Source organism: Pinus tabuliformis, chromosome 1_2 (genome assembly GCF_031772625.1).
Source record: "Pinus tabuliformis cultivar Carrire ecotype Pingquan chromosome 1_2, CPIR1, whole genome shotgun sequence".
Lineage (NCBI taxonomy): Eukaryota > Viridiplantae > Streptophyta > Pinopsida > Pinales > Pinaceae > Pinus > Pinus tabuliformis.
Window position 1 is genome coordinate 505028587 of NC_142298.1, and position 144179 is coordinate 505172765.

The 144179-nt window shown below is 37.9% G+C and overlaps 1 protein-coding gene across 1 annotated transcript; it reads right to left on the bottom strand.

Moving 5' to 3' along the window:
- Positions 1–96713: 96713 nt before the first annotated feature.
- Positions 96714–100786, bottom strand: LOC149206554 (putative glucuronosyltransferase PGSIP7). The gene is made up of 6 exons (XM_089395471.1): positions 100319–100786; positions 99826–100212; positions 98655–98910; positions 98358–98559; positions 97959–98106; positions 96714–97273 (listed from the first exon to the last, which is right to left on the bottom strand). Exons 2-6 carry the CDS (start codon positions 100104–100106, stop codon positions 96745–96747), a joined length of 1416 nt encoding a protein of 471 aa, XP_089251597.1. The 5' UTR covers positions 100107–100212; positions 100319–100786; the 3' UTR covers positions 96714–96744.
- Positions 100787–144179: the final 43393 nt, after the last annotated feature.

Here is a 144179-nt window from a genome sequence, read left to right on the forward strand (position 1 = left end):
GAAGAAAGTACTTTCATTTGTTTTTCCATGCTCTTCCTTGACTTTGAGTGAACTTGCCCAACCTTTTCAACTTGTGGTTTTTCCTTCCTTGAATTTCTTTCATGAGCACGTCATATCTTTTTACTTTGTGGGCTCAAAAAATTATGTTTTCTCTTAGTCATAATTATTGATAGAGACATCACAATGGCAAATTTTTTATTTGTCTCTTCACTAAATGTGATACACATCTCATCAATTCCATTATCAATTTCTTCTAAATTCTCCAATTTTGTAGGCAAATTGTTTAATATATCCATTAGCTTTTTGTTGATTGATGCATGTACAACTTTTGATCTTTCAATCTCAGAGATTGAATTTGTGAGTGGCGTAGTTGCAAAATCAATAGGTTCTGATAAAATAGGCACATGGTGAATGCTTGATTGATCTTCTGACAACGAGCTCATTGTACCTGCTTGATTTAAATCAACTAAAAATATATGACTTTCGGTAATTGGACTAGAAAAATTTGGCAACATGTTAAAGTCCAAACCGTGTTCACTGGCCCACATTTGAACTTTGAAGATATGCTTACAAACATTTCCATTCAATGCCCAATCACAACTACAAAAATTAAACTCGGACCCTGTGCATATGACATTATACCAGGTATGAGGAGTATCCTTATTTTGGCTACGAACCATAAATTCATTTATACTCTTAGGGTCATGCAGATAATCTTCATCTCGTATCTGATTTGCTCTAGACTTTGAGAGAGTCTCTTGTTTCTTACACTTTGTAGGCCTTATAACTCCTGCTTCTTTTAAACGTTGATTGTGAATATAATATAGTTCAACTTTTTTCAACAACACAAATATTAGCCAATCCACACATTTGTGGCAAGCATTATTTGCCTCATATAAGTACCTATACTTTAGATGCATATGGTAGGACTCAATTGAATTATTTGTGTCTTGATTAGAATGTGGAAACTTCCGATAAGCTTTTGCCCACATATCTGCAAAAGGTAATGACCACAAATTATTATCAACTATAAGATAATGACTGAAAACATTTAATTATAGACTAATAGTCATGATATGATGTTGCATAACACTTACATATTTTATCATTAGATATCCAAGTGGTGTCAAAATATTTCAAAAAATGTTCCTCTTCATTAAATTCAGAAAATATTCCTGCAACAACTTTTCATACTGACTCATCATCCTTGCATGAGTGCATGATTTTCCCTAAAGAACGTAAAATGCAGACTTTGTTTTCTTTGCGTTTAACTTTGCTTCCAACATTTTTCACCCATTCTCGATGAATGTGCCGTACACATAATAGGATGGAGGAATTAGTTATACACCTGAATGGTACAACATTAGAATAGAGTAAATTATGAATGAAATATGTTTTTCATGTTTCTTTTGTAAAAAAAATATGGTACCTTAATGCTTGAATCTTAGCAGCAACATCATTTGTGATAAATGCTTTTACATTCCAATCTTGACACTCTTTCATTCCCATTGAAAATAAAGCTGCCAACCATTTTTTAATATCATCTGTGGTATTGCGTGAAGAAATCACCCAAGCCACCGGGACACCATTACGATGTTTGTCGAATACCATTAAAGTATAAAGTTGATACTACATTCAAAACACATTATTATAAGTATTATGTTAAAAAAATACTTCTTTTTTATCACTATAGGAATCAAAAGATTGATAATACACACCCCATACATATTTGTACTAAATGTAGAATCCATTGACATAGCATTGTTGTGTGAATGTGTCACCATCATGGAACACATCCAATGTGTTTGTATGCCTATAATAAATGGTATGTTTTGCACAATATTTTGTTTTTGATAGAAAAAGAAACTATCTGGAAACTGATTGTACCAACACTCGACACTTTTTGGATCATTGTCATCCTTCATATATTCCTTTTGTCTAATATTATTGTAAATGTTAGAAATATCCATCCTCGTCATTAAAGTGTCTCGACCCACCCCTGTAAATAACTCGCTAGATTGGTTCTCCACATCAGACATTAATTTGTCCCAAATCATTGTGACATTAAAACCATCTTCAACCATACTGCACACACTAGCTCATAAATCAAAGGATACATGTGGCACATACTTGAACATTTGAGGTCTTCCCACTGCACTCTTTCCATGACAGAAAGCACCATATTTATCAAAATGTCTACACTCAGTGTATGTTATAATAACATCATTTGGACGCACATAAAGGCGATGCATGATGAAGTGACATCTACAACCAACTTTTATGCTTTGGTGTGGACTTCATTTTTTTTGTTGTTGATCCTTTTGGATTCTTTGTATTTTCATCACGTATGTATCTACATGTCGACTCAAGACCATATGCACACCAATAACTAAATAAAAACAATGATAAGAAATTAGAAAACATGTCTACACATTTTGAATTCATTTGAACTTGAATTAGATGTATCTAATCAATTGAAAAAATAAAGACTCACATGGTATATTTGATATATGTGTTAATGCAAGCACATATAACATCCTCCACCTTTTTAGATCGATTTGTACTAACAACAAATTGAGTGGGAGCATCTTCATCTGATTTCTCTCCATTTATAAAATCATCCAGTCGACTATAAGGAATAATAGCTATTTGATCCCCTTCAATTTCATTCCATGTTAGATATTTGGTAGAAAATTCTATCATATCTTCTGGGTTTTCAGTGTCCAACACCATAATTTCATCCCACTTTCCCATTTATCGAGTACCTATAAAAATTTAAAGTATTAGGAGAACAACAAATATGACAATACGCTTTTATAAATATTTTCCTATATGTGCTTCCTCATCTACATGTGTGGCTTCTAGATATGCATGTTGATATATCTTTGTGCAATTACAAAAGTCACACATATAGAAAAGTCGAAAGTGCATTTATAAAATTTAACTTCTCTATATATGTTTGCATATCTATTTTCATATACAGAATCGCTTGCATATACAAATGGCTTCTTGCATTGAAAATAATTGATTTTTTTGGAATTGTTTTATGAAATAAAGGAAAATAGGAGAAAAAGAAGGTGAAAGGTTAGGTTGCATGATGAGAAAATTGAATGAAAAACAGAGGAAAATGAAGAAACAAAGGCCTCAATGATAAAAAGGACTTTGAGGAGCATTTCACAACCTTTTATTAGTTAAGTTTTGGAGCTCTCTATCTATTCTCTCATTATACTCTTGCACACCTAGAGTTTTCTTGCAACACCCTTGGAGCTTCTTGGCATACTTTGGATTTGGGGAAAGAAGGCAAAGGAAGGCAGGAAAGCGCAAGGGAACAGGTGGATCAACAACTATAGTTGGATTTTTTTGCATGTAACAGGTTGCATGTATGCTTTTCTTAATGCATGGTAGATGCATGTGGTTTCTTGGTTATGATATGTCATTGACATGGAGGATTTCCTGGATAAACAATGGTTTTAGCCTTGCCTTGCCATTTCGTGGATAACCATGGTGTTGTGGGTTTTCCCATTTGTTATTTCAGATTGGTGCTCATGTTCCTTATGGTTGTGGGTTGAGTTACTAGTTAAATGTGGGAGGAGTCGTTACACAGATTGTACGATAGGATGAATAGGGACAAGGATTCTCCTAATAAGTATGTGCATACCAGAAACATTGCCCCCATTCGAAATTGTCTGGGGGTTAGAACTAAGCAGAGGGTTCCAACCAAAGGGTCCTATTATAGACAAGGATGCCATTGAATCTCAGGTTAAATGTGAGGAAACAGAGTAGGAATCATATTGACTTGTGTTGTCTTCGTCAGCAAAGGTGGTTGATACATTTAATTTAAGTCTTGACCACATTCTTAACAACATACATGTATATTTACAGGAACTTGGAATGGAAGAAATTCGTCGAAGAGCTGGAGCTGACGATAAACCATTATGTATGGTAAAGACTGTATTACATGAGTTAGTCAAGCTCCAATAAACCATTAGCAGTCTCTTCACATCGATGAAACTTCGTTGGCACAAATTGCACGAGGTTTATACAAAGGTGTGCCCCCTAGATGGTTTTCTCAAACCTCCTATTCAAAAAATCAATGGCCATTAATTATTATGGGGGAACTCTCCTCATCTCAAGAAACCACCATAGGTGGTCTCGCAGGTGGTTTTGGGTTTTTAAGAAACCACAATTTTTTCCATTATAATTAGAGATGAAGCCTGGGACCCAAGCCTATGTATTATCCACCTCAGAATTAGTACCATACTATTGTAGCAGATACAACACCCTCCAAAATTTTGGCCTGCACCCAATTTCGGAGCCTCCCTCGAGAGTTTCACTTGATGATTGTGCACACTCGAGTTCACCCCGTGAGCTCGTGTGAGTCTTCACACCCACCTTGCTTGATCATTTCACCCAAGTTTTTGCATGTCGATGTCGATGTCATGCTTGAGACCATGTTTTGGTTGTACTCAAGGTCTTCACGTCATGTGTACTTGTTGTGTTTCCTATGTAAAACCTTTGTCGCACTCACACACGAAGTCACATACACTGTCGTGCAAGCATCGTCACAGTTGACCAACGATCAATCATAAGTGTCGTACTTGTCTCTTACACCGTCAGTCAATCATGTTGAGCATGTGTGTCTGAATGGTTTGAGTCGTCTCGTCGTCTAATCATGTAGGTGTGTGTTTGCAAGATCACATATGCGTCTTTCGCTTGTTCACACAGTTAGTTACTTTGTTGAAGTTTTGATGATCGGATTCCCCTCTGGCAGTTGGACCATCACCCCGTCATCGACTCGATTGACGGTCACCCAGAACAACGCAGAAGCACCAAGCAAGCCATTTCAAGCTACATTGTTCACAACAAAACCAATCAACCTTCATGCTGGTCAACCGGAGAGTTTGACCCGACATCCACCCTGGGACTGACTCCCCTAAAAAATTGCGTAGGGGCTGCAAACCTTGCCGGCTTCGCTGACTAAGAAAATTGTGCAGGCATGCTGGAAAGATACCAAGTGCCTATCCCTGTCTCCCTCAGAAAATTGTGTAGTTTTCCAGCCAGCCCTCCCGATAGTCGACTGACTACTCACCCAAAGAAATGCGCAGTTTTCGTGAGCTAGTCCTCTGCTTCCTAGCAGTCCACTCAACTCAAAAATTGCGTAGGGGTGATCAACATGCCAACCTCCTAGCATCAACGCAATTTTTCCACTCAGGACCATGTCGACTGAGGAGTAAGTAGTGGCTCCAACGCCCCGCACACAGGGTTAGTGATGTATGGTGTAACGATGTGTCTTGGAACTTTCACTTAATTCAGAAGCCTGCTCACAGGCCAACACATTTTGAACATGTATTATAACTGTTGTAAGACTAATATTTAACACTTGTAGTGCATGTTGCTTTAACCTGTGTTCAACGCTTGAACTAATTCACTTGCTGTAATACATATATGTTAATGAAAATGTGTTGTATATGTTGTTAACACTGTATCGCCCATGTAGACTACTCTCCCAAACATGAGACAGACCTTTCACATAAAACTCGCAATAACAACCGTTGTACTCGTGCGGACTAATCTGCTAAGTGTTAGACGTGTTATCTTCCCTTGTGTGTTGTGATTGTTGCATCTGTGTGGACTGCTCTGTCGGAAGCTGTGCACGTCTTGTTGTGTTGTGTGTTTCTAGTAGAGTTGGGACTTCTCCCAACCAACTGGGGACTCACTCCCACCCTCTCCCTCTATGATGAAAGAACCATTGACACAAGAGACACTTACAATCAACAGGCATACGAACCTCACTTCTCGCAAGACAAAGTAGACCACTCTCCTGTGATTACAAGCAAGAGTTGAGGCAAATATTTAAGATAATGTTAACCGAACCATCATACCAAATGGGACTCCCACACCAAATGGTGTGAGGTCTAGTTGGGACTTCATACTGGGGTGATCCCCTGAATGTTGGCAGGTCCAACACCATCAACACATACAAAACTCGTATAAATTTTGAAGGCTTTCCATTTAATTTCTTTTATTAATTAAAAGAGAAAGACGCCCACGAATATGTTTATCTATATTTGTAAAGGGTTGGGTTTCTTTTATCGGACCAATTATTTTGAATAGAGAGATAATTTTGTAACTGTCAAAAAATTTGTTCCTCAACTGATTTTGTTTTAATAGTTAGTTTAGTTAGGCTAGGCAGCAAAAATAAAAACCCAGGAATAAGATTTTTGGGGGGTTCTAGAATTTTGTCCCTCAGAGGCAAATACAATATTGTACTTTCACTTTTCATGTGTTGATGAATAAATTTTTCACAGTGATTCTAGAATTTGTTGGGTATGATAAGTCTTTCCTGTTTCATCTTGTGTTAATTTTTCTTCTTAGAAAAGAGTAATGAAGTTGTTGGGATTTGATTTTACAGTGCTGTGAGTTTGAGTTTTTGTGAATTAAAGTTAAAAACCCTTAATGATGCACTCCTATTTTATAAATTTCATTACACGCTAGTCATATTTATTCCAAAGTTGAAGATAAAAGATTATGTGCAAGGCAACCTGTTATCTAAAACTTTCCACCATCACTTCTTTCTTCTCTTTCTTCATTTGTATTCAACATTAGAAGACCACTTTGGAAACATTGTTCACATATGGAAAGTTAAAGGGTTTTAATCAAATTTATGGGGTTTTATGAAATGATGGGACAATCAATTAATTCTTTTACAGTTCTGAATAAATGTCTTGGGCACTGATCTCTTCTCAACCAAAGATTATCTCCCAAGGTACAACAAACGAGACGAGGAGGATGGGGTCCCCTATGGTGTCGAGTAGAGTGTGTGCTACTTTGTGTGATTGAGGGAAGGAGATGATTCTCAAAATAAATATATCACATACATAAAACAAAGCGAAAATAAAATGATTACTTTCCATTTGACTTTAGACTATGTGATCAATTAATCAAAAAAATGGTTTTCGTTTGTTTTTGTGTATGGATAAATATCCTATGAATACCTATTCGTCCTTGCCACTCTTAAAGTAATTGGGCCTTGTGAAGATATCTTCTGATGGGTACTAGGGAAACATCCCCAAAGAATAGGTGACACCTTCCAACAACTGAAGAATCGACCAAGGTAATGGATGAGGCTTTGGTGCTGCCCACACGTCCACCTATAGGAATGGAAGCCATAGATTTTTGCCACTAAATTAACTTCATCCCACGTGAGCATTCGAGTCTTTAGATTCTTGGTAGTCATTTACTAGTATCGAGCAATAGACGGGTCGGGTAGCCCCAAATAGTACCGCACACACTGTACCTAAGCTGAACCCCCTCTGAATCGGGTCTTTGCCATGTTAGGGTATTCTTTTTCGTGGGATGATTGAAGGATTTTAAGCTCCCTAAAAAGTTAGCTACTATGTTTCAAAGATGTAACATGACCATGGCGGCTTATGGAATACCTACCCCCAATGGTCCTAACCTGAACTATAAATTCTTTAGTGGCCCTTGTGGGGAATTTAGTTGGTTAAAGTTATGGTAGTTTTTAAGGTCTTACATTTCTTTAGGGTGTGAGATGTAGGCTAAAATAAAATAAGTATCAAAAGCTCCAGAAACTAGATGCCTTCTAATACAAAGCTTATAGAAGCTTAGTGTGTGATGTGTAATTGTGTGCAAGTGATCAAGTGAGCATGAAAAGTGTGATAAGATGTGGATATTCGGTGATCCATTACAGTATCTTCCTAATTACACTATATTTCAATTGTTCCTTGCATGAAAAAGAAATGATGTGTGGATAATGGGCCACTTACTCTTTCTCCTACTACACTATGTGTGACTAAAGGGAGGTGGAAAACACAAGTGTGCTAAGAAGACTTTCATATGCTAGCCTAGGTTCGCCTACAAGACGCAAGGGAAGCAAAGATTACTTGCTTTCTATAGTGACACTTGGCCCTAGTCCCAAAACTAATTAAATGAATAAATGTTTTGGTTAGTAACAAGATTTATGGATGATAGGCCACTTACTCTTTTACTAATTAAGCTATGTTATTTGTAAAAACTAAAAAAATAGATTGAAAAATATGTGTTGAATTTAGCCACCACTTACTTTTCCCCCTAATTAAGATATGGGAGAATTTGCAAATAAAAATAAAAATAAAGATAATCTAATACAAAACTTAAAAAATCTTAGTGTGTGATGTGTAACTGTATGCAAGCCATCAAGTGAGCATGAAAAGAGTGATAAGATGTGGATATTCAGTGATCCATTACAGTGTCTTCCTAATTACACTGTATTTCAATTGTTCCTTGCATGAAAAAGAAATGATGTGCAGATAATGGGCCACTTACTCTTTCTCCTACTACACTATGTGTGACTAAAGGGAGGTGGAAAACACAAGTGTGCTAAGAATACTTTCATATGCTAGCCCAAGTTCGCCTACAAGACACAAGGGAAGCAAAGATTACTTACTTTCTATAGTGACACTTGGCCCTAGTCCCAAAACTAATTAAATGAATAAATGTTTTGGTTAGTAACAAGATTTGTGGATGATAGGCCACTTACTCTTTTACTAATTAAGCTATGTTATTTGTAAAAACTAGCAAAATAGATTGAAAAATATGTGTTGAATTTGGCCACTTACTTTTCCCCCTAATTAAGATATGTGAGAATTTGCAAATAAAAATAAAAATAAAGATAATCTAATTTCTAATACAAAACTTATAAAATCTTAGTGTGTGATGTGTAACTATATGCAAGCCATCAAGTGAGCATGAAAAATGTGATAAGATGCAGTGGTTCGTTATAGTATCTTCCTATTTGCACTATATTTTAATTGTTCCTTGCATGAAAAAGAAATGATGTGCGGATAATGGGCCACTTACTCTTTCTCATACTACACTATGTGTGACTAAATGGAGGTGGAAAACACAAGTGTGCTAATAAGACTTTCATATGCTAGCCCAAGTTCACCTACAAGACGCAAGGGAAGCAGAGTTTACTTGCTTTCTGTAGTGACACTTGGCCCTAGTCCCAAAACTAATTAAATGAATAAATTTTTTGGTTAGTAACAAGATTTGTGGATGATAGGCCACTTACTCTTTTACTAATTAAGCTACGTTATTTGTAAAAACTAGCAAAATAGATTGAAAACTATGTGTTGAATTTGGCCACTTACTTTTCCCCCAATTAAGCTATGTGAGAATTTTCAAACAAAAATAAAGATAATCTAATTTCTAATACAAAACTTATAAAATCTTAGTGTGTGATGTGTAACTATATGCAAGCCATCAAGTGAGTATGAAAAGTGTGATAAGATGTGGATATTCGGTGATCCATTACAATATCTTCCTAATTACACTAGATTTCAATTGTTCCTTGCATGAAAAAAATGATGTGCGGATAATGGGCCGCTTACTCTTTCTCCTACTACACTATGTGTGACTAAAGGGAGGTGGAAAACACAAGTGTGCTAAGAAGACTTTCATATGCTAGCCCAGGTTCGCCTACAAGACACAAGGGAAGAAGAGATTACTTGCTTTCTGTAGTAATATTCACTAAAGGCTGCCAATGTCTTCAGCTGGAAAATATTCACTTGTGCATTCTGCTGGATGACTTTGGGTGTCTTTTGGACTGTACAAATATGTTTACGATTATGCACAACTTTCGTATATGCACATCTCTTTTGTATATTCACAACTTCCGTATATGCGCATCTCTTCCATATATGTGCAACTTCCGTATATGCGCATCTCTTCCGTATATGTGCAACTTCCGTATATGCACATCTATTATAATTGTGAAACTTCCAAATATGAACATATACTGAATAAGTGCATATAAATAAGATATACACATATACAAAAGTTACACATATATAAAAGATGTGCACATCTTCTGTATCACATATCTTCAATATATGTGCATCTCTTTTGTATATGCACAACTTTCATATATGTGTAGATACAAAAGTTCATCCATATATAGAATATATGTGCATATACCGAAGTTGCACATATAGAAGATGTGTATATACAGAGGTTGCACCTATATAGAGACTGCATTTTTGCGCATATATGGAAATTGTGCATATACGGAAGATATGCACATATTTTCTGTATATCCGTAACTTTTTTATATGTGCATATCTTCCATATGTGAACGTCTTTTATGTATCTGCATCGTATATGCGCAAATTCCATATACAAAAATTGTGCATATACGGAAATTTTGCATATACAAAAGATATGCGCATATCTTCCGTATATACATAATTTTCATATATACGCAAATTCCATATACATAAATTGTGCATATAAGGAAATTGTGCATATACGGAAGATATGCGCATATCTTTCTTATGTACATAACTTTCTTATATGTGCATATCTTCCGTATATGCACGTCTTTTATGTATGTGCATCTACCGTATATGCGCAACTTCCATATATGGAAATTGTGCATATACAGAAGATATGCTCATATCTTTCGTATATGTGCATCTTTTGTATATGTGCAACTTCCGTATATGTGCAGATATTCCGTATATGCGTAAATTTATTATATGTGCATATCTTCCGTATATCCACGCCTTTTATATATGTGCATCTACCGTATATACGCAAGTTCCATATACATAAATTGTGCATATACGAAAGATATGCACACATCTTCCGTATATACGTAATTTTCTAATATGTGCATATATTCCATATATGTACGTCTTTTATGTATATGCATCTATCGTACATGTGCAACTTCCATATAGGGAAATTTTACATACAGAAAAATTTTGCATATACGGAAGATATGCACATATCTTTCGTATATGCAAAACTTTTCTATATGCACATATCTTCCAGGTATATGTGCAACTTCCGTATATACACATAACTTCCATGTATGTGCAACTTTAGTATATGTAACTTCCATATATTTTCATCTTTTGTATATGTGCATCTACAGTATATGCACAACTTCCTTATATGTGCATACATTTCGTATATGCATAATTTTTTTTTTATATATGCATATCTTCTGTATATGCACGTCTTTAATATATGTCAACCGTAAATGTGCAACTTCCATATATGGATACAAAAGATATGTGCATATTTTTCGTATATGCGAAACTTCTCTATATGCACATATCTTCCAGGTATATGTGCAACTTTCGTATATACACATAACCTCCATGTATGTGCAACTTTAGTACATGTAACTCTCGTATATGTGCATCAACTGTATATGCGCAACTTTCGTATATGCACATATCTTCTGTATATGCGTAACTTTCTTATATGTGTATATCTTCTGTATATACATGTCTTTTATATATGTGAATCTACAGTATATGCACAAATTCCATATACAGAAATTGTGCGTATACGTAAATGTGCATATATGGAAGATATATGCATATCTTCTATATATGTGCATATACAGATGTTGGATATATACGTAAAATTTACTTGAACATCGTGTATGAAATTAGTTGAATCACATATCATTCAGTGCTAGGGGCATTACAAAGAACATATGGTAAAAGAGGCCTATTCGAACTTATTATATTTAAAATTATTATTTAAAAATGATAATTATTTTTCAATGAATTATTGATTTTTTTTTAATTTTAATTTTTTTAACTTGAATTATGGTTATGGACCAAAATAATGGCACTATGTCCTTATTTAAATATTAAGATACACGTCAATTTAAATTATCGTTTTAAAAAATTAGCATTTTGTTTGTTTCACACACACATACATTACTAATAAGAGAATATTAAGAAAATTTAATACTATTTTTTAAATTATTTAATACAAATTTATTTCTTTATAAATAATTTATTATAATTATTACATAATTTTTTTTTAATATTTATTTTTTCAACGTTTTAAAATTTAATTAACATTTTTTAATTGGAATTTAAAAATATAATAATATTTTTTAAATAGTTTAAAATAACCATTTTAGATATTTTTAAATTCTAAGAATTATTTTAATATAAATTTATTATTAATTTTTTTGTGTAAGCTTGGCAGTACCTTTCTATTAATCATATGTAAAGTAGGTTACATAATATATGTCAGATGGCTTCAACCTACCCGAAGGAAACCAGGTTTGTTGGCCGCTGATCAACATCACAAGCCATCCAAAACATAAACATTTTAAGTATGTTCATCCAAGATTTATACGCTACCATATCTATCACCCATCTATATGTGCAACTGACAATGTAAATGTTATTCGGGTAGATCATAAAACAACAAAAAACATCAAAAACTCTCAAAAATATCGTGACTTCCCGGTAATCAATTATCAGAAGATTCTACCGAGGCAGGGTCCTTTATATCATATAAATAGATGGTTAGTTATACATTGAAATAGTCATTCATATATAAACTATAAAAATAACATCAGATGCATAAACAAAGTCGATATCTGGAACAAGACAACGTTTCTTTTTATTGTAGAAAACTATAATAAAACATGGAAAGAGTTCACTTGAGTCTTCCTCTTCCGGCTCCAAGTGGAACCGTTCTCCAGGTCCATCCAGTCCCAGTCTTCAACAACCTTCTTCCATAACCAATACCATGATATCTTCAAACATGTGAGAGAATATCAACACTCAAGGAAACAAGGGTTTCCTAAACTTGGGGAAGTGCTTGAAGCACAGGGATTCTTTAGACTTGATCAGGGGATAATCTCAGTATAGTAATTCTATCCTTTCTCTCCTCCTTAAGGCCTTCCCATTGAAGTCTTTTTATACTTCTCCCAAATTAGTTTTTTTGTTGGGAAACAGTTGGGAACAGTTGGGCCACGGGCACTAATAGGTAATCAACAGGTAAAACCCGTGATCTCCACCCATAGTTAAGGAAATTTATTTATTTTTAAGTGTTTTAACACATATATGCGGGTTGGGTATAGACTGACCCGTGTGTACATGCTTTTAACACAAGGAAAAGTAGCGTACAAGGAGTAAAACACTGTTTTTAAAATATTTGGACCAAGTCTGGAAGGAGGGGTTGCCCTAGGCCATAAAGAAAGTATCACAAATACAAAGGGTGATATTTGGAGCTGTAATAGATGCCCCCTAATATATGAGGTCAGAAGGGGTACATGATGGCTGAAATGTATTAAGTATATGGAAAGGAAACCTGTAAAAAATTGAGAAGGACTTCACCAGGTTTTAGCCTGCCAAGCCAGCAAAATAAGATCGGAAAGAAACAACTGTCTGAGGCGAGCATACCCATGCTCAGAGAAAGTAAAGCATGTCCACATATAAATTACAAGCGGATCCACTATGTATACAAGTATAAAGAACTGAAAGCACATAACAGATCATCTGATCATGATCGAACAAGTACATCTCTGAATATCACATATAAGAAGATGATCAATGAAGCTGATCACTGATGTCAAAAAATGATCCCAATAGTACCAAATGAACATGATGGAATAAGATGATACTACATCTCAACTCGAATGCCAGCATATAGGATGTCGCTGTGAAGGATTGCAACATATAATGTGTAATGGTGTCAACTAGTAGCAACAGGAGAAAATGACAAGTGAACCAAAGAATGTTGATGCAACCTGAGGTCTTCACCGACCACCATGGTACATTTCTATACAATGGGAATAAATGATCTGAAGTCGACCATGTGAGAAATCGTTTGATTACCGGTCATTGATGTATGCCGTTAACAAACGCGAGACTACTCATCGATATTGATAATGAGAATCAAGGTACCCAGTACAATATAACAAGTGCGAATAGATGAGCTGAAGTCGAACACCTGGAAGAATCTATCAATCAGGAGACAATGATGGTTTCCCACTGTCGATAGCGAAGGATCTGCCACTGATGACTGCAAACCCCAAGGTACTGCCAAATGGACTCTAGACCTTTGCCCCAGAGCAATGAGTCGTAGTCGATAGGGAAAGATCCGCTAGAAGGAAGGCATTAAGGCATCCTTCATCAATATAGCGCAAGTGTAACCCGTAGGCCAATAATGTGGAAGGAATCAGACGAAAAAAGATGTAGTAACCCGACCGAAGCACGTTTCTGGCATACACAAGATGTAGCTAGCGCACGATAGAAACCCTCTGAACCAACCAATAATGAAAGCTAACACAGAGGCGAGGAATCCACCAATAGGGTCAAATGGAAACCAAGGCACTGCACGAATCCCAATGTGTGATAATGAAAGCTGATGTCGAGCATAAGGGAAATCACTCAGTAAAAGGCCCATGATACTGATCGATGTTGAGCACAAGGTTACCTATCAATAATGAAAATAGCGCTAGGGTGCGGCTCTAGGCTTGCCCTCAGAGAAATATGTCATCGTCGATAAGGACAAGACCCGCCAGCAAGAAGTCAATGGAGACCTTCTCAAACCGGCACGAGTAAAGGACCAATATAACTGATGTGATGATAGACAAGACACTGACAACTAGGGATGGCCAACTGAAAAATAGGTCAAGAGACACCGTAGAGAGGCCGACTTAAGCTTACTTCCTTTGAACAAAAGCACGACTCAATGATGACCATGTGGCAGCATATGATGACTCTGTATAAGCTCGTCATGTAGGAGGCACGAACGAACTCTCCATATGATTGGAAGAGATAACCAATCGGAGGAGAAATGACTCAATAATAAGGTTAAGGTGTACCTAAGTCAAAATAAATCCCGCCCAAATGGAGGAGAGACTTTATTTTGAGTGCTTTGTTCAAGGGTGACACAACTGACTCTAGCTGCCAACAATATATGGAAATGTTGTCCCGTTCCTACTCTTTTTTTGTAATATGTAATTTTTTTGTCTTTTTCTTTAAGTTGGAAAAATAATAAAAGAATTCTATAGTATAGTGGAAAGAACGAGTGTCAGTGAAACATATGATCTAGTTCCTGGGATGGGAACATTCCTATGCTCAATGCAGGGAGGTGAAGCTAGTCAAAGACACTCAAAGGGATGTTCCTTCCACAGGTCTGAGGGTATGTCAAGTTGCAGAAGCTAAGGGATTGCAAGTTTGATTCTGCAAAAGACATGGTCAAAAAGTGGCTTAAACACGAGTCCAAGTGAAGCCGGATCAAGGCCAAAAGATGCAAATGGTCAAAATGCAATGCAGTAGTACAACTCAACACAAAGTATCCTCTAGGGTATAAGGCCAGAACGAAGTGAAGAAGCAAAGAGGAATGATTCTTCAACGCATAAGTCATGGCGGGACTAGAGAGGACTCCCGAGCCTAATCAATAAAACAGCATGGGCAACCAATGCCAGTGAGGTGCTAACTACGATGCCCATGTAAAGGATGACTCTACCATCGTGTCATGATTTAAAAATCGACGAGTGAACATGGTCTACTAACCATAACACGATGGGATCGAACCTATGGCAAGTGTATCGACAAATGGAGGCTAGTATGCAAAATGCAACGGAAAAATGGTTTCCCTAACCTATATGCCAGTGAGTAAATGATACCTGCCATGATGAGTCAGCAGTCATGGAACCGATATGAAATTTCCGAGAAAGCGTCCAAAATGTCTTGAAAAAACAACCTATTCCCAACAATCCAAGCTCACAAGTTAAAAGATTCATGAGACGAAAAAAATCAAGTTTTGAAAAAAATTTGACATTTTCAAAGCTTATAAAATGACTTTTTGACTCACCATTTGTACCATTTGTGTTGAGAGCAAAAGCTGTGGAGAAAAAAGAGCAAACTTGCCCCCAAAGAATTGGACCATTCAAATTGGATAAAAATCATCAGGTAACCCCCAATTCTAGCTTGCATTACTTTATGATTGTTTTTAGAAATTTTAATTGAGATTTTACCGTAGGAATTTATGTTAAAAATTTCAACGCGGCGTATACGTGGGTTGGATATTATAAACCCACATACATGCAGGCCCTACATGTGACTGTGTATGAAAGGGACCCGGGTATACGCGGTTCGAAATTTAAACACAAAAAGCTAATGGTTGAAACTTAATTTTCTTTCAAGATGACAATCACTTGGAGAGAAAGGGAGCATACTACCATTGATAATGAAGTTATGAATGATCAACTGGCCTTAGATGCATTGAGGGGATGCAGGTTATTGAAAATTTTCAAAATTCCAAATATGAAGGCCAACACCTGCTTGCTTGAAATGTTAATCCACTATTGGAGTATCGAAGATGATGCTTTTATGATTGATCAAATTCCTTTGAGGATAGAGGTAGAAGATATTTACTTTATCACTGGTCTCTCCTAGAGATGAGAAGTTGTACATTCGACTGGCCAAACACGAGGTAGTCTTTCAGTGGAAGACTACGTACATATATACTGTCCGGGGCATCCTGAGAAAATTGGAAGCCAGATTCCAATAAAACATGTAGAGAGTTTGTCCCTAAGGATCTTACTGTTCACCATAGCCAAATATGGTGAACAGTAAGATGACAATCACTTGGAGAGAAAGGGAGCATACTACCATTGATAATGAAGTTATGAATGATCAATTGGCCTTAGATGCATTGGGGGGATGCAGGTTATTGAAAATTTTCAAAATGCCAAATATGAAGGCCAACACCTGCTTGCTTGAAATGTTAATCCACTATTGGAGTATCGAAGATGATGCTTTTATGATTGATCAAATTCCTTTGAGGATAGAGGTAGAAGATATTTACTTTATCACTGGTCTCTCCTAGAGATGAGAAGTTGTACATTCGACTGGCCAAACACGAGGTAGTCTTTCAGTGGAAGACTACGTACATATATACTGTCCGGGGCATCCTGAGAAAATTGGAAGCCAGATTCCAATAAAACATGTAGAGAGTTTGTCCCTGAGGATCTTACTGTTCACCATAGCCAAGATAAATAGATCAGCCTCATTGCACCAAGCGTCACAACTATCCATGAGCTTGGCCGTGGAGTGTCTCACTACTATTTTTGATTGGTGTACACCTCTTCTTACCAACACGAAGAGCCAATTGTCCTCCATTCAGAAAGAACAAACCAAGAATTTTGGATATGGGACCATTTTGTGCTCCTTCTTATTCGAGAAGGTTCTAGGGCTATGTCCCAAAGTATCAATTTCTATTAGTAGCCCCCGAGATCCTCGGATGGGTAGGTGGGCCGACCTGATGAAACACCTTGGAGGCGGGGATGTGCCGAGGACTGCTTTCAATGATGAGTTCTTCTCCTGGTGGGAACAACAAATCATTGTTGTGGACGACTATCCCTATGCTGGCATGGATTTCAGAGGAGATCCGGATTTGGTGCTGCCACCAAACGCAACATGGGGAGAGATAGGTAACCATTTTTTAAGTTTTATCAATTTTAAGATTTTTTATTTTTATTTTTTATTTTTTATTTTTATTATTATTTTTATTATTTTTTATTATTTTTTATTATTTTTATTATTTATTTATTATTTATTATTTATTTATTTATTTTATTTATTTACTTATTTTTTTTCAAATATGAAAATGAACTTAAAGATATTTTTGATGGGATTAAAATACTAATATAATGATCATGTTCCAGATGTGGGTCCGATACAACTAGATGGATTTCCGCAACACAGGCGTCGCGGAAGAGGTGCCGAAGAGGTAGCTACAGAGACAGAGAGGGTCTTATACGCAGTCCAACGAAACTTGGTGAGATTGACTCATCGGGTACTGATGGAGGCCGTAGAAGACCTACTAGAGGAGATGCAGCGCCACGTGGTAGGAGTGCCACGAGACTGGGTTCGCCTTTTTCACCGTGTGGCCAAAGCAGTAGCCACCTACTTAGCCGCTCATCCTGAGCCGGGTCATTAGATGGACTGGACATGATTATGGGCACTTAGTACACAGATGATTTTATGATATATATATATACAGTTCCAGGTTTTTGATGTTTGTTTTTATCTTGATGAATGAATTATATGCCAATCTAATGCTTGATTAGCGATAGACTCCGCTAATGAATTGTCAGATTGTGGAATGTGAAAATAAGTAATAAAAACAAATGATCTTTGCAACACCCTCACTCTAAAAAATTGGCGATATAAATAAGGATTTCGAACCTGATAAATGTTATTCAATTGCGACACTACCACCTGTGAGTCAAGATACACTACCAACGAATCAATTCCATAAGAAATAGCTTCGGATAGTAAATTAATGACGACAATATATTCGGAAATTTTTTTTGATGCAGAACCAATACATACTCCCCTTGACACCATCAATTGACTAGATGGATAATAAATCACCCAAGCTGCGGAAGCGAGATTTCGAGTGTGCCGACTAGCACCATTGGCGAATCCGAAATAGACCAAGTCATCCATCAACACCTGCCAAAGAAGATAAAAAAAGTGTCAATATCACAAAAACTCCCAATAAGATATGTACAAAAATACAAAATATACAAAGAAGCCATTGATTGACAATAACCTAAGCAAAGTACTTCTTGAGGTAGAGCCCATTTTGGGGCTCCACCAACTTGTTCCCTTCAAAATCAACTAATTCATAAACCCCTTTTTCTAAAACTCGTTTCACTATAAAGGGACCATACCACATAGACTTGAATTTGCCTGCCCCCAAGGCATCTTTATCTTGGTCATAGACCAAGACAAGGTCGCCTTCAGAAAAGACTTGAGGATGGACAACTTTATCGTACTGAGTTTTAACCCTTTTCTTATGAGCCGCATTGATTGTGGCAGCATCTCGATGCTGCTCATCGATATGTTCCAAATGAAGGAGGCGCTCTTCAAGACTAGAAGTCTCGGGAAGGAGCTCAACAACCAGCTTAAGGGATGGAATTTCACACTCAACAAGATTCCAGCCCATAAACTAACTGAAAAGGTGTAAAACCTGTGGTAGTCTTTACCGAGGTTCGGTAAGCCCAGAGAGCCAGATACAACACGAGATGCCAATTGGAGCGATTTTTGTCAATTTTCCTTTGCAGGATTGTCTTGAGGGACTTATTCACGGCTTCGACTTGACCATTAGCCTGAGGATAATACGGAGATGAATGCTCCTGCAGGAAGCCCAATTTAAGAGCCAATTCAGACATTAGTTGGTTCTGGAAATGACTGCCATGATCAGTGACAATCTCTCTCGGGATACCAAAGCAAGAAATAATCTGATTGAAGAGGAACAATGCCGCTGTTTCACTATCATTTTTATAAGTGGGCATGGCCTTGGCCCACTTCGCAAAGTAGTCTATGACCACTATAATGTACTTGTGATTCGCTGCTGAAGGCAGATTATAAGTAGTAAACTCAATACCCCACTTTGTAAAAGGACCGATAGTGATAACAGGGAAAAGAGGAGTTGGATGCGCGCACATCTTTCGAGTATAAACTTGACAAGGGTGGAAACGTTTGACCGCTTCAATACAATCTTTGAAAAGCAAAGGCCAAAAGTAGCTGGCACGCAAGATTTTTTGGGCTGTTGCAAGTTCAGATAGATGACCACCACAAGCTCCACTGTGGCAATCATTAAGCACAGACTTTGCTTCCTCTAAGGTTAAACAATGCCTAAGGATTGAATCAACCCCTCGATGATATAATGTATCACTAATGATGACATAGTTCTTAGCCAGGTGACGTAATTTTTGACGTTCATCCTTGGAGGAAGCAGGAGGGAACTTCATAGTCTGGTGAGAGATGATGATATCTCCATACCAGGGATCTTGTGAAGAGATGAGGAATAGATGTTCGTCGGGGAAACTTTCCTCATAAACAGTATCTTCTCCACAAGGTAGCTCGGAAATTAATTCCACAAAAACCAATGATTTCTTAGACTTGGCTGACAAGAACTCGAGATCGAATTCTTGTAAAATAACAATCCATCGATTGTATTTGCCCCCAATCACTCGCCTACTAAGGACAAATTGGAAAGGATTGACCGCCGCTAAGACAAATGTTTTGCGTAGCAGAATATAATGGCGAAGCCACTGGACAACATGGACAGTTTCCAAGGCTAATTTCTCAACCGAAGAATAGTGTAGTTCAGGTCCTACCAAGCCTCGAATCAAGTAGTAAATAACATGCTCTGTGATAACATCATCTTCTTGAACTAGAACCATACCTATGGTTGATTCTGTGGCTGCAAGATATAAAAGGAAATCTCTACCATATTCCGGTGGACTCAAAAGCGGGGCAGAGATCAATGCCTGCTTCAAGGCATCAAAAGATCGTTGTGAAAAGTCGTCCCATAAAAATGGAACTCCTTTCCTGTGCAAACACATAAATCCTTTAGTTATCTTAGCATAATTCGCTATAAACCGTCTCAAGAAATTTGCCTTCCCCTGAAGACTTTGAAGTTGTCGTACGGAAGACGGGGGAGGCAACTGAACAATTACTTCCACCTTGAAGGGATCAACTCAAATCCCTTCAATTGACACAATGACCTAACAAACGACCAGATGTAACCGTGAAAACTTGCTTATTTGGATTCAACCAGATCTTGTAAAATCGACATCTCTCAAAAACCAACCGAAGGTGACTAGGATGATCAATTCTCTTTCGAGAACGAGCAACTAAGTCATCCAAGTATGCTTCGATGACATGCTTGATGTCGTGGAAAGCGTATGACATGGCCCGCTGGAACGTAGCTCCAACATTTTTAAGACCAAAACACATCTTTTTGTACGCAAAGGTACCCTAGGGACAGATGAAAGCTGTCTTATGTTGGTCTTCTGGATGGATAGATATTTGATTATAACTAGAGAATCCATCCATGAAGGAGAAAATCTCATTATCCGCACTCATCAACTATCTGATCAATAAACGGTGTGGGGTAATTATCTTTCAGACAAGCTTTGTTCAAATCCCTAAAGTCAATGCACACTCGGATCGTTCCTTAATTTTTATCAACTGGGACTGGATTAGAAACCCAATCCATTAGAGGAATAGGGTATATGAAACTCACCTTGAGCAGCTTTTCTACTTCAGCGTTAATAGCTGCTGCTTTCCTAGGATTGACTGGACAAAGCTTCTGATGAATCAGCTTAGCGTTTTCATACGTCTTGATCTCATGCTGAACGATGGATGGATCAATACCAGAAATTCTTCATAAGACCAAGCAAATACATCCCGAAACTCTTTAAAGAGGTCGGTGTAAATTTGAATCTCTTCAGGGGAACACTCGGCTCCGATGAATACATTTTCTATCACATTAGGGTTCCTAGAGATGTTTATCGGTACAATTTTTGAAATGACCGACATATTACCTTCGGAACGAATGTGTGCTAGAGCCAAAGGGTTTGAAATCGTACAAACATTTCTAGTAAGCAAATTGGAGAACCTGGATTCAACTTCCTGCAATGGGGGAAAAAAATATGAATGATCATGTAAATCTTCCCAAGGCCGATCTACACCCATCATTGCTTCTAAGATTGCTTCCTCAGATGGTAAATCCATATCTAAGCAATCCATAACAGAAGTAGAGTCAAGGGACCAAGCTGGGGCCACATCACCATCTAACTCTTCCTTTGAAAAAGGAGTAGGATGGTCGTCTACAGAGTTAACGATATACTAATATCTAAGCTCTGCTGCAGACATAGGGAATGCCATTCCACCAACTTGTCCTTCATCTAATGTAGTTGTAGGCGAAGGCAAGGTCCACGGGTCTAAAAAATAATGACTCCGTAAGAACTCTTCTCGTGAAGACTCTTTGGAGGATGAAATGGCATTGATTCTAGCTATAGGAGTGGGAAGATCAAATGTACCCATCAATGAAGAATACATCCCAACTCCTAGATTCTCGATAGGTTGACGGGGGTTATCCACCAATGGAACATTAGAATCCGGAGTTGCACGAGGGTCAGTTTGAGAATAATCCAATTGATCAACCTTAACAATTTTCCCCTCATGAGGAAAACAAAGGACTCGAAATAGAGTCGAAACTATGACATCCATTTCATAAATCCAATTCCGTCCTAAGAGGAGATTGTAATCTAGGTTGGCATCAATGATTTCTACTTCAATATTAACGACCTTTCCTCCAACACATATATGAAAGGCCGGGATAATCCCGTGTGGCCTATGAGAATGGTTGTCAAATGCTGTCAAGAGGGTGGGTGAAGGAACAGCCGAAGGCGATACAATGGCCTTCCAACATGACATAGACATTACGCATGTGGAAGCTCCATCATCTATAACTGTTTGAAAAATATTAGTTTTCCGGTAAGTAGACTTTATTTGAAAAGCCATATGATGAGGAAGTCTCTTTTTGACATTGAGCATGTCAAAAGTGAGCACTAAAGAATTGTTTGGATCAACTGCCCCGATTGCTGAAAGCAAAGCACTTCGTTGAGCTGGACACGACTGGATTACCTCTAAAGTAGACATAGCACATGGACTTTGAGCCAGATATTCTACAATGGAGTAGTTCTAGGCTGCCCTAACATTCAGGTTGATAGTCACGCGTTTTTGTGGAACCTTTCGGTATTCGAGGTATAGAATCGACAGAGGGTCGCTCAATATGAAGTGGATCCGTAGTTCCAGGTACAGATTTATCCTTGGATGTTTAAGGTTCACCATAATCACGTGACCATGTAGCCACATTGACGTGAGAACCCATCATGAAAACATTTGAGGAATTGTCCCCCTCCTGGTTGCCCCTTGCAGAGGTACCAGGGTTTGAGTTCGCACCAACAAGCAACTGCTGCCCTTGGGGGAAAGGGTTAGTTAAGATAACTTAGGAGCTAGAAGACCCTTGCTGCACTAACAAGCGCTGAGCATCTTGAATTTTTGGGTAGAGGTGAGTCAAATGGTCTCCACTACATAACTTGCATGGAAACTTAACTTTCTTCTTAGACTATTTTCCACCTTCACCAACATTATTGTCGGGTTTGTTCACATTACCCTTCCCATCCTAATTCTTATTTTTACCTCGTCCCTTCTTCTTCCCATCATAATTTTGATTTCCTTTGGGGTTAGAAGTTTGAACGACGTTTACAGAGGAAGGTTGAGAAGGTGAAGGAGTAGATGGTGTAGCATGATTGGAAGAAGAAGTTTGTAAAGGCAACTGTTGTAATTGGCTCAAAAGGTTCACCGCATTCTCATCAATCGATCCAACAATACCATCAGCATGCTGGCCTGGCTTCAGTTTGGCTATATCAACCGTGGATCTAGGAGCATCAGGCAAGATTTTCTGAAGAGTCCTAGACTGAGAATATATTAGTTCTAGCTGTTGGGCATGAAATATAGCCTGCTGTTCAGAATAAACTCCAGACATAGAAACATCCTTGGAGATCTCGGGTTGTAATGATTTTAAAAACCATTCGAGACAAAATTAAGGTGGAATTTTGGCTTTAACGAGCCTCTTTCTCCATCTCCATTCCTGGATATGATCCGAAATGTGAGTAGCCGTGTCCTGATGAAAATTGGCCAAAAGTTCAGTTTCGGCTTTGTAACAGACAGGCAACTGAAAATGGTTTAAGAAAATGTTAGCCAAATCGGCGAAAGACGTAAAGGTGACCCCTGACAACTCTATATACCACTTAGCTGCATTGCCAGTTAAAGTGCGCTAAAATAGTCTCAACCTAATCGAATCATCGATTAGGGAGTTTGATGAGCACCATAATTGGAACATGGTTACATGGTCGCCCGGGTCTTCCCCACTCTTCCCTTCGAATTTCGAAATATCAGATGGAATTTTAGTTGGGACCGGAGGCTAAGCCGGATTGTATCTGATTGGATCGTTTGTCAACTTAGTCAAGTCTGGTAGATTAAGCGTGGCCAGAAAAGGAAGTCTCAGAGGACTTTGGGGATTCCACCTAGATTAGGCGGGGTTCCCGAAAGTCTGAAAAGAATGACCTGGATTTTGAAAGGCACCAGGTTGCCCGAAGTAATTGGTAGAACCTGCTGGACCAAAAAGTGACCCTTGTGGTCCAGCAAAACTTGGAGTTTGACCAATTCCAGCCGAAAAACCTCCGTAACCGGCAAAGTTCCCCCCTAACGAGTTATTGTAAGGAGCTGACAACCCCCAATAAGGATTCCAAGCATTAGCTAAGGGTGGAAAACTTCGAAATGAATTGACCAAGGAGTATGACACATTCCCTTGTTGGCCGAAAAACAGATTCCCAGCTCCGATCCCACTAACCACAGGGTTAGTCCAACTCTGAAAAGGATTGCTGCCTTGTCCCGTGAAAGGAAAAGGCATAGACCCTACCGTCGGATTGGAATGTGGTATATGACCACTTCCAAAAGGGAAACCCTGAAAAGAAGCCGATCCACTCATCATGGACGTGGAGGCAGTTAATGGTACATTCAATGGAGTTGAAGGAATACCTTGAGAGGGCATTCCAAAAGGGAAGAATCCAAAACTAGATGCATGATCTTGGGAACTTCCACTCGTTGACGGAATGGAAGTAGACCCAAACAAGGATGTGCTGGCAGTAGACCCAAATAAAGATGTAGAAGGGATGGAAATAGTTCCTCCCCCTTGTACTGATATAGGAATCTGCATACTCGTAGCACTCGTGGTGGATGTCATGCTCCCAACAGTGGTCATCGAAGGGATGTATGTGTGTGGACCTGGGCTTGAAGGCCTATGTGTCGGAGTTCCAACATATAACAATACATCCAGATGATCAAAAGGGAGAGGAGAATTCAGAGCCACAATTGACTCTGAGAGTTCTTCTACCTCAATATTATCTTCTGACTGGAAGAGTACTCGAGAGAGAACTGGCGTGTTCCTCTCTAACTCTGTGGTAGTACCAGGGCTACCTTGTACACTGATGCCCCCAAGCGGAGGATCAATCTTTGATGCATCAACTGCCACTGGTTGAAAACCACTAGTAGAATCACTCCTACCCCTTCTAGGAGAAGGCTCTGGACTCGCAGGTGAAAGCCTATGAAGTCTACGGGACCGTCTAAGTGATCAGTCAACCACTTTGAATTATTTTAAGAAGATCTACTTAAAGACTCAAGAAAATTGAAAGCTAGGCCGACTAGGAGCACAAAACACACACTAAAAATGTCCCTAAAGAATTCAACAGTCAAACAAATTCCAAGTATTTCAACTTCGGGTGATTAGGACTGGATGATTAGGACTGGACACCAAAATACAAGAAAGTGAATAAAAAGGGCCTTCCAAAAATAGACTAGGGTAATTATGCCCCAGGTCTACTAGCGAAGGTATTAGAGGTAGTTTCGCTGACCTCCAGACAACAGCCTTTGCCGGTGCAAGCCCCCAAGCTTTGCAAGGGTGCCCTCCAGAAGTACTGTTGAACGTGATGCAATGTCAACCTCAGGTGCCACAGGATTCCCCTCGGCAGCCACCTGTGTAGATCCCTAGGATTGGCAACTAAAGACACCAACTCGTATCAGAACCAGGCGGAACGGTCATGAGGTAAGATCCGACTAGTAAGAGCGAGGGTATCTCTCGTCCTTATCTTCACAAACCCTCATGCTTAACTCCCAGTCATAGTCTCCCTAACGCTATTGGATTTCATTTTTTATTCAGACTTCTATGTTTCACAATTTAGAGTCGCCTTGGAGAGTTTACTCTCCTCTCGTCTAATCCAAGGCCCTAAATAAACCTAAAACTTGTTGATGTATATTGATTGACAATATAAAAAGTTCTAGTTTATTTTATTAAGTGCTTGATTTTAAGTGGTTGTTATTTTTAAGTCAAAGGGACAATATGGAAGTGAAACTGATGGTGTTCTTATGACGCAAAAGAAATTAATGAAAAACTAACTTATATGCAATGCACTTGTTTGTTCTTCGATGAAAAGCAACTTCTACTTGGGTTCTAAGAAACTTCTATAAAGAAAAAACTTTTTTCCTTTTCTTTTCTTATAGTAGACTTCACACTCACAAAAACTAAAAAACTATTGATGCTCTAATGATGCAAAACTACCCTAATGCAAGGTGTACATGATAATGCAAAATTCTAGATTACTCTAAAAAGAAATGAAAGCAATTTGTTTATAAGCTAACTTAAGTGTTTGAAAGGAATATGAATCTTGAACACAAAATCTTTCCCAAACAAGAAGGACTAATCAAAAAGATCCCAAATCACTCTCAAAAACCAAAAGAAACCGAACTCAAATTCGGAAAAAGAAAGCAAAAACAATGTTTTTGAAGGACTTTTCTTTTTCAAGAAACAATAAAAACAACTTTTCAAAAACACTCAAAATGCCACCAAAGACTCAAAGACCAAAAGAAAATCACAAGGAAACTTTGCAAGTTATCAATTCAACACGAATGAAAACTTGAACAAAATAGGTGTTTCAACTTGCACTAAACGATCCAAAAGCAGCAAAAAGAGCTTTGAGAAACTGATCAAGAAATCAGGAAAGACACACTTTCAAATTCATCAACAAGAAACTTTCGAAAAGCAAGAAAAGTGTATGACCAAAAAATTTACGGGAAGCAAAGAAAGCAAACCATAAAAATGAAGTTTGACACAAAGATTGCAAACAATCTTCTGTTCCGGAAGACCAGAACAATCAAGAACCTCTATAAGAAGCCTTGTGTGTTCAAACACAAATCATAAAACTCACTGTAAAGCAAACTGAGGCCAAAAACTTTTCAAAGCAGGAGAGAATTCGTAACAATAAGCTCACTAAAAAATTAAATTCTAAAAACAGAAACTGACCACTCAGAAACCACACAGACCAAGAAACAAATCTTTCCAGGCAGAAAGATTTGAAAAAATCATGCAAAAATTGTATACGCGACTGTGTCCCTACACAGCTACATGTACACGCGCTTCTACCAAAAGAAACTCGTGTATACGCAGTTTCAGTTCACAGAAACAAGCGTGTGTACGCTTCTGTAAACAGAAAAAGGCGCGCATATGAAGTTTTAAAAGAAAAATAAAAAATGAGCCGTGATGAAAAAGATCAGGCTTGAAGTCTGAGTTTCTACAGGAGCACGCAGTACAATGACAACAAGAAAACTAAGAACTGAGCCCTGATTGGCACTAAATAACCCAAACTAGGAATAACAAGATTGTTATCCCTAGTGGAGTCGGCAATTCTATTAAGGGAATAAGTCCCCTAAGGATTTGGGTCAGAACCCAAGTAGAGCAGGAGTAATCTACAACAAGAAACAAACATTCAACTCAAGAAACATGCTTAAACAAACTAACTATGCGAGGATGAACATACCCGGATGTCCTTCGTTTGGGTAGTTCTGGTCAGGATTCAAACCCTCTGCAACTCCTAATGATCTTCAAACCTGCAAATCAACCAATTCGAATACACTTAACAACATACAGATAAAACATTGTAGTGAAATCAACTTTATATCATATAAATAGATGGTTAGTTATACATTGAAATATTCATTCATATATAAACCATAACAATAACATCAGATGCATAAACAAAGTCGATATCAGGAAAAAGACAATGTTTCTTTTTATTGTAGAAAACTATAATAAAACATGGAAAGAGTTCACCTGAGTCTTCCTCTTCCGGCTCCAAGCGAAACCGTCCTCTAGGTCTGTCTAGTCCCAGTCTTCAACAACTTCCTTCCATAACCAATACCATGATATCTCCAAGCATGTGAGAGAATATAAACACTCAAGGAAACAAGGGTTTCCTGAACTTGGGGAACTGCTTGATCAGGGGATAATCTCAGTATAGTAATTCTATCCTTTCTCTCCTCCTTAAGGCCTTCCCATTGAAGTCTTTTTATACTTCTCCCAAATTAGTTTTTTAGTTGGGAAACAGTTGGGAACAGTTGGGCCACGGGCACTAATAGGTAATCAATAGGCAAAACCCGTGATATCCGCCCATAGTTAAGGAAATTTATTTATTTTTAAGTGTTTTACTGACCCGTGTGTACATGCTTTTAACACAACGCTAAGTAGCATACAAGGAGTAAAACACAGTTTTTAAAATATTTGGACCAAGTCTGGAAGGAGGGGTTGCCCTAGGCCATAAAGCAGGCATCACAAATACAAAGGGTGATATTTGGAGCTATAACACTCGATCCCAACATTTCATTTTGTTGTAGACTTTGCAGTTATTTTTCCATGCATCCAAGGTGGACATTCTGATGGTACTTTTGTACATGTACTACCTGTATTTCATGTTGAATTTCCTTGAGGTTTGGTTCAGATTACTGGGTTTTCTGGGGGCCATCCAAGTTCTAGGTTTCCAACATGGCTCTTGCCAGTAAGCTCTTCATTACCCAATATAGTTGGAATGACTTTTTAAACAGAGTCAGCCTTACGCGGGTGTGTCTAGGGTCCATTACCAAGGGTTCCCAATCCTCTGTTGGAAATGGTTCTATTGTCGTCTTGACATTCAATTCCGCCTCCCATGATGAGATTACAGACTTCACTTGTGTCAAGGATCCAACACTATAAGCATGCATGAGATTTTGCATGTTCTCCTCCCATGTTTTCCTTCCTCTTTTACACTGGGGCTTACTGGACGAAGCCTGTGACACTTTCCCTTTCCTGTTGTTCTGATTGTTGTCAGGGTGACGCCCTTGCTTCCCCACGCCAACATCTACCTTCAACATGCTATTGTAGACTAGGTCTCCCAATGATTGTGGTACATCCCGTGCCCTCATTGTAGTGAGAACCAACAGTATTAGAGCCGAAGGAGTTTGCAGTTTAGGCAGACTTGAAAGGGTAGTGGACACAGATGATTTAATAAAATCTTTACCGTGCAAATGAAAAATGAAAGCTTTATCATCTGTCTCTTTCCTATGGGAGACAATTTTGGTTCCCCATTTCCTGTTCTAAGGAATGAAAACACAAAGAACCCCGACACCCTCGGACTTTGCCTTTGGGCTGGTAGAAGACCCGACTTTCACCATATCTTTCAAATGGCTCGGGTGCATTACTTCTCCTAGACTCTCTAACCGACTCTAGGCCCAACCAAGCCTCTGATGCCAAGAATTAAATGAAGCCTTCACAAAATTTACAAACAAGACACTAGGTGATGACCTTGACTCCCCATACATGCCCCTTTGGGCTAGAATATTTCCAGAAGACGTCAGACTCTCTAACCGACCTCATACCCTTCCAGGCCTCAGACACCTAGAATTAAAGGGTTCATTAACATAATTTACAGATAGAGTACTAAATGCAGGCCCTGACTCCCCATACATGCCCATCTAAGCCAATAGATTTCCATAAAAGACTGAAATTGACATTCCAGACGCTAACAGAGACAGAATTAACCCAATCCCAATTAACCCATGCACTACCATCACCAAACCCTTTCATTCTGGCTTTGTTCCTTGCAATAAGACCACCATTTCATGAACTAAGAAGGCCTGAGAGACATACCAGTGGCCTTGCCTTGTCGTTGCCCTGGGTTCTCAACCTGTGGCATAGGTCTCCAATCCCACAAACAACCTTCACAACCTCACAACAGCTCCTAAGGTGAAACCACAACCTTTGCATGCAAAATGCGAGACCTACCACTTGTAAAACCCAAATTACCGCGCCTAAGGTCCGCTTTGCCACTTGGTTACGGGTTGTTAGATCCTTAATTGCCTTGAGCATGTGGTTGCGTTGATGGGCCGCCCACTTGCCCTCCTCCACAATCATTTGCAAAAGCACAAAACGAAATAATAAAAATACATATTAATTTAGAAAGAGGGTTGCTACATCAAGCTTTTGTTGAAGAAGACCTCATCATCAAGCCCTCATTGAAGGAAGGAAGGACAAGTATTTATTGAAGATTCTCTAGTACATCATCTTGCAGAAGAGGAAGCATCAATGAATCTTCATATCATCATTCACTATTTGAATTTGTTTGAAGACACCCACGTTGAAAGCATCATAGAAATCATCATTCTAGGGAATCATTGAAGTCTCCTTGAAGATCTTGGAAACACCAAGATAGTTGGAGACATCATCAATAAGGACTCTTAGTTGACAAGTAATTGTTAGATTTTTTATTTATTTATTTATTTATTTTTATGTCTCAATCTATAAGATAATATGGCTACATTTTGTAAGGAAAGAAACAAACTCATTGGATCAACAAACTTCCTAGCTTGGAAGAAAATGATTGACTTGGCACTCACAAAGAATGAAGTCATGGAGTATATCCTTGGAGAAGTAGTTGAACCAAGCAAAAAGACGACTTAAGAGTTAGAAAAGTACAAGAAGGGGGAAGTATGAGCATAAAGAATCATTGTGGAATCAATAAAAAATAATCTTGTTCCCTTTCTTGGTGATTTAAAGACATCTAAGGCCATGTATGATAAGTTGGTAAAGTTGTACTCCATAAGTACACAAGGTCAAAATATTTCCTTGAGGAATCAACTATATAGAATAAGGAAATCAAAGGATGCAGACATGACCACCTATCTAAAGAAGATCTCACAAATAAGATATCAGTTGCAAGGGCTTGGGGACATTGTTACAGAGTCTGAGGTGACTATCTGTGTATTAAATGATTTCCTCCCTGGTTGGAGTAGTTTTGCAACGATAATATATTCAAAGAAAGATACTACACCCTTCGATAAATTATGGGCTCAACGTATTGTGGAAGAATCTAGGATCAAGGCAAAGGATGATACTGAATCAAATGAAATATCTCAATCCTTCATTACAAGAACTAAGAAGTTGAGGAAAGGGAAGTTTGGAAAGTCCAAGAAGAAGACAAACATGTCCAAGATTCAATTCTTTGGATGCAATGAGTATGGACACTTTAAAAGGGATTTTCCAAACAATAAAGTGAAGAAAAAAACGAAGGAAATAAGTGATGCTCACATAGCTGAGGAAAGGGGAGAACTTGAGAAGAAGTCAAAAGGAGAAGATCCCAAGGATCTCTATTATTGAAGGAAGTATCATCTCTGTCAGGTTCTTTATGAATTTTTGTCTTTCTTTTAAGTAGAAAGTAGGGTAACATGCATTATTACTCTGCAAGACCTTGGTTTTGTAAAAATATGGCATCATAGATATAAGCACATGATAGTAGAAAGATTGGAATCCACGTATTTAATTTGCTTTGGGAAAGATTATCTAGTTTGAAGAGAATGAGAAGTTTGGAAAGATATTGCATATTATAGTTCATCCAAGCATTTCTAACATCATATTAGAGGTATTCATTTTGAAAAAAGAAGGATCATAAAAATCCTATAAGAATCATCATTATGAAATATTGTTGAAACATCATTATGACTGGTAAATATTCCATCTAGTATGGAAACAATACTCTTGAAGGATGAAGGAATGCAAATGGTCAAAGTTGCAATATGAAAGACATAATGAAGGTATTTCTTGGGAAGCAAGAAGGAATGGAAATATGATTGTATGAAAAGAAAAGGTATGCATACTATAATTAACTCTTCTCTAGGGTATGCCTCATATCTATAAGAATCACGAAGAAAGAGTTATGTCAATGCGCTCAATAAGTCTTCCATATGGCTGCATGATGCTCATTTGACATGATTTGAAATGGATGGAGATCAAGAATCTCTCACAAGATTGCATGACATAAATATAATAATGTTGATCAACATCAAGTATAGTCTCTGGAAGAAAAAAAAGGGAGTTAAATGACAACTCCAAGGAAGATATTACAACTTGGTAATCAAGCTCGATCCATGGACACTCTGATTAAAATGACTGCATGGAGAAAGATTCGTATGGAGATAGATCATGCAGAAGGGTGTCGATCTTAAAGAACTCAGTTTGGTTCTTTGATAAGAAGGGCCATCATGACAAGGCATGTATGATATTTAATAGTTTTATATTGGTTATGTGGTTAACATATTGTTTTTCCACCTGGTAGGATATGGTAGGAATGCATGATGACAGTTGAGGCAAGTTCAACTCTGGGTGCTGAACTCAATTCAACATACATATGAATTGCATATATGGTTTTGGAAATTAAGAAGTCAAGGTGTTCACATCATCACCTTGGGATTGAAAGTTAGAAGTGAAAGAAGATAACTTGATGTTCATCAACAAAGAACACTTTCATGTTTTAGAGGGAGATATGACTAGCTTGAAGTTTGATAAGGCTCAATATAATTCCTTCATTAATGCTGGCTATAGGAGAGTGATATGAAATATTCATGGCCTTAACCTTGTCACAAGATTGAAGGAAGAATATGGATCCATGATACCCAGGAAGGAAGAAAGCTCAGTATAATGATATACAAAAGAAAGAGGGAGCCATGTAGCTATCTCCATAAAGAACAAATAGTTGATACATTTATGAAGACAAGCTAAAGAGCTTGTGGTTATGACTTCCCAATTGAAAGGAAGTTAGGAATATCCTCTATATTCGAAAAGGAGTAAAAGGAGTCTCCTTGAATGTATGAAAAGGAGAAATGATCAATTCTCTAATATAGAGGGAATGAGGATCTCCTCTCTAGTTGAGAGGGAGTGATGATGGACATCACATTTGCATTCTCTTCTTCCTGTGTCATGAAATTAAGTAGGACTAACCACCCTAAGTCTAAGTGAAGGCCATGGAGAGAGAATGGTGAATGGAGGTTTGGATAAGCATATGTGGTTTCCGTGAGGATAGAAAACCCCAAGATAGGAAATGGACCGACACTCTTTGAGGATTGGGCAAGTATCCAAGATGAGAGTGGTCAAATATGACCAATATTATTTAAGGACCGGGAATCCAAGAAAAGAATAGCCCTAAAAGGACACACCTAATGAACATCCAGATGGGGTATGTGCCTTGTAGAGGTAGTGTGGTATCTCACTTAAATCCTCCTAGCATTATGCTCTTATATACAAAAGAGCTTGTCAAGTTAAGGCCTTACTATGATGAAAATGTTGGTCATGATGTTGATGCTTAAAGATGGCTTACTAATCTGACTCTTCTTATTGTTAGAAAATTATATACTACAGAGCAATGGAACACATAAAATATATTGTAGAAATATAAACACAGAAAATGCATAAAACAAGAGAGACACAGATATACGTGGTTCACCCAATTTGGACTACGTCCGCGAAGAAACAACCAGTCCTTCCTTTTATATTATCCAACAAACTAAAGAGATACAACCTACAACAGATCCACTATAATTCCCTCTTCGCTCTCACACAATATCCTCTCCCTTTCTCGCTTAGAATACATATCTACATAGCCGCAATACAATTTCCTCATATATAGCGAGGGGTTGCCTTCTAGGGAAAAAAGCCCTAAATTAAACATAACTTCTACCATCAGATCTCGGCCTAATGAACGACCCAGATTGACTACAAAATTACAACATTTTACAAGGCAATTTTACATCTATTTTTAGCTTCGGGGGTGCTTCTCCCGATCCCTCGCCAGGGGGGGCTCAAAATAATCGTCGTCGCTCCCCCTAGACCCCCCTAGTGGCATACATTTTACGGGAGGCATTGCCGCCACATTACGAAATGGGGTACAATGCGATGATACCTCTGAATAAAGAAGATAATCAGGGTCCACACGCAACACTTATGATAACTCTTTAGTTTGAGAATAACCTTGTACTAGGTGTACAATTATGAATACCTCCCTAGTTAAGAGGGAGTGTTGGAAAATGTAACTAGTTTCAGTCTTCATAATTGTCAATGTACTCAAATCATTATGTATATTTTATGTTACAAGAAAAAGAAGAAAGAAAAATATTATTTTTGAGCATGGGTTTCATGCTCCAGTTTGATGGTCATCTAGGTAAAACATGTTCTTCATGCTTCTAGGGTTTGTCATGTCAAAATAATATTTTTCTTGAGTCAAGAGAGTCATTATATTTTGTATAAGACCTTATTATGCAAGTTGTAACATGTAAAAGTTAATGATTTTGAGTCTAGAAAGTCCCATGATCCTCCAAGTACAAGTCGACCCCAGTCAAGGATAAGTTGGCCTAGAGAGGGCTATTCGACCTCTTGGAAAGGCTATATATAGAAGGAACTTTGACCTCATTTGGCACTCACTCACATACAAGTTCAATCTGCAATAAGGAGGACGAAATAAGAGTGAAGAAGACAAGGATAGAAGGAGAAAGACAAAGCAAAGAAGGAAGACTTTGTTTTTGGGCTAATTCTATCTCAACCATGTGAATTAGGGTTTCTGTTCTACTATAGGGAGACCAAAAATTGCAAGCTGAAATTCTGAAGCTACTGCAGATCTGAATTTATGAACTAGAGGGTTGAAATTTGTGATTGAATCATGATTGACTTAGAGGCTGATTTTTGTCATCTTGAAAGGGATTTGTTGGAGAGATGACTTGATACTTGGAGGAGGACTTGGTCTAGGGTTTGGTTCTTGGTTTTCTCATTTGAAGTAGATTCTATAAGAAAATAGTTTTTCTGGGTTTTTCACTTGGAGGGGTTTTGCCCTAGCTTGGAGCCTAATTTTTGTGTCCATTGTATTTATTGTTTTTACACTTGATAATTTATTGATGAAGAACATATAGTAAAGAAACTCAAGAAGATAAATAAATTTCACAAGGAATTATTAAGATTAAGAAGAAATTTTATGATTTAGCCGCTTTGTGAATTTTTAGTGATGATTTCTCTGCAATTTGGCCAAACTTCTATGGAGAGAGAAGGTCAGATTTTGGCCTCCTATTGTAGATCTTGTAGCAGACCTTTTGATAGATTTTTTGTGGAGGGCTGACTTGGCATCTTGGTGGCTTGCTAGTCTTGTTGTCTTTTTGGTCAACTTCTCTTTGACTTTGTTGTCTCTCTTGTTGAATTGATTCTATAAGAAAATGATTGTTGGGTTTTTCCCCATGTGGGTTTTCCTAGGGAAAACTCTTGTGTTATTGTGTGGCTATCTCTTTATGATCCTTATGGTACTTTTTATTTTGTTGAGCTCCCATGTGTAATTGATTTATGATTAAAATATCACTAGAAAAAGATTAAATTAATGAAAATAACAAGAAGTAATTATCAATATAGAGGATTCCCTAGATTTTCAACATGGTATCAAAGCTATGGTGAAAGAACAACCATGAAAAGGGAGTCATCTCTAAGATTTGATCTATCAACTAGCCCTAGATGTTAGGAGAATATTGAAAATTTGCAAGAAGCTCCAATTTGAACCACAAAAATCCAATTCTTCGAAGAAGGGTTGACGCCTTTGCATAAGACTGTAGTTCAAGCCTTATTCGAGACTCAAACTTATTACAAAGTTGAGATATCTCAAGATATTCGAGAAGCCTCAAACATGGCTTCATAGGTTCGAATTATCTCAAAGGAAAAGAAGGTTGCAGAAGTTCGAATATATCCTTAGTTTATGTTTTGATCATGTGAAGCTTATCTTAAACTCATGATGAAAAATGTATTGTCTTCCAAGTCTCTGTAATCAAGGTCGAAAATCATTTGAAGAAGGCCTCCAAATTTGTATTAGGCATAAAGGCCTCAATATATTTCAATAGTGAAGGAATGCTTCAGTGTTAAGTTATGGTATGTTCTATGATTATAATAGTTTACTTCTTTTTTTTATTATATTCCACAGATTAGCAATCACATGTACATAAATTAAAGTGCAGATAGAACATTAAACAATCGACAGAAAACAAGCCAAGACAAGAGACACAAGATGTGGCGGCTAGCCAGGGACAAACCCCACAATGTGTGGGGAAACCCTTTGATCAAATCTTATTTTATCTTCAATAATTCAGCAGAGAGAAATAGTACAATAAATCTGATTCATATCAGCAGTAGCAAACCCTAGATCAGCAACATCATCATTAGCGACTTCATTATCAAACTAGGGCAGACGATATCTCACAAACCGACCGTCGGATTGACTTCATTTCACCACCAAAAGTTGCGGCTTTCAGAGGAGGTCCAGATGAACCTACATCATAGTTCAAGTGAGGAGATCTTCTAGGCCACGGAGGTCAATCTTTACTTCTGCAGTTGCAGCTTCAGTTTCAGCAGTTTCCGGCTTCAAACTAGGGCAGTCGATATCTTGCAAACCGTTTGTCGGATTGACTTCATTCCACCACCAAAAGTTGCGGCTTTTAGAGGAGGTTCAGATGAACCTACAATGTAGTTCAGGTGAGAAGATATTATAGGCCACGCAGGTCAATCTTCACTTCTGTAGTTGCAGCTTCAGTTTCAGCAGTTTCCGGCTTCAAACTAGGGCAGTCGATATCTTGCAAACCGTTCGTCAGATTGACTTCATTCCACCACCAAAAGTTGCGGCTTTCAGAGGAGATCCAGATGAACCTACAATGCAGTTCAGATGAGGAGATCTTTTAGGCCACGCATGGCAATCTTTACTTCTGCAGTTGCAGCTTCAGTTTCAACAGATTCCGGCTTCACATGTGTGAGAGAGAGACCCTTTTCTGCCTAGTAGAGAAGAGACTCATTTCTGCGCAGTAGATAGAGAGAGATGTGATGAGATGAGTGAGTCAAAATGAGGAAAAGTCCTCTTATATTTATACACAACGTTGGTGGGTGAATAGATGCGACTGTTGGGCTTCTGAGCCTACATGAGTTGTAGGTCAGCTTGATAATAATTCCATAATCAAAATAAATTCATATCTCCATGAATACTTATCGGAATTGGATGATCTTTATATCAATCCTACACCTCTCGATGATAGGAATCTAATAAAAATATTATTAGCCATGAATAAGATGACCCACATGAAGTTTTTCCTAGGTTTCTGATTTTAACACTCCCTCTCAACCAGGGAGAACTTCATCTGCAATCTGTCTATCGGTCATTACTATTCATCCATCAAATGCACTGCCCTATACAACCTGACCCTTGCTCTGCTTTGCTCTATTCTGCCTGTTCTGCTTTGTCTTGTTCTGCCCTGTACTGATTGGTACTGTTTTGCTCTGTTCTGCTCTGCTCTTGCATTGTTATGTTCTGCTCTGATATTGTCCGAATTATGAAGAAGAAGAAATGATCGAGGATGTATCATACTGACTCAAAGTCAGTCTCAGAGTATGTACCACTGGTCCCAGACCAGTCTCAACCAACCCAAATTCAGCATCATAGTGAGTACAACTCCACTGGTCCTAGACCAGTATCATCCTCCATTGACTTATAGTCAGTCTCGGAGTGCGTACCACTGGTCCCAGACCAGTCTCAGCCAGCCCGAAGTCAGCTTCATATTAAGTACCACTCCTACCACTGGTCCCAGACCAGTATCGTAGTCTCAGAGAGTGTACCACTAGTCCCAGACCAATCTCAGCCGACCTGAAGTCAGCTTCATAGTAAGTACCACTCCTACCATTGGTCCCAAACCAGTATTGCAGTCTCAGAGAGTGTACCACTGGTCCTAGACCAGTCTCAACTGACCCGAAGTCAGCGTCATAGTATGTACCACTCTCACTGGTCCCAGACCAGTACTGCACTGACACGAAGTCAGTCTCGGAGTATGCACCATTGGTCCCAGACCAGTCTCAACCGACCCGAAGTCAGCGTCATAGTATGTACCACTCTCACTGGTCCTAGACCAGTACTGCACTGACATGGAGTCAGTTTCGGAGTATGTACCACTGGTACCAGACCAGTCTCAACCGATTCGAAGTCAGAGTCACAGTATGGTACAACTCCTACCACTGGTCCCAGACCAGTATCATTGATCCCATATCAATGGAGGTCATCTTAGCGTAGGGAGTACGGTAGATACAACGATGCATCCATCGGTACTACTATGGTCCCTAACTTCATTTCCCTGCTCATTGATCAGATGAGAGGTACTTCCCATGAGTCCCAGACTGCATGGGTAGGATGCCTCGACAGGAGAACTAATCAATCCTGTCCTTACAGGAGAAAACATCAATCCTCCTACAATCGCCATGGAGAACACATCAATCCAGGCCGCCATGGAGAACACATCAATCCAGGCCTCACAGGAGAACACATCAATCCTGCTACAATCGTCATGGAGAACACATCAATCCAGGCCTCACAAGAGAACACATCAATCCTGCTACACAGGAGAGCGAATCATCCTGTTCCACAAGAGAGCGAATCATCTTATCCCACAAGAGAGCGAGTCATCTTGTTCTAGTGCACACCACCAGGGGAGGGTGAGTCACCCTGTGGTCGTATGTTGCTCCAGTAAGAACCGCAAGCCCTCAGATCTCCCTGAGCTCAATGTATGCAACATGTAGGATCCTTGTACAAGGGTTTCTTGACGACTCCAAGTCGTTTGGGAAAATCACAGATTATATCTGTCCTCGGGGCTTTGACAAGGTGTATCGACCTATATATCATTTTAATGCGATGGAGCCTCCTTGCTTATCGAATTACCATATCCCAGATGATGTCTATCTGCTGGAGCAATTGACGAATACGAGATTCCTTAATAATCAAATCCCACCTCTGGTTGTTACAGAGAATCACAATGGTATGTGTTCAAACAGCTCACTGAAGAGCTTCCCCAACTAGGCAGCTTCATACGAGATCATACTCGTATATATGTATTTGGTCTTGGTGGTGCTTATGGCAACTGACTTCTGCTTCCTGCTCATCCATTATATCGAAGCAGAATCCAAAGAGAAACAACACTAAAAAGTGCTCCAATGATCCTCCACACTACCTGCCTAATCAACATTCCAATAATCATGTAGTTTCATATTTCCAGTAGTGTATCTCAATCCATTAGTAATTGTGCCATGAGGATATCTTAGATGATTCTTGGCATCAATGCAGTGAGGCTCAACCAAATATGAGCTCACAGTGCTAACTGCAAAACATATGTTCGTACGGAGGTTCACCAAGAACATCAACGCGAATGAGTTTTTGAAACTCAGAGGCATTTCCCAAATGTGGTCCGACATCACTACCATATAACTTCTAAAAGTTAAGATCCTCGAGGTAGTCACAGGCTTGCATTCCATCATACCAAATCTTTCCAATATCTTTACCACATATTTTCCTTGAGATAGGAAAATTTCCCTTGGCTTTTGCCATACTTCAAGTCCTTGGTCCTTCATTTCAAATTCAGAAGCCAACTCCCTCTTACATTTGTGAATGAGAGGGTCTGCACCTGTTATAAAGAGGTCATCCACATACAACACTAGTATGAGAGGCTTGTAATCTTCAACCTTAAAGTAAATGTTAGGATCGAATTCACTCCTAGTGAATCCCAGCTTCATCAAGTAGCTGTCGATCCTCTCATACCATGCTCGGGGTGCTTGCTTCAGCCCATAAAGAGCCTTCTTCAACCTGCATTTTCGATCATAAATTGCAAATCCTTCGGGTTGCTCCACGTAGACCTCTTCTTTGATTGAGCCGTGTAAGAACGCAGTCTTGACATCCATCTAATGTAGGTTCCATCCTTGTGAAGCGACAAGGGCTATGATCGAGCAGATGGTTGTATATCTGGCAATAGGTGCAAATATCACATCATAGTCTATACCTTCCTTCTGGGAGAAACAATGAGCAACAAAATGAGCCTTATAATTTTCCGTACTTCCATCTGCTGCATTCTTTATCTTCTAAAGCCATTTGGAAGTAACGACTGTCTTGTCCTGGGGTCTGGGAACTACTTCCCAGACATCATTCTTCATGATAGACTCATATTCTTTGGTCATAGCATCCTTCCATACTTGATGCTTGATGGCATCTGAGAATGATGAAGGCTTATTTTTGTATGATCATGCTCATGATGGTCAGATATCCCTGATACCTATTAGGTTTCTTACTTTCATGAAAGGTTCCTCGGGGTGGAGCATGTCCTTCAGCATCATCAAGTAGCCCCCTAAGCCATGAAGGCCTCTTCCTAGAAGAGGAAGGCTCATGTGGAGGAGGATCAATCAGATCCATGGGTTCTTCTACATCAGGCATTGATTCATCATCCTTTTTTTTCGGTTCCCTGGTGTCGGCTTCTTGAGAGCTCCTCAAAGTCGGAAGATTGTTCACCTTGCTGAGAGCCATATCTTCGTCAAAGGTGACATCATGACTAATTACGACTTCCCTTTGACTAGCTACATAGATTCTATAGCCTTTAGTATTTTCACCATAGCCCACGAAAATTCCCTTCTTTGCAGATGCACCCAATTTATTTCTTTTCTCTTTCGGCACATGAAAATATACAGGGCTTCCAAAAATTATAAAATGAGAAACATCAGGTTTCTTACCAGTGAACTTTTCTTCAGGAGTCTTGGAATCCAATGCTTGATGAGGGCATTGATTTTGTACATATACGACAGTGTTTGTAGTTTTATCCCATAGAAACTTCGGAAGTCTTTGATCATGTAGCATGGCCCGGACATCTTCCACAATCGTGTGGCTCTTCCTTCCCGCCACACCATTATGCTCAGGAGTACGTGGTGTAGTAGTCTCCCTCTTAATGCCAGCCTCAGATATGCCTGAGTGAACCAACTGTAATATATCAGAGGTCTTGCTTTGGCTTGAGGGGAATGGTCCCCTTTTGAGCTTTCCTTTGGCACATCCCAGACATACACCTTCTTTCTCTACTTGGAATTCGGGCATCCCTGTTACCATCTGTCTTACATCGGGTAGAACTTTGTAATGAAGGTGGGCAAACCTCCGATGCCAAAGTTCGGACTAAAGAGTTGTGTCACAAGACCTGACACCTAGCGGACTTCCATCGACCTGATATAATGAATCAACACTAAACCCAAGAGCAAAGGCATCTTTAACATTATTTTCCATATACATACCTTGCCATTGTTGAAGGTTACCTTGTAGCCTTTGTCTTCCATTGCCGAGATGGACACTAGATTCTTTTTGAGGTCAGGTGCATTTGATACATCCTGGACTTTCTAGCCTTCTTGAATGGTTGTCCTCTTCCTTGATCCCCAGCTCTCCTCTTACCTTTGCTGTTGAATTTGTCATTCTTTTGATTTTCCATCAGAGGGATTTTGATCATCGTCCTAGTGTGAGTCCTTTCTATCAGGGCACTCCCTTGCATAGTGACCTACTTTATCGCAGATGTAACATCGTCCTTTTCTTCCACCCTTAGGTCCAACCTTTCCTTTTGATTTAGTCCCAGAATTATTTATTTTCTTAGCATGAGAAGAAAAGGCAACATGAGGACCTTTAGGCATGGGAATTTCTTGCTCTTCTTCCCTTGTTTCTTCTTGAATGCATCTAGCCATTAATTCCTCGAAACCAGGAATTACATTATAGTTCAGAAGAGTAGTCCTGAACACGTACCATTCGGATGGTAATCCTCCAAGATTCGTGAGTGCCATTTCCAAATCTATCATAGATTTCCTTGGAGGTGTCCAGTTCAGAGATGTAGGCCACCAAGTGCTTGTCGATAGAGTCCCGGATGATCTTCTATTTTGAATTCTTTGGTTTTCCATTTGTTCCATGCAGCAACAGATGCATTTGATGGAGGCTCAACAATATTGCCTCTTACATGGTCTAGCACTCTTGGATCTTCTAGGGTTAGATCGATAGACATCTTCCATGCGTGATAGTCATCTTTCTCACGTAGCTTGTCCTCGGCAGGAAAGAGTGTTGAGGACCCCATAGTTCTTTTAGGATAGCCTTGCCAATCTTCTCTTCGGTGATTGCTCTAGCTCTTGCTCGGGCTTTGTCTTCACCTCAGCTCTGATACCATGTTAAGTTATGGTATGTTCTATGCATATAAAAATTTAATTCTTTTTCTTATTATATTCCACAGATTAGCAACCACATGTTCATAAAGTAAAGTGTAGATAGAACATTAAACGATCGACAGAAAACAAGCCAAGACAAGAGACACAAGATGTGGCAGCTAGCCAGGGACAAACCCCACAATGTGTGGGGAAACCCTTTGATCAAATCTTCTTTTATCTTCAATAATTCAGCAGAGAGAAATAGTATAATAAATCTGATTCATATCAGCAGTAGCAAACCCTAGATCAACAACATCATTAGCGGCTTCATTATCAAACTAGGGCAGACGATATCCCACAAACCGACCGTCGGATTGACTTCATTTCACCACCAAAATTTGCGGCTTTCAGAGGAGATCTAGATGAACCTACAACGCAGTTCAGATGAGAAGATCTTCTAGGCCACGCAGGTCAATCTTTACTTCTGCAGTTGCATCTTCAGTTTCAACAGTTTCCAGCTTCAAACTAGGGCAGTCGATATCTTGCAAACCATTCATCGGATTGACTTCATTCCACCACCAAAAGTTACGGCTTTCAGAGGAGGTTCAGATGAACCTACAGTGCAGTTCAGATGAGGAGATATTCTAGGCCACGCAGGTCAATCTTTACTTCTGTAGTTGCAACTTCAGTTTCAACAGTTTCCGGCTTCAAACTAGGGCAGTCGATATCTTGCAAACCGTTCGTTGGATTGACTTCATTCCACCACCAAAAGTTGCGGCTTTCAGAGGAGATCCAGATGAACCTATAGTGCAGTTTAGATGAGGAGATATTCTATGCCACGCAGGTCAATATTTACTTCTGCAGTTGCAGCTTCAGTTTCAGCAGATTCCGGCTTCACATGTGTGAGAGAGAGACCCTTTTCTGCCCAGTAGAGAAGAGACTCATTTCTGCGCAGTAGATAGAGAGAGATGTGATGAGATGAGTGAGTCCAAATGAGGAAAAGTCCTCTTATATTTATACACAACGTTGGTGGGTGAATAGATGCGACCATTGGGCTTCAGAACCTACATGAGTTGTAGGTTGGCTTGATAATAATTGCATAATCAAAATAAATTCATATCTCCATGAATACTTATCGGAATCGGATGATCTTTATATCAATCCTACACCTCTTGACGAGAGGAATCTAATAAAAATATTATTAGCCATGAATAAGATGACACACATGAAGTTTTTCCTTGGTTTCCAATTTTAACATTCAGGACCAAAGATCTCAAAATCTTAGTATGTTGAGAAAGGCCTCAAGGCCTAGAAATCTCAGAAAGACCGAGGAGTTTCAGGAATTCAAAAAATATAATGAAAAGCCCATTGTGTTTTGTTACCTTATGAAACTTATGGATCTCTTAAGAAGTACTATTGTCATAAAAAATGTTGAAAGATTGAAGAAACCAAAGTTACTCAATTCCTTAAGGTGCCAAGATGATAAAAGAAGCAACCCCATACTTCTATTTGAGATAAGCTATCAATGCCATTTCCTTGTGCTTGAAATCTTTGAATTGTGTACTAATGAAAAATTTGAAGTTGAAGTGTTGAAGAGCAAGCATGAATCTGTTTCCATGCTAGCTCACTACAATGATGGATTGTTCAAAGAAGAGTATAAGGCTTGAAACAAAGATCTATACAGAGATCAATTGACCTAGAAGTTTGTGGTTAACAATTAGAACAAAAGGATGAAAGACAACAAATTGTGGAATATCTATGATCAAGTATATTAAGGTTACTGTTAATAACTTATGAGTTCAATATTGTCCTGAAGTATTATCCGAGAGTCACCTGGTACCTTGCACTTTGTACTTCAGTAATATATCCTTTTGCACATGACTCTATTGGCTGTGATACAATACAACTCCTCATTAATATAATTTTAATGTCCAAGTTAGAAGGAGTCAAGATAGGTTATAGGAATGATCTAAGCTCAGAAGTTAGATTGTTGATGAAGACTTCTATATTTGAATATAATCCTTTTTAAGGACATTGTTTTTGGCTCAAATATTTTGAGCAGGGGTGTCTAAAATACAAAAAGAGGTCGATACCCTCTTTAAGATTTGTTACACAAAAATATCGTCACCATGATTATTTGCAGTCAGTATGGGTCTATCATCACTTGTACTGTACTCCTAAGCAAGTCTCAGACCTCAGCTCTTCAAGTCAAGCTTTGAAATTGAGAGAAAGACATTGAAAATCAATAAAACTCTGGTTCCACACTTTCTCTCATTGTTACCTGTGGTCCCACACCATCTGTTTACAAAAACTGCGGACCTTCCCGCTCTGTCCCTAAAGGTGTGGGTGCGGACGCCTGTGAAAGTCAAAAAGGCGCAAGTTTATTCTAAAAAACTCACTTTGGGTTAATTCTAGATGATTCTAGAAGGAATTTTGACGTGGATTGGCCGCTCTTAGGTGGTTCATGCATCCCAAAAGAGAAGGAGCTAATCCCTTGATGAGAGGAGCTATCCCTTTGAAGGAGGACCTAGTAACTTCCCTCCATTGCACTATAAATTCAGGCATTGGGCTGGTTGCTAAAGAGGTTAGAAGTTGAACATTTTTGAGGGTAAATGCTGGTGAAATTAAGACTTCCTAGTTGAGCTTAAGAGGAGAGATCACATACCTTTTTGGCTTCATTGGGAAGAGAGTGAAACTTGTCAAAGTAGAGGAGACTTGTTGCTGGACCCTGGGAGGAGCTTGTACAACGTCAATGCACAGGTTGTAAAGTTCTTCTTGATTTGAATTAATATAATCAAACTCATTTTTCTCAACAAATTGTCTCATGTCATTTGTTTCATGAATTCCTTGACTTTCATGTTAAATATGTTTTATGATATTGGATTTTCAGGTGCTATTTAATTTGTTTGCTTGTTTGTGTTTGCAGATTCGCGACAAGGGAGCTCATTTGGATCGAAGGAGCGAGGCTTCCACAAACTTGCGTTGGACCTAAGGTAGGCCTAAAACACTTGTTTGCCTTTGTTTATAAATGCATATTTAGAGAAAGATAGTGTGTGATTGGTTTGCTTGTCATTAGGTCTTCTTTAGATTCTAGGAAGGTCTATCTTGTCCGCAAGATCGACTCATTCCGTGTGACAAAATGGCGACCATACTGGGGACTTGATTTTTTCCTTGTTTTTACTTTGACCTGAGAAACTGTGTTTTTGTTTCTGTTTTTGGCTTGTTGTGTGTGGAATTGGGTAGAAATTGTAGATCCAGGGTTATTTTTCATTTTTCATAGCTTTGGGAGAGGACCGCACCCTAGCCTTTTGACACAGTGCGTACTTATCCGCACTTTTGCTTTTAGCACAGAGCAGTACCGCACCTGTGTTAACTGTGGGCCTGCGGACCCTGTCAAAATTTTGAAAAACCTAAGATTTCCTCTGTTAGTCAGCTTAGTTTTTGTTTAGGAGTTATTATCCACTGCCCAGACCTGCATATAACCTGTCAGAAGCTTTCCTTAGGTTGATTTCATTGGTGTTAGGGTTTTAGGTGAAATTCCTAGGAGTTTTGCTTGTTGGGTTTGTTTTTCATCTTGGTCTTGTAGTAGCTCTGAGCTTAGAAGTTGTAGGGACCTCAGATCACCCTGGTTTCTACCAGTCTTCTTATGAGTCTGACCATTAATGAAATCTACCCTTGTTGAGGAATCTGCTTTGTGTTTTCTCTTTACAAAACTTCGAAAAGCTTGTGTTTAAAAGTTTGGATTTTCATTTTTAAAAAAGAAAACAAAATTGGTTGTTTTTGACTGATTTGTGATTCTGCATGAATTGGTCCTTAGTTTACATCTAGCTAAGTAAAACATCCTTAAAAAAGACATCTTGTAGGCTTTGACTTCAAATAAGTTTTTATAATTTATAGATCTCAAAGTTAGTCATTTCCATAGTTTTGAGTGTTTTATAAAAAATAAAAAAAAAATTCTTTTGGAAAAAGTTTGTTTTTTGTAGTGGTTGAGTGCTTTGAAACGAAAAGGGAAATTTTTTGTGAAAATAACTAGTTGTCTCGTTTTGAGTGCATTGGAAAGGAAAAAAGCTCTTCTTTTAATTTGTTTGTTAAGAAAGATTTGTGTTTACAAAGTATTTGCATTCTCAAACTCTTTCTTAGCTAGAAGTTCAACGAAGGGAAAAGATTGTTTAAATCATCTTAGGTGCATTTTTAGTGATTTTGAGTCGAGTCTTCATACCACGAGTTTCATCTCCGCACCTTTTGACTTAAACAAAAACCAATAAAAATAACACTTAAAGTAAAATTCATCTAGAAACATTTTTATTTCTAGGGCTCTGATACACCAACATAGCTTAGGCTAGTGTCTTGGAGTAGGAGAGTAATTAACTCTCCAAGACAGTAAAAAAAAACAAGTAGCTGTATCTTGTGGTAGGGAAGAAATCCAATTGTTGCTTTTATGCTCTGGGAAAGCTCCTCTTAAAGGAGAAGCACGAGATCGTGTCTGAACCAGTGTGGGAATCAATCCTTCCTCATTGGGAACGACGCCAGATATTCACGTATTAAAAACGGTAAACCTCGGATTAACCATTGTCGAGGATCCTGGGGTCACTTGTTGGTAAACCTTGGATTATGTCAAGGAGCCTTCAAGGGGATTGAGCTTGCTACTCTGCCCTTGCGTGCGTATCGGATCGTAGACTGTTCCCCCAGGTATATTTGTTTCAGTTGGTAACCTTAGTGGCCATATTCTTTAGGATTCTTCCTAAGGTGACAGTGGTGGGAAGATCCCACTATACCTGGAGCAGACGTCGGCTAGACTCACTTGGATTTTCTAGGGAGTTCTCTTCACTCGAGACGGTTAAGTGGAGGAACTTGTGCCAGTCTATTCATTAAGCAGGTTGCTGGGGTAACTGTTCCAACCGCCATTTCTGTATTGAACTCTGCGACGTTGGATTTCATCACCAACTAGTGTTTTCAGTACGGAAAGTTACTGTTTGTGTGTGTTTGATCTCCTAGATTCTTTAGGCGTGTGATTCAAATTTGTTTGGTTCTTTAGAGGCTTTAGGTGGTTTTCATTGAGATTTTACTTTGTTTGCGTGTGAAGTAGTTAAAAGTTTTTAACCGTGGCTGAATTACCGAGGAAGTCCCGTAGACTTCGGGGCCAACCTCCTGAGCTTTCACCGAGCCATCCTAAAGGGTTGAAAGTCCTCGTAACTCCTAGAGACAGTAGAGTTGGGTCACCTGAAGAAGGAGAGTCTTCTTTGGTGGTACATCCAAATTTTCAAGTTTTAGTAGCAGATTATAATCCACAATCAGTGTCTGTTTCCAAAGTTACTGGTAGCTTTTCATCTACTAGTGATATGGGTGAGGAACCTAAAATATCCGAACCTGAAAGTGAATTTGCTGCTACTCCGACATCGGGGTTTACTTCTCAAGCTTCTAGTGGTCCTGGTTCACCTAGGGTAGAAAGAATAATCACCCAAGATCTTCCTTCTGGACTTATAGCTATCGAAGAACTTGCTACTCCGGAAGAAGAAGTAGGCATCCCTATCCCTAAAAATCAACCTGTTATTGAGCTAAGGGAGCGTGAATCAATTTTTTATAGTCCACCTAGGAGCAGTACTTGGTATCTTTCTTTGACTAATTTCTTAGAAAACCCAGGGTTAAGTTTTTCACCACCTCGTGTTTCTTATCACCCAACACCTAGAGGTTATTATCCTCTGTTAAATATGTCAAGACAGTCGTCCATGTTTACTCAATCGCTCGAATCCTTTTTGTACGGTGGTCCTTCTGTTCCCTCTGGGTATCAGCCACTTTTTGGTACTTTTTCGGGAGCATCTCCTCAACCATTGAACAAGGGTTATTAACTGGAAGCAATGGTACTAAGCCGTTGAGCGTAGAAGATATTCTCATGATGTCAGGTTCTATTCCCAATCCTCAACCTCAAGGTGGCCAGTTACCGCCTGGGGGGCAGCCTCAAGGTACCCAATTTGCGTCTGGGGGGCAACCTCAAGGACAGTACATACCTACGGGACAGTACGTTCCTCAAGGTCAATCCCAGACTCAATATGTACCCCAAGGTCAACCCAGTATCAATATATACCTCAAGTTCAACCCCAGTATCAGTACGTGCCTCAAGGGTATCAACCCCAAGGTCAGTACTCGAACCAAGGTTTCCAACCACCCTCCGGTCAATCATATGTTCAAGGAACAGGAAATGTACCTTTGAATTATCAATCCTACCCTCAACCCGGTTATGGTCCTCAATATTCTCAACCTGTTATGGGTCCGTACCCCGGAATGAATGTAGTGTGGGATCCATCCCAAACTCAACAGGTGTTGCAGCCAAATGTACAGTTGTCATCTCAAACTGGAAAACCCTTAGTTTCTGGTACACCCTAGCAACCTGTCCAGTCTAATATTCAAACTTCTGTACCTTTGGTAGTTTCTCAGCTTGGGCCTAGTACGCCTCGTACTCCACCTCAAACGATTGCTGCAACTGCCGCAACATCTGTTCAATCTACCCCACCTACTTCCGGAGTATCGACAGCTCCGGTTTCTACTGTTCCTGTATCTACTCCTCAGACATCTTTACCATTGTCTGGATCCATGATTCAAACTTCGGTTCAGATGCCTGTAGGACAACCTGGTTCAAGTACGGTTGTCACAAGTCAACCACAATTTACTTATCAACCGTACCAGGGACAGTACCAATTCGGTCCCGCTGTGCAACAACCAGTCTATCAGTATCAACCGTACCCTAGGTACACATATCAACAACCTCAGCAACCCCAGTACAGTCCGGTTAATCATGGTTTTCCGGGAGGATACAATATCCCAAATGCAATTCCTATTCCTAGTTATCCCGGATATCCTCCTCCTGGGGCTGGTCTCATGACCCAGAGTTTTAGGGACCCTAATTGTCAGTTACCGTTTATCGCAACTTTGGACTTGCCTGACTTGTCGTGCCTAACGAACGATCCCATTAATTATCTTCCGTTTTGGCCGCCAATGCCGAATAAGTTGCCTAGTGATATTCCTAAGTTCGAAGGCAAATCAGGAGAGGACCCATCGAACCATGTGATGACTTATCACCTCTGGTGTGCGTTTAACTCCATTTCAGATGATTCAATCCGTCTAAGACTTTTCCAGCGCACTCTAATTGGTCTTGCGGCCAAGTGGTACATTGAGTTACCGCGAGGCAATTTTTATAATTTTAGTCAGTTAGCTACCTCATTTTTAACTCATTTTCAGTTGCCAGTCAGATATGACAATGGCACGGAATTACTAACTTCGTTAAAGCAATCGACGTCCACTTACATTTCAGATCATATTCATGAATGGAGACGTCGACGACGCTTAGTGAAGGTTTTTATTCCAGATCAAATCTTGGCTGAATGGTTTGTAAAGTCTTTGTTGCCAAAGATCACTAAAGATGTAGCTAAAGCCGGAGTTGTTACTGAGGAGCAAGTAATTTCTCAAGCACAATACCTTGACTTGGTCTATACTTAGTCAGGTACGTTACACAAGAAAATCCCCAATCTTCCCAAGCAAAATCAAATCGCTGCAGCTCCTTTGGGATCTCATGCCGCCGATGGTATGATTGGTACGGTTAACACTAAAAGTAAGAAGAAGTCTTCCAAGAATTCTTCTCCTATCATAACCTTGCCTGATTCCCCAACAGGAGATTCTTCCGCGGAAATTTCCGCCGATATTCACGTTGTAGAGTCATCTACAGCCAAATCAAAATCCGGTGGCAAGAAGAAAGGAAAAAAGAAGAATAAAACAGACAAAAATTAAAAGGAGAAACCTGAAAAATCGGAATCCAATGATGAAAAATGCAAACCTCGTTATCCTTGTCTCATTTGTGATGATGAACATTTTACAAGAGACTGCCCTCATCGTGCAGAGGTTGCGAAGATTGTCAAAGGTTCCCAAACCCCTGCTGTTTTGAAGGATCCTTTTCCAGCTCAAGACAGTAAGATGATAGGTTCTTCCTCGAGCGCCAATGAAGAACCCATACTGATGATGTCCCATGTTAGGATTGCGACTCGATCGCATGATTATGGTAGTAAAAGTCCTGTTGATGGTAAAGAAGCAGAATCTTCTCATTCTAATCCATCAACCTCAGCTCCCGGTTCCGATCCATTACAGATCGAGAAACCTAATCCAGACTTGGTAATCAAACCGCCCACTAAGGGTATACTTCGAAAGTCAGCTTTCAATCCACATGTGAGAGTGGCTTAGAACTATAACATTTTTTAGGATTTAGCTGTTTCACCCTCAGCAATGTCGGCTTTGGAAGTGCTGCAATCATGTCCAGCACAACGTAAATTACTTTTGTCGGCTATAGGAGCTGTTGACGTTCAGGACTCGAACCTAATAATTTTCGATCTAGAAAATAGTACACCATGCTTACCTCATCAAATGGCTTTCCAGATTCCAGTGATAGTAAAAAACAGGCCTATTCATCGGACTGTAATTGATGAGGGAGCCTCAACGTGTATTATGTCGATACAATGTTGGAGATCGCTTGGTTCTCCTTCGCTAAATCAATCCCCGACGATTCTAAAGGCCTTTGATGGCCGTGGGGTTCATCCTTTTGGCATTCTACAGGATTTGCCTATAGGGGTTGAAGGAAAAACCGTTAATCTAGATGTGGAGGTGGTTGATGCCCCTCTAGATTACAACCTTCTCTTGGGTCGAAGTTGGTCTTACGCTATGACAGCTGTCGTTTCATCGGTCTTTCGGGTTATAAAGTTTCCTCATAATGGAAAGATCGTAACAATAGACCAGCTGGCTTACTTTTCATCCGACCCAGACTCTTTTGAAAGTATTCAGCATGTCAGTAAAACGACTATCCCATATAAGGATGTTGGAGTAGGACTAGTTAAAGATGCCGGTTTACTGGGAACTTTTCCTTTTCCTCCGATCAACGCATCGTCTTCATTTGCAACCATTCATATGATTACGTCAGACACCATTGTTTATGATGATCCTTGGATCGTTCCTTCTGAATCTGAGATAGACTCATTTGGTGATGTCATGCCTTTGAGTCCATATGAAATTGCGTATGAGGCCGTGCAATCGTTTACCGACCCATCTTCAACCGAAATTGACTTAATGAATGTGGTTCGTGAAGAATAACTTTTTGCATCAAGCTCAGATTCAATCATGTTTTCTGAACTTGTTCACTATGATGAGCAAATTCGTGAAATCCTATGTGTAGATGATTTACCATGGGAAGATCTCCATCACAGATCTTCGTTTTTACCTGAGAATGATCGTTTTGAAAATGATTTTTCATCAATTTTTACGACTGAATATGTCAAGGAACCTCAGAATCCAATGAAACATCCTGATTCAGAGTTAAATTTGGGAAACATCTCTCGAACTATTCCTATTGACATTTCGGTTAAGCCTGGAATTGTTGAAAACATTCATATAGGTGCCTCGTGTACAAATGACGAAATTCAAATATATAAGGCCCTATTTCAGGAATTCCACGACGTGTTTGCCTGGTCCTATGAGGAAATGCCAGGAATTGATCCCGCGATTGTTGTTCATGAGATCAAGACTTACCCGGACGCTAAACCCGTCCGGCAACGTTTGCGTCAGATTCACCCAAGAAAAGCTACTGCAATTAAAGCAGAAGTTGAAAAATTACTCAAAGCAGGTTTCATTTATCCGATCCCGTTAACGGATTGGGTATCGAATATTGTTCGGGTTAACAAAAATCAAGGGACAATAAGAATATGTATCGATTATAGGGATATTAATCGAGCCTGTCCAAAGGACAATTACCCAACTCCCTATATCGATCAAATCATTGATGATTGTGCCGGCAGCGAAATATTCTCCTTCATGGATGGTTTTTCTGGATACAATCAAATCAATATTCTACCTGCCGATCAACCAAAAACGGCTTTCATTTGTCCATGGGGGACATTTGCTTATTGCAAATTACCTTTTGGGCTCAAGAATGCCGGAGCAACTTTTCAAAGGGCCATGTCTTATGCGTTTCATGACATCGAGCACATTGTGCAACCCTATCTCGGTGACTTGCCTGCTCATTCATTACATCGAGCAGATCACCTCGTCCATTTACGAGCAATCTTTATGAGGTGTAGGCATTATCGGATTCGGTTGAATCCACACAAATGTGTTTTCTATATAGAAACGGGTCGATTGCTGGGGTTTGTAGTTTCGAAAGCCGACATTTGCGTCGATCCCTCGAAGGTCGAAGCTATTGTCAAATTGCCTCCTCCTTCGAGTCTTCACCAACTCCAAAGTTTGCAAGGGAAAGAAAACTTTTTACGACGATTCATTCCTAACTACACCGAGGTTACAAAGGGTTTTACCTGGTTGTTGAAACAGAATACTCCATTCTATTGTGATGAGATAGCTCAGAAATCTTTTGATGCACTCAAACACGCGTTGACCCATGCACCGTTATTGCATCCTCCCAACTACAACCAGGATTACTTCTTGTACCTCGCCGCCTCTCATTCCACCATTGGAATGGTCTTAGTTCAGGAAGATGAATTCGGAACTGAACATGTGATATATTACCTTAGTCGAACCTTAAATCCAACTGAGCTAAAATACTCACATGTGGAGAAATTGGCATTGGCAGCTGTTCAAGCTGTCCAACGTTTTCGTCACTACATTTTACTACGTAAAACTATAGTAATTTCGGATTGCAACCCTATGATCTACATTTTTACCAAGAAATTGCTAGGGGGCAAGTACTCTAAATGGATTGTTATCCTTCAAGAGTTCGACTTGGAATTTGAAAAATCTAAGTCTAAGAAATCTTTAGTCTTTGCGGAGTTAATGTGTGACTTCCCGCGTGCTGACACGGAAACTGTGGCGGAGGAGCCCATTATGGACGAATCCTTGTTTCTAATCAGCACTTTAGATCCGTGGTATGGGGATATCATTGTCTATCTCCAGAGCCAAACCTTTCGGCCAGAAATTTCAAGGTCAGAACGTCGGAAAATACGATTCCAGTCCCAACAATTCAGGATTATTGGAGATACTCTTTATCGCCGTGGGGCGGACTCTGTTTTTCGACGTTGTTTAACTCACGAGGAAGCTGAAAGGGTTCTAAATGACTATCACTCTGGAGCGTGTGGCGGTCATATGTCTGGGTATGCCACAGCCCAAAAGAGATTGCGCGCTGGCTACTTCTAGTCGTCTTTGTTTAAAGATTGTATTACCGCGGTCCGAAAATGCCACAACTGCCAAATTTTTGATCGAAAGGTGCGCGCTCCACCTGCTCCTCTCCACCCTATAATTGCCGTTGGTCCTTTTGCCAAATGGGGTATCGATTTTATTACATGTAACCCTCACTCAGCCGGGGGGCATGCGTATATCATCCTTGCGGTAGATTATTTTACCAAGTGGGCCGAGGCGATGCCTACATTTGAGGCAGACGGCAAGACAGCTGCAATTTTTGTGTTCAATCATATAATTGCTAGGTCTGGTATCCCACAAGCGATTATCACTGATCATGCGCGTCATTTTCGAAACGTTATGATGACCGAACTTACAAGCCAGCTTGGTTTGCGTCACGATAGTTCAACTCCTTATTATCCACAAGCTAATGGTCTGGTTGAATCCATCAACAAAGTCTTAGTCATCATGATCCGACGAATCATTGGGATTCATCGGTCGAATTGGCATAACATGCTATTTTAAACGCTTTGGGCGTATCGAATTTCAGTAAAAACATCAACAGGGTTCACTCCTTTCCAACTAGTTTATGGTATGGAAGCTGTGTTACCCGTTGAATGCGAAATCCCATCATTGCAAATGGCCATCGAGTTACTTCCAGCCACTTCCAAAGAGGAAAAGCATTTGTTATACTTGGCTCAATTAGATGAGAATCGACGTGATGCTGCATTGGCGATCGAGACTCACGCAAAACGTATGAAAGCTTAATATGATCGAAATGTGACCCCTTGAAATTTTTCGGAAGGAGATCTAGTCTTAGTTTACAATCAAGCTAATGATAAATTAGGCGCTGGAAAATTCGTTCCTATGTGGCACAGTCCCTATGTTGTCAAGCGAAAGCTAGCAAAAGGGGACTATGAATTGGTAGACTTTGACGGGGACTCTTTAGGTAAACCCAGAAATGGTCTTTACCTGAAGAGGTATTATGCTTAAAGAATGGGTATGGAGATTTTTAGTTAGGATAGTTTTTTCTTTCTAGTTGGTGTGTTTTAGTTTAAACAGTGTGCTTAGCTTAGAGAGTGTTTCTCGTCATTATTCTTGCTTATCTTGGTTTTACTCTTGATATTGCAGATGTCGATGCCTCTCCAAACATACATTGGTTTCGCTGATGGTGCTTGTCGTAATACACAGAACATTTCTTCCGCATCTTGGGTTATCTATTCGCCCTCTGACGACTTGGTATCTATGCATGGGGTAAGCCTCGGTCAAACAACAAACAACATTGCCGAGTATAGTGTAGTGATTGAGTTATTATCTAAATCTATTTCATTTGGGATTCAGAGTTTGATAGTGAGGTTAGATTTTGAACTCGTTGTATTACAGCTTAATAGAGTGTATGCCATTAGAAATCCAGTGTTATTGAGATTATTTTTGAGAGTGCGTCTCTTGGAACGTGAATTTGATTATATTGAATATCAGCATATTCTAAGATCTTTAAATACATTAGCAGATGCAATTGCTTCTCGAATGTTAAGTAGACATTTGCAATAATCATACATGTAAATTTAAAACCATTCCATAACATGATTTAGAAGATAAGCCGGTAATAGTGATATATATATATAGGAGTGTGTCAAAAAATACATTGTCCTCGATCATAGGTTGAAAAACACCTTATGATCGGCAAAAATGATAAGTACAAAAAACAAAAATGTCATATGTGCCCACAATAAGCGATCATCCTATCACTGGTGATGATCTCGATAAGAAACCACTGCACGGGCCACCTTGCAAAGGAACCTCCTAAAAGGTCCTGGGACCCCAATCACATAGCGCTGAAGTCGACGAGGAATGTCATCTATGGTGGTCTTCGGAATATCTCCTGTCAAGCGCTCTAGATGATCCTCCAACTCGGCCAAAACCTCTGCTGATTCGTCCTGTGGGGCTGGCGCGGCTGCAACTGGTTGTTTCCTCTCGTAAGGCCGGAGAGTGGCTGGTCGCTGTGGACCCACATCTACATTTGAAACTTTTACTATTAGTTTTGGGATGATAGAAAAATAAAAAAAAAAAAAAAATAGAAAAAATGTTGAAAATGATTTTACCTGACTCATCCCATTGCTCTCCTGGTGGAAGAGCCATGTCTGGGTCACCACGAAAATCTACCCCAACGTAAGGGAAGTCCTGAATAGAAAAAACCTAGTTTTCCAACCACTGGAAATACTCAGGTTTGAATCGAACAACCTCTGTCCCCTCGTCTGGATGATGGGCCATAACTACGACCCATCGCATCAGTTTGGGCTCTCGAGGAAGCCCAGCTCCAACAGTAAGGTGCCGCGGGATCAACATGGGAACCCTCTCCAGACCAAAACTCACAACCAAAGCCCCATAACCAAAGGTCTTTAGTTGTCCGTTCTTGGCTCTGGTCAGTTGACCTTTCACATTGGCCAACACAGCATCGCACCAGTTGAAGATGGTGCCTCGAAAGCAGTCAACTGCCATCCGCATCTGGGATCCGGTGGAAAAATGTAATGCGGCACTCCCGCAAAGTCTGGTGACAGTAAATGCGATCACCGTGAGTTCAGGAAGGGATACGGTTTTTATGTCTATCCCTTTGTCTCTAGCTTGGCTGTTGCAGAACTCTAGCCGGAGGCTATTGACAGACTGGCCACCTGGCCTAGCCCCGAATAGAGTCAAGTCTTCGCCTCTCTTAGGAAAACTAGTCAAGAAATATATATCTGCCGGCTCGATTTCGAGCTGGTGGCCACCAATGAAGAAGCACTGGTCCTATATGCTCCATCTGTCAACCAGCCATCGTAAGCAATCCACCTGGGCCCTCATGCAAGGTATGGCCCAGAATTTGTACAAGCTGCACGCCTTCAAAGCATCGATCGAAGGTTGGTGATTCAATGCGGCTAGATCAACGTCCTCATGCTCTCGTTCACGCCAATCTAGCATGATGTGCTCTCTGCATCAAGTAAAAAGATAAATTAGAATGCTAGAAATTAATTTGTTTGGGCCAAATTTGAGAATTTTTGGGTTAGAAACCCTTGCGGCGGGGACCGCACCCTCTGGGTTAGACACAGTGCGTGGGTCCGCACCTTGCCTACATGGAAGGTGCGGACCCCTAACTTTTTCCCCATTGAGAAAAAGTCGGGGTCCGCGGGCTGGCAGTGTTGCACCTGCGGGCCCCCACGTGCGGGTTTTAAGCCTAAAAACCCTCCAAAAAATGAAATAAAAGCCTAAAACAAAAAATGAAATGGTTAAAAATGAAGAGTGGGACGATGTGGATTACTTGGAGAAGACGGTGTTTAATTCCGACGGTTGGATTTTCCGCAATCTTCACTGGAAGTTTTCTGAACAAAAGCACTATTTTCTCACCCAAAACTCAAACGGTAAAAATGAATTGACGAAAGCCATTTTTATAAGTTTTTTGAGTAAATAAATTGCAAATTTGTTTATGTTTGACTTTGGAAAGGTGTTTTTGCAACATTTTTATTCATTTCAAACATGTATGAGTAATGTTTGCGTTTTTGTTCAGGATAACAGATTATTCAGGCAAAATCTATCATTTTCGACGAAAAACATTAAGAGTCACCTTTAAGCTCTTTTCTGACTCCTGAAACATGAAAAGATTGCCGAGTTTTTCTTTTAAACTCGTTAAAACGGAACTAAAAGACGGCCCACTTACAGCTCTTTTTTGACTGTAAAAACATGAAAAGATTGCCGGATTTTTGTCGTTTCAAATTCGATACTGGTTATAAAACGACGTGTCGTTGATCGCTTTTTTACTTTTTCGGATCAGGGGCACTAATTACGAAAAGTACTCCTTGGTCGTAAAGATCAAGCAATTCTCTCAAGTATTATTTTATACTTTTTCAGGCTTGGGAGACACAAATTTATGAAAAAGGTAAACCCTGGAGTCTTCTTAAGTTTTTCAGACTCTCTAAAATTGAAAAACTCCGAGTTTCTCCTATACTGGACTCGTTAAAATTTCACAGTAAAGGACCTGTTCAATTACAAACAGGAACGAACCACTCCTTCTTAGGGTTCGAATTTAAACTAAGTTGGACTCATTTGAAGGATGAGCTTATAATCAAGCAAATGTTATCCTCCTCAAGCTTGTCAAAAATAAAGAGGTACTTGCCAGAAATGGTGGGGGAAAAGAGAGAAAAATGAGCCTGTTTATCATACTTTGTAACCACTCTTGAACACAACACTTTTATTCACCTGGGTTGGGAAATCCTTTGCCTAACAGTTGATAAAACCACATTGAAAGTCTTCAGCTCGTTTCTGGGTATTAACTTTGGGTCAATTGTCACCAAGCCATCTGTTGTGTCGTTATGTGTTCAAGAGGTCACTGCCAATAAGCCATTCATCTGCAAAATATCTGTCATCCATCTTGACCATCCCTGAGTCAGTCCTTGCAACTAAATTTCTTCAACTTGATCTATGATTTCGTGTTGTGGGCTTGCCTGCGACGGATCACTTTCTATCGACTTCAGCTCATTGTCTAGAAAGATGATCTAGAAATCGTCAGTACCTTGGGATCTGCATGCCTCAATGGCAGGTTTCTCGCCTTTGATGACAGGTTGCATCATTGACCTTCGATCAAAGGATTTCGTGACATGTTCGACATCAACACATTTATTCACATCTCATGGATTGTACTGGGTACTTTGAGAGCCATTGACATCACTGGTGGTTTCTATCACACTTGTTAACAGTTTACATCATTGACTGGTAATCAAGTGGTTTCTACCATGTTCGACATCAACACATTTATTCGCATGGATAGAATCGTACTGTTTCGGGAAGTAGAAATGAAGACCCTGGATCTAGTTTCCACAATCCAGGCTGCGAGGAATTTTGTATTCATTATATAATGGACTATTCATAAACAGATGGCTGCGTCCATACTGTGTACACATGAGTCTATACTTGTGATGTATTACAAGACCATTCCTGTATCAGAGCAATAGTTAGTTTTCTAAGTCAGTTTTGATCTGAGTATGGGAAAGCCTACCTCAGTGATGATATGATCTGATATATATATCTTGCATTGAATGTTTTTACAGGTTCCAATCGGGCTCTCCACAAGATGATCCTCGAAACGATAAAGTACTTCACTCTTCCTAAATGATAAATGAAATACTCATCTACTACAGACTTCTCACTTTAGGGGGCAATATGTTACACAAAAATATCATCACCATGATTATTTGTAGTCAGTATGGGTCTATCATCACTTGTATTGTCCTCCTAAGCAAGTCTCAGACCTCAGCTCTTCAAGTCAAGCTTTGAAATTGAGAGAAAGACATTGAAAATCAATAAAACTCTGGTTCCGCACTTTCTCTCACTGTTACCTGCGGTCCCGCACCTTCTGTTTACAAAAACTGCGGAACTTCCCGCTCTATCCCTAAAGGTGTGGGTGCGGACCCCTGTGAAAGTAAAAAAGGCGCAAGTTTATTCTAAAAAACTCACTTTGGGTTAATTCTAGATGATTCTAGAAGGAATTTTGACGTGGATTGGCTGCTCTTAGGTGGTTCATGCATCCCAAAAGAGAAGGAGCTAATCCCTTGATGAGAGGAGCTATCCCTTTGAAGGAGGGCTTTATCCCTTTGAAGGAGGACCTAGTAACTTCCCTCCATTGCACTATAAATTCAGGCATTGGGCTGGTTGCTAAAGAGGTTAGAAGCTGAACATTTTTTAGGGTAAATGCTGGTGAAATTAAGACTTCCTAGTTGAGCTTAAGAGGAGAGATCACATACCTTTTTGGCTTCATTGGGAAGAGAGTGAAACTTGTCAAAGTAGAGGAGACTTCTTGTTGGACCCTGGGAGGAGCTTGTACAACGTCAAGGCACAGGTTGTAAAGTTCTTCTTGATTTGAATTAATACAATCAAACTCATTTTTCTCAACAAATTGTCTCATGTCATTTGTTTCATGAATTCCTTGACTTTCATTAATATGTTTTATGATATTGGCTTTTCAGGTGCTATTTAATTTGTTTGCTTGTTTGTGTTTGCAGATTCGCGACAAGGGAGCTCATTTGGATCGAAGGAGCGAGGCTTCCACAAACTTGCGTTGGACCTAAGGTAGGCCTAAAACACTTGTTTGCCTTTGTTTATAAAAGAATATTTAGAGAAAGATAGTGTGTGATTGGTTTGCTTGTCATTAGGTCTTCTTTAGATTCTAGGAAGGTCTATCTTGTCCGCAAGATCGACTCATTCCGTGTGACAAGATTAAATGATAAAAGGCTACATTGATAAAATAATTTGTAGACCTAGTTCAAAAGTATAAATTACTGGAGACACGTTGGCTTGAAGTGATTAATTGAATCTACTAATGATACCTTGGAAAATCTTGCATCTACTGCAATGGGTATTTGGACACTAAGATCTATTGTTGCTAAAATGTTTTGAAGCCAAGCTACTTGGTTTGATGGAACTAAGTATGATCATTAATTAATGAAAATTATGGATTTCATCTCATATCAAAACTAGGGTTTTGGACATTTGGGTATCTCGGGTTTGTAAACCCTAGCAAGCAAGAAGGGCTTGGATAAGAGAGCACTAGGGTTTATGGACAAAACCATAGGATTGGGAGTTTTTCATTGAAAAAATAAACCCTAACCCTAGAGAGGAAGAGAATGTCATCATGGTGAGGACAAAGACGATAAAGTTGCAAAATGGACATAAGGAAGCTAAGATCAAGAGGAAGTTGTAATTCCCCTACAATTCTCAAAATATAAGTATTTTATATATCTCTTGTTCGATTATCATTATTGTTGCTATTTTACTAGTAGTTAGTCTCCTGTCTTTGATTTATTTGCTTGGTTGTAATTGTTATTCCATGGCCTCCTAGTGAGGATTGTAGGTACCTAGTAAAAGTTTCCAATGCTCTGACAAGCAAATTGAAGAAGTGTAAGAACGAAGCAAAGAAACATGACTTTTGTGTTGAGAGATATTATGAGATATAAACTTAGAGGGAGCGATGATTTCAACAAGCTTGATGTATGCTTTTATCATGGTGTCTAAAATATCTAGCGTAGAAGGTTCTCCCAGTAAAGAGGGAGAGGATCATGCCAAAGATGGAGTTGTCAAAAGGCATTGTTTTAAGAGGCAGTAGACATCTGAGATCTATATGTTGGATTAATATAGACATTGTTAGGGGAGATCATTAAAATACAACAGTGGAAGAGTGAGAAAATCGAGTTATCACAGTAGGATATGTCTCAATCTAAGAGGGAGCAACCATTTAGGGTGACTAGAAAGCATCTATGAGTAAGTGAAGGGAGCAAAAAAGTTTATGGTTGAGAAAATATGTGTTTCTCAACCTTTGATGGAGTACCAACATGGTACAATTGGTCATGGATGATTTGAGAAGTAAAAATACAAATTTAGTTTGGGTAGAGAGTGTTGGGGATAGAAAATTAGTCAAGATGTTGCTTTAGTTTGGGCTTCGTTGTAATTTATTAGATAAACATGAAGAAGTTATCTATCACTCTCAGTATGGTAGAGGCCAAGTATATTGCAGCTGGATTGGTAAGTTGAGAAGCAGTATGGCTTCAAAGGTTACTTGCACGATTATCTTGATCAAGTGCTGGTGGTGACCATGATGACATGTCAGAGAATCTATCACTTCATTTGAGACATGGTGCTCAAGGGAGTTCTGAAGCTCCAATACATATCCACTGATGAGTAGATATCTAATATTCTTACGATGCCTCTTTCTGGAGGGAAGTTTGTGTACTTTTGGGACAAACTTAGTCTTGTGGAGATTTCCTCTCTCATTGAGAAGGAGAGCTAATGAGACACCATTATGGATGGACATTCTCCCTGTGTCTTCATGACCTTGGTTAGAGAATGGTATGATATTATCCTTGTGTCATTATGGCCTTGGTTGGAGAATTTATCCCTCTGTCATTATGACCTTGGTTGGAGAATGGTTTGACAAATTAGATAACATTATGGACTCACATTCTTCTCGTGTCTTTATGACTATGGTTGAAGAATAGTACGACATACTGAAATTATTCCTGTGTCACTTTGACCTTGGTTGGAGAATGGTCTAATAGAATACATTCTCCCTATGTCACTTTGACCTTGGTTTCAAAAATGGTTTGACAAAGCCTGATATTCTCCCCATGTCAGTTTGACCTTGGTTGGAGAATAGTCCTAGAGGCCACTCAGATGAGCAGGAGCCTCCCAACATCATGTTCAGATCTATTCTAGAGTGAGGATGTTTATCATTTATGAGGCCTTTGGTGTTTCACCTATACTATATCTATAGTTGTTTGATTGTGAACCATGATTATGTACGGTTAATGTTGGTGATTATGATATTGATGATGATGCTTATCTTAATCTTGATCCTTCCTTATAGAATTTTCAACTTGAGAACATCTTGATAGTCATTATGAATACCTCCATAGTTAAGAGGGAGTGTTTAATTTTGTAACTATGGTCAGTCTTCATAATTCGTATTTTCATCATTTATATATTTATTGCAAGCATTTTCTTCATGATAAAAGAAAATTATATTATTTGTATTTGCAAATAAAATTAGAAGGCTTGTTCTTCAAGACCTTACAAAAGAAAATTTGGTTTTGTATTAAATGTCATGGCTCCAAAAGATGACCAAGTCGATCCCTCCTGTTCAAGTCGGCCTGGCCCCATGGAGGTACCCATTCGACCCTCATGGATGTCTATAAATATGCAGTCACTCCTCCTTGTGACACACATTTGACTCACACACAAGAAGAATGCATTTGATCCCAAGCAAAGAAGAGAGGTTGAAATTAAAGAGAAGTTAACCAAGTCAAAGGAGGAAAAAAAGAAGATCACATGCATGGAAGGAACCAACCAAATTTTCTGTGATGATTTCTTTGTGATTTGGCTGAACTTTTGTGGAGAGAGAACACCAAATTTTGACCTCCTATTGTAGACCTTGTACCAGACATTTGACATAGTTTTTATGGATGGTTGACTTGGAATATTGGTGGCGTGCTGGTCTTGTCGTATTTCTAGTCATACTGTATTTGACTTTGATGTCTTGCTTGTTGAATTGAAACTCTTGTGTTATTGTGTGGCATCTCTTTATGATCCTTATGGAATTTTGTTTTTACTGTTGAGATCCTTTGTGTAATTTATTTATGATTAAAACAACACAAGAACAATATTAAATTAATGAAAAATCATAAGAAGTAATTATCAATATAGAGGATGCCCTAGATTTTCAACATCCTCAAGGCTCTGTCATCCCCAAATTTCACATGAGGTAAGCCTTTTAGCGCTTTCTATACCCCATAAAATTATCTTTCTTAGCCATGGGTTATAGCTTTGTCCTCTTCTCCTTAGGGACATGAGAATAAGTTAGACACCCAAAAAATATTGAAGTGCCCAACCTTATGCTTCTTCCTAGAAAAAAACTTCTCAGGAGTCTTACACCCCAAAACTCTACGTGGACCCTTATTGTGCAAATACATTGCTTCAACCCAAAGAAAGAAAGATAGCCTCTATTCATGAAGCATGTTTCTTATTACCCTAACTGTGGCCCTGTTCTTCCTCTTTGCAACCCCATTTTTCCATGAGTTGTAACGAATTGTCAACTCCCTCTTGAATCATGTTCTCTCACATAAGTAATTAAACTCATTGGAGGTATACTCACCCCTATTGTCGGACCTCAACACCTTGATCTTCTTACCTATTTGGTTCTCCACAAGAACATTAAACTCTTGGAAACTCTTGGAACCTCTTGAATTCCTCACCGTTGGTCTTCATGAATAAAATCAAGGTCTTCTAGGAGAAATCATCAATCAAAGTGACATAATACTCATACCCATTCGATGATACATGATACATACAACCACACACATCAGAATGAACCAAATTAAGGGTCCATACTACCCGACTATCACTGCTTGGAAAAGAAACCTTGGTGTACTTTCCCAATGCACACCCCCTGCACACATCTTGGTGCTCAGTACTGAGATTTGGTAACCTTGTAATAATCTCTCTCAATACTATTAGAACCCTATGGTGTAAGTGGGCCATCCTCTTGTGCCATAACTTGCATAAGTCACTGTTGATGGTGGTGGAAACTAATACTCTAGTTGGCTGAAACAAGAGGCTGTATAACTTCCCATGATAGTCTCCAATCACTTTGGCTGAAGTGATATTGGATCCCTTGGGATACATGAGAACCTTCCCATCATAGAACACCACCTCATACCCCTTGTCCTCAATAGTGGAAACTGATATCAATTTCTTTTTTAGCCCTGGAGCATATAAGACCTTTGCCACTATCAAGGGAGGTTGTGACTCCTTTTGAAAGGATACGTTCCCAACACCAACTTCCATGATTATAGAGTCATCACAAACCACCATGTCTAGATCTACATCCCTCTCAGTAAGACCTATAAAGTGCTCCCTGACACCTATCATATTTCAAGAAGCTCCAATAACAATATACCATAGACTAGAGGATGCAACACTAGTGGAAAGGATAACCACCAAGGAAAAATCCTTCTCAAACTTTGTGGAAAACTCATCCACATCAGATAAATCTAAAAAATCCTTATTCTTATTATTATGACACATAAATGCATAGTGTCCCATCTTCTGCCAAGCAAAGCATCTCACTTTTCTCATGTCCTTCTCTTCTCCATTTCTTTACCCTTCTACTTGGTCCCACTCGTGTCACCCTTCTTGGACTTATTTTTTTCTTTTTCCATAACAAAAAAATTCTCCTCATCATCCCCACCATGTTGGACTCCACTCTTGTCATTTCCTCTAATCTCCTTTTGATGGAAATCGTCCTAGATTCTCCCCCAATTTGCATTGAAAATTTGATGTTCTATGTTGAAACAATTACTTAGTATGAAACTTCTTTCTGCTGAAAATTGTAGATAGAACATAAGCCATATAGATCAAAAGAAGACAACCAAGAACACAACGTGACATGGAGAATTTAGGTCTAATCACTAGGGAAAAACCCACAAAGGGAAAATCCAACCAAATTCTTCTTTTATTATAAATCAATTGTTCAACAGAGAAACATAATACAATGAGATATCAAGAGAATGAGTAAGTTCACCCAAATATGAAATAGTTGTAGCAAGAAGATCTCTGATAGTAGCAGCTGATGAAAACACCGAATCACTTTGTCTCACGAAGTTCTCCTCTTACTCTCCAGGTCACTCTCTCTCTCTCATTCCTTATCTACTCTCTCCAACTCTCTCTTCCAAAATTTCAAATTATCCTTTCACAACGCACAAGTGAGTAGAGAGGATATGAGTCCCATATATATAAGAGGAGCAAGGAGTTTGAGTCATAAAGGAAGAGTAACCTGCATTCCTTGAGGGAGAGTTACATATGCCAATTTAGGGAGAGGAGGTACGCATGCTTGTAACTCATGCCATAAAGGAAAGAGTTACACATGACTTATAATTCATGCCATAAATTAGAGAGAGTGGTACACATGCCTTGAAGGAGAGAGTGTAACATATGCATTAAAGAGCGTAAGAGGAATCTTTTATGACGAGTCTTTATTGCACGTAAGAGAGTGTAAGAGGAGTGCAATGAATCCATTAATAGGTAGATAGGGAATAACACATCATTAAGTGTGTGTGAGAGAGATGGAGGTACAAAATGGCATGATTGAGTGCCAAGAGGAAAAGATGACATGTATTTCCACTTAGATGATTAAATAAAAAAATGAACAATTAAGATTGATTAAAGATAAGTGATTTTCCATCATCTATACTTGATTACCAATTGAAGCAAGGTGATTTAATATTTTTGGACAGTCATGCTTGACATGATAGACATGACTTTCTATTTTTAGAAAGTCACTTCAAAATAGTTACAAATGAGATTTTATTCAAGGAAATTCATACCTTAGCTGCCAATTTTCAACACTTCCTCTCAACTAGGAGTAATTTCTTTTTGAAACAAGGATCTCTTCTTTGGAACAATGATGTTAATTTAATTAAGAAGAATCATCATAGGGGAGATTCATTTATCACCCTATATTCACTTGGGGGGATTACCACTTGCCAACTCATGACAAGGATCTGGCACAACCAAGTTTGATCTTTGCTTGGTGGGATTACCACTTGTTGAGGACCATGCACAACCAAGTCTCTGCTTGGGGGGATTAACCATTGACAAGGATCATGCACAACCAAGTATTATCTCTTCTTAGGGGGGTTATCACTTGTCAAGGATCATGCACAACCAAGTATTATCTCTTCTTAGGGGGGTTATCACTTGTCAAGGATCATGCACAACCAAGTCTCTTCTTAAGGGGATTACCACTTGACAAGGATCACACACAACCAAGTATTTGCTTGGGGGGATTACCACTTGACAATAATCACACACAACCAAGTCTCATCTCTATCATCCATGACCACCCCCTCTAGGAAGGGTCACATTCGTCAGTCCAAGCTGCTCTCTAAAAACTAAGAACTTTCCTTTCCGTAAAGGCTTGGTAAGTATGTTAGCTATTTGATCGTCAATCGCAATATGGAGACTCATTGCTCCTCTCTACACCACATCTAAGATATAGTGATATTTTATCTCAATGTGCTTGGAATTTTTATGGAACATAGGAATTTTTAGCAAGTCTAATCCCACTCTTATTGTCACTATAAATTACTGTTGTATCCAATACATGCTCGAACAACTCTCCAAAGAGATTCCTTAGCCATATTACCTCACAACTAGCCATGCTAGTAGCAATGTACTTGACTTCAACCGTGCTAAAGGCTACAAACTTTTGTTTATATCATGGAAGAGCCCAGGCCGAATCAATACCAAGATGTGCTCTTTCTATTAGTAGAGTTACCAACCCAATCAACATCAGAGTAACCATGTAGTCTTACATCTCCGACAATATATTTCAATCCAAGATTGATCATCCCATGTAGGTATCTCAAAACATGCTTTGCAACAATCCAATGTGCATGTGATGGCTTAATCATATATTAGCTTAGAGTATTTACCACAAAACATATGTCCAGTCTAATGTTAACTAAGAACAAAAGTGCCCCAATCAGTTGTCGATACTCAGAAGGATTATCCAAATCAGGTCCTACAACTTCACCACATATCTTATTGAAATTAATCTTCATTGGAGTATTCATGTACTTTCATTCTGTCATGTCAATATTTCTAGTAGCTTGACAACATATTTTTCTTGAGAAAGGAAAATTTCACTAGGTCTCTGCCATACTTCTAGACCTAGAATGTAGTGCATCAAAATATTTCATTTCAAATTTAGAAGCTAACTCCCTCTTACACTGGAGGATAAGAGGTTCACCGACTGTAAAAAATAAATCATCCACATATAATACTAAAATCAAATACATACCTTGGATTAATTTGAAGTAAATATTTGGATTAACATTACTTCTAGTAAAACCAAGCTTCATCAAGAATATATTAATGCGAGCATACCTAGCTCTTGGAGTTTGCTTCAAACCATAGAGGGATTTATTCAGTCTACACACATGAGTTTTCTGGTCATGTAATTCAAAGCCCTGGTGAAGAGTCCATCCCTGACTAGCAACTAGAGCCACAATAGAACAAATGGTAGTGTATTGGGAAACAAGTGCAAAAATCTAATCATAGTCTATTCCCTCTTTCCGAGAGAAACCTCTGGCCACAAATCTAGTTTTATACTTTTCAATACTGCCATCAACACCATGCTTAATTTCATACAACCATTTAGATGACACAAAAAACTTACTGTGGGGTCTAAGAACTACTTCCCAGACATCATTATGAATGATGGACTCATGTTATTCAACCATTGCATCTTTCCAAACTTAATCTTTCACAACTTCTTCAAAAGTGCATGGTTCTGCTTGAATAATGTTGCTCATGGCTACAACATATCCCTGGAACCAACATGGTTTCTTTCTTTCTCTAAAGGTTCCTCTGGGGGTAGCATGTTTATCAACATCTTGTAGAGTGTCACGAAGCCATAATGGCCTCTTTATAGTGGGAGGATCACATGGAGGAGGATCCAAGTGGTCCATGGTCTCCATGGGTTTATCAACAAGATCAGTTTTAGCCCCATGATCTTCTTATATTTCAAATACATCATCTTGTCTATCAACTTTAGTAGGAGAAAGAGGAGTGTCTTTTGCCTTTCTAAGAGATACATCTTCATAAAATGTTACATCCTTGCTAAACTCTATATTTCTTTGTCTAGGTATGGATATTATTTTAGAATTATCACAATAACCAACAAACATACCTTTCTTACCTAAAGCTTCCATCGTGTTCCTCTTTTCTTTTGGCACATGGAAGTAGACATGACAACCAAATATCCTCAAGTTCCCCACCTTGGGCTTTTCACCAATGAAGACTTATTCAAGAGTCTAGTTATTTAGGGCATGGTGAGGGGATCTATTTTGAACATAGACAATTGTGTTAGCAACTTCTCCCCATAGGAACTTTGGTAATTTTTCTATCATGCAACATAACTTTGATTGCTTCCATGATAGTTCTATTCTTTCTTTCGACCACACCATTTTGTTCTAGGTTATATGGTACATTGGTCTCTTTCTTGATTCCAAATTCTTTGCATAATTCAATGAAATCATTGGAAGTGAACTCTCCAACACTATCAGATATGAAATTTTTGATCTGTTTTCCGATTTGTTTTTCTACTAGAGCTTTGTAGTATTTAAACATGTTAAATTATTGACTTTTATTTTTCAAAAAAGAAATCCATGTCTTGCGAGAAAAATCATCTACAAATATTATATAGTACAAGTAGCCACCATGAGAAGTTATAGGCATAGGTCCAAATAAATCAGAATGTACAAGATGAAGTGCCTGCCTGGTTTTTCTTTTTCTCGAAGGAAATGGTCCCTTTATTTGCTTTCCACTTGTGCGCCCTTGGAAAACTCCATCATGATATGCTCTAATCTTCAGCATTCTGAAAACCATCTTTCTCACATGAAGTAATGCTTTATAGTTCAGATGAGTGAACCTTTGATGCCAAAGTTCACTTTGATGATTACTGTCATGCATTAATGCATGGCTTGGTCTTCCATTGACTTTATACATACCTTCACATATTGATCCTAGAGTGAAGGCATCTCTTAGGCCAGATCTCATCAGCCAAGTGAAAATTTTACCATTCATGAAAGCAACTTTCATTCCTTTATCTTCTAAAGCAGACATGGATACAAGATTCTTCTTTAACCTTCATACATATAAAACTTCTTGAAGTGTCATAGTTTTACCTTGATCCAAATGGAAAGAAACATAACTGAATCCCTTTATAGTATATGTAGAGTAATCTCCAAGAATGATTTTCAAATATGTCTCCCTCTCAACCAGATTTGAGAGCACTTCCTTATAACCACTAAAGTGCACTGAGGCACCACTATCAACTAACTAGCTGTCACAAAATCTGTAGGAGAGGAACTAGAAAGAGCAAAACAAGAAAGTATTCAGATTGTGTTTCAACTGCATTGTTATCATACATTTGGTTCCTTGAAAAATGATAGCTTTCTTTACAAGATGAAAAAGATTCTTTTCTTCTTCTATATTCAAATTTGTTGGTATGATTATTATAGTTGGATCAAAATGTTCTTCTGCTTTCTGGAAAATCATGTGCATAGTGACCATGCTTATGGAGATTTTAGCATTGGACCTTTGATAAGTATATTTTCCATTTGAAGGAACTAGTGGACCTAGGAGATGGCTTTCTCGAGTAGTGATGGCCTCTTCTTCCTTTTTGTTTCTTGCCTTGGACAACAACGTAAATATTTTCTCCCTCCCCATGCTTGAGAATTCTTCCTCTGGAAATCATTTAGGCTTCTTCTTGACTACACTTTCCCAAGAGATCATCAAATGTAGGAAACTTGTCATTGTTGCTGATGGTTGTAATAAAAGTTTCCCATTTTGGAGAAATACCTCCAAGTGTAATCCACACAAGCTCCTTATCAGATATATTTCCACCAATTATAGACAACTGATCTTTAATTTTAAATATCCTCATGAAGTGTGCTTAAGTCTCTCCTCTGTTCATCTTGATATCCTTGAGCTGATTCTTCAAAGAAAGACTTTGGATCAAGTTAGTCACTTGATACATTACAATCAACTTATCATACATTTATTTGGATTTATTCAAGTTAGAGACATAGGTGATGAGATGGTCTCCAATCAAGGATAATATTTTTAGCTTGACTTCTCGTTTCTTGTATCTCGCCTTGATAACAACATTAGGGTTTTTATCTAGTTATATTGCCTCTCATTTAAAATACTCCAGTACATCATGTTACTCAAGAGTAATATCCAATCTGGCCTTCCAATGTAAGAAATTAGAAGCATCAACCAACTTCTCTTCATCTTGAAGTAAGAGGAATACATCTTGATCTTCTCAAACGAATTTCAACAATGAATAGAAGAGACAATAAGATATTTTTTTAGCAGAAAAAGTGTTGCAAATAGAAGCGAAAACATGAGATGCAAGTAGAAGGGACAACAACAGAAATTTCAACAGAAAATGAGTTGCAAATAGAAGGGACAACAAGTGATATTTCAGTAGAAAATGAGCTGCAAACAGAAGGGACAATAAGTGATATTTTAGTAGAAAATGAGTTTCAAATAGAAGGGACAAGAAGAGAAATTTTAGCAGAAAATGAGCTGCAAATAGAAGGGACAACAAGAGTAAATTTAGTAGAAAATTAGTTGCAAATAGAAGGGGCAACAAGTGATATTTCAACAGAAAATGAGATGCAAATAGAAGGGACAACAAGTGATATTTCAGCAAAACATGTGATGCAAGTAGAGGGGACAACAAGAGAAATTTCAACAGAAAATGAGTTGCAAATAGAAGGGACAACAAGTGATATTTCAGTAGAAAATGAGCTGCAAATAGAAGGGACATCAAGTGATGTTTCAATAGAAAATGAGTTGGGGAAACAAGTGATATTTCTTTAGAAAATGAGAAGGGAGAAGCTCTTGACTTCTTGGACTTGTCTTCACCAAAGCTCTGATACCATGTTGAAAATTTGATGTTCTATGCTGAAAAAATTACTTATTATGAAACTTATTTCTGCTACAATATCAGTTAATAGGAAATTGTAGATAGAACATAAACCATATATATCAAAATAAGACAACCAAGAAAGCAATGAGACACATAGAATTTAGGTCCAATGACCAGGGCAAAACCCACAAGGGGAAAACCCAACCATGTTCTTCTTCTATTAGAAATCAATTGTTCAACAGAGAAACAAAATACAATGAGATATTGAGAGAATGAGTAAGTTCACCCAAATATGAAATAACTATAGCAAGAAGATCTCTGATGGCAGTAGCTGATGCAAGCACCAAATCATTTTGTCTCACCAAGTTCTTCTTTTACTCTCCAAGTATCTCTCTCTCTCTCTCTCGTAATTCTTCTCTAGTCTTTCCAACTCTCTCTTTCACAATTTCAAATTGTCCTTTCACAATGCACAAGTGAGTAGAGAGGATATGAGGCATGCATGCTCACACACACACACACACAGGATGAGCAAGGAGTTCAAGTCATAAAGGAGGAGTAACTCGCATGCCTTGAGGGAGGGTTATATATGCCAATTTAGGGAGAGGAGGTACACATGCATGTAATTCATGCCATAAAGGAGAGAGTTACACATGCCTTGTGACTCACGCCATAAAGGAGAGAGAGGGGCACTTATGCCTTGAAGGAGAGAGTGTAACATATGCATTGAAGAGTGCTTAAGATCATTATTTTATGACGAGTATTTAATGCGCGTAAGAGAGTGTAAGAGGAGTGCAAGGAATCCATTAATAGAGAGAGAGGGAGTAACACATCATTAAGTGAGAGAGAGAGGTACGAGTGCCATCAAGGAGAGAGAGAGGTATGAAGTGGCATCATTGAGTGCCAAGAAGGAAAGGTGACATGTATTTCCATTTAGATAATAATATTATAGTATCTTAAGGATAATAATAATAATATTTATGATTAAATAAAAATTAAACAATTAAGATTGATTAAGGATAAGATAAATGATTTTCCATCATCTATACTTGATTACCAATTGAAGCAAGGTGATTTACTATTTTTGGAAATCCATGCATGAAATGATAGACATGAATTTCTATTTTAGAAAGTCATTCTAGAATAGTCAGAAATAAGATTTTATTCAAGGAAATTCATCCCTTAGCAGCCAAATTTCAACAATTTGGAAAATTCTCATGGACTATAGTCACATCAATGAATGCACTCCACTTCTTGGAAAAACCACTCAAAGCTGATCTAACTAGTTTCTCCTCTAGAATGGCCTCTCCCACTACTTCCAACTCATCTATCAGTTGAGTGATCTTAGTGAGGTATGAGGAAACTGTGTTGGTATTGTTCATCTTGGTTTTCCTCAATTTTTCTTGCAATACCATTTTCCTATTCTCATTGGTACTTTGGTAAAGATTAGTTAAGGACTCCCACATCTCAAATTAAGCATAATTCTTCCTTGAAACATGGGGAATGAGGTGATCTTTGATGGCATCTAGGAGGAGTCTCTTAACATTTACATTCTTCTTGTTGAACTTAGCCAACTAATCTTGAGGACTGGGAGGTGTAACTCCATTCTCAATTATTTTCCACAACTTAAACTATTCAAGTAACAAGACCATCCTCTCCTTCCATGGGCTAAAATTATTAGCCCCATTCAACTTGTCCTCAACCCTAAAACCTGTAATCATTTGACCTCAACAACTCAACACAAAGTCTCAGATCTGTCCAAGGGTAAACTATTGCTCCCTCTCAACCACAAATCCCCATTTATACTTGCTATTTGGTCACTTTGTCAGTGCTTTTGACCACCAAGCTCTGATACCATGTATAAATTTTTGGTTTAGAACCAATATGATTTCAAGTTTAGTGAATTCTCATAAACATGAATATTCATAAACATGAATATTTTAAAAAATTGAAACACATGAGTCTACTCTACCTTTTAACATTTGCTGAGAAAACACAAGAAACCCATAACTTTTTACACTAGACATTTTTGGTCAATAGACCCTAGAAAAGACCCAAAGGGAAAACTAGTGAGAGAGAGAGAATTCTTATTTTTGTGAGAGAAATTTACAACATTTGTTATACCAATTAATGTAAACTTATCTCTTAGGAAATTGTGCCCATATTTCCTAGATATTTGTGCTATAATTTCCTCCTTGAATTTTGTGCATGATAATTTTGAAATATGTGCCCTCCTCGCTCATAATTTATTGCCAACAAATGCTCTGTTAGTCCCTTGAAAATTGTGCTTGAAACTGCTCCAAATTTCATGCCCAACTCCTTGGTTTCTACACCATTGTAGAAGCTCTAACGAACCTCGATGTTCACATTATCAGTGTCCTTGAAATCCATGCTTGACACCCTTGAAAATTACATTGCTTCTGAAAATAATGAATGCTAGTCAGTCCCTAAAATTTTGGCTCAAACTACCTTGAAAATCACACTGACACAACTGTAATTAATGCTATACAAGTGCCTTTATTTTAGTGCTATGATCAACTTAGAAATATTTTCTCCTCCTTGTTGCACCAACTATTGTACTTCTTTTTTATAATGTATTACTTGCTCTCTCAACCTCCTCCTCTTCTTTAAAGCTCATGAAGATTCATGCAAATGGTGCCTTTTCCTCCATTGACTTTCCTTTTTGTTCTCTCATAATGAAGAGAGACCTAACCCTAATATCCAATGGTTGAGCTTAGATCTTAGCAATTGAGATCAAGGGTGGGGATTTCATCTTTCATTGACCCATAAGTCACTTTATCCGCTAAGTCACCTTTACATTAATTATTCCAAAAGTCACTTTATGACCTTATGCCTAATAAAGTCACTTTAACTTTATTTCTCATAGAGTTATGTCAAGGGGGCCATGTTGGACACTTTTTCCCAGGCTAGACACCAAGCCTTAGGAACACTTGTCCTTGGTACACCTTTTCTAATAATTTTGGTATGAGTTGAAAAAATAGTCAAATTGAAGTTTTGATGATTTCCAATATACATAGATTGTTGTTCCTGTTCAAAGCAAACCACATGCCATTAATGATGGTTATTAAAGTGGATGTTGATAATTTGAATATATTAGACTTGTTTGATGTCTTATAATGTAAAATTTTTGGAGTTTTCCGACATGAATAGGCACATAGAATGTAATTAATGATGGTTATTGAAGTGGATGTCGATAATTTGAATATATTAGCATTGTTTGACATCTTAGAATGTATAAATTTTGGACTTTGTAAACATGAATATGCGATAATGCTATTTATTTCATGGGTCATAGATATATGAATAGATAATAGTATTTCCACTTGATCTCACAAAAAAATCTATTTAATATCTCCTTGAATGTTGATTCCATTCATATTCCAATGGAGATTGCGTGAATTACTCACAATATAATTTTTTTTTTTTTCCATTCCTTTTGTTTTGAATATGTTTCTTAGAAATTCATAGGAAAAATAAGAAGTGGTCCTTGGTGGGAATGATGTGATTGATCCCATGCTGTTAAGATATATTAGCTACACATGGGCATGTATTCTCTTAATATTATCATCCTCAAACTTATGAATTTTGTATTTGACATGAACGTCTAATTTAATGTGTGTAATTGGATTCCTTCGACAAGTTTCCTTGTTAATTAAGCCAAGAGATGAGAACCATCAATGAGTTAGTTACTTGGAAAGCTTCAACTCCTCCACTAGTTATGACATCTATGATCAATGGTCGAGTTCAATTCACCTCAAGATCATAACCAATAACAAGCTATCATGTGGTAAGGAATACATAGGTGAAACAGGTAGGTCTCTTAATATTAGAATTAAAGAACACACTGCTGACTTAAGAAGAGAAAGGACCTCTAAATCAGCCTTAGCAGAACATGTTCACTCTTCCTCTCCTTACATCTGCATGGAAGAAGCCAAACTAGTTAGAAAAGAAGACCACTATATTAAAAGGAAAATCAAAGAAGCCATTGAAATAGAAAAAAGGAAGAACAACCTGAACCGGGACGATGGATTAAAACTAAGCAACACCTGGAAACCTTTACTTGAAATCTTAAAAAATCAGTAATTAACTCTTAACCCTTAAAAATTACCTATTCCTCCTCCCTTAAAAAAAAAAAAAAAAAAAAAAAAAAAAAAAAAAATCAAAAATCAAAAATCAAAATGATAATTAACAAAAACATCAATTATAAAACATCCTATGTGAACAATAGAACAATAATCATACATACATAGATAAGTAATTGATTACTTCACATATAATCATGTGATAACATTATAAAATAACGATTAAAATGCATATAGTTGTAATTACTCAAATCTAAACAATTAATAATTAACTCTAGAAATCATAGATAATATTATAACAAAATAACTCACAAAATCTATAAGGATTATTAATTAATAAAAAATAATAATAATAGTAATAATAATAATAATAATAAAATTAATTAATTAATTAAATTAATAAATTAATCAAATAAATTCAAATTAACAAATAATAAATAATAAAATTAATCAATTAATCTATTCTTTCAATTTATTAATCAAACAAATTAGTTAATTAGTTAAACATATTAATGAATTAACCAATCAAATTATATATATATATATATATATAATAATATATAAGTTTTACATAAAAATAATAAACATAATAATTAAATCAACAAACAACAAAATTAATTAATTAATTTATCGCTTTAAACTTATTAATTAATGAATCATTTAATCCAATTAATAAATTAATAACTTAAAAATAATTAAATTAATCAATTTTATTAATGAAACAAATTAATTAATTTTATTGGACAAATTAACAAATAAATTAAACCAATTACTTAGATAATTAATTTCATATAAAAATTTAATTAATAAACAAAATAATAAAATTAATTAATTAAGTTATCCCTCTAACTTGTTAATAAATTAATTAATTTATCTATTAATAAAATAAATAAATAAATAAATAATTAATTAATTAAACAAATAAATGATAACTAGTATGATAAGAACCGACCTATTTTCTTATTACTCTTTTTTTTTTGATAACTTATATATATACCCTAATTATAGCTCTTGGATACATCATTAAGATCTGGAGAATATCTATTGACACATTCCCTGATGATGGACTCACTTGGTAGTCCGAAACGTTGGGTTCACAAAAACTCTATAACAGGTCATTCCTCCTCTATAAAACTATCCTCACCTGTATGGATTCATTATTTAACAATATCTTGAATCTTTTTACCATAAAGACATTGAATTCTAAGAAAAAAAACTAAAGAATGAATCAACAAACTAATATAATAACGCATGAAATTCAAAAGTATAAAGAAAAACAACAATTGAATTTAAACAAACACAATCAAACTATAATCTAACATAATGAACATTAAAAAATGGTAAATAAAATCTACGAGTAATCTATGGAAATTAAATGAATTCCTATTATCTTTCTCCCTAATTACACTAGCACATGAAAAAAATCAAGTGAAATCATTGTGCTAAAATAACTATAAGAGGATCTTAATACCCTTGAGAATTTTCAAGTAATGTACATGTAAGTGAGATTGGCGTACAATAAAATGTAGGATTGTGAGGATTGAATCTTTATATTCTTTATTCAATGACACAAGTATGAGGTCGATATACCATTTTCAATTGATTCAAACAAAGAGGAATTCCATCCAACTTACCACAATGCAATAAATGACACTATCACAACCTTTGAAAGTAGAAAATGGGGTTAAAGATAACTCAATCACTTGATTTCCATTTTCACTCAAGTGTTCCAAATAATTGCTTACCATTACTATGACATTGTCTAGGTCAAAATTAGATTTGTTATTAGTGGAAATGGTTCTAAATAATGAATCATTCTTTCCAAAATATTTAGTTGTTTTTCTCTTGGAATACAACAGACATTGAAAATAATGGATTGAGTTACTCTAATATTTAGATGATTGAGAATAGATTCATCAAAGTCATATTCAAGGATTTAATGAGATGTAGAGGTAGTATTGATAATCTTTTCTTGTTCTTCTTGGTTGATGTTAGATGCATTATTATATTTTGAAGAGTAGTTCATATAGTTTGAAACTTCAAAAAAACTTGGAGCATCAAAATATCAAAAGGAAACTTTGTAAAATCTCTCAAATATTCCTTTTCATCCATATGAAACATCTTGGAATTGTATGTCACAATCCTCATATTCTAATTCAATACATAATTGAGTTTATAAATTTATTCAATTATTTTGGTGCACTAATTATGATTTAGATTGTTGTTTAATAAAATATATAATATAATATTCAAAGTTCCCTTAGAATATATGCTCTTTATAGAAGGAATCTCAACATATTTCATGACAGCCTTGTTAGCTCTGCCATGGTCTTGTGCATTTGCTAGTGTGGTCAGTATTCTCCATGTTCACCTAATCCTCAAACTGTGAGTAATTGGTGGTCTAAAGCCTTGTAGTATGGGGGTGTTCACCCATGTCTGGGGTTAAGCATAGTAGAAGTGGTTATCTGGCTTGAACAAGCATCATTCCTTCCATTCATCCACCCATTTCCAACATTTTTTTTGAGTTTGTAATGTTCCCAAGCATCTCCGAGATACAACCTAGGAGAGTTTCTTGGGGTGATAACATTAATTGGCGTTGTTGCCGGGGATAGGAGATTGAAGCTCAACTTCCCTGGGAGGACGACACAGTTCTAGATTTTGATGATAAACAAAGTCTGGGCACATTTCTGGTTGTAATCATTTATCTGGCGACTCCACTGGGGGAAGACCAACCTTTGGTGACTCCACATCATAGTCCTGGCTCAGTTCGTGAGACACACTCGAAGAAATCCTCATAAATCACCAGTTGTTCCAGTGCCTGACCCTGAGAAAATTGTTAAACCAAGGAAAACATTGCAGAAAGGAGCATCAGGATCAGGTAAGCCTAAAAAATCCCATGTATCTCTGCTAGTGAAGAAATCACCTTCAGAGATTCATAAAGCTCCTGTTCATTCATTCCCCTTTCGGATCTCAGTCTAAAGAAAGCATCCCATGCCGTCCATCATATTCCTCTGTCTCTGTCATCCGTTACATTTTTCATACTACTCAGTCTACCAGTAGTCGTCCACCCACCTCAGTCATGGCAGGCCAGCAAGCTCCCTCAAAGATAGAAAGAATCGTTGCTGCTAGGTATGGACCCTTGGTCTTGCCTGTCCCTTTGAATGCCATGCCTGGAGGAGATTATATGAAATATATGCCTGTTTTTACTGGTACATAAGGAGTAATAGTTGAAGAGCATCTAGAGTCCTTTTATAGCTATGCTGATAATCTAGATATTAATGAAGCTGATGTGTGGATGAGGGTTTTCGTCCAAAGTCTAGATGGAGAAGCTAGAAAATGGTTCAGAGAATTAGCCCCTAGGTCCATAGCAGACATTGAGGACTTAGATGATGTGTTCCTAAAGCACTGGGGGGATAAGAAAGATCTGCTCTATCATTATACTGAATTTGGGAACTTGCTGAGGGAGAATGGTGAGCTGCTGTTTGATTTCAACAGCAGATTCAACATTATGTACAGCAGAATACCATATGAAGTGAAACCTACCCCTACTTCTGCTATGATCACTGATGCTAATGCCTTTGATTCTCGGTTCTGCCTACTGTTAAGAGAAAGAAGATGTGCTTCTTTGGCTGATATGAAAGATGCAACCTTTGAAGTAGAATCAAACATCATCACTGCAGAGAGGCTCGGAGGTGATGCTGAAAGAAGAAGACAGGGGGGTGACTCCTCATCATCCTCAGATCCTGAGATCGATAAAATGGCCAGGATGATAGAGTTATTAGCCTCTGAAGTTTCCAAATTAAAAGCTGAGCAGTATTATGAGGAAGCAGGAGCTCCTAATACCTTTACTCTTTCAATTTCAAATCCATATAGAGGAGCACAGGAGCAGTTGCAGATTTTGCAGAGAAGAAAAAATGCAAACGAAGATCAAAGGGTGAAAACCCTTTTTCAGAGTATAGTCATGGAGGAAGAGCAATATGAAGAAGAGGAGGAGGTCCATGGTTTGGAAGATAAGGGCAGTGCCCCTTTCTTAACCAGAGCTTCCTATGAAGAATCATTATCCAGAGGCACTACTTGTGAGTTTGTTGTACCTGTAGAACAACAAGCTTATCAGCAGGAGCAACCAGCAGCAGGTCCTACCATCCTCCAAGAATCTGAGCCTAAAGCCAGCACATCTTCTAATGACTATGCAGATCTGCAAATTAGCCAGCCTGCTTTTGTCCCCAACCCAGTGATCAATAAGGGAGAAGAAAGCTCCCCATCATCTTATGTTTCTCTGTCTGCTCAAAAGAGAATCCCTCATAATTGCCCCCTAGGCACTGAGGTAGGTCATAGCTCCATTCCCAAGGCTGATACTGATCACCTCAGTCTTGATATTCTGAAACCTGCCCAGGTGGCCTCCACACAGCTTGAAGGGGTAGTTTATTAGATCACAGAGGAAGAGGGTGCACAGAGATGGGACACCTCCTTGGATGTGGACTGCTCTAAGAAAAATGAAGGAGCAGATGATGTCTCTATGTCCCTCGCACAAGAATACATTGGTTCACCATTCATATTAATCGTGCAGGCCACAAATGTCACAGACAAGCGCACAACAACCGTTTTTATTTAGCAGGTGTACAAAGGCTCCCATGAAGAACATCCGAGGATGAGAGTATACAGAAAGGGGATGAAATTTGATCCATATCTACCAGATAAGGTCAAATGCCCTAAACTCTTTGAGGTAGAGGATCAAATCAACCCAATTTTGCAGATCTATGATGAACGGGCTGAGAGGCAGAGATATAGTTTTGATGGTCCTGCAGATGGACAGTTTTTGAATATTTATGTTGTTTAAGGTTTTCAAGCCTTAATGATTGTAAGCATTTTCTTTTACAGGTTTTAGCATAGACTTAATTAGACTCCATGCCCAATGGAATACTAGGCGATATTTTTAAGCTTGTTTTGTATGAAGGCATTGGTCTGCAGTTCTTGAGACCTCACAGGGAGGATCTCATCCCCAGAAGGAGCCAGTGTTAGCTCTGCTAGATACTTCGGCATTTGAAGGTCAAAGACAGCTCGGCCGTGTTGTTTGTGCTGAAAGAAAACTTGCATCAGTCGCCTTCTCCTTCACCCCGCTTATTACCTGTCACCCAGCTGCCTCTATTTTTCCTCCAAACTCGGCATACGCCTCTACTTCTCCAAGCCCTGAGCGCAAAACTTAAGCCCCCGAAGAACCATGTTCATGCGACCCCGCGCTTCTGCAGCCGATCATCGTTCTTTGTTTGCAGCCGTTGATCGTCCTGATCCAACGGTCCCTGCCACCACAGCCTTTTTCCCCGTGCGTTAAACCCCGTTTATTTCCCCCACCGTCCGATCGTCTGCCTCGCAATCCAATGACGTTCGCTCCTCTCCATCCCGTGAACCGCCCGCGTGTTAACTCGCGGGGAAAGCGGTTTTTCCCCTGTCCCATCCGCCACATGTCGAGCGCTGATTGTGATCGCGCGCCTGCGTACAATTACCGCCCGACCCCCGTAGGCAGTGCGATACATACCACTTACTGCCCGTCTCACTCGTCCCCCTGCGTTATCTCCCGTGCTACTCTTCCGCCTGATGGCCATCGGATCTGTCCGCCTGCGATTCGACGGCTCATGTTTGTCTGCTCCCGTTTTCTCCCGATACCCTCTGCAAAACGATCCTCGCCGTCGATCCACGCGATCCAATGACTGACTTTTGTCCCCATCATACTCATGCCTCCGCCATATTGTCCGTGCCACCATTGATTGTTCTGTGCTGCCGAAGGATGAAGGTGATCATCTACCAGCACTCTGCGTAGTTAACCCTCAACAACTGCATTTAAAAGAAAGCATGGCCGAGGAAGGAAAGTACAGAGCTCGAGCAGATAAATGCATTTATTAGTTATGGAACTTCTCTCATGCAACACTCCGCCTATTCGAGAAGGACATGCCTCGAGCAGTTAAACACATTTATCAGTTATGGAATGTCTTCCATATTTCACTTCACCTGCTCGAGGAGTACAACAGAGTACCAGAGAATGTCAAATTCATTCATTGAAGCAGCAGATCGTAGCAGAGGCCCATTTTAGATAGTTAATGTGGTTGGTGGTCCATTATGACCCCTCCACGCATAGAATAGCAGAGCATTTTTTGTAATCGACCTCTATATATACCTTGAACACAGATGTAATTAGGGTTGATGGTTGTAGTTTTGATGTAAGGTTCAACTTCTGGAGATTGTGACTACTTTGATACTTGCAGCGTCTGGTCTTCATTTTCAGCTAATACAAGCTTCTTTTGTTGTTAATTGCTCACTTTCCATTTCTACTCTGTTCTAGGCAATGCATGTTATGCATTTTTCATGTGCTCTTGATGTTTAGCATTAGAGGGGTTGTCATCCCACCTTTGCGTTAGAATCTAGTATGTATCATTGAATGTGTTATGCAGGTTTATGTTTACTTAGTGCCAGAGAGTTGTCATCCTGTCTGTGCATTAGGAAATAGATTTGCAGACCTCTTTACTAGTTTCATCCGGCCATCACATGGTCTTGTGCATCTGCTGGTGTGGTTAGTATTCTTCATGTTCACCTAATCCTCAAACTATGAGTAATTGGTGGTCTAAAGCCTTGTAGTCTGGGGGTGTTCACCCATGTCTGGGGTTAAGCATAATAGAAGTGATTATCTGGCTTGAACAAGCATCATTCCTTCCATTCATTCACCCATTTCCAACATTTTTGTTGAGTTTGTAATGTTCCCGAGCATCTCCGAGATACAACCTAGGAGAGTTTCTTGGGGTGATAACAAGCCTTATTCTAAGACATTGTATGTATTTTGGCTTTTTCTTTGCATCTACAAGATGTTTGAACAAAACCATTAAGAGAACTAGTTCTTTTATTGTTGTAAAATTAAAAGGTTGTACCATATACCCTTAACTGAATCTCCTATTTTATCCTTCCTAGGATTTAATGAATTAGTTTTACACTAAGTACTTCCATCATGATTAAGGGATATAGGTAAAGATTTAGGATGTATTTTCAGGTCCTTACCTATTTGTAAGTTTCGTCATAGGATAACACTAAATATTTTTAACCTTAATGAAGATTACTATATCAACATGAGAGAATTCAAATACACTAACAATTTTCTATTGCTGAAGGCCTTTACTTTTCCTGAATCTAATTATACATTTTCCAAATCCTCCATTTGAAGTTCCAAACATACTCATATTTTTTGTTCATATTTCCCAATTCTTGATACCATCTCATAATTTGATCATTGTCTTAAGAACCCTTAAAAACTACCTTGAAATGCTTCAATCATGAATTGACTAGACACCTAAGGGATACTGATCTTGAACTTTTATGTTAAAGGTGGAGGGAAATAATTTACACACATCTTCTTCAACAATGTTGTATAAGAAAAATCTACATTTGTAAATATAATTTAGTTACATTACCTTCACCCTTGAACTTTGGAAAGAATGCAACTACCTTTGTAGGTACAAAACAATGTTATACTCCCATGCATGAATTTGGAGTAGAGCTTGAGCTATTAATGCATACATTAAAAGAATGGTTTCACATGGCTCAACTTGTCATTCACCATTGTTCTAGCACCAAAATGTTGATGTGGGAAAATGACCCTTGTTAACCATACATCCTTACCTAAACAAGATCATAATTAGACATTTCTCCATTGAAATGACAAGCTCCCAATATGGCCTAGTTATTGTATGCAAGGTATGATTGTTATGAAACCAACTCACAAAAAGATAGAAAAGGTAGATCAACGCCTTAGAAATAAGCCTCTTCAAGGGGCAACCTCCTTTACATTACACAAATGAACAATTCTTAGATGATACAAATGACAAGACCTCCTTTCTATATATAAGAGTCTAAGGGGTCATAATATAATTAGAGTCGACATAACAATAATAATGTAAGGGCACAATAATAACAATAGTGGGCTTCTATGGGGCACAATAATAACAATATGGGGACTACATGGGTACAACAATATAATAAGGGGGTTGTACTAATAACAATAAGGGGTTACACTAGTAGTATAGGGGCCTAACATGCCCATCTCCTTCAAAAAGTGTTGTCCTCAACGCTTGAGTAGTTCTTGATGCTTCTGTATAAAATTCTTGTCCTCCCATGTGGAATCTTTAGCGGGTAAATTCTTCCACTTGATGAGATACTCTGAAATTAATCAATTTCGTAGCTGTCGGGTTCTTGTTTCTGTGACTATTCCAGGTTCCAATATGATTTTTCCTTCCTTTTCAAGTTTTGACAATATTGTTTGAATTGGGATCTTCTGCAACTTTTGAATGAGTGGCAACACTTGGTCATCCTTCTTGCATTCATCCCTTGCTTCGTTTATCCAATCTGGTTGGATAATAGAAATAGCACAAAACAATGCTTCCACATCCTCATCCTTTCTTGAGAGTGCATCTGCAACAAAAATTTTCTTCCCTTTTCTGTAGATGATGTCAAAGCCATAACCCAACATATTTGTGACCCAATTTTTTTGTTCTTCTAAAGATAATATTTGTTCTAAAAAGTATTTAAGACTATCATGATCCATTTTTACCTTGAAGTGTCTTCCCATTGGGTAAGGTCGTCGTTTCTTAAGTGCATGTAGTATTGCCAACATTTCCTTCTCATAAATAGTTTGTTTGAGATGTAGTCATAAAAATACCCAATCACCTATATCAAAACATTTTTCACTGCGATGTTGATCTACTTGTTGTTTCATTCGATTCGACCAAAGTGGCGTTATCCTTTAAAAGTTGGAGAACTTCTTGTTGATGCTCGATGTGATCTTTCATTGCTTGAACCTTTTTCTGCTTGATATGTACTTCTATCTTGAGAGTTTGAGGAGTGGTAATTTCTTCCAATGCTTTACAATATATGGTCGGATTCATTTCTTGATGCTCGATGTGGTCTTTCACTTCTTGAACATTTTTCTTCTTGATATGTCCTTCTATCTTGATAGTTTGAGGAGTGGTAATTTCAGCCAATGCATTACAAGATATGGTTGGATTCATTTCTTCTTTCTCGATGTGATCTTTCACTTCTTGAACCTTTTTCTTCTTGATATGTCCTTCTATCTTAAGAGTTTGAGGATTGGTAATTATTGCCAATACTTTACAAGATATGGCCAAATTCATTTCTTCTTTCTCTGGGGTTGGGTCCTAGCATATATCCTCTTCTTTTGATGTTTCTTGATGCTTTTCTTCCTCCTCTTCATACTCTATGTAAAATAATTTCTTCTTAGCACACTTATGACCTTTAGTGCATTTGCTATTACAATTGTAACAAAGCCTTTTTTCTCTTTTTTCTTCCAATTGTTGTGGTGAAAACCTTGTAGGTTGTGGAAGGCTAGGAGAAGAAACACTTCCATAATTATAGTCATTGTCACATGGAATGAGTCAATCTTGCGGACAAGATAGACCTTCCTAGAATCTAACGATATCTAGTGACAAGCAAGCCAATCAAAAACTATCTTTCTCTAAATATGCATTTATAAACAAAGGCAAACAAGTGTTTAGGCCTACCTTGGGTCCAATGCAAGTTTGTGGAAGCCTTGCTCCTTTGATCCAAATGAGCTCCCTTGTTGCGAATCTGCAAACACAAACAAGCAAACAAATTAAATAGCACCTGAAAAGCCAATATCATAAAGCATATCTAACATGATGATCAAGAAATTCATGAAACAAATGACATAAGACAATTTGTTGAGAAAAATGAATCTGATTGTATTAATTCAAATCAAGAAGAAATTTACAACCTATGCCATGATGTTGTACAAGCTCCTCCTAGGGTCCAACAAGAAGTCTCCTCTACTTTGAAAAGTTTCACTCTCTTCCCAATGAAGCCAAAAAGGTATGTGATCTCTCCTTTCAAGCTTAACTAGGAAGTCTCAATTCCACCAGCATTTACCCTAAAAAATGTTCAACTTCTAACCTCCCTAGCAACCAGCCCAATGCCTTAATTTATAGTGCAATGGAGGGAAGTTACTAGGTCCTCCTTCAAAGGGATAAAGCCCTCCTTCAAAGGGATAGCTCCTCTCATCAAGGGATTAGCTCCTTCTCTTTTGGGATGCATGAACTACCTAAGAGCGACCAATCCACGTCAAAATTCCTTCTAGAATCATCTAGAATTAACCCAAAGTGAGTTTTTTATAATAAACTTGCGCCTTTTTGACTTTCACAGGGGTCCGCACCCACTCCTTTAGGGATAGAGCGGGCAGGTCCGCAATTTTTGTGAACAGGGGGTGCGGGACCGCAGGGAACAGTGAGAGAAAGTGCGGAACCAGAGCTTTGTTGATTTTCAATGTCTTTCTCTCATTTTCAAAGCTTGACTTGAAGAGCTGAGGTCCGAGACTTGCTTAGGAGGACAGTACAAGTGATGATAGACCCATACTGACTGCAAATAATCATGGTGACGATATTTTTGTGTAACAGTCATGAGTGGTGGGATTCCTTGTTTCCATAATTTCGCTTTCAATTTTTCTTGCCCACCTGAATGCCTTCTCCAATGAATCAGGTTCCCAAAGATGAACCTCATGTTGAATGTTAACCTTTAAAGTACCTATGAAGACATCAATCCTTTGCTCTCTGGAATATCATTTACTCTTATATTCAATTTTTGAAAGTCCTCAATGTGCTCTGCCATTGAACACTTTTGTTTGAGATTTATCAATTGGCTAAAGAAGGTGTTTCTCTTTGTATCCTCATAATGTGCTATCATTTCCTCCGTGAAAATTGACCACGTAACAAGTGGTTTAAGAGAACAAATCGCTTTATACCATAAAAATTGACCCGGTTCTAAATATGAAGATGCAACACGTATCTTTTGTAACAGTTTCACCTCATGTAGATCAAAATATTGCTCCATCTGTTGTATCCAATTTACTGGATCCTTGCCATCAAACTTCATCATATTGTCTTTTCTTGATTTTAGGAGATCGATCTTGAAATGACTATAAATCTGTAATTTCGACTCTTCCAGTTCTGAAATTGCGACCTGAAATAACCCTCTGTGTCCTCTTTCCAATGCCACCAGTTTGATCAAAATTGGATTCTCCAAGAAAGAGTTATCCACAATCTCCCAAGATGACCAGATTATATACCTTTTCAGAAGAGCAAACTTGTATGAAGTGTCACATGTCACTATTTTGACCTTTGGATCTAAAAAATATTAAAAATAAAATATAGTCCATCCTCTTTCTATAAATTCTTACTAAATTTCAATCTGATGCTTAGAGAGACAGTTATGACGATTTTCCCAAGGTGACCTGTTTGGAATGTAATTTGGGGGTCTGTAAAAACCCTAACTTCCTTAGACTATATCTCTGAAACTGTAGCGAGACAAGATCTGAAATTTGGAGCTGAGCTTTAGACCGATTTCTTCTCAAATGGGTTTTTGTTTTAGCTTCTGAAACTTCATAGCGAAAGAGTTATAACGAAAATCCCACGATGACCTGTTTTAGTTGAAATTCTAGATCTTGCAAAAACCCTAACTTCCTCAGTTCATATCTCCGAAAATATAGTGAGAAAAGATCTCAAATTCAGACGCGATGTTCAGACAGATTTCTTCTCAAATGGTTTTTTTTTAGCTTCTGAAACTTCATAGCGAAATAGTTATAGAGAAAATGCCATGATGACCTATTTGGAGCAGCGAAACCCTAGAATCCACAGCTCTGATACCAAATGTTATGAAACTAGCTCACAAAAAGATAGAAAAGGTAGATCAACGTCTTAGAAATAAGCCTCTTCGAGGGGGCAGCCTCCTTTACATTACACAAATGAACAATTCTTAGATGATACAAATGACAAGACCTCCTTTCTATATATAGGAGTCTAAGGGGTCATGATATAATCAGAGCCGTCATAACAATAATAATGTAAGGGCACAATAATAACAATAGTGGGCTTCTATGGGGCACAATAATAACAATATGGGGACTACATGGGTACAACAATATAATAAGGGGGGTGTACTAATAACAATAAGGGGTTACACTAGTAGTGTAGGGTCCTAACAATGATGTCCTATTATTTCATCTAATTTATCTAATCTAATCTAAACTAACTAGTGTAAAATTCATACATGTAAATGAAGATTGGGTGAATGTGGCGAATGAAATGCAACAAATGAAATATGAAAACCACAACTAACTAAATCTAGTTAAAGGAGCAAAATAAAAAGATCTAGAAATGAAACCAATAATAGGGACAATAATTCCCCATCATAAAAATGAATCCAAATCATACCCTCCCAACATCCTTCAAAGGATAAATAATCCAATTGCTAAGAACACTTCTATGCAATAAAACCAATTAATAACCAAACCAAAAAGAAATATGATTAGACATACAGCAATAGGAAGAATAATTCACTACTAAAAAATATGCATAATTATTAATTCCAGGTAACCAAGAATAGTCCCAATTTACTAGGAAGCTCCTTGTTTCATATAAGGAATTAACAATAATAAAATAAGTGAGAGAAGGCATCCTAACCCTAGACTAGTTCACAAGTTAGAATGTTCACACCCACAAACACAAAGAGAACTAGGAAAGCCTATGAATGGTACCAAGACTTGCAAGAAAAACTTTGTAAGAGTGTAAAGACAACAGCTAATGATGTCTCTTTATTAGAATAGGAAGATAGATTACAATGCCAATAAGAAAACCATTTTAGTGAATGCAAAAATTCTATTTTTAAAGTTAAATTCATGGCTCTTTGTTATGAGTCACATGCCTAAAAAATGATAAGAATCCACTAATTATAGTCCACTTCAAGGGGAAAACCTCTTTTTATAATGAATACAAGGTATAAGATAAGATGAGATGATCCCAAGGCTGCAATTTCCTTAGCATATATATGGGAGACAAAGGGTACAATTATAATGAAATGGTACATTTAAAGGTTATGGCCTATATAATAATATAAAAATATAAATGTAATAATTTAATATCTATGGATTAATAAGGGGTTTTTGGGTTAACATGGGGCTTGTCTAGGACTTAACATGCCCCTCCCCTTCAAACCAGTGTTGTCCTCAACAATTGATTGATTGTGAGTGATTTTGCATGAATAACTCATCTTCCCATGTCACTTCTTCCATTGCTAGATTCTTCCATTTGATGAGGTACTCAGAAGCAACAACGAACAAAACAAGGATCTTGAAACCCTCTTAGCTAGCTCCTACTTCTAATGGTGATAAATGAACTAAGTTAAAAAGTAAGAAGATTGAGAGACATTGTAATTTTTATGGGTAAGATGGCCATATGGAGTCTAACTATTCCAAGAAGATGGAAACCTTATAAGAAACGATGAAGCATAATGACATCCATCTTGATTCTTCTTTTTCTATCTATTATTCTCACAGGCATGCAATTTTTGCTTCTAGTTTTTCCTTCAATGCAACATCTATTTCCTCTTCTAATGAATGGCATCTTGATTCTATAGAATCTTATCATATGGCTATAAAGACACATTTTTTTCTCTTAAGGAATGTAGCACCAATCAAATATTTGTTATTGATAATAGATCTTCTAGTGTTAGGATATAGAAAAATTCAATATTTCAACTAGATGATGCTAATTTTGATGATGTATTACATGTTTCAAGTATTTATTACAACTTTCTATCAATCTATTAAAATAATTGATTCAAGTGAATGCAACACAATAATTTTTTCACCTCACCAAAGTTGTAATCAAGGATTTAAAAAGATTCTAGGCATGTCCTAGCAACTGGATTGTTGATAGTATTACTAGGTTGTATATATTTGATAACTCCGAGTCCTCATCTCTTCCATTAGTTTTATTGATCATGGTGAGGACTTGATCGAACTTTGGTATGAGCCATTTGGTTATCTGAACTATTTCACAATTATTTAATTAGTATATGGTCACTAGTGTTCCTCTTGTTTCTTGTAGACATGATGTTTTTTCTAGGTATGTTTTTGACAAACATTATCATGGCAATTTTGATGTACTTTCCTTTTGGAATGCCGTAGCCCTCTTGTAGCTTTCTCATAATGATTTGTGTGGCCTACTTCCTTCTACTTATTTATCTAGGTTTAGGTAGTTCTTAACATGCATTGAGGACTTCTCTAGATGCACTCGAGTTTATTCCTTAAAACTTAAGAATGAACTTTATGACATGATTTTGGCCTAAAAGATCCTTGTAAAAAAAATCTCTATCTCAAATTTAAAAGTTAACAAATAATGGGGGTGAATATGTTAATAACAAATTTATAATTTATTGCACCATTCAAGGCATTCATATGCAACATATTGTTCCATAAACACAATAAAAAATGGTATTGTTGAAAGAAAGAATCACACATTGAAAGAACTAGCAAATTGTATGATCCAAATTAAGGGATTAAATCCACATTTTGGGTGGAAGCCATTCATTGTGAACACTACATAATTAATCTCACACCCACAAATGATTTAAAAGACAACACTAGAAAAATCATGGAGTACAATTAAACTAAGTGTAAGCCACTTTTTTTTGTAGTGAAGCATGGGCTCACACTCTTAATGAGAAAATGAAATCATTATAGCTTAAGAGTGAGAAGTGCATTTTTATTGGGTATTTTGAAGATGTAAAGGGTTATAGACTTCTTCAATGCCATTCTAATGAAATTATTATCAGGAGAATATTAATCTTGATGAATTTATATCAGCTTGTGATCCTAATTAGACAATTGTGCCATATTCAACCTATGAGGCATCTGCGATGATTGTGCCATTTTCTTTTTTCAAATTTTCTACTAGTGCTCTTATTTTGGTTTCTACTTCATATGATGACAATGATGATGAAATTCCATCTCCACTTGATTAAACCCCTCTATTTGGGTCCCCTAAACATGAACCAACACTAGAACCATAACCTCCTAGATGGGTCCTTTACAACACTAAAAGTGGTTAGTGATCTTTCCAATGATACTTCAATTTGTACATGTTCAATTTTCTAATGAGCATCCTCTCCTTTGGCTCAAGGTTTAGAGATTTATGATCCAAAAAGGTTTAGAGGGTACACAAGAGCTCGATAAAGGGTTTGTTTTAATGCTCGATCGAGCTATCTTTAAGTTCTAAAACAAATCGATCAAGGGATCAAATATTGCTCGATTGAGCACATAAAAAGGCTTGATTGAGTTGTTTTTTCACCCAAAATGCACCCTCGCTTGCAAAAAAGTGTAACTCAATTTCATGCATAGACCCTTATGCTTTTATTCTTGGTTCTAAAGGTCCTACCATTTGGGATTCTAAGAAACAATATGTGCTTGCTCTTTCTTTAGTAGAAGCATAGTATTAGACAATATTTAGTGCAAGTAAGAGATCCTTGTGACTTCAACAAATCATTTTAGATTTTGGATTCTAGAGGAAGGATTCAACCACACTCTGGTGTGATAATCAAAGTGTGATTTAGCTCGCCAAAGATCTAGTTCATCATTAACATAACAAATACATCGAGATAGACATGAAATTCATTAGAAAACATCTTCGAGGTCACACTGTCAAAGTTCTTTATATCTCTATAGATGATCAAGTTGCAAACATTTTCATAGTCTCTTAAAAGGTAAGTTTTCCAAAGTTCAACCTATGTTTGTTTTTGTAAGCTTGGTGGTACCTTTCCATTAATTTTCATAAATAAAGTAGGTTACATCCATATGTCTAAGAGTTAAGTGGCCTCAACCTACCCAAAGGGAAACTAGATCTGATGGCCACCTAACCGCAAAATATACCATCCACAAACAAAAGATGATAAGTCTAACTAACCACGCTATGTAAACCCAAGAGTCTTTGCACTTCCTATTTTCTAAATAACTATAAACATAACTACTAATAAGCCTAAAACTTTGGGACTGAATCATGCAAAATGAAAAACAAGGATGCATTGTCGCTAATCCTTATCAACTGAATCAGTTGGAGTAGGATCCTTCATAGTGGAACCCGAAAACTCCGTGTGGGGTATGCAAGGGATATGCTGCTCAATTCGGCTCAGCCGACCACTCTGTTGCTGTAATTGAAATTGAATTTTTTGAAATTCTTTAGTGTAATCTGAATGACCCTGAGGGGCTACATGCATGTCAGGAGGAAACTGCTCTAGAGCTTTCGCTAGAATGCTCTTCATCATCCAGAACAGATGGACTATCTGCTTGTATTGAGATGATCTGCCACAAGTGTGGCTTGGGTCCGGGATCACTGCTTGCCACTCATCCATATCCAATTCGAAATCCTCCTCGGTCTGTCGGATCTCAGCCTCTCAATCTGCAATCAATTTCTTGACTGGGTTGGAGCTGCTAGCATGGTATGCTTGAGTCATTTCCTGAATTATATGAGAGCCCATGACCCGCCCCAACAGCCCCACTAGAAGAGCTGGGTTGGCTATTCTTTGACGAAGAGGCCTTCCTCTATTTTCCTCGACCTTGGTCCCCATGACCATTCTTTCTTGTACCGTCTAACCATGCATGATTTTCTTGCTGCCTAACAAAGGATTCTATTTTTCCAACTCTGGGTACCGACCGGAATAGGGTCGGAGCTTGGGTGCCCGATGGTGCCAAGGGTCATGCCCACGCTACAGACTTGTTAAATCGAATTCAAATGAAACCAACCAAATAAGGAACCCGCTCCAAATTTTTCTATCAACTGACTGCGAACAAAGGATAAGGGTGCCACTGTTTTCATTCATCTTCCTTTGCCCACTGCGGGGCTTGAATGGACTGACCATGCCATCCATGTTCAGGACCTCAGAATTATCCTAGCACGTCCCATAGCTAATAAAATTCACCATCCAAACATTGTACAAGGAATTAAAAGGAAAGCCGAGCCAATAGCTACACTGAGCCCACAACCCAACAAATCCATTATGAAAATACTCCATATAGAGAACCCGGATCACATAAATCAAACCCCCATGCTTAGAAGTTGGCTTATGGTGACAAACATCAAGCCATAACCAACTCCGAAACCAGAATTGACCCCTAGCCAAATAGGAATTCCCAACCCGATAGACTCTGTTCCACAAGACCAGACTGACCCGGAAACGGACCACTAGGGTTCTTCTACCTTCGCCCCTATGCCAACAGAGGACATAACTAGAGTTACATACACCCACGACTCAAATTTGAGCTTGCCCAAAGCCTAAATACCCTAGAACCAAATGAAATTCTTCACAGACCCAAACCCCTTCCGACTCTTTCTTGCCCGAGCATGGGGGACCTCCACATCCAAAACCCTTTACCACCCAGACCATGCAAGCACCCATGCGAGACAACCAAATTCCATACTCGACAGACACTGAGACATACAGAACGATGGACTCAACCCCAACCAAAAACCCAACGAGGCCATGCCTCTAACAATTCCAATTCCCATCCCCCCAAAACACAAACCCATGCATCTCATCAGTCAAAGGTTGAATAGACTGCTCCATACAAACAAAAGGTGCTAAGTTAAGACCGGAAACATACCAGTGAATGCTGCCAGAACCTGGAGAAGACGACGACCACCAACTGCCCATAATCACCCTCTCAAACCAAATCCACAGGAACGTAAGTTCACAGACTAACTTTCTCAACAAGTTGGAGGGAATTCTCACTGTTCCAACTGTCCTTATACCTTTGCCACGTTTAATTTGGGGCATTAAACGTCGCATGCGCACTACCACCTCTCCAAGTGTTGCATGCATGTAGAGGGTGGCTGGAACAATCTGCTGGATTCACATTAATTGTTGGGCTAGGAAAAGCCCAATGGGGCCTACTCGCACCCTGATTGGGGGAAGTTCAACCTATGTTAAGAGTTTAGGAAGTCATCATTAAAGGGAGAAAGGCTATAATGACTCCTTCCTTCTCTTATCATGTCATCTTTGTAAATCCTTAAATCCTATTTCATGTTGTTCTTAACAAGGGATGTTAATATATTTAGTTAAATAGGAGTTAATTAATATCAACATGGTCTAGTATGTCTTTAGGTAAAGTGTGTTTCTTTAGTTTTCATTACATTTATCTAATTCAATGTTCACACTTATGTTCTAGACATAGTGTGCTCTAATGGTCCATATTCTCCTCAATATTAACAACTATATTTATTTGTGGCTTAACACTCAAATGACCCATGACCTCTATTTAAAGAGCTTGGAGCATCATTTGTTAATGATTGATTGTGAGAAACTCATATGTCAATTATTTCCTTTTGCATTAATGTTGCCTCAAGTGGCCACATTAGTTGGGATCATGGATTTTTTTCCTCTTGGGGGTTTCAACCAAGTAATACATTGATGTCATAAGCTTTGATATGGTTGTGTGATAAATTACCTTAAGGTGTTTGACCTTCATGGATATGCCTAGTTTATTGAACAAGTGAGCAAACCTAATAATGGACAAAGTTTGGTCGTTAATGATGCTAGTAATTAATGGAATACAAATGATGACTACGGTTGAAATTAGGGCAACTCCTAACTTCATGAAGTTAAAGAAGGCATGTGAGCTAGGATTGTGAATGGAGGAAAATAATCAAGATGTTAAGGCTATGAACTTTAGCTAAGCAAAACAAAGCTACAAGACAAATTCCTCTACATATGGGAAAATAGAATGAAACAACCAACTTCTTAGTGATTCCTCTATATGACCTCGGTTAGTTATTGTGGGAAGAAATTCTTGAGAGAACAAGGTGGTATTAGTGCCACACTTTGGGTGCATGGTCATAATGGGCAATGCTTGCTCATGCTTAGTGCACATAGTCGATAAGGAGAATATTTTTTTATGTTCAATTGATTTTGGCAATAAGCTTGTCACTTGCAATGAAGCACAATGATTAGCTCATTTTCTTCGTACCATTGATTGATGATTAAGAGGATGGAATGAGGCTACCTATGTCATCCAATCTCGAATGTGACCCAAGGGACCTTTCTAAATGCATGCTAGAATATTTGCTAATATTCTTATCACCAAGGCAAGTGGTTGACCACAAGATTGAACTTGTTCCAAGCATAATGCCACCTAGCCCAATGTCTTACAAGCTCTCTATACCAAAGATGGATGAATTGATGTGGCAAGTTGAGGAGTTGATAAACTCCATTTACGTTTGTTTTTCCTAGTCACCACATATGGCACCTATTTTCTTTTAGAGGAAATTGGATAATTTTTTTTGTTTATCTAGACTACCATGCATTAACAAGTTGGTGATAAAGAATTGCTATCTAATTCCTTTGATAGTAAACCTTTTTGATAGATAAATTAAAGGAAAAGTGCTTACTAAAACTTCAGTAGGCAGTTAGGCTTGATTGCAAAAGGGATGAAGTGAAAATAGATTTTGTGATGATATATGTAAGCTTTGATTTTCTAGTGTTGTCATTTGGGTTGTGCAATGTATGATTTAAATGTTCTATATGTTGGTTTTTCTAATCAAAATAAGATTGACGACCTTTAATTATACATTCACATCATCTTTAGAAAGCACCCAATGAATTATTTGAAAGAGGGGTGATGGTTTGGATTTGTATGTATATGCTTAGTGTTTTTCCAAAGGATGGATCACGGTCATTTTCATATTGTGCTCATTATGTATCTTGTGCTCATTATGTATCTTCTAAAGGAGGCCCATAGAGCTTAATGGTAGTACCTTTGACATAGACCTAATAAGTTTTTGAAAAAGGATTATGTGCAATATTGAAGAGCTAAAATTAATTGAAAAGAGGATATATAGTACCCCATCCTCTTAATAAAATAGCTCTGTATTTATTTTCTTATTAAAAAAAATATAAAAAATAAACTACTTAAACCATCCCACATTTGATTTAGAAAATAATATTTTTATAGATACAAAACATAAACATTAAGATATCACATTTTGGAATGAAAATTTAGTCATAAAAGTTTAAACATAAGTACAATTTTATATTCATAATATAAGATTTCATCAAATTGGTGTACGAGACTTTCTTATTTGTAGAATAAGTGATACCTACAATGATTTCACTTCTTTATTTGTAGAATAAGTGATCCCTACAATGATTTCACTGCTAAAGTTTATGGAGGTGTACATACTCTACCCCTTTGGATTCCAACTTGTGATTCCTTATGAAAAGTGCATATTTTTAACCATAGAAAATCAATTAGATTTATATGAATAATGTCTTAAATATCCATGATGTGTATATTTTTAACCATTAGAAAATCAATTAGATTTATATGAATAATGTCTTCAATATCCGCTTATGAAAAGTGTATATTTTTAACCATAGAAAATCAATTAGATTTATATGAATAATGTCTTAAATATCCATGATGTGTATATTTTAACCATTAGAAAATCAATTAGATTTATATGAATAATGTCTTAGATATCCACAATCAACCCTGGCATCTAAGACCAAACCAAAACTGTAGTAATGCATTGTCTTGTATGTGCTTATCTGTAATGGATGAAATGATGTATTTTTCTATTTTTTTTTTTTGTTGTAAGCATGGGTAGTACCTTCCTTTTCTATTTATAATAGCCAATAAAACCAAATACAGCGTTTTGGTGGCCTCAACTTGCCCAAAAGGGAAACCAAGTCTGTTGGCCACCTGAGTTTGCTATAAGCCGTCCAGTAACAAAATTTAACCAGTCTTTCCATCCAAGCTATATGCACTATGCAGTTAAAAACACTTAACAAACTAAGAACTACCATATAAACGTCTGAAAAAAGAGCTATCCACAAAAAACAGAATAAACAGTGAAGGATTATTCCTTCCGGTCATCAGTGATCAAATCAGCGTTAGCAGGAGCTACCATGGAATCCTTGGGTGCTTGGGTCATCTGAGTCAGCCTCTGTTGGATCTCATCCAGCTTGTTGTCCTGCATTATCATGATCACCTGCAAATTCTTCATTTCCTTTTTGAGGTTTGGCATTCCTTGGGCAATTTCTGCCACTTCTCCTGCCACCTGCTCAAGAGCCTTCGCAAGAAGCCGTTTTAACACCCAGTACACATGAAGTGCTTGCCTATAGAGCGTCATACGTCCTCGGGTGTTGCCAGGGTCATGGATGATGTCTGCCCATTCCTCTATCTCAGGATTTGACTGCTCTTCCATCACATTCTCCTCCATTTCTTGGATAAGCTGGCGGATGTCTTCATCCGTCCCCTCTCGGTAGGCTCTAGCGGCTTCCTGGACTGCGGTCATCATGGATCTCCTCCCCCACCGCTGACTAACAGGCATCGCGGTTGGCTGGTCAGCTCTGTTCTACTGGCTTGGTCGCCCTCTGCCTCCACGCCCCCTGCCTCTGCCCAGGCGTGCCATTTTCCCCTTTATTGTCGCCTGTTTGCAATTTTCATCAACAAAAGTTAGATTTCTATGATTTACAGACTTTCCATCCTCCTTCACTTCCTTATCCCTAATCCCTCCTACCCTACTCCAATCGTCTCCATTTTTCTGAGATTTCCATTGATTTTCTTCTCCCGGATGCAGGAAGGTAAGTAAACCCTCTGTCATACTAACCAACGCCTGGGCCAGGTTCATAGTTTTCTCATCTTGACTCTCTACCCCCCTCTTACCATTCGTCATAGTATGAGCGCTCTGGTCCTTGGTATTTCTCCCCAGACGGTCTTCTGGATCACTCATCCTCCGCCCATCTTGTGCAGCACCCTGCTTAACCCCCGCTTCTTCTTTACTTTGCATGGTGGAGTAAAAGACTACCCCACTCATACTCCCTTCCTCCCCGGAGGTTGCCAACAGACCTCTCTCTTCCATCATGCCATGCAAATCAGAGAGAAATTCAGAAGGAGGGCCAAAGGAGACATACCTGAAATCACGATTTCCCGTCGAGGCTCCCAACGTTTGTGCTGCACCTTGCTCCTCTTCCTCTCGACGCAGATTAAGTTTCCTTCTCCACTTTGCCACCCTCAAGTAATTCATCCCACCTGTCCCACTTCCCATCCCACTACCGCCGCCAATTCTACACTTCTCTCTCCTCCCACTCTTTCCACTCCATTTTCTCGAGACTTGCGCTAACGTGCAATACGCCACCATGGCGTTTTAGACGGTGTTGCGGGTAGAAGGTGGTCTCTCTGTCTTGCTGCTCCCAGGAGCTGTCATTCTGCTCTTGCCTTCTTTCCTTCTCACCCTGATCGGGAGATGTAATTTTCTATTTTAAAGTAACACAAATTAAGTAAAAAAAAAAAAAAAAAAGCCTTGAATAAAGTTTTTTTTTTAATATAAAAATTCTAATTATATTGAAATGCATAACTGTCAATTATGTGGACAAAGAATTAGAGTTGATGTGTTCCATTTTGCATTTTGAAAATTTAATAAGTTAATAGAGATATTTTTAGGTTTGTTTAACTTTGTCCATATTATTACAACAATCTATCCAATATAAGTTTACAATGATTGAATTCAAATATATTTTCTTTTTGAAAAAAATTAATTATATTAAAATATATAGTTGTTAATTTCGGAGATAAAAATTAGTGTTAATTTGTTTCATCTTACAATTTAAACATTCAATAAATTATTAAGGAGATAGTTCTTATTTTTATTTTATAAATTTACACAAATCATTATAACAATTTGAGGTGAAATCTTGATTTGCATTATTTAAACTGGTTTTTTTTCACTGTATATATGGATTCAACACCCTGATAAACCCTTGGACACTTCGATCGTGCAAGAGTTACCCATCAAACTTGTAATTTCAATAAATTCCTGACAGATTTTAAAGAAATTAAACTAGAAAAACCCACCTAAATTTTTTTAAGACATCTCATTAAAAACAACTAATATAGTCCATATAAATTTAATACCATTTACCATACAAATTTAAATAAATGAATGACCATCATTCCTTTTTGTCCAGATAAAATAAACCAATTAAATTTTTAAATAAAACCATATACAAACCTACTTAAATTAAAGCCACATTAACCTTTTAAAAAGGTTAATTTTAGAGGAGCACTCAATCGCTGACCGAGAATTTTGAAACCTGTAACATACATACATCCATCCACCATCCATTTATGAAGAAAATGGATACAGTGGAAGCCTCAAAAGAATGAGAACGGATGAACCCAATTGATGCTGAAGGAATATATTATTAACAGGCTTTTGTAATCTGAACCAAGAGTGGCGATTGGGATTCTCTGTCAACGGAGGAATCCAGAGACCTCACCACTCTGACAATGCCTGTCCAAGCTAATGGAGCTCCCACAGCTGCATAAGCACACACTGATAAGGCTCTGACAACCCCATTAGGATAATGGGGATTAGCCATCACTGCAAGCGTACCGCATATACACATCCATGGCGTTAAAGCTGCCAGAACTGAAATTGGATATGCTCTGATGGTACTGTACACAAGAGACAAGGAGCCCAGCAGATAAAGGCCCCATCCCAATAATGGATGTATTGTTTTGGGTATCAACAGACAGGGAACCAGATAACCTGCCAGCAAGTATGATGTTACCAGTGCTTTCATCACCACAGGATGCCTCCAGTATTCCCTCTCAGGGCCTCTGTAAAAGTAGCTTTTCATGCTGAGAGTGAATCCCCTGACTTTCATCATGATCATAATTATCAGGTATATAATCACCTCTGCTATGAAAATTGGTATTTCATCATCATATCTGAAATCAGATCATGAATATATGAAATGATTAGTGAAAAAGGAAAGGATTAGTGCAAAAGGAAAGGTGAAATTTTAAAATTTTCAATTTAAATATTTTATATTTTGATTTTTTTAATTGAAATTTAGTTATAAGTAAATTAGTTTAAATTTTAATTTTGAATTTACTGAGTGTAGAAACAAGAGATTTGATCTCTAGACACTTGGTACTTCTGAAATTAAGATAGATCTAAATTAGTTTGTAATATATATATATATACTATTTTTTATAAATAATATATGTAAATATTTTGATTGGTATATATATACTATTTTGATAAATTAATTTTATTATTATTATTACTTTTTTTTAAACCTAATTTGATAAATCAAAATATTTACATAAAAAAAATAAACATTACAATTTCTTTCCTCTTAAAACACTTATATATATAAATATATATAATTTACTTACTGTGTTTCTTTCATCTCAAAATAACAATTATATGTATATATATAATTTTAAAGAAATAAATAAATAACTTTAAAAATAAAATTAAGTAAAATTAATAATTCAACTCTCTAATTTCAACCCATTTATATTTATAATTATTTTGATTAATATAAAATTAATAATTCATTAAAAAATAAAATAATGAAAACGAATTTCCAAAAATATACAGATGAATGGATTTCTTGTATCATACCCTATTGTATTTAACCGCTGCTGGTGCCAAGAGAGGCCCAATGGCAATACAGGCCATGACCACCAGTACCAGGGTTTAAGCCAAGAAGCCCCTGGGAATGTGATGACGCTGTTGGGTCCGCATGGTACGTTCCATTTCAGCTTCAAATCTGAAATAAAAATATCAAAGTTGCAGATCAAATGTTTTTTTTTTTTTCTTTTTATAAAGAAATTGTGTTCAGATTTTTGTTATCTATATCAATTTTGATAATATTTATCAGATTAATTGCATTATATTATAAATTGCTAGTTTAAGTTTCGAACCAACTTTCACCCAACCATGTGATTAATCTAAAAAACTAATTTTGAAATTATTTGAATCAAATTTTTTTCCAGCCCATGGATGGAGCTTGGAGCTTACAGTAATAGGATGCGTCCATCTGGTATCCCAGCGGAAGGCGATAAAGCCCATTCTGTGCGGTTCCATTTACTGCTGGATGGAACATGGGTTTGTCCAGCAAATCGTCAAAATACCCCGTTAGAAAGCCTTGATCCAAACCATCCTCGTTTTTTTTGCCGTTCGCAAGCTGATTCAACATATCATTGAATACCTGCTTCGATGGCTGCAAACAAACCAACAAAAAAATACCAGTTTTCAGAGCTTTCCCCGGAGTTTGTGTCAGAATCTAATGGGGAAAAGGGGGATTCAATCAAACACCTGTAAAACGAAGAGCCCTGTGTGAAAAATGCAGGGGTTAATGAATGCGGCACAGAACTGGCCACACTGGAAGAGCTCATCGGTTTTCTGCAGAAACAGATTGTCCGCATCGAGCATGACAACACGCTCATACTGGACGAGATCCCATGCGTATAGTTTGTTGAGTGTGAGAGCAAAACGCTTGTCGAAATTGGGTTGGTCTTTGTATGGATTGTGCAGGTTGTCTACTGTGACTACCTTGGCTCCATCTCTATTTCTGCAAAATGCAAAATACCAATTTCAAAATGTAACAGAAGTGATTAAAGATGATGGAAATCAATCATGGATATATGATTCTCAGGGTATATTGAGGATTTATTTCATGATTCAATTGACCTATTTGGTCAGAAACAGGGATATTTCAACTTATTTATAGAGAAATAGGGGTTGTTTCAATTTTAATATGGTTTTTTAAGAGGGAAGGGCGAGTTCCCAGAAGAAGTTATATGGGACCTTTTTTTTTTATACATTATACATATCAGACTCACTGATATCTATCACATCTAATCGGTTACATCCGGAATATATTCACAATGGAACAGTAACGGCAGCTGCCCAGCCACACCATGGAGGATGCCTCGATCCCTGTAATATGGTTTAATTTGGTTGTCAAAACAGTAGTGAGGACAATCATCTTTGGCTCTTAAAAGAAAATACAGTGTCACTCATCATAATAGTTATTCAAAAAAAACCACCCCACATGAAATAACTCACTAATAGTCTGTCTTACACTGTTTAACTTTAAATATTTATTTAAAATTAAAATTTTCAATCATCTTTGGCTCTTAAAAAAAATACAGGCTGACTCATCATTATAGTTATTCAAAGAAAACCAACCCACCTGAAATAACTCGCTAATTATCCTGTTTACACGGTTTAACCTTAAATATTTATTTAAAATATAAAATTTTCAAGATCCCCAAACCAAAATTTGAAACTATTTATATAGTTGAGCTCTGAGCATCTTTCTCAAATAGGGAATTTTTTTTTTCAAATACAGACCTATCTCAATTCACTTACCTATTTATAACTTGATATTTGCGAAAAACAACAAACATTTCAACTGACTTACAGAGTTCAGCGCCAAAAGTCTATGAATAACCCAAAAAAAATTCAATTTTGAGATACTCACAGTATCTTGATCCATGAAGATGGAACATCTCTGGATGCAATTACAACAAGGTCTGCGTCCACATTGAGCCTTCGAAGGGACCGAAACGTTACACGCACAGCCACATAAAACTCGTAGTCTCTTGGCGTCCCCATGTACATCATTGTCGCATAGGCGTTTCTGGTCGCGGGTGGTGCCATCTCCGCAATCACAGTGCCCCAGGTATGAATTAACGTTATCACACATAATACTATAAATAACAGTCGATTCCGGGATTCGAACCTTGGACTGGGCGGAGCCATAATTATAGATACTGCTGCGCCTGAAATAACCCGAAAATCTCTAAGTGAGCCGAGATCCGGGGTCTGTTTTGTTCCGGGATTGGTTCATTTATTTGCCCCAAGAAACCTGAAATTTTCAGATCCAAAGCGATAAATTCAAACAATATTTTCTGATAATAAAAGAACATGAATGCCACAGGAAGAATTCAAATTCAAAATCAAACAACAGCTACCTGTTCTCTGGTCCGCAACCAAATAACCTGTGGCAAGATTTATCCAGCTTACTGGGTGGCAGTTAATGTGCAGTGGCTCACCATTAGATTCAAGATTGTTAGTAATACTCTGCAACTTTAACTACCATAACTACCCTGGAACTTGCAAATTAGGACGGGGAAGGACATTGTTGTGTACGAACCAGTCCTCTTCCCACTGAGGTTTCAATAATGGCCTGGCCTTCCTTCAACCTTATTATGAAGGAAAAATTCAAGGCAGAGCAGACCAGGCCAGCCCCTTCAACCTTATTATGCAGGAAAAATTCAAGGCAGGGCAGACCAGGCCAGGCGAGGCTAGGCTCCACCTGGGTAAACACGTCCCCGAATAAATATTAAATGAGAAGCCTGTCATATAATAATATTGTTACGCCTGTTCACTAAGTCAGGCGTACTCAGGCCATCAGTACCTTGGAATCCAAGTTGACCTTATCAGATTTGATCGCAACTAGCAAATATTATTGGCCTACAAATGGCACACTGCCCGTTGACGGTTTCTAAATCTACTAGCGTACTCAACGGTATGGGGGCTTGTAAGCCATACGTATGTTGCCACGTGTACCTTTGCGTTTGCTATTTTTTGCCCCGGGTTATTTGGCTATATTCGCTTGGCACGAGGTGGTCACATGATTCTCTCTTTTTGTCTCTATTTTTTAATATGGAGAGTAGAGCCAAATTACGAAATTCAAAAATAGTTAATTAGTGGTAAATATTCATTGTTATCTTGCCTACAAAGTAGGTTTGGGAAAATGGACACACCAAAAGCCCACATCGCCTCATCAATTTTTAATTATTGTTTGAACTATAATGTCGTTACATTGGCTTAAAAATATATATATATAATGTCGGCATACAATGTCTGTGCCTAATGTTACGATACTCCTGCCGTGGAATCTGCTTGGAACTAGATTACAAGATTTACCGTTACCAGTTAAAATGTCTTTAATAATTTAATAACAAAATTGAGTGAGTCGGTGTATTTTTAACACATTTCTTAAGGTTAAAGTTATTGTTTCAAAATTTTTAGGTAAACTTACCTATAGTTTGTCTCCATAAAAATAACTCAATATTTTTTTCCTAAATATAATAATATAAATATTTTCTTAATAAATGATATTATAATTTAGTATAATTTTTAATGTAAAATTGTAATTTTGAATATTTTTTATTAAATTATATGAGGCAGCGGTAGAAAGTGATATTATGCAAAAAGTTTAAATGTATTTAATAATTTGATTAAAAAAATAAGCGTGTCAGTGTATTTTTAACATATTTTTTGTTTAATTTTTTTAAGGTAATCTCCCTTGTAGTTTGTTTGAAAACAATTTTTTTGAATTTTTATAATACAAATATTTTTTTAATAAATGAAATTACAATTAAGTAATTTTAACAATTTTTTTATTGTTGAATTGAAGCTTCTGTGATCATATCAAGCTTATGAGAAAAAGTTTTTTGGTGTAAATCACATAATAATAGATTTGTCGACGCTCTTCGAACCAACGAGTGTGAAGTTGAAGAATCAGATCATGGCTACATATTAAATAGGGAGAGCAGATCATCCAACGACTAGGTTTGACTGAAAAACGACTATATTAGATGAGAGTGGATAAACGGCTAAGATTGACCAAGAAATGGCTAAATATGACTATTCAAATTGTTTAATTATATAATATTATTATGCTAAAACAAATATTACTTTAATACCTATCATATGTTATTTAAGTGAAAAGTTAACCATATTTGAGTTACGATACAACTAGGGAATATTTATAATAAAATTGATTGAAATGTTAACATATGATAATATATCTAGGGAAAATAACTATTAGTAATCGAAATGATTTAATAATAACTAATATTATATTATTATTATAATAATGTTATAGTATTAGTCTTATTATTAATGTCTTGTGTAACTAATTAATATAAATTTAATAGTAAGGTTATTTAAGGGAATAAGTATTAATAGATCTAGGGATATTAGTAATGGTAAGGGTTTAATATTAACTAAAATGATATTAATTATTGTTATATTATATACACTAGATCATTTAGATTAGTCATGAAAAGGGAATATCTATACTAATATTTAACATATATTATTAGTCATATTAACTAAAGTAATATTAGTTATTATTAAATTTTTGTTATAGTAATAGTATTATTCTTAATTTTTTTTTTCTAAATAATTCTAAATTCTATTACTGAAACATAGTGATACACTGAGGCTTTGGCCTTTGCATGTCCGTGCCATGGTTTAAGGCATATAACAACAAAATAGGATTGTGACTGCCCAAAACGGGAAACCAGTCCAGTTCAAAAATGAAATTGCAAAAATGAACTTGCTGCCCGCGTAGGGGAAACTAGCAATCAATCATAGTAGCTAGCATGATTTTCAAAAATGCACAAAAAAAACCCTATTGATGTAATTCCAGAAACCTGAGACTCGATGACGCATGGCAAGTCGTGTGGCATGCTGTGCTAGCAAGTCAGGTGTTATGCGGCGGCGACGGGTGTTCCTCAATGATGAAACACCTATATGGATCAATGTCGTCCTCTTCTTGCTGCATCGCACCTGTGTCGTCTTTCGCCTGAGGGTCACGGTTCTTCTCCTCCGTAGTGTTCTTGTCTTGAGGATTGTCCTTCTTTTCCCTTGTGCATTATGGTCTTCCATTGTCCCTGGCTGGCTCCTCGTAGATTGGGCTTCCTTCTTCGTTGGCTGGCTCCTCATGGAAGGTAATTGAGATGGTGGTTGTTATGACTGGTTGGTTCAGGGAGCAGCGATAAGTGAACTGGGCTGAGCGAAGGGGTTGTTGTGGGCTGGAAGGAATGTCAAAGGATGGAGAGGCAGATTGCGTTGGTTGGAAGCAGAGAGCTTGTGAGCGGCTACTGCGAGTGTTTGGATAGAGGCCAGAGACCAATTGAGCCGAGGGGGATGAGGAGTCTGAGGCAGGAGAAGGTGGAGAGCGAGGTAGTCTGCCTCTGCTACTCCCTCTTCTACTTCGCATTTTATGGCGAAGCATTTTAACACAAGAGAGAAGAGAATATCTGCTAGGAGGCGGCTCAGAGAATTGAGAAGGCGCAACAGGTTCAGAGGTCGGCTCAGAGGAAGGAATAACAGCAGACGCATGGAGAATGAGGTTGCAGATAAAGCTCTGCGAATAATGATTACCCGGGCCAAATTCAATGCAGCGTAGAGTGCTGCAACGCCTGCCCGTAGCAGTGCGCGAGCTTGGTTCTGCTGCAGCCAGGTTGATTAGAGTGCTGGCTTAAATGCCATTTACTGCTGCTGTTAATTCGTTTTATGGTTTTGTGATTATGGTTTTGTGAGCGGGATTATAGAGGGCCATGTGGCTAGGCCACTTGCCGGCCCGTTCCCCTGCCACCATATCAATTCCGATGTACACCCGCGTCCGGGAAGTATTATTCTTATTATTAATGGTTAGGGTATCAATTTATTAGTAATCTAATAGGAACATATATTAATAGTTCTAGGGAAAATTAGTAATTGTAAGGATTTATTGTATTATTATTATTAATATAATAGTGTTATAATAATAGTATTTAATTAAAGGATGGGTAACTAATTAATATAAATTTATTAGTAAAGCCGTTTAAATATCTTATACTAGATAATTTAACCCATTAAGATAGGTATGAAAAGGACTATCTCTTAAAAATAAGAAATCAAGGAAGATTTCCAAAAAGGATCAAAGAACTATGGCTAAAGAAAGTAGGTTAAAGGATAATAAGGGGGAAATTTTTTTATTATAAGAAATCTAGAACAAGCTATTAATAGAGGGAGGGGAGGAAGGGGAGGAAATGACTAGGAAGCGAGGGCCGGGATCCAACAACTACTGATCTTCCAACCATCATCTCTATTGAGATTGCTTGGCCTTCTTTCAATCTCAATGGCTTCCCTAAATTTTCGGTGATGGAACTGCGAAACTTTAGCAATAACATTGGCTTCCTCAATACAAACATGATGTTTGGTCTTCTTCGCATGCTCTGCTAATGCGGAAGACTTGGTTCTCCTATGTTTAAGGTTAGTTGCGTGCTCATTAATCCTTTGATTAATAGAGCGTCTAGTCTCACCAATATAGGGGTCCCACAGGAACAAGGAATAATATAGACACCCTTCATGTCCTTAGGGTCGATAGGATCCTTCACTAATCGGAGGGATTTACAAATGGTGTTAAGGGGTTTAAAGGTTGAGGGAACATTATGCTTCTTAAGAATCCTTGCAATCTTATTAGTGGTCCCTTGAACAAAAGGTAGATGGACCCCTGGGACTCATTCTTTAGGTTCTTTTTTAACTACTGAATTTCTGGAAGCTTTAAGGAAAGCTTTCTGTCCAAGGTGTCTACTATAACCGTTCTCAACAAAGACATTAAGGAGATGGGATTTCTCTTTCTCGAAGCTCTTTTCATCAAAGATCCTTAGGGCACGAGTAGCGAGGGTGTTGAGAACGCCCAACTTTTGAGCCGGGAAATGATGGAAATTGGCATGAAGATATTGCTCCGTATGTGTTTTCTTCCGAAACACTTGGTGGAAGAGGGAGCCGTCAATATTAAATTATATGAGGGGGAAGGGGTGGCCCTGAGGTGATATTATACCAAACATAATTAGATTATAAGATTTATTATACTGAAAATTTTAATGTTTAAATGTATTTAATAATTTGATTAAAAAATTAAATATGTGTATTCTTACACATTTTTTGATGTTAAAGTCATTGTTTCAAAATCCTTACTTAATCTTACCCATAGCTTGTTTCAAAAAAGTAACTTGTCTTAAATTATTATTATTATTATTATTATTTTTCCTCTAAATTTTATAATATAAATATCTTTTTAATAAATGAAATCACAATTTAATTACCTATAGCTTGTCTAAAAAAAAGTAGTCCGTCAAAATAATTTTTTCTAAGTTTTATAATAAAAATATCTTTTTTGACAAAATAAATTTTTCTAAGTTTTATAATAAAAATATCCTCTTAATAAATGAAATCACAATTTAATATTATTTTTTTGTTTTTGTTTTTTGTTTTTGTAAAATTGCAATTTTCAATCGTATTTTTATTAAATTATATGAGGGTAGGTAGTGACATTATTATTTTTTTGTTTTTGTTTTTTATTTTTGTAAAATTGTAATTTTCAATCGTATTTTTATTAAATTATATGAGAGTAGGTAGTGACATTATGCAAAACAATTACAAGATTCCTTAAATGTTTTAAAGTTTAAATATATTTAATAATTTGATTAAAAAATTAAGTCAGTGTATTTTTAACACATTTTTTGATGTTAAGGTCACTGTTTCAAAATCTCTAGGTAATCTCACTTATAGTTTGTTTCAAGAAAGGAAACTTGTCTCAAAATAAAAATTCCTAAATTTTATAGTCAAATATCTTTTTAATAAAAGAAATTACAACTTAACACACATGTTTTTTATGATGTAAAATTGTGATTACTAACAATTTTTTTATTATATGTGTGGAGCTAGGAAGTGATATTATGCCAAACTTAATGAGATTACAAGATTTAATTTTTAAAGTTTAAATGTATTTAATATTTTGTTTAAAAAAAATGAGTGAGCATGTAACACATTTTTTTATGTTAAAGCCATTGTTTCAAAATTTTAATATAATCTCACTTATAGCGTGTCTAAGAAAAGATAGCTTCCCTCAAAATATTTTTTTCTAAGTTTTATAATACAATATATTGTTAATAAATAAAATTAGTACATCTTTTATTTATGTAAGGTTGTAGTTTTTAAATTTTTTTTATTGAATTATATGAGGATAGAGGGTGATATTATGTAAAACATATTCATATTACAAAGTTTACCATGTTAGAGATTTTAAAGTTTGAATGTATTTAATAGTTTTATTAAAAAATTAGGCCAGTTGGTATAATTTAAACACTTTTTTGATGTTAAAGTGGCAGTTTCAAAATCTTTAGGAAATCTCACCCATATCTTGTCTCAAGAAATGTAGCCTTTCTCAAAATAATTTTTTCTAAGTTTTATAGTACAAATATTTTCTTAATAAACAAAATTACAATTAGGCTTGAGTGGACCTAATAGTTAAGAGCATGGGTTTTCTCCTAAGAGGTCATAAGTTCAAAAACTAGAAAGGGGTAGAGTATGTATGCCTTAGTAGACTTAACAGTTTTTTCTTAAGAGGTCATAAGTTCAAAAACTAAAAAGGGGTAGAGTATGTATGCCTTAGTAGAATTACTAGTCAATTCGTTGCCTAGAGGTGGATTCCTTTTCCCACAAACAAGAGGGTCTCATACACCATTATATATTTTATGTAAAACTGTAATAGATTTTTATTAAATTTAAAAAAAAAAATTGGAAAAAAATGAGTTTATTTAGTTATTATTATTTTTTAATATTTCAAAATTTTAAAGATAATTCCACTTATCTAATGAAACCAAAAAAACAATATGATTTAAAAATTTTAATTAGAAGGGGATCATTTAAAGGCAGGTTCTCCAGAGATAATTTTTTCTAAGCTTTATAGTCACATATCTTTTTAATACATAAAATTATAATTTAATACAATTTTTTTTTTATTTTTTTATATAAAACTAGAATTTTAATAATTTTTAATCAAATTTGAAGATACATTTTTTACCTAAAATTAGATTTTTAATAATTTTTAATCAAATTTGAGAATAAATTTTTAGAAAACTTATTATCTATAATTCAATTAAAAATGAAATATTTAATATTTAAAATTTATTTAAAAATCATCCAAAAATCAAGCCATTCTTATACAATTTTAAATTTAGATACATTTAATAATTTGATTAAAAAATTAGTCAATTTGTATATTTTTAACATGTTTTTTTATATTAAGATTATTGTTTTTTTCAAAACTTACACGTAATTCTATTTATTTAACCAAACCAAAAAAACAATGTGATTTAAATTAGTAAATCTGTATATTTTTAACATATTTTTTTGATATTAAGATTATTGTTTTTTCCAAAACTTACAACTAATTCTATTTATTTAACCAAACCAAAAAACAATGTGATTAAATTTTTTAATATCTTCTATTAGAACAATTTTTTTATTAAATTAAAGAATACATTTTTTGGGAAGACAACTTGGCTTGAGATAATTTTTTCTAAATTTTATAGTTACATATCTTTTTAATAAATAAAATTATAATTTAATACAAATTTTTTATTATATACCATTAGAATTTTATTAATTTTTGATTAAATTTGAAAATAAATTTTTTGGAAAACTTATCATCTATACTCTAATTAAAAATAAAATATTTGATATTTAAAAGTCATCCAAAAGTCAATGAACACTTCTACAATTTTAAATTTTAGATATATTTAATAATTTGATTAAAAAATTAGTCGATATTAAGATTATTGTTTTAAAAATCCTATGGGTAATTCTATTTATTTAATCAAACCAAAAACAGTGTGATTAAAAACTTTAATATTTTCTAATAAATAAAATTAGAATTTAATATTTACAATTTTTTAATATTAAGATTATTGTTTAAAAACCTACACGTAATTAATCAAACGAAAAATCAATGTTATTATAAACTTTAATATTTTCTAATAAATAAAATTAGAATTTAGTACTCACCATTTTTAAATAAGATTAGAATTTAGTACTCACCATTTTTTTATTAAATTAAAGAGTACATTGTTGGCAAAAAAAAATTAATTCCATCACTTATCAACTTACTACTTTTTGAATAAATTTAAATTTAAAATAAATTATCCAATTAAAAATGGAGTATTTAATATTCTAACGTCATCGAAAATCAAACGATGGAAAGTCGAGTATAAAAGAGTGAAGGGGACAAATGATACCTACACGAAATCGTATTTTAAGGCTTCACACGAGGTGCACACCCATTTTTATTATTATAATATTTAAAAGAAAATGAAATCTTTCCGCGTTAATAATTAAAAAGTATTTATTCACTCTTGATTGAGGTCAAACCCCCCTTCCATGGTACTTCCGTAAGGATAACCACTTTATTATGGTCAACACAATTTTTTGTCGCATTTTGAGCGGAGGACCAACCTTTCCTCCCTAACTCGAGTTAGACTGCCTTTTAGTTAAACGGGATTTAGGGTTAAGAGGGGCTTCACACATTTAATTAAATAAATTTTAGACCTATTAATTAGAAGTTGTCTATCCATGGAGTAAGACTGGAATGTAATTTTTCAAAACAAAAAAAAAATTAAGGGTAAGAGTGTTTAAATTTTGTTTTTTTTTAAATATATTCGGCATCATCAAAAATTTTAAACACTTAAAATTTTGTATTTTAGCAGTCTTATTTCAGATTTCCAAAAAAAATTGACCAAATTTTATCAAAATCTAATTAAAAAAATCCATTATTTTCAAAACCAACAAAATCTGAAACACCTAAAATTTTATCCTTTAGCAACTTTATCTCAGATTTCTAAAAAAAATTGACCAAATTTTATCAAAACCTAATTAAAAAAATCCATTATTTTCAAAACCATCAAAATCTGAAACACTTAAAATTTTGTACTTTAGCAACCTTATCTCAGATTTCCAAAAAAAAATTGACCAAATTTTATCAAAATCTAATTAAAAAAATCCATTATTTTCAAAACCATCAAAATCTGAAACACTTAAAATTTTGTACCTTACCAGCCTTATCTCAGATTTCCAAAAAAAATTGACCAAATTTTATCAAAATCTAATTAAAAAAATCCATTATTTTCAAAACCATTAAAATCTGAAACACTTAAAATTTTGTACTTTAGCAGCCTTATCTCAGATTTCCAAAAAAAAAATTGACCAAATTTTATCAAAATCTAATTAAAAAAACCCATTATTTTCAAAACCAATAAAGATAAAAATTATTAAAAAAATTCATAAAATCTCCATTAGGTTATTCGGGTATTAATTCAATTTAAATTATTTAGCATTATTATAATATTATAATTTTGATCGTTTTGAACGTTAGTATATAAAAGATTGCGTTTGTTAAATTAAAAAATACGAAAAATATAAATAGATTTTAAGAGAAATATATAATTCCGTTTAATATAAATTTATATTTATATTATTTAAAATTAAAATTAAAATATTGTTAATTTTATTATATGTTATTATTTTTTTTCCGAAGAAAAAGCGAACTTTTTATTAAGAGAATAAAAAGTTACATTGCATATGCCGAGCATTTCTGATAGAGCTGCTTGCCAAACCAAGCAATCAAAAAACTATAAACTCCTTTCTGCCCTTTTGAACGCAGAAAACTGAGCAAGTTTTAACTGAAGAAAACAGCTGAGGCAAAACAGCCATGACCAAAACCATGCCTCGACTGAGAGAGGCAGATCATAAGCAATAAACAGCATACTAAACAGGCCTTTGGGTCTCCTCAACAGAGAGGAAAACAACCCACAAAAAAATATATAATAATATGTATCAGAGTTTTAGAGAAAGAGATGTCTGAAAGAGTAAGTCTAAACATGTATAATATGAGTTAAAGACAGAAAAACAAAACAGTAACTGAAGTGTTATATATAAGGCGGCACATCTGATGAAATGGACTGTCCTTGACAGTCTTCAACTATTTTCCACCCTCCCAAAGCTTGCTGCAGACTTTCCTTAGAAAGCTTGTCCGTGGCATCGTTGTTGTCCCTGTAGATATGGCATATGGAGAAAGAGTTAAAAGATGACTTTAGGACCAGAAGTTCTTCCAGCATGGGTTTCAAAATTTGATTTTTGCATGTACTTTTTCCGTTGACCCAATTTACCACATTGAGGGAGTCTCCAAAGATCTGAATAGTGAAGGTGTTTCTGTGAATAAGCCAACAAAGGAGCAGTCTCAGAGCTGATAATTCGGCAAAATTATTTGATCCTGAGCCCAATCCCACTGAAGCTTTAAGGGAGTGTTGAGCATTTAGGTGAATGACAATTCCTGCGCCAGCTATGTTATTTTGGGATGCTCCGTCAAAAAACGCCCAAGGGATGCCATCTTTGATTTGAACTGTCTTGTTTGTATTTTGAGGTCTTTTTTCTTCAGGTTCGGGGATGGAAGAGTAAATGGAGACCGCTTGGATGGCTGTGACAGAAGGCTGGGTTCCTTTATCTTGAAAAATAGCTCTGTTTCTAGCAAGCCAGACACCCCAGCAAATGATGGGCGGGAGATTCCTCAGATTCCCCTCTGGGTACTGCTGCCACCAATTTGACCAAGCCTCGTCCAGATTTCCATTTCCCCACTGAAAATTTTTATTCAGCAGCTTCTCAGCCTCCCTCCAGATTTTAGCAGTCTCCGAGCAGCGAAGGAACAGATGATTTATTGAATCCTCTTCCTCTTTACAAAGGGAGCACCTCCAAGGGCCATACATGAATCTAGCCTCGAGGATGTCCCATGTGGGAACCTTCCTTTTAAGGACACACCAGAGAAAGAGTCGAGCCTTAGCAGGGCATTTGAGCTTCCAGATTTGTTTTGTCCACCACTCGGGATTTTCCCACCCTTTCCTGGATTGTATGAACTTGTAGCCATCTTTGGGGGAGTAATCGCCAGTTTCTCCATGGGCCCAGATCAGGCTATCCGGGTTGTCTGTAATTCTTACATTCGAGCGAACAAGTTCTTGGGTGAAAGAAGACCATTCGTTCCACCACCTCTGATCCAGCTGAAGATCTCCTCCATCTTTCCAAGCCTGACTCCAGATGCTTGAATGACCCACCTTTTCCACTTGATCAAGAGTTAAAATATTTTTGTCTTCTAAGTGCCTGATTAGTTCAGGTGAAAGGGCATAGTTTTCATTGCAGCCGATCCATGGATCTTTCCCAATCTTCAGATTTCTACCATTTCCAATCTTCCATGCCAAGCCTTGTTCAATTACCTTGAACGAATCCACAATTGCCTTCCATATCACTGATGCATTCTGTTTGTTCTTAACTGGGTTCCTTATCCATTCCTCCAGTGGGACCGGGTCTATATATTTCCTTCTAATCACTTTGGTCCATAAATTATCCATCTTTATCAGCCTCCATCCCGATTTTGCTGCCAGAGAAAGACTGAAGTCTGGAAGATTTTTAATCCCCCAACCACCCCAGTCTTTGGACCTTGCCACCTTGTCCCAACCCACCCATGGAAGTACTGGGTTTTCCTTGGCACCATCCCAAAGAAATCTGCTGCATAGCCTTCTGATCTTTTCCATGATGCCCTTGGGGACCCACGTAAGAGCAACCCAGTAGACTGGAATGGCCAAAAGCACTGATTTTATTAGAGTCAATCTGCCCGCTCTTGAGAGCCATTTAAAACTCCAATGGGAGATCCTGGATTCAATTTTTGCAATCAGCCAATTCCAGTCCTCCTTCTTATAAGCATTTGGTTTTAGCCAGAAACCTAGGTACTTGAAAGGAATTTCCAAGGTAATGGGCTGGAAAGGTAAAACTGATTGTAGCCTTACCCTCTCCTGAACTGCTAAACCTGTCATAATCAGCTGGGATTTCCTTTGATTTATCTGCATGCCAGTGGCTTTCAGAAACAGATCTAAGATACTTTTTAGTTCTTTCATTTCAGAGAGCTCAGAATTTGTGAAGATTAAAATATCATCAACAAAAAGGAGGTGAGATATAAATAAATTTGTGGCTACCTCAATACCTTTTACCTTCCCCTCTCTTCTGGCTTTGTGAATCAGCTGGCTGAGACCCTAATAAAGTTTTTTTTTAAATATTATAATTTTAAAATTAAAAAAATATAAATTTAGAAGTAAATTTAAATTTATGTTGTTAAATTACAATTTAAAAAATAATGGTTGTTTTACCATATGTTAATAATAATATATATATATTTTTTTTCTTCTTCTTAAAAGAGTGCTTGACTGATAAAAAATAATGGTTGTTTTACCCTATGTTAATAATAATTATATATATATATATTTCCTTCTTCTTAAAAGAGTGCTTGACTGATATAAAAGATGATTCTAATTTCAGCCAACAGGACATTGATTCTAATCTCAGCTAACAGGACATTGCTTGGGGATCATTCCTTGACTTGCAATTTCAATCAGCAGTTAGAAACGTCCCTCCTCCTAAAGACTGACAAATAAGGAAATCTGAAACTGACTTTCAAGACTGGCTCAAATCGCACTCAAGGCACTCTCTCTTTTTTGATGGGGCAGCAAAGGGCAATCCGGGCAAAGCTGGTGCAGGAGGTGTTGTTGTAAATCCAATTGGGGAAAAAATTCATTCCTTTGCTTGGGGGCTTGGACATTCATCCAGCATTCAAGCTAAGGCTTTGGCCCTCTTTCAAGGCCTCAAGATCCTCAAAGATTTAAATATAAGTGAAGCTAATGTTATAGGTGACTCCCATATCATTATAAACGCAATGGTTTCCAACTCCCCAGCTTTGGATCTTAAACTAGCAAGGCTAATATCCAGAATTAAGGGCTTGGAAAACGCTTTTCAGAAGTTGAATTACTACCATGTGCTGAGAACTCATAATAAAGAGGTGGACATTGAAGCCAACAAAGCTGCCCTCCTCTCTGCCGGGGTCAAGATGAAAGACGAAGAAGAATCATGGGAACCCATCCCATAAGCTGATTATTGCCATGTTCTACTGCTTGCTCTTAGATAAATTTGTTTGTATCTTCAAGTGGGGAAAAATCTCTGAAATGGAATCTATAGATTCCTTATCAAGGAAGAAGTCTTCAAGCTTCAGCTGAGATGTAACAGGATATACATCCTCAATGTAATCAGATTTTCGTCATTCAGGCCAAGATGAATATAAATACTCCATAACCGTTTCTGTAAAAAAAAATATTAATAATAATTTTTTTCCTTCCGATTGAGTGGGTTGTTAGAAAATATAATTTATTTATTTATTTATTATGATGTATTAATCAAATTAAGAAAATGATTAAATTTACTAGTTGAAAATAAACAAATAATTTTTTTTATTATACTTTATTTATAATTGATTGCATGCTACGTGCTCTATAGCTTAGTGCGAAAAAGATGTTATTATAAAAATGATTGAATTTTTCACTTTACAGTGAACACAAAAGATTATGTTATCTTTGTAGTTGATTGTGTGGGATGTGTTCTACAATCTAGTCGAGTATGAGTTAGATGTTTTCATGTAAGTGTCAACAAAATAATAAGTTGATTGTATGGAATGTGCTCTACAATCTAGTTTAGTATGGGCTAGATGTTTTCATGTAAGTGTCAACAAAACAATGGGCTAGATGTTTTCATGTAAGTGTCAACAAAACAATAAATAATTATGTATGTACATATTTCCATGGCCAAAAATAATAATTAAACAAAAAATAAATGATTACATATGTACACATGTGCCTGACAATAAGCTTGGTGCAAGATAATGCTACTGAATTATGACATATTAGTTGCCATTGAAATCTAGAAAAACAAAATCTGATCACTAATTTTTTTTATTAGAGGTACTTACACAACTTTTTAGAAAGTCATGTAAAATGAGGAAATGTAAACAATCAAATTGTTCTTGAATATATAACTTTTATTTATGGAAAATGGTATAATTAAAAAATGTTGTTTTCTAACATTGATATGTTATTTTTTCTCTAAAACATAATGCAATGTTCACTTTAGGCCTTGAATTTGGCATGGAAATGAGAGAGTTCCTTAACACAAATTTATTAGAGGTACTTACACAAATTTTTAGAAAGTCATGTAAAACAAGGAAATGTAAACAATCAAACTGATTTTGAATATATAACTTTTATTTATGGAAAAAGGTATAACTGAAAAAAGGTTGTTTTCTAATATTGATATATTATCTTTTCTCTAAAACATAATGCAATGTTCACTTTAGGCCTTGAATTTGGCATGGAAATGAGAGAGTTTCTTAAAACAAATTTAGAATTTTTTTGAAACAAGTTTCTTTGTTTTGGAGATAAAATTCTTGGTATAGCTTTATTTTTACATAAATTTTAATGTTGATTTTGTATTTTTTAAAATTAAGAAAACAATGAACCTTGAAATGAGGAGGTAGACCATCAAGCTATGCCTTAACATATTCACACATATATACCTTTTTATTGGGTAATTCTTCATTTCTAAGGTCTTAACATATTTACACTGAAGATGTCTCTTTTGAATCAGTTAGCTACCCATGTAGAAAATCCTGTAGATTCACAAGCTCATGCAATTTACTAAAGCACATGACAAGAATCTACTTCTACTTTCAACCAGCGGAAGCCAATAGATTGATGAAAACAATAAGAACAAGAAGAAGATAAATCAATGGCACATAACACAATATGTATCTGGGGAAAGCCACTGCTCAAAACCCTGCTATCTGTATTGCATATATCAAAAATATGAGTGAATATACATAACTTGTTCTCACTAGAACAATTCCGCACAAGTATGCTCAACTCTCTCAGCTCACAAGCTAGCTCTTGGCCAACACTTATTCAATTCTACAACTCTCCAAGCCCCTATTTCCTTACACAATTCCTATGGCTGAATAACCCATATTAATGGGAATCCAGTGCATCCAAAATTGCACAATCCAAACAAGGTCTAGCTCCTGATTGCATGCATGATCTATACAACTCAGTAAATCATAAAATTGATAGTACACTATCCCTGCACTCTAGTCTCAACTGGGCCTTTCTCTGAACTGACATGCATGAGTTTCTCATGAGGAAATCTTCAGTCAAATGGAGTAGCACTAGTGGATGCATTAGTGCACCAACTGACTGTTAGTCCTCTATTAGTTCCAAAAACAATTTAGAACTAATTTAACTGAACAAACCTCAATAAATTGAGTGATCTAATTTCCAACTCGATTAAACTCATACTGGACTCCTAAAACTTAGGGAGGACATATACATGACTATTGGAAGACTTATAAATCAAAATTCCTAAGCTAATTAAGTTACTTAAACTTAATTAACTATTTACAAGTTGCTATGAGAATAGAATTCGATTTTAATTCTTAGTTTAATTCAAGGACAAATTAAATTGGAATTTCTTGTTGCCATTTCTCAACACTCCCTCTCAACAAGAAAGGGATTATCAGCTACCCCGATCTTGTCTCTGTGAAACTCAAATTTATATCTTGACAATGCCTTTGTCAAAATGTCAGCATCTTGCTCCTCCATGGGAATGTACTCTAACAACATAATCCGCCTCAATACAAAATCTCTGAGATGATGATATCATATATCAATATGCTTGGACCGATCATGAAAAAATGGATTTTTAGAGAGTTTGATACAACTCTAATTATCGCAGTAAATCACAGTTGGATCCATCTGCTGACCAAACAAACCAACCAGGATCTTCCTCATCCAGATGACCTCACATGCTTCCTAACTCGTAGCCATGTACTTTGCCTCTATCGAACTGAGTGCAACCGATCTCTGTTTCCTGTTGTACCAAGAAACTGTCGTTGAACCAATACTGAATATCCCTCCTGATGTGTCGTTCCTTTTGGATGGACTCCCTGCCCAATCTGCATCGGTGAAGCCTTGAAGCTTCACTCCCTCTGTCCATCTATACCATAATACATACTGAGAAGTGCCCCTGAGGTATCTCAACACATGCTTTGCCGTCTTCTAACATAGTTTGGTAGGCCTAACCATCACTTGACTAAGCTGGTTAACTGCATAGCACATATCCGGTCATGTGTTCACCAAGTACATGAGTGAACCCACAAGCTGCCTGTAAACAATAGCTTCCACTACTTCTCCTGGAGTAGCATCCTTCTTCATCTAGTTACCTGCTAGAGGAGTCTCCATGGGTTTGCTGCTCTCCATGTGGAATCTCTTGAGTATCTCGTTGGAATACTTTCCCTAAGACACAAACAACTCCCCATCTCCCTGCCAAACCTCCATGCTAAGAAAGTAATGCATGAGCCCCATGTTATTCATCTCAAACTCTCTTGCAAGGTCCTCCTTGAAAGATTTGATCAACTGATCATCACCTGTTAGTATGAGATCATCAACATAAAGTACAATGATCAACAACTTACCTTCCACCACTATGTGGTATAGGTTTGCATCCACTTCACTCTTCGTGAAGCCCAACCTGGTGAAGTAGCTATCTATCATGGTGTACCAAGCACGAGGTGCTTGCTTCAGCCCATACAACGCTCTCTTGAGCTGACACACATGCGACTCATGGTCAAAGGTTTCAAAATCTTCAGGCTTCTCTATGTACACCTCTTCCTCAATCATGCCATTAAGGAAGGCTATCTTTACATCCATCTGATGTATCTTCCAACCCATCTGTGCTGATAGTGCCAATATAGATCTGATTGACAAGTACCTTGCAACAGGAGCAAAGGTCTCATCATAGTCAATCCCTCTACCTGTGAAAAGCCACGGGCCATAAATCTAGCCTTATGATTCTCCACACTACCATCTGTAGCTTGCTTTACCTTGTAAAGCTAACATGAGCTCACCACTGACTTGTCCTCCGGTCTCGGAACCACATCCCAAGCACTGTTACGAACTATGGAGTCATACTCCTCCACCATGTCATCAACCCAAACTGACTACTGCACTACTTCTTAAAGGAAGATTTCTTTTTCACAACACATTTAACCATAAGAGCCATGCATCCAGTGTACCTCTCAGGTGACCTCCTCTGCATGCGTTGAGAAGTGGGTGCTCCCACATTCTCTAGTGCATCATCCAACAATTTGCTAGCCTCTATGGTGCGCTTTCTTCCCTCTCTGGAAGAATCTGCCTGAGGGAAGTACAATGATCAACAACTTACCTTCCACCACTATGTGGTACAGGTTTGCATCCTGGTGAAGTAGCTATCTATCAGGTGTACCAAGCACGAGGTGCTTGCTTTAGCCCATACAATGCTCTCTTGAACTGACACACATGCGACTCATGGTAAAAGTTTTCAAAACCTTCAGGCTTCTCTATGTACACCTCTTCCTCAATCATGCCATTAAGGAAGGTTGTCTTCACATCCATCTAATGTATTTTCCAACCCATCTGTGCTGATAGTGCCAATATAGATCTGATTGACAAGTACCTCGCAACAGGAGCAAAGGTCTCATCATAGTCAATCCCTCTACTTGTGAAAAGCCACGAGCCACAAATATAGCCTTATGCTTCTCCACACTACCATCTGCAGCTTGCTTTCCCTTGTAAAGCTAACATGATCTCACCATTGACTTGTCCTCTGGTCTCAGAACCACATCCCAAGCACTGTTACGAACTATGGAGTCATACTCCCCCACCATGTCATCAACCCAAACTGAGTACTGCACTGCTTCCTTAAAGGAAGATTTCTCTTTCACAACACATTCAACCATAAGAGCCATGCATCCAGTGTACCTCTCAGGTGACCTCCTCTGCATGCGTTGAGAAGTGGGTGCTCCCACATTCTCTAGTGCATCATCCAACAATCTGCTAGCCTCTACGGTGTGCTTTCTTCCCTCTCCGGAAGACTCTGCCTGAGTCGATGTCTCAAATCTCGGATCCTCTGCATGTGGTTTCTCCACATCAATCTAAGGCTCCTTAACCTTAGGAGCTAAAAGCTCCTCATCCACATGTAGATCAAGCTCCCTCTAAAGGGAAACTTGCATGGCCTTGTCCTCATCGAATCTGACATCCCTATGAACCACTGTCATCCTGTTGGTCAGAAAGTACACTCGATAGTTGTGAGGTGTATCAATGTACCCCACAAATATCCCCAACTCTGCTATCAGCTCAAGCTTCTTCCGTGCATCTTTGGTCACATGGAAATATATCGATGACCCAAAAATTTTGAAGTGACCAACATCTGGCCTCTTATCGGAGTAAGCCTCCTATGGTGTCTTCATCTCAAGTATCCGATGTGGGCCATCGTTCTGAACATAAACCGTTGTGTTGCATGCCTCAACCCACAAGTGTAGTGGTAGGCCTTGATCATGAAACGTTTCCATTTCTGCCCGTACTATTCTTCTGTTCTTCCTTTCGGTCACCCCATTTCGCTGAGGGTTATGGGGTGCCATCAACTCCCGTTTAATCCCTTCCACTACACAAAATTTCTTAAACTCATTTGAGACATATTCACCACCGTTATCACTCCGTAGAACTTTAACCTTCTTGCCTGACTCTTTCTCCACTAATGCTTTAAACTCACAAAAATTTGTGAAAGTTTGATTCTTTTTTCTGCATGAAAAAATTCAACATTTACGAGAATAGTCATCAACAAATATAACATAATACCTATGTTTGGCCATGGATGTTGTCGAGAATGGTCCACACACATTTGAATGCACTCTCTCTAGAATAGCCTCTGCTTGACTCTCTCTGTCATGAAAGGAAGACTTGCTGTATTTTCCCAAAGTACACCCTTGCATGTATCAACTTGCTCAAGCGTACCTTTGGGAAGACCAGTAGAGATCTGCTGCAATATCTTCAAAGCTCCATGATGCAACTGGCCCAATTGGCTGTGCCACAACTTGCCAACGTCTCGACTTTGCACCCTTTCTACTTTTGTGGTCAAAGAAACTCACTCCTCTACCTCCAACTTATAGAGATTCTTCACCCGAATCCATATCTTCTTTACCTGACTCGTTGTTATGTGTCGAAGGAACACCTTTCCTTTCGAGAAGATCACATCATATCCTCTATCCTCAAGCATGGAAATGGATACCAAGTTCTTCTTCAGCTTGGACACATACATAACCTTCTTCAAGGTGAGTGGAGCCCCATGCTCCCTCTAAAAAGTAATCGTGCCCAATCCAGTAACACTATACTTCCCGTCATCACCCATCTCGATATGCATCTGGAGGTTTTTCTCTTTCAGGTCACTAAATAACTCTTTATTTCCAATCATGTGGAATGAAGCTCCACTGTCGAAGTACCATACACTTCCCATCATTGATGACACCATGCATGAAATGAGGGAAACATCCAATTCGAATTGAGAGGCCAAAGCATCACCTGCTCCTCCTCCTGAGGAATTCTTTTTGGACTTCTTGAGTGGACAATTTGTAGCAAAATGGCCCAACTCATGACAATGAAAGCACTTAAATTTCGTCATGTCTTTCTTCTTACCTCCATGATAAGAATCTGATTTGGAATGGGAAGCTTTTCCTTTCCCTTTCCCCTTCTTCACCTTAATCACTAAGGTACATTTCTCTTCATCATTAATCTTTAATGAAGAGCCATCCCGGGTGTTCCTCTTGATCTCCTCCTGCATCAAATCTGACCACAGTCGTTCCCAATATGGCAACTTCTCCCAACCATTGATAGAGCCCTGATAACTATGCCAACTCTTTGGGAGTCTAGAAGAGAAAGACTCACCATATCATCCTCAGAAACCATGATTCTAACACTTCCAAGTTCATCATGACATTGAGTGACTTGGTCAAGTATTTTGGAATAGTCTCGCCTTTCTCCATTTTGATTTTTCGAAGTTTGTCCTTTAGTGCCAATTTCCTTTGGGCACTGCTGTTCTGATACAAGTCTGTCAATGCTTTCCACGTAGCATACATAGTTTCCTTGCCTTGGAGACTCGAAACAATGTGGTCTCGAACTCCCTCAAGGATTATCTGCCTTGCCTTCGCCACACACTTCTTCCATTCAACCAAATTTGTGCATCTGATGCTGCTAGCTTAGGAATTTCTTGATCAACGAATTCCTTCAAGGCATTATCCTCTAGCATAACCTCTATTCTGTCCCTCCAAGCTATAAAAACCGAGCTTCCTTCCAAGGCATACTCGAGCCGCAAACCGTAGAACACCATCTGCCGATCCTGAAGTATGTATTACAAATTCGAATTTCACCTGTAACTCAAAACTAAAAACTTCGAAATATCCTCTAGTATACTGTTCTCAACTCTGATACCATGTAGAAAATCCTGTAGATTCACAAGCTCATGCAATTTACTAAAGTAGAGGACACAAATCTACTTCTACTTTCAACTAGCGGAAGTCAATAGATCGATGAAAACAATAAGAACAAGAAGAAGATAAATCAATGGCACATAACACAATATGTATATGGGGAAAGCCACTTCTCAAAACCCCACTATTTGTATTGCATATATCATAAATATGAGTGAATATACAAAGCCTGTTCTCACTAGAACAATTCCGCACAAGTATGCTAAACTCTCTCAGCTCAGAAGCTAGCTCTTGGCCAACACTTAGCCAATTATGCAGCTTTTCAAGCCCCTATTTCCTTGCACAATTCCTATGGATGAATAGCCCATATTAATGGGAAGCCAGTGCATCCAAAACTGCGCAATCCAAACTAGTTCTAATTCCTGATTGCGTGCATGATCTATACAACTCAGTAAATCATACAACTGATAGTACACTGTCCCTATACTCTAGTCTCAATTGGGTCTTTCTCTGAACTAACATGCATGAGTTTCTCATGAGAAAATTTTCAGTTAACTGGAGTAGCACTAGTTGATGCATTAGTGCACCAACTGATAGTTAGTCCTCTATTGGTTCCAAAAACAATTTAGAACTAATTTAACTGAACTTGACTCAGTAAACTGAGTGATCTAATTTCCAACTCAATTAAACTCATACTGGACTCCTAAAACTTAGGGAGAACATATACATGGCTACAAAAAGACTTCCAACTCGACATTCCTAAGATAATTAAGTTAATTAAACTTAACTATTTACAAGTTGCTATGAGAATATAATTCGATTTTAATTCTCAGTTTAATTCGAGGACAAATTAAACTGGAATTTCTTGTTGCCATTTCTCAACAACCCACCCATCCATCGTCTACCTTTTTTTTTTTTCCAAGATACACCTGTCACTATTATTTTTATATTCACATATATATACCTTTTTATTGGGTAGTTCTTCATTTCTAAGGTCTTAACATATTTACACTGAATATGTCTCTTTTGAATGAGTTAGCCGCCCACCCATCCATCATCTACCTTCTTGTTTTCCACGATATACCTGTCACTATTATTTTTTATTTCCACAGTTGATTTGTCAAACAACTATCAAGGAACGCTGCAAAAACCTTAGAAAAAATTCCTTCTCCCAAAGTCCATCCTTGCTCATATATAACTTTTATTAAAATCCATGTAGCAATCGCCACCGAGTGTGAACTCCACCCACGGTAAAAGACTTTTCATGTACCAGGAATTCAACACATATATCTTCAAAGAGTGCGATATCCTGACATTTTAACGAGAGAAGAAAATTCCTCCCCTAAGTAGAAAAAGCAAGAGCGATCAATCCATGAAAAGAGTACTTCATTTCCACCAAGACACCATTAACTGACATTGTAAAGCAAGGTAATACTCGATTCCCTTAGATGAATTTTGTATTCCAGAAAAGCAAGAGGGAATCCGTCAAATGAGTATTGTTGGGTTACCATTTTCTTCACCCAATCACCATTTATACCAACATAGATCTATCTTAAATATGGATCTAATATGAGCCGAGAGGGATCCAATTTCTTCATGTGCAAAAATTTTTATGGGCCTGACATTATGTAAATGTTTTGTATAGTTTTTTTTTAGATTTTTTTTTATTTTGGCCCACATGACCAAAATTTCAACTTTGATTACGGATGGACAATGTTACACATCATACTAGGTTGTAGAATGAGCCTCTCGGCTCAAACATTTGAGGGGTTATCTTCCATGACTTTTCAAAGCTTCTCAATGCTTCCAGAGTGCTATGTGGGTCACTGAAATTTAAAAAATTCAAGACTCTCGAACGATTCTTCAGACAAGAAAAGTTCTCCAGACTAATAACAGGGTCCATGTGACCACACTATCATAACGACAACGTCCCTGAAATGCTCTTCAAGGCTCACAACAGGTTTCACGTAACTGTGCTATCACGACACCGTCAATCTATTGACATGTGTGATTTTCAATTGGCCACGTGACATTACGTTTACAATTTTTACTATTTCATTTGCCACGTTGCATTTACATGTGTCAAAAGCATACCCTTTCTTTTTTATCTCAATGGAAGTCATTCTCCACGTCATCTTATTATTTTGAAATTTTCCATGTTTTTGGGCGATTTTGTGGCGGCTAAAGTAAAGCCTCACAAACATCGGTTGGTCATACACGATAAGTCCGTATTTACTAGTCACACACATTATGTCGCTAAGGGAAAGGGAACCCACAATAGAATCTAAAGTTTAGCCTCTGTGATTTATTCTAATGCTGTATTTTGTATTTATGTGGATTATATTCTCTTTATTGTCTGAGTTTATTTATCTAAAATAAATTATTTTTTGGAATTAGTCAAATTTAATTATTTCTAAGTAATGTATTATGTTTCCAATCAACTAGATCAAGTATTTTATATTGGCGTAGTCTAATTTATAGACGAAATAGTTTTTTTCACCAAAATCTAGTAATATAATTTCAAGATATATATATATATATATATATATATATATATATATATATATATATATATATATATATATATATATCTATATATATATATATATATATATATATATATATATATATATATATATTTGAATGCATAAATTGATTCAACACCCTGAAAAACCTTGGCGCACTTGAATTATGCAGATTAAACAATTTAAACTCAAGTTTTAAAAAATATCTATCAAATTTTGAATAAAATTTACAAAAAAAATAGCCGCGAAAAATATCATTTCTTCTACAAATTATATAAATTAAACTACACCTTTCTTATTTATATAATTTGTTAATAGAAATATATTAGTTTTTATGCTTCTAAGTGTTTTGACCTTGGAGCGCAACGATGGAGGTTTAGGGTTTGGGTCAGACCTGCAACGACAGACCTGCACAGGCCACGACGACTCTATCATAGCTCTCCAGTAATACGACAAACAAAAAACGACAAGGAATAGTGCACAAATCATGGACATCCCCCAAGGGAAGGATACGCCGCCTCCCCCCAATGATGGTGAAAACATTCAGATGCACACAGAAGATACTAGGAAAAAAGCCCTGGAAGAAACGGACAGAAATGCAGCTCCCAAAGCAACATCGGCTACTTGTAAGCCTGTTGCAACTAAAAGACCTACGATTGAGCTCCCAAGTCAACGGATCAATACTCAAATCTAGTACATGAAGGATCATGCCTTGATAGGGAAATTTATAGGCTTCTGGCCTATAGAGAAAGCTTTGCATAGATGGATCGCACACAAATGGAAACCAAAAGGGCACATTACCCTACAGTTGGGGCCTAAGGGTTTCTTTACGGCAGTTTTCAACTGTATAGAAGATCGAAATAGAGTCCTTGATGGAGGACCATACTTTTTTAATGTAGCTGGCCTGTATCTGAGAGATTGGATTAAAAGATTCAATCCGGACAAAGAAGATCTAAGCTGGGCACCAGTATGGATCCGCCTCTATTCCCTTCCATTGGAGTACTGGGATGAAGATTCACTGCAAGATATTGGAAATGGTCTAGGGGAATTCATCAAAACTGCGGAGGAGACAAAACTCAGAAGATATACTTCCTACACCCGAATTTGCGTTTATATGCATCTAAGCAAGGCTCTTCCAGATGCGGTAAGTCTATATCATGATGATTTTGAATGGATTCAGTCAATAGATTATGAACATGTCCCATTTCAATGCAGAAAATGCCATGCCCTTGGCCATTTCTTTCGTGACTGTCCATCGAATATGAAAACCTCGACCTCTTCCTCCTCAGATAAACCTGACTTAGACAGATTTACCAAGGTCAGAAACTGCAAAAAGAACCACAAAAAACCTGTTTCAAACCCTAAAAAACTTGTAGCCAATACTTCCATGCCTTCCACCAGCGGTAGCTTTGAGACCTTAGCCCAGCCGGATCTAAATGACTTTGAGAATCCTGCACACTCTGAGGAGTTGCCCAAGATGACATCACAATTCCTTCCCATTGGCTCAAAGAAGCCCTAGAAGTCTAAGAAATCCATAGATCTCACCTCCTCCTCACCTAGTATGATTCCGAAATGGAAATCTCAGGGCATGGACGTTGACAATGTGCAGCCAAAAACCACGGCGGTAATAGAAATAGCAAAGGAAAGGAGTGAAGCCCAGCACATGGAAGAGGAGCCTGAAAGCATAAATATTGGAGATCTGGACATAGTTGGATTAGAACAAGCTTGCAAGAAAAAAGAATATGACAAGATCCCAGAAAGATAGCTGGACAACTTGGAAGTCATCCTTTCCAGAGCACAACAACAAAGAACCCTAGGCATTCAACCTGGAAGTCAATGGGATGGAAAAAACATTCCTAAAGACAATAAAAAAAGAGGAAGGAAAACAGATCTTCAAAGAACCATCTGCATTGGGGAAATGCTAGTGGAATCGGGAAGATATTCCAAGCTTACAAAGTGTTACAATCCCCTACCTAATAATGAATCATGAAGCTCACTTCATGGAATATTAGAGGGGTAAATAGCCCGGGGAAATACAGATTGATAAAAAACATGATTCAATAGGAGAAACCCCGAGTCTTCTTCATGCAAGAAACTAAATGCAACTCTACAACACTGGATCAAACCCTTGCAAAAGCATGGCTAGGCAGTCAAGCAGTGGCAGTGGATGCCTCAGGAGGTCTAGCAATAGTCTGGGATGAATGAGCTATCACGCTTACTAAAATTCATGTGAGTAAGCACTTCATTCAAGCCACCTTTCATATTACAGGGACAAATGTGCATGGTCACCTAACCAATGTTTACTTCCCCCAGGAGGCAATTCATAAGATAGACATATCAAACACTTTATCTTTGATCAACTCCAACAGAACACATCCACTTTGGATTACAGGAGGAGATTTCAATATGATTACAAATGTGGAAAAAAAAAGAGGAGGCAGGACCAAATTGGATAATGAAATTATTCATTTAAAAAATTTCATCCAAAACAACTGGCTCATAGATATGCCATTCAACAATGGAATCTACACTTGGAATAACAAATGAGCAAGCACACATCAAATTGCCTCTCGATTGGATAGATTCCTGCTTTCTGACAATGCAATCCATCTTGGAGGAGACTTCTCGGCCTCGATCTTACCTCTCACAGGCTCAGATCACTGGCCAATATCGCTCCAATGGCAAAGACCGAGAAGCACTACACGGCGGCCTTTCTGCTTTGAAGTATTCTGGCTGACACATCCAGACTTCAACAACCTGATAAATGTAGTTTGGAAAAGTTTCAAACCCCTAGATGGCTAAAAAATGTATCAATTCCAACAAAAACTCAAAAATATAAAAAACAACATCAAGCAATGGAATCAACTTACCTTTGGCAATATCTTCCAAGCACAAAATGCTCTAGATAAAGAAATGAAAAGACTACAGCAGATGATCATCACAGAAGGAAGATCTGAAGCACTCTCAGAGCAGGAAAAACACCTTCAGACACAAATATCAGAAAGAGCAAAGCAAGAAGAAATACTTTGGAAACAAAAATCAAGAGTTAGATGGCTTAAGGAGGGCGAAAGAAACACAAATTTTTTTCATCGCACCACTATCCAGAGAAGAATGCACAACAACATCACTCACATCGAGAATCGGCAAGGAGAACGATTGGAAAAACATGAGGATGTAGAACAAGAGCTTCTTACTTATTTCAAGCAGGTACACCAAGAACCTCAAGTGGATAGACAACCAGCTATAGAGAAGATCACCAAGAATATCCCAAAAATCATAACAGAGGAACACAATCAGCTCCTCCTCAGGCCAATATCTTTACAGGAAGTGGAGAATGCAATGCGACAACTAAAAGAAGGAAAAACGCGCTTCTATAACTTCTGGGATCTAATTAAAGAGGAGGTATGGCAGGTTGTTGAGGAATCCAGGACTAATAGATGGATGCTTCCCTCTATGAACGTGACCTTCATTGCCCTCATCCCCAAGGAAGCGCAATCTCAGACTCCTGATAAATTCAGGCCTATCACACTTTGTAATGTCATTTACAAAATCATTTCCAAAGTTATTGCCTCACGACTAAAGCCGTTGCTACCATTACTCATATCGCCAGAGCAATCAGGCTATGTGGAAGGTCGGCAAATCACAGATGGCATCATTCTCACCCACGAGATTATTCACTCCTTGAAGTAGTCCAAAAAAGCAGGTATGCTTCTAAAAATTGACCTCTCTAAAGCTTTTGATAGTTTAAGCTGGAATTACATTCAAAAGATGTTGATTGCCTTTGGATTCTCCCCCCCGGGTTAGATGGGTCATGAGTCTCATAACTTCCACCTTCTTCTCCATTCTGGTCAATGGAATCCCTTCCACCCCCTTCCATCCCTCTAGAGGAATCCGACAAGGCGATCCCCTATCCCCTTTTTTGTTCGTCTTAATGGTGGAAGGGCTTGGAAGAAACATCAAAGAAGCTCTTCACTCCCAGCAGCTAAGAGGCCTCTCCTTTCCCAACACCCCTGCTTTTACCCACCAACAATTTGTGGATGATAACATGTTGTTTGGCCATCCTTCGGTTCAGGAAGCTCTCAAATTAAAATCCCTTTTGACTGAGTTCTCGGATGCCTCTGGTGCCAGCATTAATAAGGCTAAATCCCAAATTTTTTTCTTTCATACCCCTACTATCACTCAATCTTCAATAGCTCATATCCTTGGATTCACGATAGCCACTCTCCCCTCTAAATATCTGGGGGCTCCCATGACTGATACTGCTTTAAAGCACTCATCTTGGCAACTGCTCTTGGAAAAATTGGAAGCTCGTCTCTCCTCCTGGACTTACAGAGCCCTTAATATGGCCAGCCATCTAGTCTTAATCAAAGTTGTCCTGCAATCCATGCCTCTTTATCTTTTTTCAGTTCTGGCAGCGCCAAAATGGGTACTCAAGGAAATCAAACATCTTCAAAGAACCTTTATGTGGGGAAATTCGGGACAAAATAGAAAATGGGCACTAGTGAAATGGGACACAGTATGCCTTCCAAAAATCTTAGGAGGTACTGGGCTTCATGATCCTCAACACAGTAATGCTGTCATGGGAGCACGCATCTAGTGGAAATGGATCTTGGCGCCGCATACTCCCTGGGCTATCCTCTGGACAGCAAAATATGCCAACAACCGACCAGTAGATGATCTAATCTGACTCACAAAAGTAGGCTTAGGATCCTTAATCTGGAACACAGCTAAACAACACAAGGATTTAATCCAACAGCATAGCTTCTGGGAAGTTAGGGATGGTAATAATGCAAGGTTCTGGGAAGACTCTTGGCAGCAAAGACCCAAGCTGAGGGACCTGATCAAACCCCACCAAATACCGGATTGGGAAGAGCAACTGATGGACAAGGTTAGCCAGCACTGGATGCCCACTCTCACACAGGGATACAGACAATGGATAAGCTCGGACCACATCATTAGGCAAGGCACAGAGTTCATTCAGAAAAATTTGGAGGCAGAACTTTCTAATACGAAAATACGCTACTTCGATAAGAAGGACATGTTAGCTCTGCTTTACACTTTCGTGTTTACAGGTCAAGTTCAGGTTGGTGGATGGAATTATGCCGTAAAGGTACCCGCAGTAGCCTTTTCTACCTACACCTCCTTCAATTTCTCCATATTCTCCCATCCCCGCCTTTTTCTTCACTCCTGAAACCTTTCTATTCTCGGTTTGAACACTCTACTTCACTTGCTTTCCACCTATAAAAACCCTGTGTAAACTCTGTATAACCCGCTTTTCTTCTCCCCGAGCACTCAACTCACGAGACCGTGCCCATAATTAACCCTCTGTTACCTTTGCATTTACAGCCGTCGATCACCACGATCTAACGGTCTTCGTTCTCCGCCTGCGCGTTAAACCTCGCGCTTGTTCCCTTTCATCTGACCGTCCATCGCCAGATCGATGATAGACGCTTCCCCCGCTCCGTGGACTCGCGCACGCGATAGCCCGCAGGGAAATGGTTTTGGGCAGCCACGTGTCTTAATCTGATTGTATCGCGCCCCGCGATACGGAAACCGTCGTCGCACCAAAAGCGGTGCGGGGAATACCACCTGCCCATGAAACTGCCGTCCTGTATGATTCTCCCACCCGTTAACGTGTGCGTATCTTCCGTTTGCGATCACCATCGGATCTGCCGCGTCCAGATTCGACGGCCCTCGTTGTCCCGATCCCGTTGACCTCCGATACCTCGCGTAACTCGATCTCCATCGTTGATTTTATTGATCCAACGACCCATATTCATTCACCCGCTATTGCTCCCGATAGCTCCTCCCGATGGATCTCTGCCGTTGATCTGTGGATCTAACGACTAATGTTTGTTCTCCTTCCGTGCCCGCTTCTGCCATTCTGTTCTCATGCCTCTGACCTGTGTTATTCACCTGAAGGATGAAGGCGATGATCTGCTACCCTGTACCTGCACAATAAATCCTCAGCAACTGCAATTAATCAACAGAATGGCCGAAGGACAAGCAGGTGACTTCGAGCAGTGAAGAACATTTATCAGGCATGGAGTTTAATCCATAGTTCATTCCAGCTGCCAGAGAAGGACATAAGATAATCTAAACAGGCCGATTTGTCCATTAAAGCTTTGAGAATTGCAGTAGAGGCCCATTTCATATTGTAAATGTGGTTGGTGGTCATTTATTGACATCTCCACGCATAGCCTAGCAGAGAAACTTTATAAACAGATTCTATATACATCCAGAGACACAATGTAATCAGGTTGATGAGTCTTGATGAGTGTTATTCTGCTGTAAGGTTCAAATTCTAGAGATTGTAACTGCTGTGACACCTGCAGCGTCTGGTCTTCATTTTCAGCCAACGCTAGCTTCTTTTGCTGTTAATTTCTCATTGTCCACTTCTTCTTCTTGTTCCAGGCTGTGCCTGTTATGCATTTGTTCATTTGCTATTAATGTTTAGCATTAGAGGGGCTGTCATCCCACCTCTGTGTTAGGATTTAGCATGTATCATTGAATTTGTATGCAGGTTTCTGTTGTTTTAATGCCAGAGAGGTGTCATCCTGTCTGTGCATTAGGAAATAGATTTACAAACCTTTTAACTGGTTGCAGCAAACCATCACAGGGTCCTGTGCATCTGCTAGTGTGGTCAGTCTTCTCCATTATCACCTTATCCTCAAACTGTGAGTAATTGGTGGTCTAAAGCCTTGTAGTCTGGGGGTGTTCACCCATGTCTGGGGTCAATCATAGTAGAAGTGGTTATCTGGCTTGAATATGCAACATTTCTTTCATTCATCCATCATTTATCCAACATTTTTGTTGAGTTTGTAATGTTCCCGAGCATCTCTGATATACTACCTAGGAGAGTTTCTTGGGGTGATAACATTAATTGGCGCCGTTGCCAGGGAGAGAAGAATCAAAGCTCAGCTTCCTTGGGAGAACGACACAGCTTCAATCTTTGATGACAGACAAAGTTTGAACATAGTTTCTGGTTGCAATCATTTGTCTGGCGACTCCACTGGTGGAAGACCATCCTTTGGTGACTCCACATTGCAGTTCTGGTGCAGTTGGTGAAACATGTTCGAAGATATCTTCAGAAACCATCAGCCGAACCAGTGCCTGATCCTGAGAAGATCGTTCAGCAGAAGAAAATATCGCAGTAAGGAGCATTAGGATCAGGTAAGCCTTGGAATTTTCATGTATCTCTGTTAGTGAATGTCACCTTCAGAGATTCATTCAGCTCCTTAGTCATTCATTTCCCTTTCAGACCTCAGTCGAAAGAAGCATCCTTGCTGTCCATCATATTCCTCTGTTTCTGCTATTCCATTCATTGATTCATTCCACTCAGTCCACCAGTATCCTTTTACCCTACCTTAGTCATGGCAAACTAGCAAGCCCTTACAAAGATAGAAAGAATAGTTGCTGCTAGGTATGGGGCCTTAGCCTTACCTTCCCCTTTGAGTTCCATGCTTGCAAGAGATTATCAAGAATTTATGCCAAAGTTTACTGGTGCAGAAGGAATATCTGCTGAAGAGCATTTAGAAGCCTTTTATAGCTATGTTGATAACCTAGATATCAATGAAGAGGATGTCTGGATGAGGGTTTTTGCTCAAAGCCTAGATGGGGAAGCTAGAAAATGGTTCAGAAATTTACCCCCATAGGTCTATTGCAGACATTGATGCTTTAGACGATGTATTTTTAAAGCACTGGGGAAACAATAAAGATCTGCTCTTTTATCATGATGAATTTGAGAACTTGCAGAGAGAAGTTGGTGAGTTGATGTCTGATTTCAACATAAGATTTAACCTTTTGTACAGCAGAATGCCAGCTGAAATAAGACCTACTCCTGCTTCTGCCATGATTGCTTATGCTAATGCCTTCGATTCTCAATTCTGCTTGCTGTTAAGAGAAAGAAAATGTGCTTCTTTGGTTGAGATGCAAGCTGCAGCCTTTGAAGTAGAAGCAAATATTATTGCTGCAGAAAGACTCGAAGGTGATGCTAGAAGAAGAAGGCAGGGAGATGAATCCTCTTCATCCTATGATTCTGAAATAGATGAATTAGCTAGGATGATTGAGTTTTTGACCTCTGAAGTTTCCAAACTAAAAGCTGAGCAGCATTTTGAGGAGGCAAGAGCTCATTGTTCCATTTCTTTTCCAACTCCAAATTTATGTAGAGGAACACATGAGCATGTGCAGATTGTGTAGAGAAGCAGAGATACAAACAAAGATCAAAGGGTGAAGACCCTTTGCCAAAATATAGTCATGGAGGAAGAGCATCCTGATGAAGAGGAGGAGGTCCATGTTTTGGAAGGTGCCCCTTTCCTAACAAGGGCTGCTTATGAGAAAGCAATGTCCAAAGGCACTGCTCAGCAATTTGTTGTGCCTGCAGAAAAACAAGCTGGCCAATAGTGCCAGACAGCAGCAGATCCCTTCCTCCAAGAATTCGAGCCCAAAGCCAACTCATCTTCACATGGCTATGCAGATCTGCCAATTTTTCAACCTGCTTTTGTCCCCAGTCCAGTGATTAAAAAGGGAGAGGACAACTCCCCATCATCTTTTGTCCCTCTGTCTACTCAAAAAACAAGCCCTCTAAGTTGCCCCATGAACACTGAAGCAGAACAAAATCCAATGCTCAACGCTGAAGCTAATCATCTCAGTCTTGATATTTTAATACCTGCTCAGATGGCCTCTACACAGATTGAAAGGGCAGCTTTTCAGATGACAGAAGAAGCAGATGTGCAGTATTGGAATCCCTCCTTGGATGAGGATTGTTCAAAGCAAGATGAAGGAGCAGATGTTGTTTCTGTGTCCCTTGCACAAGAAAACAATGGTTCATCATTTATATTGGTTGTGCAGACCACAGATGACACAGACATGTACACAACAACAATGGTTATTCAGCAGGTGTACAGAAGCTCCTCTAAAGAACATCCAAGGAGGAAAATACACAGAGGGGAAATGAAATTTGATCCATATCTGCCTGTCAAGTGCAAATATCCTAAATTGTTTGAGGTAGATGATCAAATAAATCCTGTCTTGCTGATCTATGATGAACCGGATGATAGGCAACAATTTTGATGGCCCAGCAGATGGGCAGTTTTTCAAGTTTTAAGTTTTCAGGCTTTTGGATTGTAATCATGCTCTTTTACAGTTTTTTGTTGTATGCTTAGTTGACTCCATGCCCAATGGATACTAGGCATAGTTTTGAAAGCTGAGTTTTGGTATGAAGGCATTGGTTTGCAGGTTCTTGAGACCTCGCAGGGAGGATCTCATCCCCAGAAGGAGCCAATGTTAGCTCTGCTTTACACTTCAGTGTTTACAGGTCAAGTTCAGGTTGGTGGATGGAATTATGCCGTAAAGGTGCCCACAACAGCCTTTTCTGCCTGCTCCTCCTTCAATTTCTCCATATTCTCCCATCCCGCCTTTTTCTTTACTCTTGAAACCTTTCTATTCTCGGTTTGAACACTCTACTTCACTTCCTTTCCGCCTATAAAAACCCTGTGTAAACTCTATATAACCCGCTTTTCTTCTCCCCGGGCGCTCAACTCACAAGACCACGCCCATAATTAACCCTCTGTCACCTTTGCATTTACAGCCGTCGATCACCACGATCTAACGGTCTTCGTTCTCCGCCTGTGCGTTAAACCTCGTGCTTGTTCCCTTTCATCTGACCGTCCATCGCCAGATTGACGATAGACGCTTCCCCCGCTCCGTGGACTCGCGCACGTGATAGCCCGCGGGGAAATGGTTTTGGGCAGCCACGTGTCTTAATCTGATTGTATCGCGCCCCACGATACGGAAACTACTGTCACACCAAAAGCGATGCGGGGAATACCGCCCGCCTGCGAAACCGTCGTCCTGTACGATTCTCCCGCCCGTTAACGTGTGCGTATCTTCCGTTTGTGATCATCGTCGAATCTGCTTCGTCCAGATCTGACGGCCCTCATTGTCCCGATCCCGTTGACCTCTGATACCCCGTGTAACTCGATCTCCGCTGTCGATTTTATTGATCCAATAGCCCATATTCATTCACCCGTTATTGCTCCCGATAGCTCCTCGCGATGGATCTCCGCCGTTGATCTGTGGATCTAACGACTAATGTTTGTTCTCCTTCCGTGCCCGCTTCTGCCATTCTGTTCTCGTGCCTATGACCTGTGTTATTCACACAAAGGATGAAGGAGATGATCTGCTACCTTGTACCTGCACAATAAATCCTCAGCAACTGCAATTAATCAACAGAATGGCCGAAGGACAAGCAGGTGACTTCGAGCAGTGAAGAACATTTATCAAGCATGGAGTTTAATCCATAATTCATTCCAGCTGCCAGAGAAGGACATCAGATAATCTAAACAGGCCGATTTGTCCATTAAAGCTCTGAGAATTGTAGCAGAGGCCCATTTCATATTGTAAATGTGGTTGGTGGTCATTTATTGACACCTCCACGCATAGCCTAATAGAGCAACTTTGTAAACAGATTCTATATATATCCAGAGACACAATGTAATCAGGTTGATGAGTGTTATTCTGCTGTAAGGTTCAACTTCTGGAGATTGTAACTGCTGTGACACCTGCAGCATCTGGTCTTCATTTTCAGCTAATGCAAGCTTCTTTTGCTGTTAATTTCTCACTGTCCACTTCTTCTTCTTGTTCCAGGCTGTGCCTGTTATGCATTTGTTCATTTGCTATTAAAGTTTAGCATTAGAGGGGCTGTCATCCCACCTCTGTGTTAGGATTTAGCATGTATCATTGAATTTGTATACAAGTTTCTGTTGTTTTAATGCCAGAGAGGTGTCATCCTGTCTATGCATTAGGAAATAGATTTACAGACCTTTTAACTGGTTGCAGCAAGCCATCACAGGGTCCTGTACATCTGCTGGTGTGGTCAGTCTTCTCCATTATCACCTTATCCTCAAACTGTGAGTAATTGGTGGTCTAAAGCCTTGTAGTTTGTGGGTGTTCACCCATGTCTGGGGTCAATCATAGTAGAAGTGGTTATCTGGCTTGAATATGCAGCATTTATTTCATTCATCCATCATTTATCCAACATTTTTGTTGAGTTTCTAATGTTCCCGAGCATCTCCGATATACAACCTAGGAGAGTTTCTTGGGGTGATAACAGACATAATAAGATGGGGTTACGAGGCAAGAGGTACCTTCACTACACACGAGGCATACAATATAATTATAAGGAATCACACAGTCAAGGATCCTCTTTGGAACAAAGTTTGGGCCCCCAACATTTGGCCAAAAGTATCCACTTTCCTCTGGTTGCTATGTCAAAATAAAATCCTCACTTGGGACAATCTACGGAAAAGAAGCTTTCATGGGCCCTCCATTTGTCCCAACTGTAAACAAGAGGAAGAAACCACTGTGCATCTAATGAACTCATGCCCATTGGCAAACAGACTCTGGGAAAAAGCAAGCTTCAGATGCCAAAAAGAAGGACGAATTAAAGAAGATATCACCAACACTGTACGAAACTGGGCAATCAATCCATATAAGAGCAAACTGTTAAACTCTTTATGGAAACTTATCCCAGGTCTTCTCATGTGGACAATATGGAAAGAAAGAAACCGTCACATCTTCAAGGACCAATCCTCACCTTTAGAAGTCCTATGGAACAACGTTTTCCAAAACCTTCGGGAAACCTTAATGCTCCAAACCTGGTATGAAGAAGACTTTCCTTCCATTCCACAGGAACATAATATATGGGAAAACTGGAATCTTCAATGGAACCAGGCACAGGCAAATCATGGTAAACCCTCTTCACAAAGCAAGATACCAGACAAATGGCTTCCTCCACCCCAACATATGATAAAACTTAACTTCGATGGAGCTTCTAAAGGCAATCCAAGCAAAGCAGGATATGGAGGAGTATTAAGGGATCATAAAGGCATACCTCTTCTAACCTTCATAGGCTCAATTGGATAGGATACGAATAACTCAGCTGAATTAGAAGGGTTATGGCAGGGGCTTCTCCTAGCCCAACTTCATGGTTTCTTCCCACTTTTAATTGAAGGCGATTCTCAGATTCTCATTAACATGGTTAATCAGATTCTGCAGGGGACACCATCATACAAAGTGGTCAGCAGCTGGAGATTGGCAGAAAGATTAGAGCTCATTGAACAATGGCTCTCCATCCACAGAGCAGTCACCTTCAAACATATTCGTAGGGATGGCAACAAAGTGGCTGATCTTTTAGCTAACATAGGAGTGGATAGTGGACGGACTCTACATGCAGGCTCGCTTAACACTATTGCCACTGCACCCCAGATAAAGGATTACAATGAATTGGTGCAGATTGAATTAGTACAGGATGATGAAGCACACCTGGATGTGGGTGATAATCATGCCATTAATGGCGATTGGACAGACGGGTGGTGGGAGGACTGGCCACATGGCCGCCTGCGTCCCCTCCCAAGCCAGCCTGAAAGGAATTCATGGTGCCTTGTAGGTGACATTAATTGGGTGCTCTAGTCGAGATCTCTCCATCATGCTCATAGCAATGGCCTCCACAGACCATAACGTTGTTCTTCCTCCTCTGCTCCACAGCATTTGCCCTCCTCAGGCAGCGGAGCCTTGTTCTCGCATAGTCACGGGAAGCCGCTGTTGGCTGCTCAGCTGCGTAGACCTTGGTAATGGGTATCATTTCTCCCACACTAGGCTCTGCAATCTGACTCCAGCTCAGACTTCCTCCGCCCACTCCCTGCTTAGCCATTCTGCCAATCTCCCCACTGGTAGCTCTACGTCGAATACCGCCATGGCTCGCATCCGCCACCGAATGCGTAGCAAAAGAGGGGGCAGTCGTGGCGAAGGCATCCGTCCTCCTGCTACGCCCAGCCCAGAATCTGCCTCCCCCTCCTCTTTTCCTGACATTTCAAATCCTCATAGCTCCTTCTCTGGCCGGTATCCTGATACCCGCAGTGGCAGAGGTCGGGCTCGGCTCCATGGTGCCGGCAGGAGGGACACAACTGTTCATATGGCCAATTTTCCCCTTCCCCCTCACCCCGCTCCCCACACAACTCAATTTTGTTTCCACAACACCCTGCACAGGCCTGTTATCACCACCACAATCACCATCACCTTCTCTGAGGAAAACGACCCACAGGAAGCTCCGCCAGAGAACAATGGTGAGCAGCAGAGGGCCGCTCAAAGGAACAGGAGCGCCCGCGACCCAGGCAAGCAACAGCTGGTCGAGGATGTTGTCACCCCGCATGGAAAGGAGTTGGTTGGCAGTCAGCAGGCTGCTGAAGGCAGAGCTGGAGACACGCAGGCACCAGGAGGCAGAGCGGGAGACACGTCCGGTCCGCATGCAGCAGCAGGCAGCTCCGCTGGCACTCAACCAGCTCGTGGAATTCAGAGCGGCACGTTAGCAGAGGAGGAGGAGTGGTACTAGTACGTGTGTCTTATCGAGGAAGAGCCTGCCCCAGACGACCTCTAGGATTGACACTTGGCAGCCAGGTGTCGCCCTTCTGCCAGCTGGGTGTTCTTTTGCTGACTGGATAATTTCTGTTATGATTTGTTTTGTTAAAACTTTCCTGGTTATTTTTTGCAATGTTTGGTATTTTTGGTCAAAACTGGTAACCCCTGTGTGGGTTTTTTCTGCTTTCATAGACTGGTTTCCCCATCAATGGGGCAGTCGAGATTAGACTGTTATATTTTTTGATAAATGATGTTCAACACTGCTGAGGCCCATGCCTCGATGTAATTATATTTTGTTTCATATTAATAGAATAGTTTTACTTAGAAAAAAATATATATTAGTTTTTATCATATAATATATTAAAAAGAAATAAATTGAATATTTTAAATTACAAATAATAATATTTCAAAATTAAATCATATGTGATATTTGAATGTTTCATTGATATTTGAATGTTTCATTGATATCTATGTGATATTAAAGACATTTATTTTAAAATTTAAATGTTTTTAAATAATTAAAAATAACATAAAATAAAAATATATTATTCTTATAATCATTTTATTTATATTAAATTACAATTTAATCCATTAATAATAAATGGAAGGTAAACTCTAAAGATTGGAAATGTTTTCAGTGAAATTCCAAAATTATATTGCAATTTACGATATTAATTATATGATATTTATAACAACAATTTTATAAAAATGTTTAGAACATTCAATAGCGCCTTATCGGCCACCTTCATTGCTCTAATCCCCAAAAAAGACAAATCAATGTCTTTTGGGGATTACAGGCCGATTGCACTGTGCAACTCGCTTTACAAAATCATTTCTAAAATAATTGCCGAAAGGTTAAAGAAAGTCCTTAGCTCCTTCATTACAAAGGATCAACATGCATTCCTAAAGGATAGGCTCATCCTGGATGCTGTTGCCATGGCCCAGGAATGCCTCTTCTCCATCTCCTCTAAAAATACAGATGCTGCTGCTCTCAAGATTGATCTAAAAAAGGCTTTCGACTGTGTCGATTGGAGCTTTCTTAGGATCCTTCTGGCAAAAATAGGATTAAGGCCCCGGGCAATAAGTTGGGTGATGGCGTGTGTCGAAAGTGTAAATTTCTCTGTTATCATAAATGGCATTCCGTCTTCCTTCTTCCTCGCCGAGAGGGGGCTCCGCCAGGGATGCCCTCTTTCCCCCATCCTCTTTATTCTCGTAATGAATTCTCTAAGTACTCACATTAATCTCGCTGTTGTAGAAGGAAGGTGCAGACCGGTCAAGATATGCAGGGACATCTCTCTTTCTCACAATCTTTTCGTGGATGACATTTTAATTTTCGCAATGTTATGCAAATCCACTTGGGTCTGTCTCTTTGTGATCCTCCAGAAGTTTCATTCTGCCTCGGGCCTCAATATTAACAAAAGGAAAACAGTGCTATATCACAATGCTACAAACTCTGCAATGGCTCAGTGGATTGCTGATCGTTTTGGTATTTCTCTTGCACTGATAAAGGACGGGTTTACATATTTGGGGTTCCATTTAAAAGCGCGGGGATATCGCAGCCATGATTGGCATTGGTTGCTTGATCGTTTCTACAACAAAATATCTGGATGGGAAATGCGTCTTCTTTCACTTGCTGGTAGATACATTTTGGTGCAGGCTGTACTCTCCCAACTCGCGGTGTATTGGGGCCACCTTTTTATCCTTCCGGCCTCTATCACAAAGAAAATGAAATCTATTGCTGCAAACTTCTTGTGGGGCGGCCGATCATTCCAGACGAAATTTCACCTTGTGAGCATGGACTCAATCACAAGGCCTAAAAAGGCAGGTGGATGGGGCCTTCTTAATATCAAATATTTTGGAAAAGCGCTCATCTGTAAATCCCTTCACAGAGGCATCTTTGGCAGCAGTCCGTGGAGTTCTCTTATCAAGCAGAAGTATCTCAAAGGCCGGAATATGGCATACTGGTTCAGAAGGTCCACTCTCGGCATCAGATCTGGCTCTCCCATTTGGCTCTGTTTCAGGAAATTTCAATCCTTTTTTATGGTGAATCTAAAATGGACTATCTTTTCTGGCACAAGTGTCTTCATCGGTATTGACCCTACCCTGCACAACCTAGAATCCATGATCCCACCACCATTACTCACCTTCTTCCATTCAAAGGGTCTTTTTACCTGGGACAAGCTCATTCTCACTTGGTCCTCTCAGGAGCCTATATGGAAAAACGACCTCCAACTGGCCTTACCCCCCCCCCTCCGCCCCCTATGGCTCTCTTTCACCACCCGTTTCACTCACAGAAGGATCACTCAAATGGGGACAAAGGATGAATTGATTTGGTCTATTGGGAAATCTATCCATCCCATCACTGTCAGGAACCTCTACTCCGCCCTATCCCCCCTCTCTCCGCCTTCCTCCCCTTCCTTCCCTATCAAGCTTTGGAAAGCCCACTGCCCTCTCAAGTCCATCCTTTTCTCATGGCTTCTTTTCTCCAACAAGAACCTCACTTGGGAGGTCCTTCAAAAAAAAGGTTGGCACGGTCCTAGCAGGTGTCAGCTATGCTCAGCCGCGGCAGAATCAAATTATCATATGTTCTTCGAGTGCACCGCCTCCACTGCAATCTGGTATGAACTCTCTTTGACCTATGGTTTTCCTCACCGATCTTTTGCTTCTGTACAGGATGGTTTCTCATGGTGGAGCGCCCAATGTCCTTCCTGGCATGCTCTCTTCATTCTCACTTGCTGGCATCTCTGGAAGTGGCGAAATGGTCGTATTTTCCAAGATTGCTGTTTGCCTCTTAACTCTATCCTGACTTCTATTTCGGGGCTCATGCCTGTGGACTAAGCGGGCTCTGAGCTCACACAGATCTTTTTATATATCGTTTCATCTTTGGACAGCTTCTCTATTAGTGGGAATCAGTTATTCCCTCGTTTTTGTCTATTATGGCTGATATGGCTGAGGTTCTTTATGGGAATCAGTTATTCCCTCTTCAAAATGTTTTGTCTATTATGGCTGAAGGTTTGATCACATATGTACATCCTGATATTTATATATTCTTAATATAATCTATTCTGCTTTTTCTCTCTGAAAAAAAAAATGCTTACCTAACCATCAAGTGAATCATAGTTTTTCAAGTCGTGTCAAATAATTAAGTAAAGTTGAAGTGGAGCATTATGGTTTCATTTGAGTCTTTCATACTTAATTTATTTTAAAATAAATTTTAAAACTAATATAAAACAATTTTTAAATTATCATAATATAGAGCATTTTTAAAATTAACATATTAAACAAATGGTTATCATTACTAGTAATTTATGAATTGTTTTTTTGCTATTAAAAACATAATGAAAAAGGAAATGGTAACGTTAATTTTGTTTTAAATTTCATTAAAATTATTTTGAAGAAATAAAATTGCAAATATCAAATATTAAATTAAATTTTAATAAGGATATTTGAGGGTGCTAAATTTAGTTTTAGATTATAATTTTATTAAATTAAAAAATATGATCTTGGCAAAGTTTGTTTGGCTTGATTTTTATGATGACAAGTCACAAAATCTCAAAAATATAGTGTTTAACCTTCTTCCTTAAGAAATGGGAGTGAAATATTTTGTTATATTGCACCACTAGATGATGCTTAAGGTACAAATTAGGAAGAAGACTAGAGGTGTTTCTTTTCAGTATCATAGGCTTCTCTTCTCAAAATTTCCTCAAATGCTATGTTTCATCAAGGGATTTGTAGGATAAAGTGGTGGTGTTACCCACAATGTTATGAAACCAACTCACAAAAAGATAGAAAAGATAGATAAACGCCTTAGAAATAAGCCTCTTCGAGGGGGCAACTTCCTTTACATTACACAAATGAACAGTTCTTGGATGATACAAATGACAAGACCTCCTTTCTATATATAGTAGTCTAAGGGGACATAATATAATTAGAGCTGACATAACAATAATAATGTAAGGGCACAATAATAACAATAGTGGGCTTCTATGGGGCACAATAATAACAATATGGGGACTACATGAGCACAAAAATATAATAAGGGGGTTGTACTAATAACAATAAGGGGTTACACTAGTAGTATAGGGACCTAACATGCCCCTCTCCTTCAAAAAGTGTTGTCCTCAACGCTTGAGTAGTTCTTGATGCTTATGTATAAAATTATTGTCCTCCCATGTGGAATCTTTAGAGGGTAAGTTCTTCCACTTGATGAAATACTCTAAAATTGATCGATTTCGTAGCTGTCAGGTTCTTGTTTCTGTGACTGCTCCAGGCTCCAATATGATTTTTCTTTCCTCGTCAAGTTCTGGCAATATTATTTGAACTGGGATCTTCTACAACTTTTGAATGAGTGGCCACACTTTTTCGTCTTTCTTCCATTCATCCCTTGCTTCGTTTATCCAATCTGGTTGGATAATAGAAATAGCACAAAACAATGCTTCCACATCCTCATCCTTTCTTGAGAGTGCACCTATAACAACATTTTGCTTCCCTTTTTTTGTAGATGATTTCAAAGTCACAACCCAACATATTTGTGACCCATTTTTTATGTTCTTCTAAAGATAATCTTTGTTCTAAAAAGTATTTAAGACTATCATGATCCATTTTTACCTTGAAGTGTCTTCCCATTAGGTAAGGTCGCCATTTCTTAAGTGCATGTAGTATTGCCAACATTTCCTTCTCATAAATAACTTGCTTGAGATGTAGCCGTAAAAATACCCAATCGCCTACATCAAAACTTCTTTCACTGCGATGTTGATCTACCCGTTGTTTCATTCAATTATGCACCAAAGTGGTGTTATCCTTTAAAAGTTGGAGAACTTGTTGTTAATGCTCGATGTGATCTTTCACTGCTTGAATCTTTTTCTTCTTGATATGTCCTTCTATCTTGAGAGTTTGAGGAGTCGTAATTTCTTCGAATGCATTACAAGATATGGTTGGATTCATTTCTTGATGCTCGATGTGATCTTTCACTTCTTGAACATTTTTCTTCTTGATATGTCCTTCTATCTTGATAGTTTGAGGAGTGGTAATTCCGGCCAATGCATTACAAGATATGGTCGGATTCATTTCCTCTTTCTCGATGTGATCTTTCACTTCTTGAACCTTTTCTTCTTGATATGTTCTTCTATCTTGTGAGTTTGAGGAGTGGTAGTTATTGCCAATGCTTTACAAGACATGGTCGGATTCATTTCTTCTTTCTCTGGGGTCGGTTCCTGGTGTATATCCTCTTATTTTGATGTTTCTTGATCCTTTTCTTCCTCCTCTTCATAATCTATGTAAAGTAATTTCTTCTCAGCACACTTATGACCTTTAGTGTATTTGCTATCACAATTGTAACAAAGCCATTTTTCTTTTTTTTCTTCCAATTGTTGTTGTGAAACCTTGTAGGTTGTGGAAGGATAGGAGAAAAAACACTTCCATAATTATAGTCGTGAGTGGTGGGATTCCTTGTTTCCATAATTTCGCTTTCAATTTTTCTTGCCAACCTGAATGCCTTCTCCAATGAATCAGGTTCCCAGAGACGAACCTCATGTTGAATGTTATCCTTTAAAGTCACTATGAAGACATCAACCCTTTGCTTCTCTGGAATATCATTTACCCTTATATTCAATTTTTGAAAGTCCTCAATGTGCTCTACCATTGAAACCTTTTGTTCGAGATTTATCAATTGGCTAAAGAAGGTGTTACTCTTTGTATCCTCATAATGTGCTATCATTTCTTCCGTGAAAATTGATCAAGTGACAAGTGCTTTACGAGAACAAAGCCCTTTATACCATAAAAATTGATTTGGTTTTAAATATAAAGATGCAATATGTATCTTTTGTAACAGTTTAACCTCATGTAGATCAAAATATTGCTCCATCTGTAGTATCCAATTTACTGGATCCTTGCCATCAAACTTCCTCATATCGCCTTTTCTTGATTTTAGGAACTTGATCTTGAAACGAATGTAACTCGATAATTTCAGATCTCCAAGTTTTGAAATTGCGTCCTGCAGTAGCCCTCTGAGTCCTCTTGTTAACCCCACAAGTCTAATTATAATTTGATTCTCCAAGAAAGAGTTATGCCCAATCTCCTAATATGACCTAATTATATAATGTTTTAGTAGAGCGAACTTGTACGACGTGCCACATGTCACTATTTTGACCTTTGGATCTGAAAAATATATACAGAAAACTATAGTGTGTCCTCTTTCTGTAACTTCTTATGAAATTTCAATTTGTTGCTCAAAGAGAAAGTTATGAGAAGTTTCCCAAGGTCACCTATTTAGAATGTAATTTGTGAGTTTGCAAAACTCTACCTTCCTCAGATCATATCTCCGAAAATGTAGCGAGAAATATTTGAGATTTGGACCCGAGATTCACCAAGATTTTGGCTCAAATGGGTTTTAATTTCAGAGTCTGACCCTTTGTAGAAAAAATATTATAGTGAAAATTCCATGATGGCCTATTTGAGATGAAATTCTGGAGCTTGCAAAACACTAAATTCCTTAGACCATATCTCTGAAGATGTGGCGAGAAAATATTTGCAATTCAAACCCGAGGTTCAGACCGATCTATTCTCAAAGTGTTTTTTTTTTTAGCTTCTGAAACTTTGTAGTGAAAAAGTTATAGCAAAAATTCCACGATGACCTATTTGGAACAGTGAAACCCTAGAATCCAAAGCTTTGATACCAAATATTATGAAACTAGCTCACAAAAAGATAGAAAAGATAGATAAACGCCTTAGAAATAAGCCTCTTCGAGGGGTCAACCTCCTTTACATTACAAAAATGAACAATTCTTGGATGATACAAATGACAAGACCTCCTTTCTATGTATAGGAGTCTAAGGGGTCACAATATAATCAGAGCTGACATAACAATAATAATGTAAGGGCACAATAATAACAATAATGGGTTTCTATGGGGCACAATAATAACAATATGGGGACTACATGGGCACAAAAATATAATAAGGGGGTTGTACTAATAACAATAAGGAGTTACACTAGTAGTATAGGGACCTAACACACAACTCCTCATGGCAAGAGGCTAAATCTCCATCAAACTTTTATTTAGTTGTTTCATTACCATATCAATGGTAATGTACCTATAGGAAGGAGTCTCAATGGGACATCCTCAATACTATCTCATTTATAGATGGTTAAGAACAATATCAACGACTTTGCTTCTCTAAGTAGTGCATTGACTCTACGTCTTGGTCTTTGTGGTCTTTGTTCACTCCACCACCCTGTGGTTTTACTACATCACATTCATTGCTACATTGATTGTTACAGAGGGTTATTGAATTCATCAACCTATGTGTAGGGGTCATTGTACCATGTTGTCGTGGTTGTTGTTTGTTTCCAACTTATGATTTTTGTTGGGTGATGACAAAAGCATGTGGTATCTTATGGGCCACTACAAAATGTTTGTGAAAAATCATGGGTGAATTGTAGCCCCTATAACCGTTATATTAAAAAAATGTCTTTGTATGGAACAAGGTCATTATGCATGTCTTTTTATCTTTAAAGGAATCCATGTGTACTACACCTATCTTAAACATTTCTAATTTCACTATGACTTATGTATTGGAATGTGATGCTTCAAGTGGAGTTCTTGGAGTAAAGTTGATGAAAGAAAGGTGCCCCTTAACATTCATTAATAAATATTTGTGTGTCAAAAATTGAGCAAGTCCACTTCAAAGAAAGAGATAATGGGAATCCATCATGAAGTAGATAATTTGAACCTATATCTCTTTGGGGAGTGCTTCTAGATTAAGACATGTCATCATAGTTTGAAGTATTTTCTAGAATAGTTGACTCTTGAGTAATACAAGTGGGTTACTCAGATGATTGGGTGTGACTATGAGATCATATATAAGAAATACAAAGATAATATGGTGGATAAATGCCTTGTCTAAGAAATATGAGGACAAAATATCTCTCTTAGCCTTATCCTTACCCATACCAAATTAGTTCATAGAATCTCATTAGACAATAATGGTTGGCACATGACATGTTGGCTCACCTGTTTCAAACACTCCATGAGGACCCCAATTCTCTTAGGAGATACTT

Bases quoted from the DNA above. Each gene is read 5' to 3' on its own strand.
- LOC149206554 (XM_089395471.1), bottom strand. From the start codon at position 100,106: ATGGCTCCGCCCAGTCCAAGGTTCGAATCCCGGAATCGACTGTTATTT. The intron at 98,911-99,825 runs GTGAGTATCTCA...TGCATTTTGCAG, and splicing joins TCTTCATGGATCAAGATACT to AAATAGAGATGGAGCCAAGG. The intron at 97,274-97,958 runs GTATGATACAAG...ATCTGATTTCAG, and splicing joins CAGCGGTTAAATACAATAGG to ATATGATGATGAAATACCAA.